Below are 113979 nucleotides of genomic sequence, written 5' to 3'. Positions count from 1 at the left end.
TATTGCCAGAAAAAAAAGGATATCTGCATTTTAAGGTGTTTTTTTTTTCCTATCTCATTTGAAATCTTCTATATCATAGTGAGAGGTGATTTAGGGATCCACCCGTACCACCATTATGTCTTTGAAATACTAGATTCCTAAGTAAATCCACACCATGAAGCTTTGATTTTACAAACAAGAATATTAAGCTGTCTTTCAGTGTAGGTAATTTCTCACAAACTGATAACAAAATTATAGAGGCTGGTTATTAAAACTTTGCTGAGCCAACTTTGCAGTCATCACAGTTCCAGGAGCCTTAATGTAGTAGTATTTCAGCAGCTTAAGAACCTCTCTGAAGTCAAATTGTGTGAAATATGATATTCTGTTGAACTTGTAATATAAACTCAATGAAGAGAAAAGGCTGAAAGGTGAATCAAGGAATGTGAGCAAGACCTATTTCTTTGTGGTAAAATACCAGACTTAACCTCCAAATTAAAAAAATCCAATATAAGCATTTCTTTGAAGTAAAATCAGAGAAAGATGTGAATTACTGGCATGCTGCATGCACCTGGGCTCTCTGTCCTAGACCCTCATCAAAAAGCCGCTGTTTGGGCATTCACTGACATAGCTGACTCCTAGTTCTGTTCTTTCTTTCTACAATAAGGAATTATCTCTTCTCAGCTGCTTAGTTGGCAAAATTAAGTGAATGAGATGAGAGTACCTTTAAATAATATAAAGGTAGCTTTATATTTTGTACATAAAAGTACCTTTAAATTTATATTATTACTGACTGAACCTTCTTGCTTAGTATTAAGTAATCATGAAACAAAAGTTAAATCCAAGGTTTCTAAATACTGATAGTTTTTGGTTAAAAACATTAGAGAAAACCTACTTAATGCAATAAAAATGTAAAATCCAGATTCCCCTTTATCCCATATACCTATAAAAATGATGATACATTAATTGGCATACACACACACACACACACACACACATATCTGGAAACATCATTGAGAGATGACCCAACAGAAAAAACAAGTTCTCATTTGGGTTTTTGTGAGTAATGTCAGATACCTTAAAGAAGACAGATGATGGAAAGTTATATGGAGGGTCAATGAACAGTTAAATATCATATGACAGTTAAATATCACATGTGATACAACTGTGATATGAACTAGAAAAGGTCTGGTTTTCCTATAATACCTAATTATCCATAATTTGCTTCTAAAGAAGAAAATTTATTTGGATTATTGCTGCTTTGAAGCCTTCCTTGAGTAAGCCACATTGAGTAATAATATACTGCTTTCCTCCAGATGGTAGTTGCTGGCCTTGGACAGGTGAATCTGGAAAAAGCAATATGTCCTAAGTGGAAGAGTTGATGGAAGTGTATATTTAGTCAGCCAAACTGTAACCCTCTCTACATATTGGCACTAAAATGCCAAGACAGACCCTGCCACGACTGGGTAACCTAACAGTGACAGATTTCACACTTAACAAAGTTGAATGCAGATTATAAAATCATCGTTTTAAGGCCTTTTCAGAATCCTTCCAATTGGAAAATGGCAAGATAATTATTTAGAGCTATCTCAAACTGATAGGTGTCAACATACATTGACAGAAGCCTCTTTAGTAATAAATAGTTAACACTCTCTGAGTTCGTGAAGAATGGATTTTAGGCTTGCTTGTACAGTTTGACTCCTTGACTTTGACTAGAAAGGCCAATCTGTCAATCATTTATCTACCTTCTCCTAAATGGTGGCCTTTATTTGAGAGTTAATTGAAATGTAGCTCAAAACACCAAACAAATTTATTAGATCATTTGAAAATGATAGATGAATAGGTTGCTGTATATTGGCAGGAACAGCAATAAAAAGTGTTCATAATTTATATATATATATATATGTTTAGAGTTAAGTACATACTTTATTGTGAAAAAATGTGTTGACATCTACCAAGAACAGCCTCCCTCCTCACATTTTGGCCTTAAGGATCTGTTAGGAGTAATGGAGTTCCCCAAGACATACTGACTGAGAAGTGGGGGCCGGAGGGAATGGGGGAAAGATTATATGGGAAAATCTGGTTACAAACTCCTTAGGGATGGATAGGGAAGTGGCTTTACTAATAACCATTGAGATTGTGATTCCAATGGCTTGTGGTCAGTGCCCTTCTCCCATTGTAGGATATCACAGGACATCAAAGGAGGAGCCATTCTAGCTGCAGTTAGCCATGCCTTTTCCCTCTGACTCTCACACATTGTGATGCCAGTTGCCTGTTTCAATGCTTGGGGATAACTAGTGGCTTCTGTCTGCAGTCCCACTGTCTAACCTAGTGACTGGGAATTACAGAATTTTGATCTAGAATTTTGTTAGATGAGGAAATTTGAAGTCTAGCAAACCAACCTGCCAATGGTCATACAACTTAAATTCCCTTATCTGCCAACTCCTCGCTATTTCCATAGGGAAATACCACAACTTCATCCCGTGTAGTTTAAATGATTTGATGCCAGAAGACAGATTTAAAGAATGGTGGTGTTTGTAATAGCTGAGTGAACCCCTCAGGTGCTGGAAGGGGAAGGGATTGGTTTACAAAGATCTTGAATTCTTGAATGTGGGCAGTTTAAGTAACAGTGGGCCAGTCCCACAGGCGAAAATCTTGAAAAGGGAGCATCTTACGGGATGAGAAACCAAAATCTTCCTGAAGCTTCCTGTTAACAGTTACACAACTGTATAGCACAGCTTTTCTGACAAACATATCTTTACAGAATTAAAGTCATCTTGGGTCCTCCCTGGTGGCACAAGGGGTTAAGACACAATCTATGAAGCTGTCTGCAGCCACTGCAGCACGAGTTTGATCCCCGACCAGGGAGCCACCCATATGCTGAGCAGACCTCTCCTGACTTGCCCACTGCTCCCTTCAGCAGTGTATTTCTGCCTGTTATGTTCCCTGCTTTGTCTCCGGTGGGTCCTCTCACCCTCCGCACATCTGGCCTGTACCCCAGTTCTTGTATAAATAAATAAATAAATAAATAAATAAATGGAATTAAATTCATCTTATTATATGTACACTCCTGTGGGCAGCATTATTCATAGTTTTGCAGGAGCCATCACCAAGACATTTGAAAGATTTCATTTCCTTTACCCTTTTCAGGTCTTGACTCTTTCCAAGAAGCCACCCAAGGCACACAGCTCCTGCATCTATCTGTGAACTTTGAACTTAGCCCTGTTCCTGACAGATGTCAGTTGTCTCATTCAGTCACTCACCAGTCAACCTAGTAAGGTTTTGGTGCCTTTGGCCCAGAATACTTTTGGAACCAGAATACTTTTAATTCTGCTATTTTTAACCATGTAGACAAAAATTGTAACTTTTCCATCAAGAACTTCTCTTAATACTTGAATCATAATTTGTGTGCTACTTTTCACATGAAATTGACCTACCCCCAAAACTGACTATAAAAAAATTATTCACAGCTAAATTGTCTTGGTTATTAACATACATTTAAAAAAATTACTTTAAGCATATTGTTGGTATAAACTTTGTTTTATATTTGTTAAAAATTTTAAATTTTTTTAATTTATGAAAAATGGTTATAGGAAACAATGTTTACTTGATTGATTTTTATATCTTGATGCCATTTAGATAAATAATCTAGTGAGGAAACCAAATTTATGACTACCTCTGTTCTCTAAACTTGTTACCGAGCTAACAGGAAGTTGTTGAGATGAAGGAATTATGAGTAGCCTAATCTTTGGCGTTTGTGACAGCATTTTGTTTGGTTTATCTAAATATTTGTGAAGTTGGAATTTCTTCTGTTAAACATGTCTAATTTTTGTGATGATTCTGCAGAACTGAAAACTTCACTTAATGTGTGACCCTAAAGCACTTAGTTGAGCAAAACACAAAATTTTCTTGTGCAGTTGTGAAAAGAGACTTGACACGCTTCTTGACTAAATCATTTGTCTTCATTTTTGACATGACTTCTTTATTTTTAAAGCACTTAGGCCTTCGTGAACCTTAGCTGTTTTGTAGATAAATACTTCCATGAAACTGGAAGTTCATTCACATTGGAGCTACTTAAGTTCCTCAGCCACATTTCAAAGACTTTTGTTTATCACAACATGTCAAACCCTTTTAAGCCTCTTCCCGTTTCTTAAATTCCAATGGTGATATATTTCCTTTGGCTGATTGTAAACACAAACAGTAATCAGTTTATCTTGATTTGGCAAGCCTGGTGTATTATGAAATGTAGTCCAATATGTATGTATTCACTAATGATGTGTTAATGAAATTAAATTTCCCGCTGTCTTTGGAAGGAGTGATAAGGTCACCTGTTGTCACAAAGGGCATCCCCTGAGGGTATATAGGTAATGCTGTCTTCCTGACTCGACACAGTTGGACTTTTCAGGAACAACTGTTTAAGAGCCAAAGAGTGAAAATAGTGCATGAAAACCCAATGAAAATTTCAGCTTGGGGATTATAAGCCCAGAATTTCTCTACCTGAATTACTACTCACCGTTGTTTTGGTAAAAGGAATATTTCAACAAAGCTGGATTTTTTAGTTTTTTTCTTCAGAGATTAGATTTTGCCTTCCCCTCGCTGCTAGGTGGCGCTCTAGTACAGGCGGTCGGGTGCCAAGCCTGTGCTAAAAAATCCTTTCCTTGAAAATGCTTTGTTTCAGGGTACGTTGAGTTCTAGAGTTGGATATGGAACTTGAAGCTCACTTGGTTCAACCTCTTGGGGAAAAAATATGACATAATGAGTTGTTGGGGAAGTAATTAGTAATTAGAGTAATTATCATGGGGTAATCTTCCCACAGTTTAAGTTTCTCCTCACTGAGCGGAGAGGAAGCTGCCAGAACTCTCCCTTTTACAGAACTTAGACTCAATGCTTTGTGTCTAACTTTACTCCTTTAGAGTAGTGGGGAAACACTAATAGGCTGTAATCCTATTTGGAAACTACAAATAACTAATTCTGTCTCCAGCCACTGAAAAAGCTGTAAGATAAAGATCAGCTTGCCACATTTATTTTGTATTTCCAGGTATGTTTTCACATTTATAAATATCTGTTATAGTAATGTTGTAGAAATAAATTCTGCTTTTTACCCAGGCAAGGAAGAACAAGTGCTACTCCAGGAATGGTGAGGTCAGGAGAAGCTTTATTACTCATGCATGAGGTTCCAGACCTGGGTAGGCCAGTAAGGTCTGAGCACCTGTTTACAGACAAAGAATTTCTTTTATACATAACCTTACATTGATAACATTATTTGCTACAAAGTTCCTGAACAAGTGGATGGGAAAAGGCAGGAACGCAGACATCCGGGATGGCCTGGAAAAGATAGACAAACTTGGCAGGCTGCCTGACCTTGTAACTTTGTGTAAAGGCAGAACTGGGCACAGTGCAGGTTTTCTGATCCCATGCAGACCGGGTAAAGGAGGAGCCAGAGTCCTCAGTAGTTTTGCAGGTTTTTTATTTGGGGTTCACCAGGCATACAGCAGGCAGGGGTGCTGGCTGGGAGGCTGGCAGGCTGGGGCTGCCAGCCTCCCAGCCCCCAGCAAGTCTTCACTCTATCTGGACTCTCTAGCGTTCATTCTGCTGCTTCTCGGCTTATCTTTCAGCTTCTGCTTCGGCTTCTACTGCTGCTACTGGCGTCCCCGTGACGCCGCCCTTAAAAGCACAGTCTTAGCTCAGCTGAATCCCATCTACCTATGCCCACACCCTATTCCAGGTGCCCGCCATCAGGCATGCATTCAGGACAAGGATCCATCATCTATCCTGATGGCGGAAGGGCAGAAAAGCCTGATATTTTCTTTACCCCGCACTTTGTTAGTCTGCTAGGGAAATATTTGTTAAGTGAGCAAAACTTGTTGATTACAATTGCATTGGATTATTAACTGCACCAGGCCTAAGACCCTTCAGCAGGGAGCTGCAATGATTTATTTTCCCCTTCAGTAAAAAGTACATGATTTGGGCCTCCCCTGGTGGTGCAGGCGGTTGAGCACAGCACTGTGAAGCTGTCCACAGCCTCTGCAGCGCTGATTCGATCCCGGCCGGCTGGTGAGGGTCCCACATGGCATGGCAGACCTCTCCTGTCACACCCACTGCTCCCCTCAGCAGTGGATTTCGTTAGTCTGCCTGTACTGTTCCCCACTCTGTCTCTGGTAAATCCTCTCACCCTCCTGCGCATCTGGTGTGTACTCTGGTTCTTGTATAAATAAATAAATCTTTAAAAAAAATTATTAAAAAAAAAGTACATGATTCCTTTAATTTAGGTATTTGGATTCTGAAAGAATTTTCTTAGAGCATTAATTTTGTGCATGTTTTCAGGGTACAGTCCGTAACTTCCGGATTCTCAAAAATGATAAATGCCTGCAGGAATTCTGCCGTCTGTGTTAGGAGACTGCCCTCCAGGTTCTCTGTGGAGCTGGAGAACAACTGTTAGCCTTTGTGCCTTCACTCTAGTGGAAACAAAGCAAGTTAGCTCACAAGGAAATCTTGAGTCAGTTGTAATAACCATCACTCGCATAGGGCTTTCCACATGGCAAGGCAGCAGACACAGCTGCCATCAAAAGTTAATGAGTTCAGATCACATTAGTGCAATGAACGCATCTAAGGGAGGAAATTATTTTATAAAGGCAGCACCCTCTTCACTTCTGGCCAGCACTGCTTTTACCAAAGAGATGGCCCTGCTTTCACAGGAAAATGTCTGAGGTAAATAACAGCTTTATTGCACTGACAGGAAGTTTGTTCCAAAGCTTTATGTACATTATCTCATTAAATCCTTTCAATAACACTGTGGTGTGGGTACTATTATTACTTCCATTTTACAAATGAGGAAATTGAGGCATCGAAAAGTATCTTGCTCACACGGTGACAAGTTAATATTGTGTCCTCATAATGTTAAATCAGTTTACTAAGTATATGCCATACCCTTTACATATTATACCCCTATTACTCCTTTTTTATAAGAGGAGCGACCTGAACTTAGAAAGTTAATTTACCCAAAACTACATTTAATAAATGGCAGGAACTAAACATCTTATTTCTCCAGAGAGTTGTCTATATTGTCTCCCATTATGCTGCTTCTATACCTCTTAAATCCATCCCGGTGCTGCCTACACCACTCTGCCAAAAATGTTCCTACCAAAGTCTTCAATGGTCACCACATTGCTGAGTCCAACAGTTAGCCCTCTGTCCTCATCTTGTATGACTTGCCAGTGTCATTTGACACCCTTTCTCACCTTTCAGGACATCACATTGTCTAGGATTCCCTCCTACTTGTTGATCAGCTCCTTTCTGTCTCCTCTTTGTCTTGACCACTGGAGGACATCAGGCCTCATTCTAGGCAAGTTCCTCCAGCCTCCTTACTGTGAGTACCGTCCACATGCTGAAAATTCCCACATTAATATCTCTAGCCTGGATCTCCTTTAAACTACATACTCAAATGTTTGCTTGACCTCACCATGCAACATTTGAAACTATCCAAAATGAAACTCATGATATTTATCCCATCTGCACCCCAAGCCATGCCCCCTACAGTCTTCTGTAACCCAGTTGACTGCAACTCCCTCCATCTAACTGCAAGCCAAAATCCTTGGTGGTGTCACTGACTCATATCCTGCACCCAGTCGACCAGGAACTCCGATTTATCTGGAATCTGATCCCTTCTCAACACCCCCTCTCCTACCACCTGATCGGTATCACTTGTTTGACATGAATTACTTCAACATCCTCATTTAGTTCCCTGCTTCTTAATTGCTCTTTAGTTTTCTCTGTTCCTTCTAAAGCATCCACGAAGATCCTTTCAAACTATAAGTTGAATGGAATCCCTCCTCTGCATCTGATCATTTAAGGGCACTCAGTTTCACTCATCCCTACAATGGCCCTCAGGTGGTGTGGCTAGATAAAATGGAGTTTTTAGTGTAAACATGACTTATGGGATATTTAGGACATAGTTATACTTTCATGTATTATCTGATTATGGAATATTTAGGACAGACATACTTTTAAATATCTGAAATTCAAATATATCTGGGAATCCATATTTTGCTAAACCTGTGACCAGAAAGGGAGTGTCTTGCCCAGGGCCTTGGTAAGGGCCCTTTTTCACCTACTGGGAGCCAAGAAGCCCTGATCCAGACTAAATGTTCAGGGATGCCCAGCCAAAAGGATGCCCTGTTCCCCAAAGGAAACTTGGGTCCTTGAGTAGCTTGAGATGAAGATTACGGGAACCTGAGATGCTAGTTAAAAGAAATATTTATTGAAAAGTGACAGAGCAGGATATAATGCTCCAGGGAGACCTTCCTAAGCAAGACTGAGGAGCCAGGTTTAGGGGTCTATATAGGTTTTAGGGCTGGGGTTTAGAACCAAGGAATGAAACTTTACTGGCTGAGAAGGCAAGGAGAGTGAAGTTAGCTAAAGTCCATTTGTCCATCTGGTGTGGCCCATTTATTATTGCTAATTGTGCACACCAACCACCTGCAGCTTGGGGAGCCTGCAAGGGCTCACGACCATCTCTGAGGGAATATCTCATGGAGACTGTGTCCACAGCTCCAGTTTGAACTGGTCTGTGACTACCTTCTCCAGCAACTAAATATGGTGTAAAGAAATAGCTCAAGAATGCGCAGGCTGGGCCTCCCCTGGTGGCGCAGTGGTTGAGCGCTGGGCTGCAAAGCTGCCCGCAGCCTCTGCAGCGCCGGTTCGATCCACGGCCGCCGGCGAGGGTCCCACATGGCGCGCAGACCTCTCCTACCGCCCGCTGCTCCCCTCAGCAGTGTGTTTCATCAAGTCTGCCTGTTCTGTTCCCCACTCTGGCTCTGGTGAATTCTCTCACCCTCCCTCGCTTCTGACTGTACCCAGTGCTTGTATAAATAAATAAATAAATAAATCTTTAAAAAAAAAAGAATGTGCAGCCTGGGGAATTTAGTAAAAAACAAAAACAAAAAACCCCCAACGCCAAGGAAATTTATGCCAGCAGGTGTCTGGGCCCAGCATCTTCAGATTCGTTTAACCTCTTGTCTACCAGCAGTGCGAGCAGCAAGGTTCTGCCGTTGAGTCCTGTCCCTGTCTTAGGACTCTTGTTTCAAATCTACCAACCCTGCCCACAGGCCCATGTGATATGCCCTGCATTACCTCTCTGATCCCCACCCCATCCCTTACCATCTTCCCCTTGCCCAATCCATTTCACCCACTTTGGCCTTGCTTTCCTGGTGTAAAAAGGCAGCTCCCACTTTGGGGCCGTTGCCTTGACTTCTCCCTCCAGCATCTGCACTGCTGAGCCCCCATTACACTCTACTTCCTTCCCCATAGCACCTAATTTCTAACATGATGTGAATTTTTTTTTGGTGGGACCCTCACTGGTGGCCGGGGATCGAACTGGTGCTGCAGAGGCTGCGGGCAGCTTCGCAACGCAGCGCTCAACTGCTGCACCACCAGGGGAGGCCCCATTATGTGAATTTTTATTTTATATTGTCTGTCTCCAAAAATAAGAGTATAAACTCCACGTGGCAGGTGGTATTTTGTCCATTTTGTTCATTGATATATCCCTAGGTAAGTATTTGTTAAATGATTTTGAAAGACCATGCTCCTTTCATTGTGTTGTATTGCTCTGTTTCAAAGTTGCCTTAGGACAAGTATTTGAAGAAACTGAATGTCTAGATCAGAAAGGAGATTATTGGTGGAGATGGGGCGTGCACTCCATGCCCGCTGTAATGCTTCTGTCCTGGGCCGTTCTAGATCAGGGCACAGAACTGTCCACACCTCCCTCTTTAGGCATTAGCTCTGCCCCAGCATTGCCCTCCACTTAGCCAAAAGCTTGTTTATTTTCAATATGCAAGGCCCTATGCTAAACTTTAGGGATACGAGAATAAACACAACCATTTCTACTTAGAAGGGCCTTATGTAGTGAGGCTGACATTCTCTCTTATCTGATAAAATGAGAGGGAAATGGACTTTTCTGGCCACATTTGCCCCTTTCCAAAGAAAGCTCAACAAATTCCCAGTGTCCTTAATGTCCTATCATCTCCCCTGAGGGTTTCCCCCCCTGCTTTGATAGCCCCCCAGAGAAAAACAAAGTGAATATGAAGCAGGAGCGGTGAGAAGAACATGTGCTCTGACCTCCGCGTGACCCCACTGCAGTAGCTGGGCAGAGACAGATTAAAGCCAGCTCTGAGGCCTGCAGCGTCAGTCTCCAATGACGCCAACAGGAAGGTGGAGCAGGCAAGGGGGTTGCCGAGCGCTCACGCAGCAGAGAGAAGCAGATTTGCTCCTGGAAATAATTCCCCCCAGAAGATCCCAAGAACAAGAAAAAAAAATCGTTGCAACTAGGAGAATAATGTTGACTTAATAGCTTTGTAAACATTTTCAGTTCACCTTATTTCTGTACTGTGATGTCCCTGAACTTCTGATTAGAGAATTATCATCTTGAGCAATTGCTAACTGGAAAAATCTAGGGTCATTTGCAGAAGAGTAGCAGTACCATGGCTAAAATGCACTAACTAGAAGGTGGAGAAAGAACTCTCTTTGGGGACGGATGTTTTCTCCCTTCCCCTCTTCATTCTGGGAGGACTCACAGACCAGTAGCTAAATGAGAGGGCTGTCATTTTCTAATTCAATGAGAATTTACCATGGGCCTGTTTGACACAGGCTGCGTAACTTCCTGTTTCCATGGTATTAAATTTACTGAAAGAATTCATCCTTTACTGAAAGAGGACAGCTCCTTAAGTGCAACTGAGCGGGAATAGAGGGGGTAAAAAATAATAATAATAATCATAAAGGAAAGTAAGCCATGGGAGCTACTAAATGCCGACAGCAAGATGACCAGGTGCTAGTTAGAACTCAGGACACTTTAGATGTCACGCCAGTGTCCTAGAGAGTATTCCAACACCTGGCAAATTTTGTAAGGCAGAACTGGTCCAGCAAAATTGGGAGTGAGTCACATTGCTGCTCATTATTCTCATGAAAATTCAGATTTTCATGTTCAGTTCTTTTTCCTCCGACCTTTGTTTGCTGTGGCCCATGAATGGCCACAGAGTTCCTCTCCCCTGAACTCCCCAATCCCCACTCCCCCAGACCCTTGCTAGGTGGCCCTGACCCTTGTTCTCTATCTTAAGAATCCTGAACCTTGGCCACCCCCCCCCAGGTGGCTCAGCGGTTGAGCGCTGGGTTGCGAAGCTGAGGCAGCCTCCGCAATGCTGGTTCGATCCCCTGCTGCTCCCCGGCCACCAGAGGAGGGTCCCACATGGCGCGCAGACCTCTCCTGCCGCCCGCTGCTCCCCTCAGCAGTGTACTTCGGTCCTTCTGCCTGCTCTGCTCCCCGCTCTGGCTCTGGTGAATTCTCTCACCCTCCTGCGCTTCTGACTGTACCCAGTGCTTGAATAAATAAATCTTAAAAAAAAAAAAAAAAACCTTATATGTGAACTTCATCATAAAAAAAAAAAAGAATCCTGAACCTTCTTCCCTAGCAGAGTAACCAGGAAACTTAGCTATCTAGCAAGGAAATGTGATGAAATAAATTCAGAAAGCTAATGACTGTAATAGTTTACCCTTCTTGGAGTGCTGCCCTTGTGGAAAGGCAATGAATGAATGAAGAAAATGAGACCCTAAATGCCCAGAACCAAGTGGGTCCTTCTTACATCCCATTATATGAGAATTAACTAAAAATCTGAGATTTTGCAACAAGGAGATAAACCTTTTGTTTGATATCTCTATATTCCACATAAGTGAGAATTTGGTATTTATCCATTGTCCCTCATCGTAACTAAGACAAGAACTTTCAGTTCTTAATCCTTCCTTTTTCAGACAAAGGTCAGTGAGTAGTTCCCTTGTTTTAAGTTCCTTCTATATGGCTACATTATGTGGCATTTTAATTATGAAAATATGTTAACTTTCATCACTACCAAAACCTGTATAGTTTAATCACATGCAAAATGAAAGGGGGAAAGATTTCTTCAGTAAGTCTCTAGCTCCCCCAAACTCAGAGGACCCATTTTTTTTTAACTTACTTTAATGTGATAGCTCATTGTTTTGTCAGAGAAGAAATGAGAAAATATTTACAGAACGATTTTAATAAATATATCTTAGGACCTCCCTGGTGGCACAAGGAGTTAAGACACAACCTATGAAGCTATCCTCAGCCTCTGCAGCATGAGTTCGATCCCCAGCCAGGGAGGTGACCCACATGGCGCAGCAGACTTCTCCTGTCTCACCCGCTGCTCCCCTCAGCAGTGTGTTTCAGTCAGTCTTCCTGTTACATTCCCTGCCCTGTCCCAGGTGAATTCCCTCACCCCTCACACCTCTGGCCTGTGCCCCAGATCTTGAATGCATAAATAAATATTTTAAAAAAACATTAAAAACCAATATTTTTAAAATAAATAAATATATTTTATCTCTCAAAAGACATTTTTCCCCACTACCATCCCCCCACACTCCTTGACCCTTTCTCCCTCCTACTCCCTTTAAACCTCAGAAATCTCACCTTCGTTATTAACTTCCACTAGTTTTTATAAGTATTTTTACTTTGTTGAATCAGCTACTATGTAAAATTCCAACATTTCTCTTTGCTATCCTGACTTGCTTTACTTCATGTAATTCATTCTCTCAAACTTCCTTCCATTTTGCTGGAAATGGCAGCATTTCATCTTTTCTTATGACTGAATAGTATTTCACAGTGTGGCTATACCACATTGTCTTGATCCAACTTTCTATTGATGGGCATTTAGGTTGATTCTATATAAAGAGCCCATTTTATTTATTTTTTTATTAATTAAACTTTTTTTCTTACATCATTGTAGGCCCCAAAGTTCTCCCACCACCATATCACCCACATCACCCATATCACCCAAAACCCCTGTTTTGCTCCCACCCTCCCCTGCCCCCTCTTTTGCTGTATCCCTCAGTTCTGCGGTCACCTCACTAGTTTTGACTTTTTCTTGACCTTTTGTTTGATATCTCTATATTCCACATAAGTGAGAATTTGGTATTTATCTTTTTCCGTGTAATTTCGACTAGCATAATCCCCTCCAGCTCTGAGAGGAGATACCATCCATGTTGCCGCAAATGGCATGAGTTTGTCTTTTTTGATCGCTGAGTGTAGGGTAAACGATTTTCAGGCTTTTCTGCCCTCCTGCCATTAGGATTGCCCTGCCTGATGGTGGGTACCTGCAATCGTTACATTGTTATAAGTTGTGTTACTTACTTCGAGGGCCATGGCTCAGTATTGATATATTGACTGAGAAAAGCAGAGGCAGAAGCAGAGAAGGGAGCGAGAGAAGGGGAGAAAGAACGCAGAGAGAAGCCCAGAGTGAAGACATGCCCAGGCCTTGGAGGCCAATGGGCCTCCTGCCCCCCCCCACCCCAACCCCAGCACCCCTGCCTGCCATGCACCTGATTGCTGCACTACATGTGAAAGCTCAATAAAAGCCTGAGAAAGCCACCAAGGGCTTCAGGACTCCTCCTTTACCGGTCTGGTCTGCTCTGCCCGGATCATAGAAACCCTGCTCTGTGGTCTTCCTGCCACTACACTGAGTAATATTCCAGTGTATAAATATCCCATGACTTTTTGATCTATTCATCTATTTTGGGGCATTTGGGTTATTTCCATACCTTGACTATTGTAAATAGTGCTGCAATAAACAAAGGAGTGCAGGTTTTCTTTTGAATTAGTGTTTTTGTGTCTAAAAGACCCATTTTATTTTTTTAAAGATTTTTTTATTTATTTATACAAGCACTGGGTACAGTCAGAAGCACGGGAGGGTGAGAGAATTCACCAGAGCCAGAGAGGGGAGCAGAGCAGGCAAACTGACAAGTACACTGCTAAGGGGAGCAGCGGGTGGCAGGAGAGGTCTGCATGCCATGTGGGACCCTCGCCCAGTGGTCAGGGATGGAACCGGCGCTGCAGAGGCTGCGGGCAGCTTCGCAACCCAGCGCTCAACCGCTGCGCCACCGGGGAGGCCCTAAAGGACCCATTTTAAACTGAGAAGTGAGTTCTAAGAGGAGATACTAAAGTTAGTGTGAGTAAATGTATTTATTAGACTTGTTTTTGGATGGCTAAAACTCAGCTTCTTCATTCAACAAATTTTTTTGTTGAATGAACAAAGATTTTACATTTGGTGAAAGGATGGAAGGAACCTAGAGATAAGCATGATTGCTGAGATAAGTGCTATGTGGGGCATGTGTAGGTATCCTTGGCAGCATAGAAGGCTTGACCCAACCTCAGGCTGGAGAACAGGACACATGGCAGGGAAGATTTCCCAGGTTTTGAAGATCATGCTCCTGTCTCCAGTTTCAGTGCATGAAAGGTATTTCGAAAGCATTTAAAAGGTATTTCAAAAGTACAAAAGAAAGAAGGAAATATGGGACACACATTTCAATTGGATGTCAGGAGAAAAGTAAAAGAAAAATAAGTTTAAGGAAAACTGCCCAAAACTTGTAAAGGAGGTTTACTAAAAGATGATTTTGTGACTTATGTAAAGCTATGAGAATTTTCTAATGAGCCTGCCCAATTCTATTTGCACAACTGATCATGGCCCAAACATTGTGTAAGTCTGTAAAATGTGTAATTGATTTTCTTTTTTGACAATGAAAAGAAGATAATGTCCTGTAGGACAGTAACCAATATGCAATTAACTTAGCAAATTTATTTCACCATTCCTTTTTTCTCCTTCACTCATTATAAAATCCCAAGTTTTCACAGATTTTTCTATCTGCTGGTTTCATTACAGCTTAAGTAAAACTTGGAAGTGAGTTCACTGTTTTTTTGTTGAATAATCAAGTTTCTAACATTTTGAGAATTACACTTTGAGGGACATATATGAACAGAAAGTAAATAAGTCATTTATTATAAAGGTATAGACTGTGTACAAAGTTTTTATGAAAGGTTTTTAATTTATTGATATGAACCCAATCCTCACTTGTTGCATTATCTTCTGTTTTTGCATCATAAGAAACATTTACAAACTCCAACACACTTCATTACAAAAATACTAAAAAGGAAAACTAGGAGCAGGGGGAATTTCTCAACTGATAAAGGGCACTGATAATGAAAAATCCACAGGTAATACTGTATTCAATTTTAAGAGACTGAAGACTTTCCCTACAAGATCAGAACAAAATTGTGTGCATCTGAACTTCTATTCAACATTATATGGGAGATCATCATATTCAAGACAAATAGACAACTAAGAGTAGTAAAAGGAGTTCAGACTTGAAAGGACTAAGAAAATCTATATCTACAGATTAGATGACCTTGTATTAATAATAATGCTAATAAACAAACACACACACACACACACACACACACACACCTACTACAGCTAAGAAACAAATCCGGCAAGGTTTCAAATAACAAGATCAATTGCTTTCCTATACAATAACAACGAACAATATGAAAATAAGAAAGCAATTCCATTTGCAATAATATCAAAAGGGCCTCCCTGGTGGCACAGGCCTTTGAGCGCCACACTATGAAGCTGTCCACAGCCTCTGGAGCGCAGGTTCAATCCTGGCTGGCCAGCGAGAATCCCACATGGCACGGCAGACCTCTCCTGTCTGGCTCGCTGCTCCCCTCAGCAGTGTGTTTCATCGGTCTGCCCATTCTGCTCCCCGCTCTGTCGCTGGTGAATCCTCTCACCCTCCCGTGCATCTGGCCTGTACCCCAGCACTTGTATAAATAAAATAAGTCTTTTTAAAAAATAGTATCAAAAAAAAAGAATGCATTTAACAAAAGAATTCCAGTTTACCCCTCAAATACCTGATACCATGTACTAAAACTACAAATATTGCCATAAAAAATTAAAGCACTAAACAAATGAAAAGACAACTGGCTAAACAACATGAACTGTTGCCAATGGATGTACAATGGAATGTTTTTCAGCCATCAGAGAATGAAGTAAAGACTCATGTTACAACATGAACAAAGATCAAAAGCATTAGGATAGGTGAAAGGAGTCACATCGCGCATGATTCCATTTACATGAAATTTCTACAATAGGTACACACATAGACACACCAAGTATATTAGTGATTGCCAATGGTCAGTGAGGAGAAAGAACATGGAATAACTGCTAAATGGCTGAAGTTTATTTGGGGGCAAAGATGTTCTGGAATTAGATCAAGGCCATAGTTTTACAACTTCAAAGGGTGAATTTTTATGGTATGTGAATTATATATCCAAAAAAAGTTGATAAAACAACCCTTTTGATAGAGGTAAAAGCCTGTATCTGATCAAGCAGGAAGATGTTAACAGACTCCAGATAAAGCTTAGAACAAAGTACTAACTGATGGTGACTCTTAATCAGAGACATGGATCTGAATCAAGTGTGGAGCTATAAGAATAATTCAGATGAGAATAATTCAGCTATAAGAATAATTCAGAACTCATGAAAACTTAAGTTTTCTGCTTTAGTGGACTTTGGGTGGGATCATGAGTGTCTCCTGGACCCATCCTCACTCTATTCCTAAGTACTGCTAAGCCTAAGCCGAGGATTTTTATGTATTTCTGGTTTAGATGTTTAGGACCATGCAGTTGCTGGAGGACAAGAGAATCAAAAAGTCCACGGACTCTCTTTGTGAGTCATTTTGATTCTGTACTAAGATTTCTATTTTCTAAGAACAATTGTTGCCGCCCCCTCCTGTTCCATGATGAATATTTACAAAGTATATCGACCGCAGACATTATCTTTCCCCAAATTCTTTTTTTTTTAACATGAAGGATTTTTTTTCAAATTTTTTATATCATTGTTCATTTTTATTTTTTAATTTTTTTTAAGATTTATTTATTTATACAAGAACTGGGGTACAGATCAGTGGGGCCAGAGGGTGAGAGGATTCACCAGAGACGGAGCGGGGAGCAGAACAGGCAGACTGACGAAATACACTGCTGACAGGAGCAGCGGGTAAGGCAGGAGGTCTGCCATCTGGATCTCTCCCTGGCTGGCTGGGAATCCAACCCATGCTGCAGAGGCTGCAGACAGCTTCACAGTAATGTGCTCAACTTGCTGTGTCACCGGGGAGGCCCCCATCATTGTTCATTTTTAAACAATATTTGCTTCCCCCCACTCCCTCAGGTGTGGTCCCCATAGAGTTTCCTTCCCCAATGCACCCGTGCACCATCACCTCAGTCCCCTGTGCTCCTCCCTCCCTCCCCCTGAACCCTCTCTCACCTCTTCTTCTGCCGTATGTCTCTGATTTATAATTGTTCGGTTTTGCTTTGTTGTATTTTGTACTGTTATTTTTTTTTTTTACACTGATGTCTTATTGGGTTCCCCCATATTCCTGCTATAAGTGAAACCATCCGATATTTTTCTTTTTCCTTCTGGCTTATTTCACTGAGCTTAATTCCTTCTAGCTCCATCCACGTTGCTATGAATGGCATGAGTTTATCTTTTTTGATTGCTGAATAAGCTATGTGTTTTGAATCAATGTTTTTGTGTACTTTGGGTAGACCCCTGGGAGTGGAATTGCCGGGTTATATGGTAGCTCCATTTTCAGTAGACTGAGGAACCTCCAGACAGCTTTCCATAGTGGTGGACGAGTTTGCACTCCTATCAGCAATGTAAGAGAGTTCCTTTTTCACCACATCCTTGCCAACATTTGTTGTTGCTATTTTTTTTTTATACGTGCCATTCTTACTGGTGTAAGGTGGTATTGTAGTTTTGATTTGCATTTCCCTGATTATAAGGGATGTTGAACATTTTTTCATATGCCTGTGGGCCATTTGCATTTCCTCTTTGGAGAAATGTTGTTTAAGTTCTTCTGCCCATTTCTTGACTGGATTGTTTACTTTGTTTTTGTTGAGTCATGTGAGTTCTTTGTATATCTTTGCGATCAGTCCTTTATCAGTTGCATGGAGTGCAAAAATTTTTTCCCAGTCAGTGGGGTGTCTCTCTATTTTGGTTAATGTCTCTTTTGCTGTGCAGAAGCTTTTCAGTTTGATGTAATCCCAGGTGTTTATCTTTTCCCAGACTTTCTTTGCTTTGGGTTTGAGTCTTTTTTTTTTTTAAGATTTTATTTATTTATACAAGAACTGGGGTACAGGTCAGAGTCGCAGGAGGGTGAGAGAATTCACCAGAGACAGAGCCGGGAGCAGAACAGGCAGATGGACCAAAGACACTGCTGGGGGGAGCAGCAGGAGAGGCAGGAGAGGTCTGCCAAGCCATGTGAGTTTCTCCCTGGCTGGCCGGGAATCGAACCTGTGCTGCCGAGGCTGTGGACAGCTTCACAGCGCTGCGCTCAACCCAGTGCACCACCAGGGATGCCCTGGGTGATGAGCCTTTAAAGATGTTACTGAGATGTGTGTCTTGTAGTGTTTTACCTATATATTCTTCTATGTATTTTATGTTTTCATGTTTCCCCAAATTCAAGTCAACATTTCAACCGTGCCAAGCATGTTAGAGGTCCTCAGTAAATGTAATGTACTTTCCTTTAATGTCAATTGATGCCAGAACCCCTAAATCTTTATGAATGAATAGTGTTCCCTAATAGTAGCTTTGGAATTTGAAAGTTGCTTTTGTAATAAATCTTAGAGCAGTTTGAGAATAAAAAGAAATTAGATAAGGATTAGTATTGGTTAATCTTAAAGTAAATATGAATTCTTGTGAAAATTGGAAATTTCCTTCACCATTGAATGGCTTTATGTATGTAAATCTGTTGCTCACATTCTCCATCCTGGCAAATGCGAGAACACGAACTCTCTAGGGCTGTCCCAAACACAGCAGGTCCCAGAAAAAGAAGAATCACTTGTGACGAGACTCCTGAGGAGAGCCTCAATCTGTTCCCATGATTTATCATCCACTTGCCTCAGCAATGACTCCCACCATTTGGTCCAAACCTATAGAAGCCATGTCTGCATTTTGGCAGAGAGATGGGCATATACCATCTTGAATCTATCTTGGGCTCACGAATCACAAATCACCTTTCTTCCCTGTAAAGTTATCAGAGGCTTAATTATAGATGAGAAGTTTGCATCTGTCGCCAGGAACCAGAGCCAGGTTTAATAAAACCTGGACTAGCTCCCAGTTTCCAAGGGCAACCAACATCAAGATATCCCATGCATGCCTACTTTAGGTACAGAGCTGATGAAACATGCCAGTCTTCCCAAGTATAATGTTTTCTCAGATTCATGAATGGCTACTGACTGTGTCTAATTCAACAATTGCTAATACATCTGGGATGGAATGAAATAGCAGGAAACCCAAGATCAGCTATCAAGGTGATCAACAAAAATCACATCTGTCTTCATTCCTCTTCCTATAAAATAATATATAGGGTAATTTGGTATGACCCTGTGAAAGGCAGGGGAGAGGGTTAAGTGACTTATTTAACTTCCCACACTTTAACATCTCTATTTGGGACATTTTGTGTAATTATTTGTTTTTAAGATTTATTTATTTATTTATACATACAAGAACAGGGGTACAGTCCAGAGGTGTGGGGAATGGAGTGAGAGGACTCATCAGAGACAGAGTGGGGGACAGAACAGGCAGACTGACTGAAATACACTGCTGAGAGGAGCAGTGGATGAGACAGGAGACGTCTGCTGCACCATGTGGGTAGCTCCCTGGCCGGCGGGCTGGGGATCGAACTCATGCTGCAGAGGCTGTGGATAGCTTCATAGTACTGTGCTTAACACTTGCGCCACCAGGGAGGCACTTGTGTAATTATTTTTATAGCTAATAGCATACATACTTAAAAAAGGTCTGCAGAAAAATCTTTTCCATCTATTTCTGTTATCCTCCAGATTCTTGTTCAACAGACAATAGTACAAGGGCCTGGGCCTAGAGTTGGCAAAACAAGCACCTTCATGGAGTTTTTAGCATGAAGAGACACCAAAAAGATTTGGGTACTGATAAACCCTACCAGAAAAATAAAATATCCTGACAAGGACCAGCCATTGAAGTAGGAGGAAAACCAGGTAAGGGTAGTTACATAAAACCTGGAAAATAAAGTATTTAAAGAGTGAAGGAGTGGTCATTCATGTCCAATGCTGCTGAAATGTCAAGTGCGATAAGGACCAAGAGTGAACTGTTGATTTTAGCCAAGTGATGGTCACTGGTAATGTTGATGAATGTTTCCATGGGCTGCTGTGATCCAAAGCTCAATGGAAGTGGGTTGCAGAGGGAATATAAGGATTATAACCAGCTGCCTGAAGGAGGATTGTTTTTAAAATCTAAGAAAAGCAAAGCCCAGGTGAAGGGAAATGTAGGTCAAGAGATTTCTTTTTAAGAGTGTTTTATATCAACCCATGTTGCATGCCCGTGAAATAATCTAGAAGATAAAAAGAAATATAGGGAAGAGAGAAGATCGTTTAGGAATGAAGTCCTTGCTAAGGGTAGGAATGAGGCTTGGCCTTTGATAGTAGCAAAGACACTCCTTCCATTTCAACAGTGCAGCATCCTTTCAGAGGGTATATGCAAACATGTCTATATAAATGGATGTGTGTATGTATTTTTAAACTCAAAAACAGCAAGTTACAGCATGTCCTAGATATTGTTCTACATCTTGCTCTTTCTAAAATTAATTTGTTTTTATTGAAGCAATGTTGTATTTTAACATATAAGTTTCAGGTGTGGATTACTGTGAATCAACGTGTGTATATGCTCTGTTAAGTTCACCACTAACATCCAATTATCTGATTATACAGTTTATGGACTTCCTTATCCTTATTCCTTTCAAGAAGTGCATAGCATTATCATTTATTGCTACACTATAATTTACTTCTAATACTATTATGGATATTGGTAGTTCCCAGCATTTTTCTACTGCAAACAAGGCTTTAATAAATATCTTCTTTCAGATATGCTAGTATATCTGCAGAACAAATGACTAGAAATGAAATTTCTGGATCAAATAGTATGTACATTTTTCATCTAGAAAGCTACTATCCAACTGTACCTAATTTATACCACATTATACTCCCAGAAGTATGTTAGAGTGCCTGTTTCTGCCTCATCCACTCAGTTTTATTTTTTTTTTATTATTTTTTTAAATATTAAATTTTATTTTTATATTCCCCCATACAATTGCAAACGCCCCATTCTGACCCCAATCCTTCCCCTCCCGCCCCCCACCCCCCAAAAAGTGTCTCTGGTTCATAGTTTTTTGTTGATTTTGATTTTCACTTTACTTTCTTATATTCATTTTCCTGGTCCCTTATTTAAGTTTTCTAGATTCCTGCTATGAGTGAGACCATCCGGTATTTTTCTTTTTCTTTTTGGCTTATTTCGCTGAGCATGATCCCTTCCAGTGCCATCCATGTTGCTGCAAATTGCATGTGTTTATCTCAGTTTTAAACAAAATTTTGATACTTATTAGTCTGACTGGTGAAAATTGGGTATCAGAGGTTTCTATTTATTTTATTACACATAGGGTTGAGGATCACTTTATGAGCATCACTTAAGTGTAAAATCCCCTTGTGTTTTCTTTTATGTTAACTTTCCATACATAGCTTTGCTTATTTTCTATTGAGTTATTTCTCTCTTTTCATTAATATAAAGAAACTCCTTATTAAGAAATTTAGTTTTCTTTCTTACACATATTTCAAATGTTTTTTTTCCTAATTTGTTGCATATCTTGTTACCTTATTCTTGTAATTGTGGAACCTTATAAATTTATAGTTTATAGTGTATTGTCCAGTTTATGTAATTTGTAATTTATTATATAAGTCTATGTAGTCTATTAATGTTTTCTTCTAGGTTTTGTGTCATGCTTAAAATGCCCCCTCTACGATTATAAAAAAGGATGTCAATTTTTATTTAAATCATTGATCTGTCTGGAATTTATTTTTACTAAGAAAGTAGTTAATCATCCAACTGAATTTTTTATGATTATCATTTATGTATAAAATGTAATCTTAATCATTAGGTTAGTCAAAATAAGAGTAGATGTTTAAATAGGTGAATAATTAAATGAGAAAAGAATAATTTATGGGCAATGCAACACTGGGAATGGGTAGTTTGTAATAAAATCACTTGCCAAAGACTTTTCCATTTCAACCTACTTCACACCATCCTTGGGTGACTAAAATGTTTGTGCTGAAGACACACAAGTAACAACTTACTCTTGCAACGTGTTCCTCTTGGCTCCAGGGATTTCCACCTTCACTCCATCCATGGATGTTTTCAACCACATCCGGGTTTTCACTGCCATCCAGAGCATTTCAATTTGTGAAATCTGAAATTCAAATACCCTGCTTTCTGAATACAACCTATTATTCCTTCCACTACACAGCTTCACCCATCCTTGCCCTGGTCCTCTGACTCTTCTGATTTCTCTCATCAGTTGCTCTGTTTTTCCCATTTGTTTTCTCTCCAGACATCCCACCCATCATTGCAACTACTCTGGTAATCTCTAAATTCCCTTGTTCTTTTTGTCTTTTTCTGCACTTACGGATTGAAAGTCAACCCTGGATTAATGGGACTCTGCCTTCTCGTTCACATAGGCAAGCACTGCACACTGTTGAAGAGCATCATACCCTGTGCACAGTGGGGCCACCTCAAACTGAAGATGCTCAGACTCAGCTGGCTCCTCAGCATTGCGTGCCCGTCGCATTTATCCCCTGGCATCTCCCTGTTCCTTTCTGCACAACCTCTGCTTCACATTTTCACCATTCTTCTCAAGTCTGCTACCTCTTCTCCACAAACCAGACTGGACAAACCAACTCTCTCCTTTCAACAGTGAGGTGAAGTGGTGTTACTCTCCCCACTCCACAATGGAAGAAACTGAAGCTCAGAAGAGGCTATGAAACTTGACCATATCTATAGAATGGTAAGTCAAGGATTCAAATTAAGGTCTGTCTTATCTCCAAATCAATTTAACCATTATAACATATGGGCTTCCTGGCCGAGTCTTGTCTATTCTCCCTAAGTATCTCATCACGTCTCATCTCTATCCACAGCACAGAAGTCTTAGATCTAAGTTTGTCGTTTCTGTCTAAATTATGGCAATAGACTCTCAACTGACTTTCCCTTCTCTAGTCTTAACCCTTTGGATTTATGCCCCATAATGTTACCAATTTCATATTTCTCAGTGATAAAGTGAAACATGTCAGTCATCTGCTAAAAAATGTCTGTGGCCTTCAAAAGTAAATCCAAGTTTCTCTGCACAATATACTTGTTAGATTACATTAAATATAAAGCGCTAAGCACAATGTCTGGCACAGAGGGAGTACATTGCTACTCTTAAAATTACATTTTCTATCTCAGGTTTTTTCTATGCCTATTCAAAATTCATTTTCTCTTAAAAATGGTTTCAAACTAAAAAAAAAAGTTTGACACTATGTCCTTCTAGAATCCAGGAAATATACAGTGGCTGAGAGAACCCTACAGTTATGAATGGCTGAATCTCTGGCCACTACAAAAGGAACTTTCCAGGATTTGTAGCTGGAAGGCCTGTCCAAGTGCATTTGGCACAAGCAGGATGACTTAGAGGACAGCTCATCTGGAGTGCTCTGGGGGTGCTGCCAGCACCAGGTTTCAGGCAGTAATCATCTTCCTCCTTTTCCTCTCTGTGCTCTGTCTCACCTGCAGCTTGCCTACAACAGATGTGAGGGCACCAAGGGAATCCCTTGTCTCTGGACAGGTTTTTCTGGCATGTTCGCGTCTTCCAGTGTCAATTTGAGTGGTGGTATTAATGGGGTTGAGGTTTGTTTGCTTGTGGCCTCCTGTTTGTTAAATGTTCACCTAAAGGACATCTTTCCCCAGTTTTCTATTTTTATGGCCAAACGTATCCACAGAGATAAAAAGACAAAGCAACGTGGATAACCAAGGTAAAGGACTCCCGCAGAAAGGTCGGAAGACTACTGGTTTTTGGCCATAAATCCCTTTGGTCCTGCCCCTTCCTCAAGGCAGCAGCTCATTTCCAGAATACTATTGATTGATCCATGTTAGTTTCAAACCCCAGGCATATGTGGTGCATGGAAATCCTGTTTTAAAGAACCAGTGAATCTCAGAGTCTCAGTAAATGCATCTGTTTGTACCCGCCTGGATAGCTTCTGTCCTGGGAAGAGAACCTCATTCCTTTTCATCACTCATGTGACAGTCAGAATGTGTCCTTCTGTTTTCCTGACAACTGAGAGGCAGAAATCCAAAGCTCCTCCTCTTGGAGTTGTTGCTTCTTAAAGTTCTCCCTTGCTCTCCCTTTAGTGTAGGCTCCTTTTCCAAAGCAATTTGGTGAATATTCATTATATATCCCCCTTGGATCTATAACTTCAAGCAGTCATTGCCTTGCTTTGACATGTGGTAGTTTTGTTTGTATGGGTCTTATTTTTCCAAGTATAATTTATATATCCCTTAAATTTACTCGAATTCCCTTCAGCTGGGTGTATTGTGTAGCTACCTGTAAATATTTTTGAATACCTTTTAATGCATTTCCTTCCCCTCAAGTTGCTTAGCATTTTACTAGGGAGGAGGCAAGGGATATCCAGTGAAACATTGATAGTTCAATAACAGGATAAGGTGTCAATTCAGTGCCAAAAGTGGAAATGGAGATCAGAGAAAGCAACAAGGCAGCACCAGTCTGAGAAGGCGCCTACTTGCCTGTAACAGTTGTCACTTGAAAGAATAAGTCAGTAGCTGCTTTCAAAGTCGTCCTGGTTTCACACGTGAATTAAGCCAGCATCGTAGCCTTACAACTGTCATCTCGTCCTTGCGCGCTGATCTCTCTGTTTCCCAAAAGAAATTTGTTCTGCAGACAAGCTTAGCTCTTGGCCTATAGAAATCTCACAGCAAAGTTTACTTTTGTCCTCTTTTCCCACTCTCTAAAGATCTTTCATCACTATTTTTTTTAAACTCGTTTCTATGAAAAGATTTATTTTTATGGTTCAGCTCTCGCAAAGAAAGAGCCAGTAGCATCAGAATGGGCATAAAAAGGATGCATAAGCTCTCCTGGCTTTCTGGGTGCTGCACTTGGGCTTTTAATCCTGCTGCTGTTAAGCTCCATTAGGAAATTTGAGGGTCAGCCTCTTCCTTATGGGGCCTCGCCTCCCATTGGCCCAGGCTGAAATGAGGACGGTATCTGAGACTGGAAATCATGAAGAGAGACCGGCTGGGTACCGCAAAGAACCGTTATTCACCATCCTTATAGCCCACTTGCCTCCCATCTCACAGGGACTCTTATCCTCCCACTTATAAACACCCACTGCCATTAAGGGAAGCCACCAGAATGCCATGAACTGGCATCCAGAGCTTGATTTAAAAACAGTTGTAGAAAACTAAGTAGTAGAGAATTAATAAATAAGAATTGAATAGAAAAGTAAGGCCCCTGAAGCCCCTGAAAACCTTTGAAAAGGAACGGATTTGCTGTCTCAGGGAACCAGGACTGGTGCTGAAGGATGAGCACCCCCACCACCACCAAAGGCCATGGAGTCATTCAGATCAATTCTGGTGACCATGGGGTGACAGGTGCTGATGTGGCTCTGGAGGGTCAAAGCAACCCTTGGACTCTTCCTGCAAAGGATTGGCAACAAGTTCTTGGAAGGAAAAAGTCCCCCCCCAACCTCACCCACTCAAGACATTCCTGTCTTTGCTTTTATATAAAATAGAAACTGGTACCATAGAAAGAATCTGAAGGAGGTGTCTGGCTCTCAAGCTGAAATTAACACCTTTGTTGTCATCAGCAGAAAACACAAAGTGTTCAACGATGCAAGTTATTGTACTGATTCTAAAACCAGGATTTCTTGGTTTGGGAAGTTCCAAGTGTATTAAAGCACTGATTTGCATTCAGCAAATATTGAAAATTATGTAAAAAAAAAAAATCTACGTGGATTATAAAGCTCAAAATCATTGTTATTAGGAAAAAAAATTATTAAAGTGAATGTTTCTTTAAGGAAAACTCGGATTTTACACACATGCTATCTACTGAGCCAGGAATTTAATTTGGAATTTTAATTTATATTTTTTAGTAATTTCAATTAAATTTGGAATGAAAATAAATTGTAACTAAAAGGGTGTATATTAATGCCTAAAATTAGTTTTAGGGATACAAATTCAACACATTCATTTTTTGAAGTGGTTAACTATGCTTCCTTCATTTCACTGAAGCAAAGATTTTTCTAGTAATTGTGTGTTTGATCAGGGGATGAACAGTATTGTTAGTACTGGAGGATTGAGACAAGTTCAGACAGGATGACCCAGGAAGAGAGAAGGGATATATAAAGCATAAGCCATGAAAAGCTGCAAACATGAGCTTGGGTATGAGGTGGCAAGGGATGGAGGGAAATAGCAATAAATGCCAGGTGACAATGAGCAAATCATTTCTGACATGAGAGCCTTGGAGAGCAATACTGAGCTAAGTACAAAGATTTAGGGCTCTTCTTTAGACAGTAAGGAAAACAGTAGGAGAGCAATCTAAAAGAAATTTCTAGAGGAAATAGGGCAGTTTGTTCTACAAGACATGAAATACGAGACAACAGCTAAATTTATATAGCAGGTTTTTAAGTATAACTTCTGGTATAAGAAGAAAACATTGGTTTGTGCTCTTTTTCAAGGTTTTCTTTTGTTTGTGGTAACATATGAATTTTAGTAGTTTTTCCTATTTCTGTGAAAAAAGACATTAAAATTTTGAAAGGGATTGCATTAAAACTATACGTCATTTTGAGTAGTATGAACTTTTTAACAATGTTAATTCTTCCAATCTATAAACATATGATAGCTTTCCATTTTACTTGTATCTTCTTGAATTTCTTTCATCACTGTCTTGTAGTTTTCAGTGTACAGATTTTTTACTGCCTTGTGTTAAATTTGTTCCTCAATGTTTTTGTAAATGAGATTGTTCCCTTAATTTTTCTGAGATTTTATTGTTAGTACATAGAAACAACTGCTTTTTGTATTTTGGTTTTATGTTCTGCAACTTTACTGAATTTGCTTATGCTAAGAGATTTTTTGGTGGAGTCTTATGGATTTTCTATATATTGATTTCTATAGATCATGTTATCTGCAAAGAGAAACACACACTTTTTATTTCTTTTTCTTGCCTAATTTCTCTGGCTAGGACTTCCAGTGCTGTTTTGACTAAAAGTAATGACAGTAGGCATCCTTGACTTCTTCCATAGGCAAGCATTACCCTGATATCAAAGTCAGATAAAGACATCACAAGAAAACTACGGGCCAATAACCCTCATACACATACACAAAAGTCCGCAACAAAAAACTAGCAAACATAATTCAATAGCACACTAAAAGCATCATGAACCATGACGAAGTTGAACTTATCTCTGGGATACAAGGATGAGTCAATGTTTGTGAATCAGTAAATGTTATCTACTGATTTAACCTTCTCAATGAAGGTTAAAAATCATATGACCATCTCAATAGAAAGCATCTGGCAAAGTTCAACAAGTATTTCATGATAAAAACACTCAGCATATTGAGCATAGAAGGAATGTACTTCACCACACGGGAGGCCTTATGAGACAGCCCACAGTAATATTATATCCAATGTTAAAAAGCTGAAAAATTTCCCCCTAAGATCAGGAACAAGACAAATATCACATCCTCGATGGCAAAGAGAGACGGTAATGCCCACATTGAGTTCTTAAGTCTATCAGGTCTTTTTATATAATCTTGAGAAATTCACTTGGCCATTGTATGTATAAAATGGGCTAAAATTTCAGTTTTCATGTACCTGGATAAGCTTCCTACCATGTGAGTTAACTGCTAAAAACACGTAAATGTGTTGAGAAAGATAAATGTGTTACTGTCTTGCCTATACTTTAGGTGGCTAAAAAAAAAAAAAAAAAAAAAGCCAACTAATTCTATTTCTTTAAATCACTCCTTTAAGAATTTTATTGGGCCTCCCTGGTGGCGCAGCGGTTGAGCACTGGGTTGTGAAGCTGCCCACAACCTCTGCAGCACCGGTTCAATCCCCGGCCACCGGGTGAGGGTCCCACATGGCGCGCAGACCTCTCCTGCCCGCTGCTCCCCTCAGCAGTGTACTTCCTCAGTCTGCCTGTTCTGCTCTCTGCTCTGGCTCTGGTGAATTCTCTCACCCTCCCATGCTTCTGACTGTACCGAGTGCTTGTATAAATAAGTAAATAAATCTTAAAAAAAGAAAAGAAAAGAATTTTATTTTACAAAGGTTACAAATCTGAATAAAAAATTGTTCTTTACTCATTTACTGAATTACCCCATAACTCTCATGAATTTTCATTCAAGAACCGATTCATCCCTAAACATCTTCTGGTGACTCATGCCAAATTGGAAATTGGATGTCAACTTTATATAGTAGCACATAGGCCCTAAAGCTCTTTGGTATTTGGTGGAGCTTTTAGATTAGGACGCTGGTACACTCACATATACTTTTTTACCCTCAGTTTGCTTACAAACTACTTTAACTCAAACTTGAGACAGCACTTCATTATTATTAAAATACTTATTGGCACATTGTTCTAAATGAGTAATATTTGTACTGCCCCAAAGAACAGACTGACCACATTCACTCTTAGGAGCAACTGTATTAATTCCTTGTTTGTTTATTCTTTTGCATCAGCCAGTCCTGACCACTCAGGACAGGTGAGCAGTCCAGAGAACAGGATATAGGCAAAGACATATTCAGAAAGGCCACCTGTAGCTTGGTTAATAGTGTGGACATGAAGCACATAGAGAGAAATCAGGGACCCAGGCAACTCCCCAATTTCTGAAAGCTGTCATTTATTGCATACCAACCATGCATTAGCTACTGAGCTAAGCAATCTCTACATGCAAACTTGACAGGTAGGGAACATTTAACTCCCATTTTGCAGCTGAGGAACTAAGGATAAGAAATATTTTTATTTTATTTTATATATTTTTTACATCATTAATTGTACAATGTTTGCTTTCTCATCTCCGTTATAGTCCCCATGAAATTCCCATCACCAATTCACCCGTGTACCATCACCATAGTCCCTTGTGCTCTTCCCACCCTTGTTTTGATCCTACTCCTTTCTCCTCACCTGCAGAATATCTCTGGTTTATAGTTGCCTGTTGATTTTGTTTTTTATTTTATTATAATTACTTTTTCCCCCAATCCCTCATTTGGATCCTCTACATTCCTCTGAAAAATGAAACTATCTGGTATTTTTTTTTTTTTTATTCTGGCTTATTTCACTGAGCATGATCCCTTCCAGCTCCATCCATGTTGCTGCGAACGGCATAAGTTTATCTTTTTTGATTGCTGAGTCATATTCTATTGTGTGTATATGCACCACACCTTCTTGATCCAGTCATCTATTTTTAGGCATTTTGGGTTGTTTCTATAGCTTACTTACTGTAAATAGTGCTCCAATAAACATAGGGGTGCAGGTGTCCTTTTTGGTTGTGAAAGAATTCAGTTTATGTTATTAAGAGGTTCATGCTATTAGTCATTTCACTATTGACTATACTGTTTTTGCAGTATGATTATTTGCATGCAATTCAACAACTTTTGGTTCACAAAAAAGGTTATACAATGCAGCCTTTGTGTCAAGAGAGGACAGATGTTTCACTTATATTAAGAACCAGGAAACAGGGGCCTCCCCGGTGGCACAAGGGGTTAAGATGCAGCCTATGAAGTTATCCGCAGCCACTGAAGCACCAGTTCTATCCCCAGCCAGGGAGGAGACCCACATGGCACAGCAGACCTCTCCTGCCTCGCCCACTGCTCCTCTCAGCAGTGTATCAGTAGATCTGCCTGTTCTGCTCCCCATTCTGTCTCTGGTGAATCCTCTCACCAACCCCCCCCCACCTTTGGCCTGTACCCCAGTTCTTCTATGCATAAATAAATCTTAAAAAAAAAAAAGAACCAGGAAACAGAGTAAATTGAAGAAGAAAACACAAAAGCCGAATACATTTAAATGTAAACAAAATTCAGACCTTCACAGAGATACCATGGCTGTCCCTTAGATAATTGATTACACCTTACTAGAATCCCAATTCCAAGACCATGTGAGAGAAGATCTCCCCCGCATAATTTCTGGGAGTTCTCAGAACTCATTTTCTCAAGTTTCTCTTTTCCTCTTTCTCCTGTATCCATATGCACTGCATTTTTTTCTGACCCACTTTGAAAGAGACATAAAATCAACTCTCCTCCCTGTTCTCATCCACCTACAAATTCACAAAAACACTTTGCTGAGGATTTGGGGGAAGATAATCACAGAAAAGGGTAGCATGATAAAACCCAAAGTCCAAGTCTTCCTATCTTCTTCCTGTTGCTTATATCCCAGGAGCAAAGTATTCCCCTTGTCTCGTGGAATAAAGGTTTTTTGTTTGTTTGTTTGTTTTAATTATTTATTTTTATTTTTTATTATTTTTTAAATTGTATATATTTTTTTACATCATTTTTCATTTTTGCACAATGTATGCATTTTCATCTTGGTTATATTCCCATACAATTCCCACCCCGCCTTGTTTTGATCCTACTCCCTCCTCCCCATCCTGTAGTGTGTCTCTGGTTTATAGTTGCTTGTTGATTTTGATTTTTACTTTATTATAATTAGTCTTTTTCCTGGTACCTTATTTATGTTTTCTAAATTCCTGCTATGAGTGAGACCATCCAGTATTTTTCTTTTTCTTTCTGGCTTATTTTGCTCAGCATGATCCCTTCCAGCTCCATCCATGTTGTTGCAAATTGCATGAGTTTATCTTTTTTGATTGCTGAGTAATATTCCATTGTGTATATGTACCACATCTTTTTGATCCAATCATCTATTTGTGAGCATTTGGGTTGTTTCCATAGCTTACCTATTGTAAATAGTGCTGTTATAAACATAAGAGTGCAGATGCCTTTTGAATTTTTTTAAATTTTGTATTTATTTATACAAGTACTGGGTACAGTCAGAAGTACGGGAGGGTGAGAGAATTCACCAGAGCCAGAGCAGGGAGCAGAACAGGCAGAAAGACCAAAGCACACTGCTGAGGGGAGCAGCGGGCTGCAGGAGAGGTCTGCACGCCATGTGGGACCCTCACCCGGCGGCCCGGGGATCGAACCCACGCTGCAGAAGCTGCAGGCAGCTTCATAACCCAGCGCTCAACCACTGCGCCACCGGGGAGGCCCTGCCCTTTTGAATTGATGTTTCTGTGTCCTTTGGGTAAATACCTAGGAGTGGAACTGCTGGATCATATGGACGCTCCATCTTTACCAGGCTGAGGAATCTCCACACAGCTCTCCAGTGGTTGCACCAGTTTGCACTCCCATCAGCAGTGCTGGAGAGTTCCTTGAGAAAAGTTTTTTTGAAAATCAATTTCCCCCTAAATTTAGAAAGGAAATAATTTGGTATATTTTCTATTAGCATAACACACTCTGATAGAGGCTGGAGCAACAAACACATTACTAAATTTGCAGTAAAATGAATAAATTTTGGTACCACATTGGATAAATAAAGACTTTAACCTCATCATAGCTTAAGTTTTCCACGAAATCAGATCAGCTCTATTCAGATTTTGTCCTCAAAAAAGATCTTTTCTAAACTGACTATCAGAAGTTTTTGAATTTCTAATTCTGAGCATGGATTATAGACCCATATAAGAAAAGCCACAGAGGGGTCTCCCTGGTGGCGCAAGGGGTTAAGATGCAGTCTATGAAGCTGTCTGCAGCCTCTGCAGCACAAGTTTGATCCCCTGGCCAGCCAGGGAGCTACCCACATGGCACAGAAGACCTTTCCTGGCTTGCCCACGGCTCCCCTCAACTATACTTCGGTCAATCTGCCTGTTTTGTTCCCCACTCTGTCTCTGGTGAATCCTCTCACCCCCCACACGTCTGGCCTGTACCCCAGTTCTTATATGCATGAATAAATAAATCTTTTTTTTTTTTAAAAAAAAAAAGAAAAACCACGGAACTAGAGAAAGCTCCTCTCTAGAGAAAGCTGTGGTCTTAACCACTGATTGAACAGTACTTAACATCTTTAGAAGGAAAATATTTAATACTAGTTCTGATTTCATATGTGGTTTCAATGTCAGATGGCAGAGTTGGAAATACCAAAGAAATTAAACTAACATTCCTTTTGATATCTCAGGAAACTTGCACCAGTAGAACCTGACTTTAGATAAATAGAATTACCTCCTCAATTATAAAGACAGCACCAAGAATGCCTTGGAAAAAGAATCACAGCCTTCTCTGGTCACAGTGAAGGAGATGTCTCCACTGGCTAAGATTAGGCTGAAGTCTGAGTTCTATCTCATTCCTATTAACTGATGTAGTCAATTATTTTGATGTGAATTATCCTTTGATTTTACAATTCAAGTCAATAGAAAAATATTCTTACCATAATGGAATGAAATTAGATAATATTAACAGAAATAAAATTGTAGAAATTCACAAATATGAAGAAATGAAACAACACAGTACCAAATAACCATGTGGCAAGGAAGAAATCACACCAAAAATTAGAAAATTTGAAATGAATGAAAACAGAACATACCAAAATTGAGAAAATGCAACAAAAGCACTGATTAGGGGGAAATTAATATCTGTGTATATTATATATATACTATATTTTTACTATATATTACTATACAATATATTACTATATATGAATATATATACACTATATTATCTATATATTACTATAAATAATATATACTGTATTAAAAAGGAAACTAGGAAAAAAGAGCACATTTAATGTAAAGCAAGAAACAACAAGAATATAATTAAGATTGGGGTTAAACTAAGTACAACAGAATGTAGAAAAAATGATAGAGGGCGAAGGGGTCAAAACATACAAACTTCCAGCTATAAAATAAGTCATGGGGATGTAATGAACAGCATGGAGACTATAGTTAATAATACTATATTGTATATTTGAAAATCACTAAGATAGTAAATCTTAAAAATTCTCATCATACGAAAAGGGAATTTTATAACTATGTATGATGATGGATGTTAACTAGATTTATTGTGGTGATAATTTTGCAATATATACAAATATTGAGTCATTATATTGTGCCTGAAACTAATAGGTTATATGTCAATTATTTCTCAATTAAAAAAATTAACTTGGTATAAAACCACTTACAATGAAAAACCCAGACCCAGATAGCTTTACTGATGAATTATACAGTTCCAAGATAAATTAGCACCAATCCTTCAGAATCTCCTCCAGAGTAACAGAAAATAAGGGAATACTTTCCAATTCATTCCATGAAGCAAAAAAAACTTGATACCAAAATCAGACCAAGACAAGTAAAGCAAAAGACAAATATCCCTTATGAACATTGACACAAAACTCAACAAAATACTAGAGAACCAAATTCAGCAACATAGAAAAATGATTATACACCTGGATCAAGTGAGATTTAGCCTAGGAATGCGAGTTATTTCAAAAATCGATGACTATAATATAATATACCATTTGAACATAATAACGGCTAGAATCACTTAATCACATCAATAGATACAGAAACTATTTGGCAAAATCCAATAACTTTTTATTATATATATTTTGAAAATCAACAAAGTAGGAGTAGAAGGGATCTTCCTCAACCTGAAAAAGGACATCAATAAAAAACCCAGAGCTAACACTATGCTTAATATCGAAAGACTGAATGATTTTCCCTTGAGGTCAAGAACCAGACAAGGTTTTCTGCTCATTCCATTGCTCGGAAGAATGTCACTGGAGGTTCCAGCTATGACAGGAAAAGCAGAAGAAAATCAAGATAGAAATCAATATCAGAAAGAGAATTGGATAGCCCCAAACATTAGGATGTCTCCAAACAACATGCTTGTAAATAATCCATCAATCAAGAAAGGAAGTCTTAAGGGAAATTTAAAAAAATATTGAACCGAATGAAATGAAAATACAACATGTGAAGATTTGTGGACACTGTGAAAGCAGTGTTGAGCTGGTAATTTATAGCACTAAGTACATATATTAGACAAGATGAAGGTCACAAGTTAATAATTTAAGCTTCTACTTCAAAAACGTATGGGGTGAAAAAGAACAAGTAAACCTAAAGCAAGAAGAAAGGACATAATTAAGGCAAGAGCATAAATCCATAAAATTGAAAACTGAAAAATAGAGAAAATCAAAAACAAAGAGTAGTTTCTTTGAGAAGGTCAATACAGGCAACAAACCTTTAGCAAAAAAAAAAAAAAAAAGATAACACAAATATCCAATGTTTCATTAGTGATGAAACCAGGAATATCACTATACATCCTGACCATCAAAGGATAACAGGGAAATACAATGAATAATTATGTACTACATACATAAATTTGACAACTTAGATGAAATGTCAATTATTGAAAATATACAAAGTACCACATCTCACCCAATCTGAAATTGACAATTTTAATAGTCCTGTAACTATGAAGGAAATCAAGTCTGTTATTTAAAAACTTCCAAAAAGAAAGATATCTCTAGGTCCGGGTAGTTTCACCAGAGAATTCTACCAAATTTAAAGAAGACTTAACATCAAATCTACATAACCCCTTCCAGAAAATAGTGGAGGAGAGAACACTTTCATAATAGCTCAAAAAATTGGGCCTCCCCTGGTGGCGCAGCGGTTGAGCGCTGGGCTGCGAGGCTGCCCGCAGCCTCTGCAGCGCCGGTTCGTTCCCCGGCCGCTGGTGAGGGTCCCACAAAAAAAAATTAATAATAATAATAGCTCAAAAAATAGGGGAGCTGGGAGGGGGAAGATATATGTCTTTCAATGGGTAAGATATGGCTAAACAAGTCATGGTACATCCAAACCATCTAATAAATAAACTTGGATTACTCTCCAGAGAATTATGCTGAGTAGAGGGGGAAAAAAACCCTCCAAAGGTTATGTTATGTGATTTCATTTATAATAACATTCTTGAAATAACACAATTTTAGAAATTATAAACAGCTAAGTGGTTTCTAGGTATTAGGGAATGGGGTGCCAAGGGAAGTAAGTGTGGCTATAAAAGGAAAACATGAAAGATGCTTTTGGTGGTAGAAATGTTTTGTAGCTTGACTGTCAATGTCAATATCCTGGCTATGATATTGTACTATAGTTTAGCAAGATGTTAACAATGGGGGACATTGGATAAAGAGTACCTGGGATCTCTTTGTATTTTTTCTTACAACTGCATGTAAACCTAAAATTATCTCGATGAAAATTCTGATTTAAAGAATTATTCATCAAGATTAATGGGTAGGAGAAGATATTTGTAATCTATGACAAAGAATATGCAAACAGCTTTTATGAATCAAGAAAAAGACAACTCAATTGCAAAATGGATAAAGTTGTAAGCAGACACTTCACAAAACAGAAATTTAAATAGCCTATAAATACATGTAAAAATGCACAAACTCATTAGAAATTTGGGATGTGATATTGAGATCACAATTTTGATACCATTACATACTCACCAGATTGACAGAAATGAAGAAGTCTATCATTTGGGCAAGGATGTGGAGAAACTGGAACTACCACACACTTTTATGACCATTTTGGAAAACAATTAAGCATACCCTGTAGCCCCCTCGTTTCACTCCAATTTATATACCCTAAAAAGATATTTTGTACTTACACATCAGGAAGTATAAACAAAATGATATTGGCAGTATTATTTGTAATAGCCCTAACCACCACTATATGTAACAAAACTGGATGACATCACAAACATAATCAAGTGAAAGAAGCTGTCAGATACACATAAAAATATTCATGCTCTATTATTCCATTCATAGAAAGGTCAAAAGCAAGTAAAACTAAACTATATTATTCAGAGATACATAACAAGCTTATTAAACTATTTAGATAGGAAGTAATTACCACAAGGTCCGGATAACTATTGCTTTAGGGAGAAGGAAAGAGTTTATAAAAAGGAAGTGTGGGTGTGTGAGTTTATGAAAAGGGTGTGTGTGTGTGTGTGTGTGTGTGTGTGTGTGTGTGTGTGTAGTGATTCCCAGGTTGTGGCAGTGCAGTTTCCTAGGTGGTTTGGGTCATGATGATTTGTTAAGCTGTAGATGTACATTGTTTTCACCTTTCTGTGCAATGGTTTATTAACAAAATAACATCTTTTCATATTTCACTGTTTTGCCTTTGAGATGAAATAAGAGGAGGGAGGAATATAAGTATAGATCTGACTGTGAGAAAAGGTAGCACATGAAAATCTGAGGCCAAAATTTAAAACCTGTGAAGACAGGGGAAAGGTGGTGTTGGAACAATAAACCTGCTGGAATGATGGTGGGTGGCTTGCCTTTAGATTTTTTTTTTTTTAATAGCGCCTTAGTAAAAATAATGGTTGTCCTAGGGCTAAATTCCTTACTCCCCGTCTTTACTAGTTGAACCTAGGTTGAGTTTTCTTAAATTTATACATTGTCCACCTTTGCTTTGGATCTAGCGGATTATTCAAAAAGAAAATATATTTGATGTGCAGTCAATCTCTCCAAGAACCTTAACCTGGCAGGCCCATCCCCCATCTCCTACTCCCCACCTCTGTCTTCCGTGGAGCTTAGGCGAGCAGGGCCAGGAGGAGGCACATGAACAGAATAAAACAGTAAAATTTCCATATTGAGATGCCTTGGAGAGGCCACACGTGTCTGTTTTCCATCCATTTCCTTCTGTTTTGTTCTTCTAGCAGACCTGAATTCCTGACGTCAGATCTTGTTTGGGGCCCAGCACATAAGCATCTCGTAGAATGTTAAAACATTAAAAGAGAATGTTAGACGAGAAATCTTTCCTTAACATTCAACCACGTTGAACGTTTTGTCTTCATGTTGGGGGGTGGAGTGGAGAAGGACATTGCTGTCCCTTTCTAGCCAAATTTTGCTGTCACAGCTCTGATTATTCAGGGACTCTTTCCCTGCCCCACCTTGAGGACGGAGTACCCCTAAAGAGTGGGGACACCGGGGTATCCCTGGACTTCCAGGGCTGGAAATAGGAAAACTGACGAGCCTTTCAGGCGGCTCTCGAGGCAAAGTCCAGTGGACAGCGACACACCCTGGTCCTTAAGACGCTCATTCTCAGGATTTCCCGTGCTGGGCCCGCTGTGCAGCACGCGAAGGCCCCTGCACTAGACCTTCCTAGGATGCCCAACTCCCGAGTCTGCATTTTTATTATTTAAGAAAAAGGTTATGGAGTTAAAGGAAAGCTCCACGGAGGGCACTAGCCCGCGCTGTTCCACCCCTTCCCCTGGCCGTGGGGCGGCAGCCTCGCGGTGGGGGTTCACCCAGCCCCCGGCCCGCGCCAATCAGGTCGCGGCACCTGCCCCCGGCGCCGGCCACCTGGAGGGGCGAAGCGCCTCTCGGCTCCGGGCAGGGCCAGTCTCCGCCGCGCCGGGGCGGGCGCAGGAGCCTCACGTGGGCTTCCCCAGCCGGGCCCGAAGGACGCGGCAGACCCTGTGGACGCCGGGCGGACGCGGGAGTCGCTGCTGGAGCCGCGCTGCTCCGCCAGGGGCCCCCGCTAGCGCGCGGCTCCGCGCCCGCCGAGGGTCCCCCGAAGCGCAGAGAAGAAGGAAGGGGCGGGGCGGAGGCGGGCGGAGGACCCCGCGGGTGGCTGTGCCCGGCCAGGGCGGACCTTCGAGGGCGCCTCACACCCGGGTAAGCGCGCCTGGGCCGCCTCCTTCCACCCGCCCGCGCTCGACCGTGCGGGGCTGGGGTGGGTCTGGGTCCGGGTCCGGGTCCGGGGGGGCGCTCGGCTGCCCCGCTCCGCCGCTGGAACGTGAGCCCCGAGGAGGGCGTCCGTGCCCAGGGCGGGCGCAGCGGGGTGGCGCCGCCGGCCTCTTGGCCCTGCCGTGGGTCGCGGCGTCCCCGCCTCGGGGCTGTACCCGCCGACCTACTCGGTGCCGTCGTGCGCCCGACCGGACCCTGCACGGGCGCGGCGGCAGCGCCTGGGGGCCATGCGGTGGCCGGGGCCGGCCTGGCTGCGCGCGCCGCGGGACCGGCCGGAGCGCGTGAGTGAGCGGGGGCCGGGCCGGGCCGGGCCGGGCTGGGAGCCCCGGGGGCGCGCGGGGCAGGCGGGCGGCCGGCCCGGCGCCGCGGGTCTGTGGTCCTGGTTGGTCTGAGCTCGCGGGCGCCCCTGGGCCAAGCTGGGTTTGCTGGGCAGTTTCTGAAGTTTGACAAAATTAGGAGGGCGCAGAGATGTTCGCGGGGCGGGGTCCGGGACAGCCGGGGCCGGACCCCTTGCCTGACTTTCAGAGAAACCGGACTCGCCCGGTCACTGCCCGCTTCCTTCCGAGGCCCCCGAGCCGTCGTCCCGCACCCCCATCCCGCAGGGCCGAGGGCGCACAGCTCGGAGGCCACCTCGGAGCCTGCACTCAGTGGCTGGAAAGAGAGTTGGGCCCAAGTAGAAGACTAGGGGCAGGCGGAAAGCAGTGTCAAGAGAAGCCCCGAATTCCGCTGCGCTGGGACCCCTGCACCCCGAGTCTGGCCGTGGTGGGCGGCTGGAAGGCCCCGCGGGAGGCGCAGGGAGACCACCTGTGCATGGGGCCGGGGGGGGGGGGGGCGGCTTCCTTAGTCCTCTGCACCTCCCGAGGCAGAGGTGTTGCGGGGGGAGGACATGTGTGTTCTCTGTGATACTCTTGGGCTGCATACACCAGCCGTGCATGTCTGCCCCTCTTGGGCATTCTTTTTCTCTGGATGGAGTTGTAGGGCCCTGAAGTTTGCCCTTCTGGGCAAGTTTGACACGGCAGGGAGTAGTTGGGGGCAGGTATCCAAATGGAGGGCTGCCCCTGTCAGTTGAGACATTTTCACGCATCTCTTTTTGCAGTCTGCTTAGCTGGGGATCCGCCCCCAGCCCTGACTGGACGGTCCGCGTAGGAATATAGAGCGCGTGTGTTGTGAGGAAGGGGGGTTCTCAGTCACAGGGCTGGGGGACAGATTGCAAGGCGGCAGCAGTGTAAGCGGCAGGGATTGACATCTATGCAGTGGGATCTCAGTGCCCTGCCAGGTCCCCGGGTGTCTGAGCCAGACCCACATTTTCTGCCATGAGACAAACAATGATGGAGGCACTTCTATTCCCACGTGCTCACTTTGCCTTGGAGGTACCGGGATTTGGATTCCTCGGGGAAAGACAGCTTCCTTTCTGGACTAATAAAGTACTTGGAAATAGATTTGGATCCTGCCCTTTTCCTTCAAACCGACGGAAGTGGGCCAAGGGAAAGAGAGAGCAGAGGTACATTTTCCGAAGGTGTTATAAATTGCTCAGCCCCCTCTCCGGAAGTTCCAGTCTAAGCGGATCTAAACTAGTCTAGGGAGATAGGTAGGCATATTGGCACTCGGGGAAGAATCAAATGGTGGCTCCCCAAGTTCAGCTGTGGCATTTGCTACAGCTTTAGGGAGCATGGCCATGATTTCTACTATCCTGAGGGATGAAGTGGGGGTGCACTGTGTGAGTGGGGAAAGTCTCTGAATTCCTTTTTGGTAGAAGGGAGGGTGTCACATGTCTAGATAGAAACACTAGTTATGGGTATTTCATGTATTTCTGGTAGAAAAACTTATTTAGTAGCCTCATCAAAAATAATGCCTGGGTAATGGCAAGTAGGCGCCCATGCTGGTGAGACAAGCCCCTTATGTTTTGCCTGAGGCTCTCTCTTCTGCCCATGGTAATTGGAAATGAACTCCTCTTAGGCCAGAGAGCACGCAGGTCAGAGAAGAAACTTCATTTAGCAACAGGGGGGCCTGGCACAGGAACTTCCCCCCAGAGGCCCAATGTGGCATTTCAGTCTCATGCTAACTTAGAAATAAGGCCGGAGTGGATCAGAGGAGGAATTGGGAATCCCCTGGGTGGCCACTTAACAAAAGAGCCATTTGGCCCTGACTGGCCCATTCCAGATCCTGTCAATTGTGAAAAGTGCCCTGAGGTTTAAAATCTGGCCTGATGATTATTAGCACTAATGAAACCTGCCACCATTTATTAAGCACATTCTATGTGCCAGACACAAGGTTTTGTAAAATCAGTATTGTTATCCCCATACTTTGTGTGAAGAGACTGAGTTTGGGAGAGGTTAAACAATTTGCTAAGATTATAAATTTAGTAAAGTGGCAGAACTGCGTTTGGAACCCAGGTCTCTCTGGTTCTAAAGGCTCTGCTCCGTCCACAGGGTCATTCTCCTGCCATTAAGAACAGACATAGAAAATCCAGAGCCACTGTGAATCAAAATTGTCATTTTTTACATACTAGAGACATTTGTAACCCCGTTGGACTTTAGGAAAAGCACTGGCCTGCTAAAACAGGAGACTGTTTCTTCCTTTTAAGGGCTTGACTTTAAATCATACACAAAGAATTAACTCTGTAATATGTAAAGTGCCAATTAAAATGACATACTTACCTTTCAATTAGCAAGCGCCAGAAAGATTGATAAACTGTTGAGGTTCTGGGAAAACAGGCACTTTCTCAGATTGCTGGTGAGAGAGTAAATTGGTACAGTTTCTTTGGAGGGTATTTTAGACATACCTAACAAAATTAGAAATGTCCTTGCCATCTGATTTCATTTCTTTAATTTGCTATTATACTTGCATATGGGCAATAAAGACATACACACACACACACACACATTACACCCTTGTTTGATCTATGAAAGAACAACTTACATGCTCATCATTTGAGGACTGGTTAATTATCTTATGGTACTTTTATTTTTTTAAAGATTTATTTTATTTTATGCATACAAGAGCTGGGGCACAGGCCAGAGGTGTGGGGGGGTGAGAGGATTCACCAGAGACAGAGTGAGGGACAGAACAGGCAGATTGACCAAAGTACACTGCTGAGAGGAGCAGCGGGCGAGTCAGGAGAGGTCTGCTGCACCATGTGGGTTGCTCCCTGGCCAGCCGGGGGATTGAACTCATGCTGCAGAGGCTGCGGACAGCTTCATAAGTTGTGTCTTAACCCCTTGCGCCACCAGGGAGGACCTCTTATGGTACTTTTAGAATAATACTGTCCTATTCATTCATTTTAAAAAATGAATTGGAGGGAATACTCTATAATTGGTATGAAATGAGGGCCTCCCTGGTGGCGCAGCGGTTGAGCGCTGGGCTGTGAAGCTGCTTGCAGCCTCTGCAGCGCCGGTTCGATCCCCGGCCGCCAGGCGAGGGTCCCACATGGCGCGCAGACCTCTCCTGCCTCCCGCTGCTCCCCTCAGCAGTGTACTCTATCCGTCTGCCTGTTCTGTTCCCCGCTCTGGCTCTGGTGAATTCTCTCACCCTCCCGCGCTTCTGACTGTACCCAGTGCTTGCATAAATAAATAAATAAATAAATAAATAAATAAATCTTTTTTAAAAAAAAATTGATATGAAATGATTGCCAAGACATATGACTAGGTGGAAATCATGCTTAGAGAGTTTATAATATGCTACTGTTCGTCTTATTAAAGAGGAGGAAGAAAGAGAATTCCGCAAGCTATTGGCTTATATATGCATCCCCATATACACAAAGTGTGACAGTATCTGTAGCCTCTAGGGAGACTAGACATATAAACCCTTTTGTACCTTTTCAAAGGTGAACCATGTGCGTGCACTAACTATTTAAAAAGCCTTCTCTTTTTTGCCCTTTGCTCAAGCTCTTCTTCAGCTGAACAATGTGGAACGACACCCCACCCCAGTTGCTTGAGAGGTTCCCTTTGGAATAGAGGCTAAAGGGCTATGAGACTGCACAAGGTCCTGAGCCATCCAGAATTCCTTTGAAATAAGCAGGCGTGCTTAAAAAGTGTGTGTGTGTGTGTGTGTGTGTGTGTGTGTATGTGTGTGTGTGTGTATCTTCAGATAACTCTTTGAACTGGGTAGGCAAGATATGAACCTCTAGTCTTGAAAATAATATGAAGAAATAGAAACGACCCCTCTTTTACTGCCCAGATGTTCACCTGGAGGATAAAGCATTAGGTAAAGGAGCTGGGGAGACTCTGAGGTTGGCTATCACAGAGGGCAGAAAATATGTAGGAAATTTATTTCTGGTGTTGCATTTGGATCTCAGAAAGGAGAGAAGAAGAAGAAAATTACTCTGGGGTCTCCGGCTGTATTCCCAGGAAGAGGAAGGAAGGTTGTGCTGCAGTTGTCACAGCATCAATCATTGTGTTCCTAAATGCCCCTTTGAGTAGCGTCCAGCAGTCCAGCAGTATGCCCAGCTGGGTTTCCTTTCCTCCCCCATCCAGAATTCCCTTCTGCATATCACCCAGTCTGAAAGCCAAGGGGTGCACAGAGGGGATGGGGCATGTATTAGGCGCTGCCCCCCCCCCTTCAGGTAGCATGGGCTGTAGAACAGCAAAAGCAGTGGAAGGAAGGTTTGCTTCTAACCAGAGAAGATGGGGTCCTCCAGCACTGTTAGGTGGGATGCCTTCATTGAGAACTTTCTATGTTCCACTTACCCTGCCTCCATTACCTCCTTTAATGGCTTGGTGAGATCTGTGTGGGAGCCCAGCTCTCCCTTCAGTGACTTTCTGTTCTCTGCACAGTAACCTGCAGCATGGGCACCACAGCATCTCACAGGTACCCTTGGGTTCAGTTTGGGTTCTAACAGCATGTGCTGGAGCATTACATGCCTTGCTGGATGAATGGGCATCTCTGCAGTGTGGGTGGGTTTGTTCAGGGGTCAGGGACAAAGCAGTCACCATTCTTGGTTTGGATTTCCACCTCTCTTGCTCTCTGTGTGTGCATAAAGACTGGGGCTGAACAGACTGGGAGTATGATTTCGGGGCAGGGGATGGGGACAGGGAAAGAGAGGGAGGGAAGGGGAGGAGAGGGAAGGAGTGGGGAGAGGAGATCCCCACTTTGGTCCAGATGCTAGTGGTGTGGAGGGCTGTGAGGACTGGCAGATGAGGCCCTGTGTCTGCACCCAAGGAGGAAGGTGAGCAGGCAGTCTCCTGGCCCCGGGTCTGTTTGCTGTCTGGCAAAAGCAGCCTGAGAGCTGAGAGCCTCTCTCATTGCAAACCTTTTTCTTCCCACGCAGCTCACTGCTAGGGCTCACCCTTGACCCCCATTTCACTTCAAAAAGAAACAGTTTGAATTTTTCCCCAAATAAATCCTGGAACACAAAATTCAGTTGCTTCTTCTATATACCTCTGTTGGGTTCTCTGCTAAGGTGCCAGAACCTAGCCAGGAGGGGGAGAGCCAGATGGCCCAAATGTAAAACAAAATAAAAGTCACTTATAAAACCTGAAAATGATGTTTACGTTACGTATTAGGTAATGGAAAGGTGTTAGGCTGAAGTCTAATACACTTCAGTTCATAAATGTCTGTTGTTCAAGGATGGATGGACAGAAAGATGGCAAGACTTGGTGGCTGGGATCAAGTTGCCCACAGGCAATGTGGGAGAGAGACCACAACATCGTGCATAGAACCCTGCAGACCAAAGAAGTAAATATGCCATCCCACGCCATCACATGCCGTCAGATACATCACATTCCATCACATCAAGGGGCTAAAGGGAGGCAGAGGCTGGCCCAGGTAATTCTGGTAGAGTATGAAAGTGTTTTGGAGGAGGTGATTTTTGAACTGGACCTTGAAGATTAGGTATGGTTTTGACAGACAAGCTTAGGAGAACAATCTGAAGTGGCTAAGAGAACAGCTTGGGCAAAGGCACCAGTCACCATTGAATATGGAGTGTTTAAAGATCCACACCATCAGCAATATCATCATTTACAGACTTCTCCCACAGACATAATACATGGCATTTTTAAGTTCTTACAGAATAAAACTGTTTATATTCCCATAAAATAGTCAATCATTGTGATGGGGGGGATTGTAAAATAAACAGAATTTGATGATTAGATATTAAAAGTGAAGCACACAAGCACAAGACATAGAAAACTGTTATGTTTTTATGAGATTCATTTTCTTTTTTTTAAAGTAACAACATATGCTGTTTTGGTTATATGACATCAACATTTCGGTTGTGTCAAACCCCTGTGTCTTAGTTTCTCAGCTAGGAAGCAACAGGGCAGAGGAGTAGGTGGACTGGGGGTGAACATTCAAGCTCGACTCACCTTTTTGTTCATTCCCTCACTTACTATGCCTGCATGGGATAAACATGATCCACAGGCCTGGGCCGAGTGCGAGCCGATTGGGGAGAGAAAAAAGGAAAAACATGGTCCCATGCCTTCCCAGAACTTGCAGAGATCACAGGAGAAGGCCATAAATGCCATGGGAAAAATAGGGACAAGAGGCTGTAGGAAAATATAATATGTGCTCAATAAATTCTGGTTGCTGATGTGCATGTACAACATGATAAATAGCACCAGATACTACCAGGAGAGCAAATCAGAGGACTAAAACTTTTTTCTTTGGCCAGTGGGTCTCAAAAACTTGTTCATGTCACGAAACCCATAGATATAATGGTGGTCTTCGGAGGCCACCATAAACTATGTATTAAAATGGCTGAATATATAATTTTGAATTAATATATAATTTTGAGTCGGAGAAGCTCTACATGGATTACTAAATACCAAATTGTAAGAAAACTTTAAAAAATAAAGTTTTACATTATGAATACTCTGTCGACTCATATTTTCCCTATGAATTGGGGAAAGACTACCAGGATTCTATTTTAGTGCAGGAACCCCTTGGTCCAGCTGGTAGAACATCAGGGCTCCACAGGAGTGCAGTTTTTGGCAGCTTGGAGATTGTTGATGTCTTTAGCAAGGGCAATTTCACTGGTGAAATGAGGCCAAAAAGTAGTTAGAGCTGGGTTGAAAGCGAGGATAGCATTTTCAAGATGTCAGAGATTATTTATCGAATGTCACTGAGGTTACAATGCTGAGGAGAAGACAACCAAGACAAAACACTCAAAGCTCCAGCCTTCATGGAACTTGAAGTCATTCAGGGGAAGCAAGTTTGTCACAGAGTTAATGTAAAAAGACACTGTGATAAGAACTACAAAGTGGAGGCACATGGCATTCTAAGAGTGTTTAATAGGAGGTCTGGAGCCACTCAGGACCTGGGATTATTGATCTAAAACCTGAAGAATGAGTAGGAGCTAAAGAGATGAGGGGAGTTTAGAAGCAGGGAGATGACATTCCAGGAATAAGCAAAAGTCCTGGCTGAGGAGGATACCAGCTTTTGAGGTACTAAAATCCAGCGCACTGGGGTATATAGAGGGAAAGGGAGAAACATGAGATGAACAGAAAAAGTAGAAAGGATTGAGAACATGAGGAGTTTTATCACTCAGATGAAGGCTTTTGTTGTTGATTCTAAAACAATAGGCAATCACTGAAATACTTAAGTAGGAAGGTGACATGGTCAGATTTTCTGTTTCAAAAAGATTACTCTGGCTATTTCATGTGGGCAATATATGTGTGGTAGTCAAGAGTGGACCCAGGAAGACCTGTCAGGAGACTCTTCTGGAAGTCCAGGTAGACATGACAAGTGTTTAGACTGAGTTGTTTGTAGTAGTAGAAGTAAATGGAGTTGAGAGGTTCTAGACGGTGGAATGGACAAGTGGTGGTTTGGATATGAGAATTGAGAAGGAAGGCTTGAAGATGAGTCCCAGGCTTGTAGCAGTGGTACAGTTGCTACCGGGAGGGTGGTAGCATTTCATGAGATAAGAGACTCAGAGAAAACCAGCCTTTGTGGAAAATGTTATGAGTTCAACCCCAACCCTGTTTTAGTTGAGGTGCCTTTGAGCCAGCTGAGCGGAGGATCAGAGGACAGCTGGCTCAACAGGCAGTTAGCAGTAGAGAGGTCTTGGCAGGAGATACACCTCTGTGAGTCATCCCGATCTAGGGGTAACTGAAACTATGGTATGGATGAGACTTCCTTGGGAGAGAAAATAGGCTTAGAAGAGAAGGATTAACTTTGAAGAAAGGAAGGAGAGCCTGAAAAGTAGGCAGAGAAAAAGAGACAGAAATGAAAATGGAAATGGAAATGTGTAGAAAGCCAAGAACAGAGTGTTTTCCTGAAGAAAATAAGCACAGGTGCTGCCGAGAAGTCAATTAAAATGAGGACCAGGGGGTCTACCTGGCAGTACAAGGGGTAAAGTCTCAGCACTATCAAGCTATCACCAGCCACTGCAGCATGAGTTCAATCCCTGCCTGGCCAGGGAGCTGCCCACAAGGCGCAGCAGACCTCTCCTGACTCGCCTTCTGCTCCCCTCAGCAGTGTATTTCAGTAGATCTGCCTGCTCTGCTCCCCACTATCTCTCTGGTGAATCCTCTCACCCCCTCACCTCTAGACTGCACCCCAGTTCTTGTATGTATAAATCAATAAAAAATACCTTTTAATAAATAGAATGAGGACCAGAAAAAGTCCTTGGCTTTAGGAATATGGAGATCCCAGGTGATTTAAGCAAGAACTTCAGAGACATGGTGGGCCAAAAACAAAAACAAACAAACAAAAAAACAAAAAAACAGACTGTAATTGGTAGAGAGAGAATGAAAAATTGTGGAAATGAAGTACAAATAAGTTACAAATACAGTACCAACAAGTCTTTCTAGAGATCTGACTGGGATAAAGAGTTGAGGTGGTCTCATTCTGTTTTGATGGGAGACATTGAGCACATTTATAAGGCAATGAAAGGGTCTGGCTGAGTGTGAGTTTTAGATTGCCGGAGGATAATTCTGAATGTAAGCATCCTGAGATGAGTGGACACAGGGGGAGGGACTCCCTTGTGAGGGGGAGGGTCCTCTCTTTGGGCTGACTGCAGAGGAGGAGGACAGGACAGGGTAGTGTCTGTGTTTGCATGTAGTGGTGGCAAGAATAGTGGGATGAAGAGCAGGAATTGTGAGAGAGGGGAGACAGTCTGGCAGAAGTTTATTTTCGAAGAGGGAGTGATGAGAATAGTAAAGACAAAGGGTGAATAGATTAGAGAAAGATGACAGCATTGGAGCACTTTTTGTTTTTATGTTTTTTATTTTTTAAATACTTGGTTTGGTTGTTATTATTTTTTAAAGATTTATTTATTTATGCATACAAGAACTGGGGTACAAGCCAGAAGTGCGGGGCGTGAGAAGATTCTCCGGAGAGTGAGGAGCAGAACAGGCAAATGTTCTGAAACGCACTGCTGAGGGGAGCAGTGGGCGAGGCTGGAGAGGTCTGCTGCGCCATGTGGGTAGCTCCATGGCCAGCCCGGGATCAAACTCGCGCTGTAGTGGCTGGCAGTAGCTTGATAGTGCTGTCTTTAACCCCTAGGCCACCAGGGAGGTCCCTGGAGCACTTTTTAGTTGGGTGACATTGAGCCCATTTTCTTCCCTGTAAAATGTAAATAATAACGGTGACGCCCACTCCACAGAACTGTGCTTGGCATATAGAAAGTGATCCCAAAACATAGGCTGCTGGGCCTCCCTGGTGGTGCAGCAGGTTGAGCGCCGTGCTGTGAAGCTGTCCGCAGCCCCTGCAGTGCGGGTTCGATCCTGGCTGGCCAGCGAGAATCCCACATGGCGCAGCAGACCTCTCCTGCCTCGCCCACTGCTCCCCTCAGCAGTGTATTTCAGTTAGTCTGCCTGTTCTGTTCCCTGCTCTGTCTCTGGTGAATCCTCTCACCCTCCCATGCCTCTGGCCTGTACCCCAGCTCTTGTATAAAAATAAATCTTAAAAAAATAAATCTTAAAAAAAAAAACAAACATAGGCTATTTTAATTGTTGTCCTCTCTCTTAGTGACTAACCCCATGCTAAACACATAACTGGTCTGAGTATGAAGCAACCATCAATTCTTCCAGGTAGTTAGAACCTCTGAAGGAGATGGACATCTCTCCATCTATCACTCTTCCCACTTGCCATCTCTGAAGCCAATCTCTTTCTTCTCTAAGCACTTGGAAGCTTTTCCACTACTTAATACCGAGGGATTTATATGTGGTGCTTGGCCAGGGCAGATTCTATTAAGGAATTTAATCATACAGATAGGGCTCTGGGCCAGGATGAAAAGAGAAGAGGTTCAATTAATTCAAGAGCCCAATCTCCTCTGACCTCATTCATATACAGAGGACAGGGCATCTATGGAGCTCATTCCTCCATTCCTTTCATAATGTCCACTGCAGCCCGTGTTGGGCCAGGCCTGCACCCAGGGCTCAGATCGGAGCTGAATGAGAAGGGTTCCTGCTCACTGGTATTAGTACGGTCTGATGGCTGCTGTAATGGCTCCCATGCTGGGAAGCATGGGAGAAGGAGTCCCATGGGGGAAGTCTTCCCGGGAGGTGGTGTTTGGGCTGGGATGTGAAGATAAATGTCTTGTAGACATTTGCAAAGAAGGGAACATCTTTGCAGACAAAAAGCGAAGTCTCCTGGGCTCTTCCAGCAGAGGAAAGCCTAGGAGGCGCAAGAGATGGCTGGGAGGACCTCCCTGGTGGCGCAACGGGTTAAGACACAACGTGTGAAGCTGTCAGCAGCCACTGCAGCACGAGTTCCATCCCCGGACAGGGAGCTATCCACATGGCACAGCAGACCTCTCCTGTCTCTCCTGCTGCTCCCCTCAGCAGTGTATTTTGGTCAGTCTACCTGTTCTGTTCCCCGCTCTGTCTCTGGTGAATCCTCTCATCCCCCACACTTCTGGCCTGTACCCCAGTTCTTGTATGCATAAATAAATAAATCTTAAAAAAAAAAAAAGGAGAGAGATGGCAGGGAGAACTGGAACCTACAAATAGCACAGTAACATCAGAACAGGAAATGTCAGGTTGCAGAGGTGAGATGAGAGATTGGATAGAAACCTTGTGCGGCTGCCTCCTGGGCCGAATACCTTGTTGTTCCCCATAGGAGAGGTAGAGTCATGTAGATTTTTCAGCAGAGACAGAGTGACTGTCAGGAGACGGTGGTGGTAGTCCAGGTGAGGGGCAAGCAGAGAAGAGTTCCAGTGATCTGGGTCCAATGTGTGGCCATAGTAGCAGATGAGTGAAATGAAACTAAAAGCCACTGGCATTAAGGAGGGAAGGAAATTTGAGGTCAGAGTGCTAGAGAAGTCAGAGAATTGCAGCAATGGCTGGATGATGATTATGAAGATGTGGAGACAGAAGTGTAGCCTTTCATTCTTAGTAGCTTTGTTGGCAAAGAGACAAGAGATGATTGGAATAGTAGCTGTAGCAGGATGTGCGAAGCTGTGGGTTGTTTTTTAAGAATGAGTGAAACTTGATCATGCTTGAGGGCTGAGGTGATAAAGCCAAGCCGGGCAGAGAGGAAAGTACAGGTAGAATATTTAATGGAGCATGAACTGGAAGGAGAGGGAGAAGGTGGGATAGAGACCCCAGGCAGGAGGCTAGACTGGGGCAGTCCTGGATTTATTTAGCTTTGGGTTAGGCTAGGGGTCAGGGGTCGGAAGATCAAGCAGTTCACTCTTGATGGCGTTAGTACCCTCTATAACATAGGCAAGGTTGTGTGCTAAGAGTGCAGAGGCTGGGGGTCCAGTAGGGGCATGAGAAGAAGGAGCTGGCTTGGAATAGTCCCCAGGGAAATGGAAGTATTGTGGAGGAAAGGCTCCAAGTTTTGGAACCCAGACAATTGAACAATGGTGATTGTATTGACAAGAGATAGGAGTTTTTGGGGGGAGATGGGTGGGTGGAGAATTCTTGAGCTTGTTAAGTTCAGAGCAGTGGCAAGAATCCATAAGGACAAGTCGTACAGGGGATGTGACTCTCTCATGGGTATGTGGTTGCTAAAAGCCTCTCCAGAATCCAACCTCTGCTATCAGAGCCGGTTAGCCCAGCTGAGTCTCTCCTCAAACAGAAGGTGGTGGAACCAGTAATGTGCTCTGGGAAGGTCTCTAACTACCATGTGATATGAGCTGATAGCTGTTGAGATTGTCACTGGAGTCTTGATGCCTTGCTAGATGAAAGGTCAGGTGGGGAAAGGTAAGCCAGATGAAAACTCTTCCGTGTCGCTTTTCCTCTTTTTATCTCTATTCACAAAGCCAGAGAACACAGTGATCTGCTCTGGGGAGAGAATGCTTATTTGGATGTCAGAGCTTTCCTCAATCCAGATCATCTTCCTGAATGTGTCCCTCCTGGCACACAAATGGTAACTATATCTTCTGGATCTTTTAGAATCTAAATGAAGGTATTTTACTACAGCATTGAGGAGAAAAGGCTGCAGTTTCTCGGAAATTGGTTTTTAATGGTTCAAGAGGAAAACAGCAGCAGCAAAAAAAAAAAAAAAAAAAAAAAACAAAACTAATGCACTTCCCCAAGCCTTCTCTCCACTGCAGGCCTTGTTGTGTCTGTACCCCCTCCACACCACGTGCTTCTCTTACTAGGTGTGTTTGAGTAAGTGTGGGAGCACAGTCTCTTGTCTATAAAGACAATAGAAATAGCTTCTAGTCCCTTTCCTCTCTCCAACTACTTCATTGCTGTCCCTGGTCTTCTGTCCACCCAGCTATCTGTCCAGTTCTGACCTTTGGCCGGTACACCTGGTAGGGGCATGCAGGTCATTATAATTTTTATAAACCTTCTTAAGATGGTAAATGGCCATGTCCTGGGTTTCTTAGAGTCCCCAGCCCCTGAGGTTGCTCCATCCCCTTCCCTCAAGACACCCCAATTTCCTCATAGCTCAGAAACCAAAGGAGTAATGTCTGGCACAGCAGGGGCCTCCTCTTTCCAGTTCCAGCGTTTTAAGGAGCACTAGCTCTAATTGCTGTGATGTACCCTCCCAGTGGTCACGTAGTTTCAAAAACATCCCAACACCCATCTCCATGTTGAGGCTTAGAGTAATAGGGAAACTCCACCAGCACTGGAGATACAATAAAACAAAGTAGGGAAGGTCCTGCCTTTGTAGAACCTACAGCATAGAGCAGGGTTTTTTAGTCTCATCACTATTGACATTTTGGGCCCTACAATTTTAAGTTGTGGGGAGCTGTCTTGTGCACTGTAGGGTGTTTAGCAGCATTCCCCAGCCTCTACCGACTGGATGATAGTAAATCCATCCCTCTGAGTTGCTACAACCAAAAATATGTTCCAAGTATGCCCTTAGGGCAAGATCACCCCCCTCAATTGGAAAGATAAAAAGCATTGTCAAACAAATGATCACAAAAATAAAAAATACAGTTGCCAAGTACAAAGAAGTGCTGGGGAGTGGGGGGTAGGGGGAAGGGTAGGTACCATAATAGAGAATGAAATGACACCTGTTTAGGTCTGATTGTGACGCAAGGTCACATGGATGAAATGACACTTAAGCAGAGGCCTAAGGGATGAGGACTGAAGATCACCAGGCAAGTAGAGACTTGAGCTATTTGAAGAAGAGAAAGAAGCCTCATTGGCTGGGATGGAGGCACCAAAGGGAAGAGTAGTGCAAAATGAGACTGGGGCTTAGGCAATGGCTAGCTTATGTAGGGCCTCGTCAACCATGGTGTTCTAAGAGTGACCCAAATGTTTGTGCAGTATTGCAGATGGGAAAGCACATTAATATTTGGAGATCACCTGTCTGCTGAGTGGTACCCAGTGGGAAATAATTATAGTGGCCGTGGTCTAGGAGATCAAGGATAGCCTGGAGCCTGGTGGTGGAGATGGAACGATGTGTACGCATTTGAGTTGCCTTGATTGTTTGTGGTGCGTCATGTATTTTGGTCATACTCAAGGGTTGGCTGGGACCAGTGTGCTGGTTCTGGGACCACCTTTACTTTATTCAGTAATATCTGTTGAGCACCTGACGTTTAAGCCACTGGCCCCAGCCCCTCAGAGTCTAGACGGGAGGTAGGCATAAAATGGTAACAGCATAGCAGCACCATGAGCTAGACTGTAAGCATGAAGTATTGTGGAAATATGTGGAGGGCATAGTCTGGGGACTGAAAATCAGGGAACACTGGAGGAGGTGATGCCTAAACTGATTGATAAAACATTAGATAGCCAATGAAATAGAGGAAAGCAGGCATGCCAGGCCTCCCACAACCAGGCAAAGACCTAGAGAATGCAAACAGTGTGGCAGGGTAGAAGCACAGAGGCAATCAGGGCAGGTGAGGGAGAGGTTGGAAGGGTTGGCAAGGGTCAGATCTTGGCAGAAAGAGCAGCCTTTGGCTCTCAAGGCCACAGGCAGTGTGGTAAAAGCAGGAACAGATAAGAGGGGTGGGGTCTCTACCTCCCAGACTAGTCTCTAAGGGATGAGGACTGAAGTCTCTAGTGAGTCTCCTCTTGCTACCAGAGGGCTCTTTGTCAAGTCAGAATTGCTTATGATATCTGCATGTTCCTCTCTCCTTGTATGTCCCACAGCTTCCCCCTCGGCTCCTGAGTGTCCTCATCCCGCTCCACTCCTGCTGTACCAAGCAACACTTTTATAAACCTGACACCCTCGCCCCTGCTACATGCCCTCCTCATGCTGCTCCCTAAATCCTAAAAGGAGATCCTAAAAGGAGAAAACACAAGATTGCGTTCACAGTTAAAATAATCAATAGCAACTGAAATGCTTAAAAATAAGGGTTTGTTTTAGTAAACAGTCTCTTCAAATGCTGTCAAAATAGGTTTTACATGAAACTATAAAATGACATATACACAGTTTGTCCTAGTGAGCCATAGGTGTTGGGGGTATAACTCATTTCCCAGGAAGCGGCATCACAGTGGATTTTTATCTTTTGGTTTTAATATTTGATTTTTTTCCTAAGACACAATTACTGCCTTTTAGGAATAGGAACAACAAACAAAGCTGCTCTGAGGGTCTGATTGACCTGTTCCCGAGGGTGATTGACCGCTGGCTGTTTCCCTTGATGCTCCTAGTACACACAGCAGTGTTTTTCTCCAGGAGGACTACAAGCGAGACTAATTCATTAAATGCTCTCAGTCCCGAAGATGACAGGAGCCAGGAAAGCATAAAGTCTTGTTATTATGACAGCTGGTAGCCTTGATGTCTGTGTGTTTATTTATTGACAGGACTTTATGTATCCATCCTCCCACTAGCTCCAGGAGCTTCACAGTTGACTTTGATACAAATCGCATTCTCAAATGGTTCAGTCCATGGGTCAAAATAAAGATGGGGGGGTGCTCACAGGAGGATTAAAACAAGAACATGTCCTAAGAAGTAAATGACCTTCACAGACTATGACTGGTCAGTGAGGTGTTAGAATAGGGTGTTGAGGAACAAACGATTCTTGAGTCACTTTCTTTTTTTTAATTAATTTTTTTACATCATTGTTCATTTTTAAACAATATTTGCTTCCCCCACCCCCTCAGGTGTAGTCCCCATGGAATTTACTTCCCCAAGGCACCTGTACACCATCACCTCAGTCCTCTGTGCTCCTCCCTCCCTCTGATCCCTCTCCCTCCTCCTCCCTTACAGGATAGCTCTGATTTGTAATTGTCTGTATTTGCTTTGTTGTGTTTTGTACTGTTATTGTTTTTTTACACTGATGTCTTATTTGGCTCTTGAATCACTTTCTTTAAGGAAACAATTGTTGAATGTCTTTTTTATGCCAAGCGTCAAGAATAGTTCTATGGAGACTTTTTCCCCTTAAAATTCACAACAATTCTGAGGAATTAATCCCATTTTAGAGCTGTTGCAACTGAGGCTTAGAGAGAATGAATAACTAGTTGATAATAATGAATAAGATAAATCAATAAAAGAACTTAGTTCTACCATAGCTATTTCTTCACTGAATAAAAGCTTCTGCCCTATTCACACACACACACACACACACACACACACACACACACACACACACCCCTCACTACTTAATGGATGTTGCAAAGGTAGAACTTTTTAAGCTTGGAGAATGACTCTTGGTTTGGGTTTAAAATTCACTCAGCATAGTGTAAATGTAGATTCTTTTATTGGATGGATGAATGGATGGATGGATGGATGGATGGATGGATGGATGGATGGATGGATGGATGGATTGGCTAAAGAATAATATTTTTTAAGTCATATATAAATGCAGACAAAAATAATCACATTAGAAACCTATCTCATACATAATTGCTATAATTGAATGTGACCAGGATTCAATTGTTCTTTCTGTTCCCTACCCAAGATTTACAAATATGTGTTTGTATGGGAATAGTTGGAGAGAACTGGGATCATGCTGCGTATGAGATTCTGTCCTGTCACCGTTTCGGGGGAGGAGAGGCGGTAGCCTGACTGAGTTCCCTTGCACAAAGCTGGTTGTCTTCTGTTCTCATTGTCTGCTGTTTGCAAATTGGTAACCAAGGTTCTACTGTGTCCTAGCAGTTTGCCTGCATCACTCTATTCGCAAGGTCTAGGGATGACCCATAGGAGCACAGTGCAGCTTCCTAAGCCACTTGTGGGAGAAACACTTTTTTTCAAGAGTGTATCAAACAGACAGCTTCCCCCAGGCTCTAATACAGAGGTGGTTTTTTTTCCCCAAGTGTGTGCTGTCACCTTTAGAGATGCTGGAGACTGGTTATTGGGTCATCAAGTAGAACTTGAGGGAAGCTTGGATTTTCGTCTCTTAGCTTCTTGTTCATCTTCCTTGCTATCCATAGAAAAGGCTCGCCTCTTTTTTTCCAGTTCTGCTTTAGTCAGTGAGCAGCAGCAGTGAAGGCCATTGTATCCAACCCTGTGGGATCCTACAAGAGAAATACTTTCAGCAACATGGTGGTCCTTGTCTTTGGGAGTTCACTTTCCTTCAAAATAGAATACATGCCAGCTTTTGATTACAGAGCATTGCTGTTAAAGTAGTCACAGAGAACCCATGAACACAGGGACTGAGAACACTGCACTAGCTGGCTGCTGCTTCTGAGAGATGAAGGCACTTGGGGTGATTTACTTTTTCCCGTGTCCCTTCTGTCCTAAGAATATGGCATTCTTTATTTTTTTTTTTGAAGATTTATTTATTTATGCATACAAGAACTGGGACACAGGCCAGAGGTGTGGGGGGTGAGAGGACTCACCAGAGACAGAGTGGGGAATAGAACAGGCAGACTGACCGAAACACACTGCTGAGGGGAGCAGCGGGCGAGACAGGAGAGGTCTGCTGTGCCATGTGAGTCAGCTCCCTGGCCAGCCGGGGATCGAACTCGTGCTGCAGAGGCTGCGGATAGCCTCACAGCACTGCGCTCAACCCCTGTGCCACCAGGGAGGCCCAGAATATGTCATTCTTTAGTCACAAGTCCAGTTAGGTTGATCAGGGAAGACCTGAAGGAGCTGACTTCTGAGGAGGGGCACAAGCACTTGGGAGAACCATGTCTCAGCCTGAGAGGAGACATGTGGCCTCTGGGGCTAGGCTATGGCCCTACCTTACAGATGTGGAAACAGAGGGCCAGCCCTCAATCACCAAAGAAATATGAGGGAAATCCTAATGGCTGGGCTTGTGCAATGGTTGGATGACAACTCTCTTCCCTTGTCCAAGAAGAGGGTTCTCCAGAGACCTTGGCAGGTATGAGAAATCAAATCTGAATCCCTCTCAACCCTTTGCCCCTGGTGCTTCTTCAGCAATCCCATCTAATTTGGATCAGGGACTAAAAATCACGCACACACACACACACACACACACACACACTCTGAATTCTTTGTAATTTATCTGGGAAATCATAATGACTCTCAGGCTAAATAGAAACCTGAACCAGTCAAACAGCTCTCCCAGGGGCTCAAAAAAAAAAAAAAAAAGTAAGATTTACAGAAGTGACTGGCAATGTTGCAGAAAATAGAGTTGATGGAGACACCCATGTAGGTGTGGGTGACCTTGACAAGGGAAACACTAGCCAGTATTTTTATCTCCCTTCATTCTCTCAGAAATACACCAGCAACAGGCTCCTGTTCTTAAAGCATCTGGGCAGACAAAATGGGAGAGAGTAAAACAGAGATTATAACCATTTGAAGAGCAGAGACACTGAATCATAAAAAGAAAGCGAGCTTTTGTTTAAAGTCCTATGGAGAGGCTTTGGAGTTCCTCAAATAGAAAACAGGTTGCCCAAACTATGATTCAGTGTTCCAGCAGCTCAAATTCTATCATAAGGATTTCCTATTATAGGTTCCATTCTTTCTATATCTTTCCTGTTACTCTACTGTGGCAGACGAGGTATTGGCAGGGTAGCCAGTCTGTCCAAGATTCACCCATTTTTAGCTCTGAAAGTCTCACATCCAAGGAACCTTGTTATTTCCTGGCAAACCAGGATGGCTAGTCCCCCTAAAGGCATGGCACTCCTTTAAAGCAAACTGCTATGGGGAGAGTGTGTCCCTAGGCCCCTGAAGGTAGTCTGAGTGTGGACTCTGGTCAGGGTACAAATCCTGGCTCTGGTACACATCCATGCCAAATGCTGGCATGTTATTTGACCACTCTGTGCCTCAGTTGCCTCATCTGTAAAATGAGGATAATGATAATGTGTAACTCAAGAGATTGCTATGTGAATTTTATCAATAGCACATGTAAAGTACTTTTCTTTAAAGCAGTGACTATATCATGGTAAAGACTCAGTAAATGTTAGCTGCAGTTGTTATTTTTGTTAGCATGACTGCTTGTTAATGACGTAAAAAGATCACAGGATCTCAGAATTGATAGGGAGGCCTTCAGACATTTCACCTCAGTGTCCCCAAATTTAAATGCACTTCATACATTGTAGCAACCCTTTCTGTACCCCTTCCTCCCCACCCACCTCCTCACCCACCCCAGCCACACACACTAACCCATAGTGGTGACAGCTGCAACTGGTGGAGGCTGGTTTGATGGGCCTCAGAGTAGATGCCACTCCTTGTCAGCTGGGGGCAGAGGGTGGGGTGTGCTAAGTACGGTACCTCAGATTTGCACATGTGCACGAACTACCCGGGGATCTGGTTAAATATTGTTAAATTCAGATTGTGATTCAGCAGGTCTGGGTGGAATCCAAAATTTCAGATTTCTAAACAAATTCCCAGGTGCTGCTTCTGGTCCTAGGTCTAGGCTGTAAAAGCCAAGCCACCCTGTGTCAGCATGTAGGTCTGACAAACGCTTGTGAAGTGCATGCCCAAATGAACGAGGCTCCTGAGACACAGAGCACGAGGGCAGGGACAGGGTGGCAGTTGCTTAGATATGCTCAGGGTGTTTAAAGGAAGCAGCTAGAGCCAGGCGTTGAGCCCTGCAGTGAGGAGTTGCAGGTATCCAATACAGCTGATTAGGCGAATGAGCTCTGGGAATTTTTTGTTTATTTTAAATATCAGAGCTGTTTCAAGACTATTGTTTTCACCACATCCTTCTTGCTCACCTGGTCCCTGAATTTGTTTGGAAATGGTATAGGGGTGTAGAGCCCCACCAGTGCCCAGGAATTACACACAGGGAGTGTGACCATCCTAGGGTGTGACTGTGGGAAGACTAAACTGCTGGCCTGGAGACAGAAGCTCCCAGAACTGGGTCCCCGCGTCACTGCTAATGTCCCTCTCAGTGACCTGGCCTGCAAAGGAATCAGTGCTTCCTCAGCAGCCTCACAGCTAAGTCCTGGTCCACTCTGGACGCATGGACTCAACTCTCAGATAAACCAAGTACCAAAATAAGCATCAATAGCCACCCCTCATATTTGAGACACCTTTACGCCTGTGTTCCCTCAGAGACCCAATCAGGCACCAAGAGAATATTTCTTTTTTTCTTGTTCAAATTAAATTTATTTATGTTCTTACATCATTATTCATTTACATACAGTGTTTGATTTCTCCCCTGAGGTGTAGGCCCCGTAGTGAACCACCAACGTAGTCCAGCAAGAGAGTCTGTTAAGGCAGCCTTCCCAGGAGAGGTAGGAGAGAAGGAGCTAGACAACCAATTTTGCCTGCTGGATTCCGTTAGGCCAGGCTTGTGCCAATTTGAAAATTGGCCTTGTGATAATGAACACTAAAAGCACTCTGCAGACCCAGGCGCCCTGGGAAGAAATTTGGGGACTCAGTCTTTCTTTCAAGCTCCCTCTGCTCCAAGGTCCCTGTCAGCATTGCACATTTTTAATCTCCAGCAAGTCAGCCGAGTGTATTACACATTTGTATTTGTCACTTCAGATTCCTCCAAATGGCTGCTCCAGTCAACTGGCCTTTCTCTTTTCTTCCCAGAACATTCCCCTAAGACAACCCAGGCCTTGAGAAAGGCTTCCTCTTTCTTCTGTTTCTCTTAGTTGGTGAATACCAGCCCAGTCCCTAACTCCTGTCTTACAGATCTGCCCAGCTCCCTGGCGCCCCCTACCCGCAATGTATAGGAATGCAGCCACCTGCTTGGATTTGGCAAAAGTCCCTCCCACACCATTTCCCTGAATGGCTTTTGAAAGAGTGATGGTGTTCTGATGCACCTCCCAACACATATCAAACTAACAGCATCCCAGAGCTGTATGATGCCCCTCCAATTCCTACAGCCAGAGAAAATGTCAGAAATTGTTTTTTGTTGTGGTTAAAAAAATACAGTATTTACCATATTAACCACTTTAAGTATATGGACCTATACCTTTAAGTATACAGTTCTATACTGTTAATGTTGTGCAACAGTCCTTTAGAAGTTTCTCATCTTTCAACACTGAAATTCTATACCCATTAAACAGGCACACTCTCTTCTTCCTTCCCCTAACCTGTGGCAACCACCTCTTTTTTTTTTTTCTGTTTCTATAATTTTGACAACTTTAGATACTTCATAATGCATTGAAGCATGATGTATTTGCCCTTTTGTTGCTGGCTTATTTCACTTAGAATAATGTCCTCAAGTTTCAACCATATTATTGTATGTGTCAGAATTTCCCTCTTTATGAAGGCAGCATAAAATTCCATTATGTGCATCCACTGTACCCCTGTCTACCCATTCATCTGCTAATGGACAATTGTGTTGCTTCCTCAGAAGTTTTTTTAACTCCTTATTTTTCAGCTGATCACCCTCATAAACAAAGTGACCTGTTCAAGTCCACACCACCAATCAGATATCTTTTTAGGCTTTTATAGTTTTCTGGTGTCAGTATTTGGGAGGCTCTAGCCTGATCTGAGATTATGGGGATGCAGCAGGTGACTGCATCCGAATAGTCTGATGACTCTGCCTGTGGGACACCTAGCTTTGGCTTTAGTGTGATCAAATGTCCTGTGTGTTTGAACACTGGATTTTTTGTGACATTATGAGATTATTGTCAGTGTGTTTCCATGTCCTAATAGTATTGTGCTGTATGTTTTTTTAAAGAACTACCTTTCAAAGTGCATATTTAAATGTTTTTGAATTAAATGTACAATGTATGGTTGTACTATAAAACAATACCATTAGCAGACCTAGACAAGTTAACAATAATTCTTTAATGTCATAAAAAATAATGAGCAGACAGTATGAATGAAACAAGGCTTAGAGTTCATTATATCATGCATTCTAGTTTTGTATCTATTTTAAATTTCTATGATGAAAACTTCTTTTCTCAAAATATGTTTTTAAAACTTACATTAGAGTAGGGTTACATTTGCCTCCCACACTCCATAAATTTAGCAGATTTTTGCTGTGATAAGAGTAGTTCTGACCATTAGCACTAGTAGGCTGTAGAGAATAAAATACTACTACCATTGGGCAAACAGTGCAAACACAAAGCAAAAACTGCTACATGTGCAGCTGGCACTGGCAAGTGCATGTGTAGCCCCATGGCAGAGGTGTCAGTGGCATGAAGGGCTCAGCTTTCTCCCCTGAACTCCATAGGCTCTGAACTCAGGTTTTCTCTCCTGATCCTGAGGATTTCTCCATCAGACCTTACTGTCAGTGCTCACCAGCTTCCTAACTTACCAATGTTTTGATCACAGCATGAAACTAATGTGTTAGTTTGTTCATCTGTCCATGTGTTTATTCACTCATTCATCCCTAATTATTCCTTTTCTAAGCACCCATCTAGCAACAATTGATTGCATTTGCCTCCTAAAACCCATAGATGTGCCCATTTTAACCAGTGGTCTTGGCCACCCTGGTCCAAACCATTTCTTACCTAAGTTATTGGATGTCTCCTAATTGGTCCTCGTCTCATCACTCTTACCCAGTCCTGCTCCTCCATTCTTCTCATCATGTTACTCATTGCTGCTTAATTAAAACCCAGAAATTCTTCCCATTGTCCTCAGGATAAAACCCACACCCACCCCTCTCGTCCCATGTCTCAGCCACCTTAAAATTCTTTCAGTTCCTCAAAACACCACAATCTTTCTCATCTCCAGGACTTTGCACATGCTGTTCCCTCTTCCTGAGACACTCTTCCTGCCCACCTCCTTTTGAACAACTCTTCCTCATCCCACATGTCTCAGCTAACCCTTTCTTTCTCCCAAAATCTTCCTTGACCCAATCAGGGGGTGTCCCTGCTCTAAGTACAGCCTGTCATACCTCCATTGTTATATTTAACCCCATTTATTATATGTATTCTGTCAATATTTTTTTAATTTAAAGAATAAATTTGATTTGAAAGAAAGGGAAAATATAGAAATATCTATTGTACCAAACAGGTCACAGTATCCTCAGTCCCCATAGACCCCCATGAACCCTAGGTCACCCCACAAATATTCCCAGACCCATTAACATTGAAAGTTTTCCAAGTGCTGCTGAATCCATTGTGCCGCCCTCTGCTGGCTGGGCCTGTTGGTTCACGGTGAGCTCTCACTGCCCATCCGTCTTCTCACCCTCTCTCTTCCAGCCCACCACCCTGCAGGACAGACATAAACCTTCTGCACACTCCCCACATGGTCTTCCAGGTGGCCCTGCAGCACTCCCTCTCATGGAGGCTCCTGCCCAGATGCCTCTTCTCTGCTTGCAGCTCTACCACCTCTGACCACAGAGCTTCACACAACAATGGGGTCCTCTCAGCCCCTTAGGTACTCAGGGGCTCTGAGTATCTTAGCTCTGAACTCTGGGCCTTGCATGGTGCTGCTGTCACTGTTGCTCTCTCCTTTGCAAGGTTTCTGACCTCCCTTCATTCTCTCATCTTGTCTCTGAAGTGACCCACTGGCCTGTGTGCCCAACCCCATCCTCCCCTTCCTGGCTCAGAACTCTGCCCATTACTACTCCTTTTTTCCAGTGTCTTTGAGCTGGCTCCCTCTTCTCTATGTCCTTTCCTTCTGTTCTTTCACACCTGTGCTTGAACTTCTGTCTCTTATAGGATCATTTCTTGCCCCCAAGATTCCCTAAACTAATGCCCTGATTCTCTGCTTCCTTTCCTCAGCAAAGAAGTCTCCCTACTCTGTGTCATCACGGTCCACCATTCACTCCCTATCCCCTGCAGCCTCACTGCTGGGGTCAAGCCACCCACACCCATGCAATCACAGAGCCTCCCTGCCTCCTTGAACATGGTGACATCTACTCCTTCGGATACCCTCTTGGAGCTACCCGGAACCACACCTTGCCCACTCTTCATGACCCATCTGCTGACACATCCTCCACCTTCCAATCTCTGAATATAAGTTTTGTTGACATTCTGTCCTCTGCCCACCCTCTCTATTCAGCTGCTCCAGACCTCTCTAAGTGGATCGCACCCAGATCACCATCTCCAGACCAAACATCTCTCCTGTATCTATTTTGCTTTTCAACTTTGCTGAATACGGAAGCCAGGGGAGTTCAGAGAAAGCCTCTCCATACATTTTCTGGTTTTCCTGTGCCTTCAGATCAAAATAATCTACATACCGCAGTGGCGTGTTTTGATGTAGCATGTCCTGAACTCCATGTCTAGGTTAATATTGTTAAAGCAAAAACCTCTAGAGAACAGGCCCCAAAGTCGGGACCAGTATTTATGACCATTTATCTCTTCACCTATGTGTCCCTGAATGGAGCCAATGAATAGTCTGAAGGATATTTTTCTGTCCTCCAGAAGCCTCCATCTGAGAAAGCACCTTAATTCTCAGGGGTGATGCCAAACAGACAGAGGATGGAAATGAGCTTTGTCTAATTGAAAGGGGCAGAGAGCAGAGGGACATTTTAGACCTGTAGTGACTACACTGAGAATAAGGGGTGCTGAAGGATATTTTAAAATGACTTTTAAAGAATCCCCTTCTGTCATCTTTCTCCATGTTCTGGTGCTTGTTCTTTAAGGCATTACCCAGTGCCAGCTGCTTCCTCACCCCTGGATAGCCTTGCTGAACTTGTCTGTGCTCCCATGGGAAGGAAGTAGACTGCTTATCAGGAGCTGCTGCTCAACCAGAATGTTCCCGGAATGCTCCTCCCTAGCAATGCTCCTCCCTCAGCACTCCCACAGGGGCAAACAGAGGGTCTGAGGTGGGATGTGGGGGAGGGAGCTACCCAGAGCCTGGGGGACTACTATATATCCATTAAAAGGAATAGTCTGACAAGCTACAAGATGGATAAACCTCATTGTTAAATGAAAGGAGCCAGCTACAAAAGTTCACATCCTGCATAATTTCATTTATATGAAATCCCCAGATTAGGCAAATCATAAAGACAGGTCACAGTTTGGGGAGTCACTGCTTAATTGCCAAGGTTTTATTTTATAGTGATGTACATGTAGAACTAGATAGAGTATTCCATTGTATTATATGTCACAAGTTTTAATCCATTCATCCATTGATGACTATTTGGATAATCCACTTTTTTTGCTTATTGTGAATATGCAGAAATATGTATTTAAGTACATTTTTTTCAGTTCTGGGTATATACCTAAGAAAGCACACCCTCTAAGTTTTTGCCTCAAATTTTAAACACAAATTTAAATTCTGCCATTAGTACATATAAAAAGCTTAGTGAGGAGAAATGTTACTCATGACGTATTTTTAAACATCAGGGTTTTTTTTAAAGATTTATTTATTTATGCATACAAGAGCTGGGGTACAGGCCAGAGATGCGGGGGGTGAGAGGATCCACCAGAGACAGAGTGGGGAACAGAACAGGCAGATTGACCTAAATACACTGCTGAGGGGAGCAGCGGGTGAGTCAGGAGAGGTCTGCTGCGCCATGTGGTTTTCTCCCTGGAGGGCCGGGGGATTGAACTTGGGCTGCAGAGGCTGCGGATTGCTTCATAGTGCAGTGCTCAACCCTTTGCGCCACCAGGGAGGCCCTTAAACATCAGTTTTTTGATGCAAAATCTTTCTGTCAAACAGTTATTACCCCAAGCTTTAATGTCTAAAACAGAAAAACAGAGATGCTCTGCATGAGGCAGATGAAAAAGCTCTGTGAGAACAGGTTGGATTTGAGTCTTTTCAAAGAGGGGTTAGTGTGCAGTGAGAGAGAGAGAGAGAGAGAGAGAGAGAGAGACTTCAAGTTAATCAAGACTTCAAGTTAATCAAGAGAGAGAGAAACAAGTTAGAGCCACCCAGGTCGAACATTCCTGCTTGCCTGATACTTTCACGAGAACTGCTGAGGTTGGAGATAATGGGTGACTCTTAACTGGCACAAGAAAGCTGCTTCCTCCCAAGGGCCTTAAAAACCCCAGTGGGGCTTGGTTAGTGGGTCTCAGAGAAGGAGCCCAGGCAGTGACAAGATGATGTTTCAGCTAAATGAATACACTGAAGTGTTCCAGGGAACAGGCCTTGCTTTCTGACATCTGAGACTAAAAACTGAATACTAATAGGCATTCCTGTTTCCTCCTTATCTTCTCCCATTGGTTTTTGCTCTCCTACTGTAGACAAACTGACTTGCTTTCAAGGGGAGGTCCCAAGGCTTCCAAAAAGACAAGTGGCAGCCTCTCTGGTGGCGCAATGGGTTAAGACGCAGCACTATGAAGCTATTGCAGCCACTTCAGCACAAGTTCAATCCCCAACCAGGGAGCTACCCACATGGCGCAGCAGACCTCTCCTGCCTCGCCCTCTGTTCCCCTCAGTGGTATATTTCAGTAGATCCACCTCTAGTGCTCTCCACTCTGTCTCTAGTGAATCCTCTCACCCACCACATCTCTGGCCTGCACCCCAGCTCCTGTATGTATACATAAATAAATCTTCACAAAAAAAAAAAAAAAAAGACAAGTGGGATTTTAACTCTGGGGTCATGTAAATTATAAGGCAGTGACCATGTGGCCAAGGCCTTGGTTAGAGACCTGGTTCCATCCCTGGCTGGGGGAGCTTGGGAAAAACACTCAGTTTATGTGCTAAGTTGAAGAATATTGGCACCCTAGCTTTTGACATAGGGTTACTTTGAGCTTTATATTAGATGATGTGAAAAAAACTATATAAAGAGCCACTTGTAAGTGGGTGTATAGGTATATGCATGGCTACTGTTATAAATATTACTGTATTTCAGGAGCTACGTAGCTGCTTTTGCAAAGAACACATGGCCTGAGCATTGCCTGGCTGTGGCCTTGGCCATGACCCAACAAAATCTGACCTTGGCTTTGTCCCTGGAGTACATGAGGGCCTGGGGTCAAGTGTATTCATGTGGATATTGCAATACACGCTTTGGCACATATGTTCAAATGAGAGCCCTGTAGATGAGGGATGTGAAGGCCAAGGACAACGTGAATGTGTATTTATGTTATGGGTCAAGATAAATTTACAGTCATCATTCTATTTAGAAAGGAAATTATTTAGGACCTCCCCTAATGGTGCAGCGGTGGAGCACTGGGTTACGAAGCTGCCTGCAGCCTCTGCAGCATCAGTTCGATCCCCGGCCACAGGGGAGGGTCCCACATGGCACGCAGACCTCTCCTGCCATGCCCGTTGCTCCCCTCAGCCATGTATTTCATCAGTCTGCCTGTTCTGTTCCCTGCTCTGGCTCTGGTGAATCCTCTCACCCTCCCACACTTCTGACTGTACCCAGTGCTTGTATAAATAAACAAGTAAATAAATCTTTAAAAAAAATAAAGAAAGGAAATTATTTACTTTTTGATTATGAGCTTTTGCAAGCTCATTAAAGAATTGCAGATCTTGGTTCCGTAGTGTGAAATAGAAATTTTTGAACATAAGACATACTTATGAAAATAAAAGCAATGTTTAAAATAGGAAAGAAATGCTATTTACCAGTAACCACAACCAGGGCAAGACTTCAAGTTAATCAATTAGTTTGAAGATGGGACATATAAATAATGCCAAATGCATGAATTGGGTGATGGTTCTCCCTTGCTATGGCACCTAGTCAATCCCGGGGTGCTAACCATGCATATACTGTATCAGTGGTTCTCCAGGCAGGTCCTGGACCAGCAGCATCAGCATCACCTAGGAACTCATTAGATAGGCACTTCTCAAGCGCCAGACCTGCCGAATCACAAACTGAGGCTGGGGCCTGTAATGTGTTTCAACAAGCCCTCCAGGGGATTCTAAGTCACTAAATGTTGTGGGATTCCTGTACAATCAATTTGCATTAACTATCTCGGTGGTTTCTTCTGTTTTTTCAAAGTGCCTTATTCTTAATAATTAAGGTCCTTGGGCATTGCATTGGTTAAATTTGCAAAGATCTCACAGTATTCAGTGATGAAAAAAATGTAGAGATGGGAGTGGGGGAAGCAAATATTCAAAACAACTCTTAAGCTAGTATTTTAACAGAGATAGAAAGTGGGTTAGTGATCTCTAGGGCTTGGGGAAGACAGGAGGGTTGGGTAGTGCTTGCCTAATGACTATGGGGCTTGGGGTGGGGGGAAATGAAAATACTTTGGAATTAGATACTGGTGCACAACATTGTAAGTAGATACTAAAAACTACTGACTTGTATATTTGGAAGTTTGGTTAAAAATTAAATTTTACATGTAGCGACCCAGTTTTCCCAGCACCATTTATTGAACAAACTTTCTTTGCTCCAATGCATATTCTTTGCTCCTTTGTCAAAGATTAGTTGACCATAAATCTGTGGGTTTATTTCTGGATTTTCTATTCGATTCCATTGGTCTGTATGTCTGTTCTTGTTCCAATACCATGCAGTTTTGATGATTATGGTTTTGTAGTAGAGTTTGAAGTCTGGGAGTGTGATGCCTCCATTCCCTTCTTTTTTTTTCAGTAGAGCTTTGGCTATTCGGGGTTTTTGGTGATTCCATATGAATTTCATCAATAATTGTTCTATTTCTTTGAAGAATGACATTGAAATTTTGATTGGAATAGCATTGAATCTGTATATTGCTTTTGGAAGGATGGCCATTTTAATAATGTTTATTCTTCCAATCCATGAGCAGGGGATGTCTCTCCATTTCTTTGTGTCTTCTTCTATTTCTTTTAACAGTGTTTTATAGTTTTCTTTGTATAGGTCTTTTACCTCTTTTGTTAGATTTATTCCCAAATATTTGATTTTTTTTGTTTCAATAAAAAAAGGGATGGTTTTTTGATTTCTTCTTCTTCAGATCTATTGTTTGTGTATAGGAAGGCTACTGACTTTTGCATGTTGATTTTGTATCCTGCCACTTTACTGAACTGATTGATGAGTTGAATTAGTTTTTCTGTGGACTTTTTGGGGTTCTCTATGTATATTATCATATCATCTGCAAATAGTGATAGTTTGACTTCTTCTTTTCCTATTTGGATTCCTTGGATGTCTTTCTCTTGTCTTATTGCTCTGGCTAGGACTTCCAGTATTATATTGAAAAGCAGTGGTGAGAGTGGACATCCTTGTCTTGTTCCAGATCTTAATGGAATTGCTTTCAGCTTTTCACCATTGAGAATGATACTGGCTGTTGGCTTGTCATAGATGGCCTTTATGATGTTGAGGTATGTTCCTTGTATCCCAAGAATTTCAAGGGCTTTTATCATGAATGGGTGTTGCACTTTGTCGAAAGCTTTCTCAGCATCTATTGATATTATCATATGGTTTTTATATTTCTTTTTGTTGATGTGTTGGATAACGTTGATTGATTTTCGGATGTTAAACCATCCTTGTGTCCCTGGAATGAATCCTACTTGGTCGTGGTGAATTATCTTATGGATGCATTGTTGGATTCTGATAGCTAAAATTTTATTGAGGATTTTTGCATCAGTGTTCATTAGGGAGATTGGCCTGTAGTTTTCCTTTTTTGTGTTGTCCTTGTTCGGTTTTGGTATTAGTGTAATGTTGGCTTCATAGAACGTGTTTGGTATTGTCCCTTCCTTCTCAATTTTTTGGAAGAGTTTGTGAAGGATAGGCACTAATTCGTCTCTGAATGTTTGGTAGAATTCATTTGTAAATCCATCAGGTCCTGGGCTTTTGTTTTTGGGGAGGTTTTTGATTACCATTTCAATTTCGCTGCTTTTAATTGGTCTGTTTAGGTGTTCTATTTCTTCTTTATCTAGTTTTGGGTGATTGTAGAGTTGTAGGAATTTGTCCATCTCCTCTAGATTGTTAAACTTGTTTCAATATAACTGTTCATAGTAGTTACTGATTATTCTTTTGATTTCTGCTGTGTCCGTTGTGATTTCTCCTCTTTCATTCTTTGTAGCCCCAGTGTGGGGGTATGTACTGGAAGCTCAGAGAGCTCACTTTGGTTGGTTGACTGCTCTGGTTCAAACAAGCAGGCTCCTTGGGAACTAGGCCACTCTTGGACTGTGTTTCCTCAGGGAGGCTCACTGAGGCAAGTGCACCTTTTCTTGGAGTAAATCCTCACCTCTGGTTCAAGAGATTCGTTTGGAATTGTGGAGGGGGAAAGTGAATGCAGCAGGTTAGAGAAAATGACTTCTTGCTTTGGGCACAAGTTGTTTCTAGTTCTGTGTGATGAGCTCAAATTTGTTTATGCCGTCAGAGGCGAGGCTCAGGAGGCCAGCTGCTCCCGCCTGAAGTGGTGGAGGCGCCTCTCCCGGGCTGACTTCTGCCAGGCGCAGACAGCCCGGGGGAACCGGGCGGGATGATCTCACAGGCGGGTGGAGCGAGCACCCCGGACAAGGACCAGGCCCCGGTGCGTGAAGATATAATCAGCTTTGATGGGCACAGGCTGAGGCTGTTTTTCCAATTAGAGCCGTTAGAGGATTCTGGAAGGGCAGCAGTGGGCTTAATTTAACAGACCCGCAGCTCATTGAATTAGCAAACGTAGAGGGGATGAGAATGGCACTAATGAAAGGAGGCTGGGGCAGATAAAGGGATGGGGTGAAGGAGTCTTGGTTTGAGGGGTCAGCAGGGACTCAGCAGGGCTTGGTGATGTGCTCAGGTGGCTGCACTTGCAGGTCTTCTGATTGGGCAGCGACAATGGGGTGTGAGCCTCCTTTGTTTCAGGTAAGGCTACCTGCTGGGCTTTGCTGGTGGAGATCTGGATTCCCCAAGGCCATTTTCTGGGGTCTGTGCAGTTTCTGGAGCCCATCTGCCTTACCAGCATCTACAGTCCTCTGCTCCCCTCTCTAGGATCTGAAGTTCTAAACCTACCCCACCAGGTAGCATCCTGGTTTGAGAATAAAGATCAGACTAAGAGTGACCTTAAATGTCCTCAGTCCACACCTTCCTTTTGCAGAGGAAACTCTCCTCCAGAAGTCTAGGAACTTGTCTGCGACTGCTTAGCTCCTGAGAGAGAGTATCAGGGTAGCAATCTAGGCCTCTCTGTGTCTATCTCCCTACCCACCCCCCTCCCAACCTTCCTCTGAATAGGATAGGAAAAGATAATCCTACTTTATATATGAAAAAAGCGGGACCTGTAAAGTTTTAAAAATTTGCCCAAAGTCACATAGATATTTAGTAGCAGATCTACATATATATATATATATATATGATTTTTTTATTTATTTATACAAGCACTGGGTACAGTCAGAAGCGCGGGAGGGTGAGAGAATTCACCAGAGCCAGAGCGGGGAACAGAACAGGCAGACTGATGAAATACAATGCTGAGGGGAGCAGTGGGCGTGGCAGGAGAATTGAACCGGCTCTGCAGAGGCTGGGGGCAGCTTCGCAGCCCAGCGCTCAACTGCTGCGCCACCAGGGGAGGCCCCAGAGCTGGTTATATTTGAAGACAGTCATGCCCTACTCCCACCAGAACCTCCTGTCACTCTCCAAAGATGACCTGGCACAGCTAAACTTGTCCCTGCCCCCACCTTGGGCCAGGCCTCCTCTGAGAGCAGTGTAGGAGGTTAGTGGCAGTCAAAGCCACACTGCCTAACTTCACATCCCAACTGTTACTTCCTGGTGGGGGTGACCTGAGCAAGTTATTTTAATTCCTCTGAAGCTGTTGTCTGAAAATAAATAATTCTGCATTTATAGAATTTGTTGTGAGGATGAACTGAATGTGCAGTTAACTGAGTGCCTGGGACAGGGTGTCCCTGTGGTGGAAGCATCTGCAGTTCCCTCCCTGTGCCCTCCCTCACCACCCTGTATACCCACACCCAGAGAAAACATCACGGGCATCTCCCCCTGGAGAGACTAAATCATCTTGTGAAGGAAAAACCTGCACAAACAACATACAAAATTAAAAAGAGAAGTAACTAACATTTGAAGAATTCCTGATATATGCCAGAGGAAGAAAAAAAGATATTAGTTTATATAGAAGATAGCCCAGAATTGTGACATTACAGTGTACAAAAGTGAGATGAGGGGGTTCAGGGCATTCCTTCCAGCCCCCTTCCTTGTGATGATTTTACTTCACTGGCTAACAAGTGACTGGAATCCTCCCACCCTGTCCCTGAAATCCTGCCAGACAAGCTGGACTCCTCTGTTGCCTGGCTACCAGGCAGGTGGTCCCAAATGTGGGGGAAAAGCTGCCCTACCTTAGGATTGGCCATGGACATCACTGTGGGAGGACAAATAAATATAGAACATCAAGAGATTATTCATTTAGAGTCCAGCTTCTCCAACATCTCCTGGCTGTGATTCACCAGATCAATTAAAGGCTCATAATTCAGTGTGACAGGAAGGTAAAGTGAGGAGAACAGACCCAGCCTCTCCTGCTGCGGGGGCCCACACCCCTCCCCACTATCCCTCCCCAACACCCTAAGCCCCCCACCCCCGCCCCCTCTGGTGGGATTTGCTCCGTCCTTGTCTGGTGTGTAAAAAAAAGCGGTGGCTTTTTTTTTTTCTCCATGAAAACCAATTAAGAAACCATAAATTGCGGTCGACTAGAAAGGTCAATGCCCAGGCTATAAATACAGATGTTTCTAAACTGTGAGTGGAAGCGGAAGCACATTCTCTCTTCCACACCCACGTCTTCCAGCCGAGGTTTTCCTTTGATAAAGTGAGAGAACATCCTGCTGGGGATCAAAAAGACTCCCCAGGTTTTCATGCAGCAACCTGCTGGCCTGAGTGTGCTTGAGGATTCTGTATGGACTGCAGGTATTGTTTTGTGTTTCTTCATAACACTTATTTCTTCACAATATAGAAAAGGCATATAACTTCAAGGTCAAACACTTGGAGCACACGAAAGCACACAGGGAAATGTAGGGTAAATGAAGTTAAAAATCAGGCTTTTTTACACCCTCCTTCCATTAGCCTCTATGGCTAGCACCTGAGATCTTACATGCCTCCTGTGATTGTGGACACCTGGGTCCAGACAACACGAGGTGTGCACTTGTGTAAATGCTCACACCTGTGCCTAAAGGCGAGGGATAAAGGAAGCGACTGCAGCATGGTGAGAAAGACCACTGAGGTGAGACCACCAGAGGACTGCGAGGCTAAGGATGCCAGAGAGAGCACAGAGATTTGCCAGGACCTGGGAAGCTTGCTTGCTGCCAGCCTCCTGGCCACCCAGCCTCGCCCCCCTGCTAGTCTCTGAATACCCCCCAGTCCCCCTGCCCTGCCTGCCTGCTTGTGGGCTTTCCACTGCAGGAAATAATAAACCTAATCCCACCCCTTAAAAGAAACTTGCTTAAAGAAGGAGCTTTAGGCTATATTATTGCAGGATTTTTATTTCTAGGTTGTATATGTACGCATTTTTCTATATACAAAAAACCCCTTTTTTTAGCAATACTGTTTTGTAGCCTGCTTGCTTAGAAGTACAGTATTTTATATGCACCAGGATGTATTTAACTTTTCCCCTGCTAAGCATTTAGATTGTTTCTACATGTTCACTCATATATAATGCTACAGTGAACATTATTAACTTAAAGTTTGCATATAGCCATAATTATTTCCTTTGGGTAAATAATGTGAAGTGGCGTTGCTGGACTCTTAGTTCTTAATACTAGTACCCACTGCCAAATTGCTTTCTAGATAGGTGGTACCTATTTACACTTCACCAGTGTATGTTTGTGACCATTTTCCTAGTATTATGTATTTTTAAAATCTTGACCAATTTGCCAGATTTTTAAAAAAGATCTTTGTAGAGGCAGGAATGGACGCAGTGCTGTTTTTCTGATCCCATGCAGACCGGGTCAAGGAGGAGTCAGAGTCCTCAGTGGTTTTGCAGGTTTTTATTGGGGTTCAGCGGGTACGTGGCAGGCAGGGGTGCTGGGAGGCTGGCAGTCCTCCCAGCCCCCAGCAAATCTTCACTCTATCTGGGCTCTTTGGCGTTCTCTGCTTCCGCTTTGGGCTTCTTCTGCTTCTGTTGGCGTCCCCGTGATGCCACCCTTAAAAGCCCAGTCTCAGCCCAGGTTAATCCCATCTACCTACGCCCACACCCTACTCCAGGTGCCCGCCATCAGGCATGCATTCAGGACCGCAAGGATCCATCATCTGTCCTGATGGTGGGAGGGCAGAAAAGCCTGATATTTTTCCTTACCCTACAGTCCACCCCCTCAGGGTTTTCTGCCATATAGTCTTTATCAGTCTCTATATACAAATCATTAACACATGTCTCTTGGCAATATGAACACTGCAGCCATGGCCCACAAAAGTAAATGAAATACATCACAATATAACAAAATACAATGGAACACAAATAAGTCCAGGCAGGGCCCCAACCTAGTGCAAAAGACAATTATTTGTACCAGCAGTTGAGCCACCAAATCTGCTGCCGAAGGCACTGCTCATACGAGGGAGGGGAATCACTCACGGCATCTACTGTAACACACTAGGAGCCATCGGGCTTCCTGGCCTTCTCTGGCTGTAGTATCGACTACAAGCCACACACAGCATCCACCCCCAGGATGCACTCGCTCTGGGATTGGCGATTCTATTCTGTTGGGAGTAATCGCCAACCCTCAGGGCTTCTGTCTGCAGTCGCTCCAACATTCGGCCTTCACAGCCACCCATGCGACTCGCAGACCCCTGCACTCAAGCCAACCCGCTGCACAAGCACATGGGTCGGAGATACAAACTCTACATTTGGCTTGGGCTCCACCCCAAGCCACGTTCCCCACTCGTCCCTCAAGGATGGGTTCCTCAGCTCCTCACCCTCACTCAAGAATGAGCAGGGCTTCACCCACAGGTGATTTTACGAGACTCACAGGTCTTCAGCATACCCAGGCTGCTTAACAGCCACTCAGGGCTTCTTAACTTAGCATCAGTACCAGCTTTTGCCTTCTCAGTTGGTTTTTCTCCTCTGCCTGGCTGCTGGGCATACACAGGCTGCCTTTGGCCATCTAGGCCCACTGGCCACCCCCAGATTCCCATCTCCTGGGGTTTACAAACAAAACTGTTCCACCCCAGGGTCCCAAAACGCATCAACCTGCAAGGTCCTCCGCCCTCTGGCGGGATTGTCAGTCCAAGTTCAATTGTCAGTCCATCAGTCCAAGTCCCTTGGCCTCTCCCTGAATCAGCACTGGTGAGCTCCAAATCTTGGTCCTCTCTTTGCCGATGATTCTTGCTGCCTCAGGGGTCATTGGCTGGTCCTCTCGGGCGTCTCCTCCATGCGAGGTCTCGTCCCGCAGCTCCCGGACCGTATCCACCTTCTGTGCCGCCATGGCTCCTCCAGCGTCGTCACAGGCAAACATTGTTACTCCTTAGTCCCTCCAGGTCTTCGGAGGGCTCCATACCCATCTTCATGGATCATCTTGCCAACTTACGCCAATTGTAGGGGGCAGGACTGGACCAGTGCTGGTTTTCTGATCCCATGCAGACCGGGTAAAGGAGGAGTCAGAGTCCTCAGTGGTTTTGCAGGTTTTTATTGGGGTTCAGCGGGTACGTGGCAGGCAGGGGTGCTGGGAGGCTGGCAGTCCTCCCAGCCCCCAGCAAATCTTCACTCTATCTGGGCTTTCTGGCATTCTCTGCTTCTGCTTCGGGCTTCTTCTCTTTCGGCTTCTCTTTCGGCTTCTGCTGCTTGCTTTCTTGGCTTCTCTTTCGGCTTCTGCTTCTGCTGGCGTCCCCGTGACACTGCCCTTAAAAGCCCAGTCTCAGCCCAGGTTAATCCCATCTACCTATGCCCACACCCTACTCCAGGTGCCCGCCATCAGGCATGCATTCAAGACCGCAAGGATCCATCATCTATCCTGATGGCGGGAGGGCAGAAAAGCCTGACATTTTTCCTTACCCTACAATCTTGTTTTCATCTAAACAGCCATTTAGTACCTACTAACACATTACAGAAGGCTCCCAGAACCACCTAGAATTAATCTGCACTGGATGCTCCTTCCCACCTCCTTCAGCTAAGCCCCTTTGATATTCTTCAACCCTTAGGCTGGTGACAGCTTTTACACTGGGGTTCCAGGTACCCGCAAGCAGGATCCAGAGTCAGGCACAGTTGGCTGAAGAGTCCTGTAGGGTAAATGAGTTAAAAATCAGGTTCTTATATCCTCCCACCATTAGCATCTATGACCAGCACCTGTGGTCTTGCATGCACACCTGTAATTTATGGACACCTGGGTCCAGAGAGCATGGAGTATGCACATATGTAAATGGAGACACCTGTCAGGAGGGGCTATAAGGGCGGGTCACTCTGAGGCGGGACTATAGAGAGAGGAGATGCCAGAGAAATACTGAAGAAAAAGCTTTTCTGTCCCTTGATTCAACATTAAAGGCCTATAAAATCTACCAATTTATCTGTCTGCAAAAACTGACAATGAACCTGCCTGGGATGGCTACAAAACAGGTCCCTATCCTGTTCCGCCCCAGGGGACACTTACCGACCAGCCACTAACTGGACTGCAGGCTTGAGACTAAAGCGCAAAGTAAAACACAAATCTGAAAAAAACAAAAACAAAAAAAAAAAACAAATCTGAATGGAACCTAACATGGGGATAGAGTTCAGCTGCCAAAGCTCAGCAGCTAAAAGGGATCTCTGAGCATTATCTCACTGCTACATAGGATTTCCTTGACATAATTAGGTCCTTTAATCCTCAAGACAACTTGTGTAGTGTATTGGCTCTAGTAAGGGAGATACAAGTATTATCACCACTTACAAATGAAAATACCAAGGTTTAGAAAGATTGAGAGACTTTCTCAACTTCATAAGGAGAACCAGGCTTTATTTTTTTTTTTTTTTTTAAATATTAAATTTATATTTTATATTCCCCCATACAATTGCAAACGCCCCATTCTGACCCCAATCCTTCCCCTCCCGCCCCCCACCCCCAAAAGTGTCTCTGGTTCATAGTTTTTTGTTGATTTTGATTTTCACTTTCTTATATTCATTTTCCTGGTCCCTTATTTAAGTTTTCTAGATTCCTGCTATGAGTGAGACCATCCGGTATTTTTCTTTTTCTTTTTGGCTTATTTCGCTGAGCATGATCCCTTCCAGTGCCATCCATGTTGCTGCAAATTGCATGTGTTTATCTTTTTTGAATGCTGAGTAATATTCCATGGTATATATGTACCACATCTTCTTGATCCAGTCATCTATTTTTGGGCATTTGGGTTGTTTCCAAAGCTTAGCTATTGTAAACAGTGCTGCTATAAACATAGGAGTGCAGGTGCTCTTTGGAATTGATGTTTCTGTGTCCTTTGGGTAAATACCTAGGAGTGGAATTGCTGGATCATATGGAAGCTCTATGTTTAGTAGGTCCAGAAATCTCCACACAGCTCTCCATAGTGGTTGGACCAGTTTGCACTCCCACCAACAGTGCACAAGAGTTCCTTTTTCTCCACATCCTCGCCAACATTTGTTGTTGCTAGTTTTTTTAATATGTGCCATTCTCACTGGTGTGAGATGGTATCTCATGGTAGTTTTGATTTGCATTTCCCTGATTACAAGTGATGTTGAACATTTTTTCATATGTCTGTTGGCCATTTGCATTTCCTCTTCAGAGAAGTTTCTTTTTAGCTCTTCTGCCCATTTTTTGACTGGATTATTTTCTTTGTTGTTGCTGAGTCTCATCAGCTCTTTGCAGATTTTTGTGATCAGTCCTTTATCATTAGTGTTGGGTGCAAAAATGTTCTCCCAGTTGGTGGGGTTTCTCTTTGTTTTTGTTATTGTCTCTTTTGCTGTGCAGAAGCTCTTTAATTTGATGTAGTCCCAGCTGTTTATCTTTCTCTTCACTATCACTGCTTTGGGTGATGTGTCTGTAAAGATGTCTTTGATGTGCAAATCCCGTAGTGTTTCGCCTATATTTCCTTCTATGTATTTTATGGTTTCAGGTCTTATGTCTAGTTCTTTAATCCATTTTGAGTTGATTTTTGTGTATGGTGTGAGGTAGTGGTCAAGCTTCATTCTTTTGCATGTAGCGACCCAGTTTTCCCAGCACCACTTATTGAACAAACTTTCTTTGCTCCAATGCATAGTCTTCGCTCCTTTGTCAAAGATTAGTTGACCATAAATCTGTGGGTTTATTTCTGGATTTTCTATTCGATTCCATTGGTCTGTATGTCTGTTCTTGTTCCAATACCATGCAGTTTTGATGATTATTGCTTTGTAGTAAAGTTTGAAGTCTGGGAGTGTGATGCCTCCATTTCCTTCTTTTTTTTTCAGTAGAGCTTTGGCTATTCGGGGTTTTTGGTGATTCCATATGAATTTCATCAATAATTGTTCTATTTCTTTGAAGAATGCCATTGAGATTTTGATTGGAATAGCATTGAATCTGTATATTGCTTTTGGTAGGATGGCCATTTTAATAATGTTTATTCTTCCAATCCATGAGCAGGGGATGTCTTTCCATTTCTTTGTGTCTTCTTCTATTTCTTTTAACAGTGTTTTATAGTTTTCTTTGTATAGGTCCTTTACCTCTTTTGTTAGATTTATTCCCAAATATTTGATTTTTTTTGTTTCGATAATAAAAGGGGTGGTTTTTTTGATTTCTTCTTCTTCAGATTTATTGTTTGTGTATAGGAAGGCTACTGACTTTTGCGTGTTGATTTTGTATCCTGCCACTTTACTGAATTGATTGATGAGTTGAATTAGTTTTTCTGTGGAGATTTTGGGGTTCTCTATGTATATTATCATATCATCTGCAAATAGTGATAGTTTGACTTCTTCTTTTCCTATTTGGATTCCTTGGATGTCTTTCTCTTGTCTTATTGCTCTGGCTAGGACTTCCAGTATTATATTGAAAAGCAGTGGTGAGAGTGGACATCCTTGTCTTGTTCCAGATCTTAATGGAATTGCTTTCAGCTTTTCACCATTGAGAATGATACTGGCTGTTGGCTTGTCATAGATGGCCTTTATGATGTTGAGGTATGTTCCTTGTATCCCAAGAATTTCAAGGGCTTTTATCATGAATGGGTGTTGCACTTTGTCGAAAGCTTTCTCAGCATCTATTGATATTATCATATGGTTTTTATATTTCTTTTGTTGATGTGTTGGATAACGTTGATTGATTTTCGGATGTTAAACCATCCTTGTGCCCCTGGAATGAATCCAACTTGGTCGTGGTGAATTATCTTATGGATACATTGTTGGATTCTGATAGCTAAAATTTTATTGAGGATTTTTGCATCAGTGTTCATTAGGGAGATTGGCCTATAGTTTTCCTTTTTTGTGTTGTCCTTATTCGGTTTTGGTATTAGTGTAATATTGGCTTCATAGAACGTGTTTGTATTGTCCCTTCCTTCTCAATTTTTTGGAAGAGTTTGTGAAGGATAGGGACTAATTCATCTCTGAATGTTTGGTAGAATTCATTTGTAAATCCATCAGGTCCTGGGCTTTTGTTTTTGGGGAGGTTTTTAATTACCATTTCAATTTCGCTGCTTGTAATTGGCCTGTTTAGGTGTTCTATTTCTTCTTTATCTAGCGTTGGGTGATTGTAGAGTTGTAGGAATTTGTCCATCTCCTCTAGATTGTTGAACTTGTTTCCATATAACTGTTCATAGTAGTTACTGATTATTCTTTTGATTTCTGCTGTGTCCGTTGTGATTTCTCCTCTTTCATTTATGATTCTGTGTATTTGTGCTTTCTCCCTTTTTTCCTTTGTGAGCCTGGCTAGGGTTTGTCTATTTTATTTATTTTTTCAAAGAACCAGCTCTTGGTTTCATTGATCTTTTGGATTGTTTTTTAGTTTCAATTTCATTTATTTCTGCTTTGGTTTTTATTATTTCTTTTCTTCTACTGGTTCTGGGTTTTTTTGTTGTTCTTTTTCTAGATCTTTGAGCTTCGAGATTAGGTTGTTTCTTTGAGTTCTTTCTTGTTTTTTGATGTGAGCTTCTATTGCTATATATTTTCCTCTTATTACTGCTTTTGCTGCATCCCATACATTTAGGATATTGGTGTCCTCCTTGTCATTCAATTCAAAGAATTTTTTAATTTCTTCTTTGATCTCCTCGTTAGTCCAGTGGTCTTCCAGTAATGTGGCTTTTAATCTCCATGAGGTAGGATAGTTCCTTGCCTTCTTTTTATGATTTATTTCTAGTTTGATGCCTTCGTGGTCAGAAAAGATGGTTGGTATGATTTCAATCTTGGTGTATCTGTTGATGTTTGTCTTGTGCCCCAGTATGTGATCGATCCTGGAGAATGATCCGTGTGCGCTTGAGAAAAATGTGTACTCCGTTTTTTTTGGGTTTAGTGTTCTATAGATGTCTGTTAAGCCCAAATGCTCTAGGTCCTTATTTAGAGCTTTAGTTTCTTTACTTATTTTTTGTCTTGTTGATCTATCCATTGTTGATAGTGGTGTGTTGAAGTCTCCCACTACATATGTGTTTTCTCTGATGTCTGTTTTCAGAGAGGACAACAGTTGTCTGATATATTTTGGTGCTCTTTCGTTTGGTGAGTATATGTTAATGAGTGTTATTTCTTCTTGAAGTATTGTCCCCTTAATCATAATGTAGTGACCATTGGGGTCTCTTTTTATTTTTTTGAGTTTGAAGTCTGTTTTATCTGATATAAGTATAGCTGTTCCTGCTTTCTTTTTTGGCCCATTTGCTTGTAGGATTGTTTTCCATCCTTTGACTTTGAGCCTATTTTTATCTTTTGTAGCTAAATGTGTTTCCTGGAGACAGCAAAAGTTTGGGTTTTGTTTCTTAATCCAGGCTGCAACTCTGTGTCTTTTTATTGAAGAGTTTAGTCCATTTACATTTAGAGTTAATATTGATATGTTAGCATCTGTATTTGCCATTATGTTTGTCTTTCCTTTGATTTTATTTATTTATTCTTTTAATAACTTTTTTTTTTTTTGGTCTTCTTTCGTTGTTATTCGTCCCTCTGAGGTTCTGGCTTTAGGATTCCTTGTAGTATTTTTTGGAGTGGGGGTTTAGTCGCAATGAAATTCCGGAGTTTCTCTTTGTCTGGGAAGGTCCATATTCTTTCTTCATGGAGGAAAGAGAGCTTTGCGGGATAGAGTATTCTTGGTTGGCATCTGTTTTCTTGGAGTCTGTTGACTATGTCCCTCCACTCTCTCCTTGCCCGTAGTGGAGAACCAGGCTTTAAATCCAAATTTTAAGTCCAAACTACTGAGCATTTCCAATGTGACCTTTAACCTATCTGGCTCCTGGCATTTCTCCACCCAGTGTCTCTGTCCTTGTCTTTAGGTCGTGAGTTTCAGGGCCCAGGAGCCACGGTCCTTTCTTGAGGGTCTGCTGGTAGAGGGGCTGGCTAGGCAAGCAGAGTGCCTGAGCACTGCCACCACCCCTGCCTGCAACCTGGCACACAGGCCTGCTGCCAAGGAAAGGGAACGACCTCCCTACCCATCGGGGATTGGTTAGATAGATTGAATTAGAGTCCATTAGGTGAACCTTGACATCTTTGATTTACAAAGAAGTATTATTAATAATGTTTGAAATGAGATTATTTCAAAAACATTAAGTGATCACAGAACAAGTGGTATCAAACCCAAAGCAGAGTCTTCCAGTTCCTAACCAATCTCTTTAGCCCAAGGCTCCTCTTAATTTGTAGTAAATACAGTAAGCTATTTAACTGGGCTATTAGGCCTTTAAGGAATGAAAGCTCACTTTAAGCACATCCATTCTCTAAAGTGAACATAAATGACTACTCAAGGAACTTGTGCATGTGCATGTGTGCGTTTGTTCATTCATTCATGCATTCATCCATTCATTCATGTTGAATGAGCCCCTACCGTGGGTAGGGTATTGCACCAGGCATCAGGATATGGAAATAAACAAGACACAACCCCTGTCCAAAGGCTCCCTCCCCCACAGTCTTGTGCAATTCAATTAGGCTGTAATCAAATAACTGCATAACCCTGGGAGCAGCTGATAGAAGATGCTCTGCACCTGCTGTAGGCTGGTGGTGAAATCAGAAAACACTACACAGAGGGACTATGTAGAAGAAATGGTGGGGGAGTGAGTGAGGTCTAGACTCACCACGCCACAACTCACTCAAAGTGAAGGGTTAGCCCAAGAGAGCTGGTGGGGGGGGGTAGCGGGGAACATGATCAGATGTGTTTTGGGGCGCTTAGTCTGGTGGCAGAGTGAAGAGGGAACTGACTGGAGACAGGAGCCCAGTGAGGAGGCCACTACAGGAAACAGGAGAGAGATGGTGGGAAGCAGTGGCAGTTAGTGGGACTGACAGCAGTGGTGCCAAATCCAGCTGCCATGGGGAGCCCTGTGGAGCATTTAACCACACAGCTCCTGGAGGGAATCTGAGGACCTAGACAATAACAGAACTCCCTAGATGACCTCAGTGCAGAGTTGGGAACTACTGGCCCAGGTGTCTCTAGTTCAGAGATTCTGGGAGACAATGAGTTAGTATATAGGCTCTGTCAGCTGTGAAATACTATGCAAATATGTGTATTCTCATGATTTTCTCTCTCAAAGTAATTTTGTTAAACACTGACCGCCCCTCCCAAAGGGCAATCAGGGCAGTTGGATCTTTAGTCTCTTAACATATCTGCGTTTCCCTGGTTCTCTAGCTTCTGACCAGTTAAGGTAAAAGAATTCTCCAGGCCAGGGAGACAAAAAGGAAACCATGCTGAAAGTGAATAATCTACCTCTTTTCCAGCAATCTCTCACCTGTTCATGTCTGATAGATCCAAAAGATACCCTCTAGTTTAAAATAAGTCTGTTAATTTGTTAGCCATTTAGAGACCATTTCCCTCCTTCCAAGGGAGCTTCTTTGACGTACCCTCACAGGAAAAGCCTGCTCTGGCCAAGCCCTGCCCCTCCACTGAGCCTACAGCCTTCTTGCATGTGCTGAAGCCTGTGAGAACTAGTTCATGTCTGTAAAGGCCGGACTGGGCACAGTGCAGGTTTTCTGATCCCATGCAGACCCGGTAAAGGAGGAGTCAGAGTCCTCAGTGGTTTTTTGCAGGTCTTTTATTGGGGTTCACCAGGCATATGGCAGGCACAGGGGTGCTGGGGGGCCGGGAGGCTGGCAGGCCTCCCAGCCCCCAGCAAATCCTCACTCTATCTGGGCTCTCTGGCGTTCTCTGCTTCTGCTGCTTCTGCTGCTTCTTCTCGGCTTCTCTCTCGGCTTCTCTTTCGGCTTCTGTTGCTGCTTCAGCTTCTCCTGGCGTCCCGGTGATGCCGCCCTTAAAAGCACAGTCTTAGCCCAGGTGTACCCACTCCAGGTGCCCGCCATCAGGCATGCATTCAGGATCACAGGGTTCCCTCATCTATCCTGATGGCGGGAGGGCAGAAAAGCCTGATATTTTCCTTACCCTACAATGTCTCTGATAAACCCGATGTGCTGTGTGGGGCTTTGGGGCATACAAACTTTGAGGTCTGCAGATCTTGGCTCTACCTCCTACCAGATGCATGGGTTTGGACAAGTAATTTAAGTTTTGGGGCCTCAGTTTTACCATCTCTAGAATGGGTTAAGTAAGACCTCTAATCCAGGGACCTTGCAAGATTGAAATGCACATCTTGTATCTGGTATGGTTCTGTGCAGGAGTACAAAGTTGCAGAGGAGCAGCTTTGGGAAGAAGAGAGGTCACTAAGATGTCCAGTGTCAGGCAGCTAATAAAGCTGTAGGGTAAGGTAAAAAGTATCAGGCTTTTCTGCCCTCCTGCCATCAGGATAGATGATGGATCCTTTCAGTCCTGAATGCATGCCTGATGGCGGGCATCTGGAATAGGGTGTGGGCATAGGTAGATGGGATTCACCTGGGCTGAGACTGGGCTTTTAAGGATGGCGTCATGGGGACACCAGTAGAAGCAGAAGCGGGAGAAGCAGAAGCTGGGAGAGAGCAGAAAAGCAGAGAGAATGCCGGAGAGCCCAGATAGAGTGAAGACTTGCTGAGGGCTGGGAGGCCTGCCAGCCTCCCGGCCCCCCAGCAGCCCTGCCTGCCGTATGCCTGGTAAATAGCAATAAATGCCTGCAAAAGCCACTGAGGGCTCCAGGACTCTTGACTCCCCCCATACCCCGTCTGCTGGGATAATAGAAAACCTGCTCCGGGCCATTCCTGCCCCCTACAACAGCAGAGACTGGATTTGAATCCAGGACTTCTGACTTTCCAGATCTACAAATACGCCAACCTGGCTTGAGTTTGAGAGTGGGAAATACCGGTGGAATGGCAGGACTGGAGGCCTGAGTAGGAGAGTTTGTGTTTTATGTAGTGATTGAATCCTGAAAGATTTTGCAGCAGGGAAGAAACAATCAAAGAATGATTTAGGAGGGTGAATAGAGTGGCATTTAGAAAGACAGAAGGGAAAAAAGACTGGTAAGAAAGGGACAAACTATTTGAAATAGAAGGTTTCTTAGAGGAAGTGGCATTTGAGAGGAATGTCACACGGCCACACAAAGCCAGAGTCACATAGTTTTATGGCACAGAAATAATAGAAGCAAATTGAGTCTTACAAGTGACAATCCTCAGTTACATGTCATAGCTATCATAGCACCTTCACTTAGGCAGGCTCTGCAAGCCCAGTTTCTTCAGCTGTTGCTCACCTGCTCAGCTGGGAGTCTCCCTTTCTCTGTGTCCCAGTCTCTCTCTGTCTCTCTGGGCATACTTTAAGGTCCGCAAGTGTCACATATGTTGCCATAACCATTTTGTTAGATACAGCATCATTAAAACCTTAGTTTAGAGCCATTCTGTGCTCCAAAATTCCAAACCTCAACAAGCTACTCTACAAATCAGAAAGTTCATCAGCCATTCACGTAGTGCTGCATGGGCTTATCTTATGGACACAGAAAAGGATGTGTGTGAACAGAATGTGGGGCAGAGAAAAGAATGAGTCGCGCTCGTGTGGAGATTCTGTGGACTGCTGGCTTAATGCTATTAGGGGACAACAAAAACCCCAGCTGTACCATCTTATTAATCTCAGGGGATCCTGAGGAGATAGGTCAGAGACTAGTGTTTTCAGGTTGATTTCCTAGCTCTGTTGGGCTCAAAGTTCTTACAACTGGCTTTGATGGAACTGGGTACTTTTCCACAATTGTAAATTAAATGCAAAGGCAAAATGAACGGAAGAAAAGTACTCCTGGAAAGAAACAACAGCCCAGCCCTCATTGCTGGAGGCTAGGTGATAACTATCTTAGATGTAGCAGTTGGCAGGGCCCGCTCCATGCTAAGTGGTTATTTGTATGGGCAGGAAGGGACACAGTGCAGGTTTTCTGATCCCCTGCAGACCGGGTGAAGGAGGAGTCAGAGTCCTCAGTGGTTTTGCAGGTCTTTTATTGGGGTTCACCAGGCATATGGCAGGCAGGGGTGCTGGGGGGCTGGGAGGCTGGCAGGCCTCCCGGCCCCCAGCAGGTCTTCACTCTGGGCTCCCCGGCCTTCTCTCAGCTTCTGCTTTTCTTGCTTCTCTCTCGGCTTCTCTTTGGTTCTCGGCTTCTGCTGCTGCTGCTGGCATCCCCATGACGCCACCCTTAAAAGCACAGTCTTAGCCCACATGAATCCCATCTACCTATGCCCACACCCTATTCCAGGTGCCCGCCATCAGGCATGCATTCAGGACCGCAAGGATCCATCATCTATCCTGATGGTGGGAGGGCAGAAAAGCCTGACATTTTTCCTTACCCTACACTATTGTTGGCCTGATTCACATTACACAGGTGTGCTTTCTCGCTGTCGAATGGGGCGTTATGGGGAAGCAGTCTCCTTAAAACCCCATCTCAGAGAAAAGAGCCATGTCCTTGAAGGATAGTAGAGGGGGCACCAGATCCCGTCCTGATGTCTTTGTTCACCAAGGCCACAGCCAAGGGAGCAGAATGCCATTGAGGGCCAGCACCTACCCAGGAATCAGCTGCCCTTGTGCTCACACTCTTGGTGAGCTTTTGCTTCCATTCAGTAATGGTAGCCCTGGGCAGTGTTCAGTTTGGGAAGCCATTCTTGCTATAACCTACTAGGGAATCAAGGGGAGGTAGATACCAGTGCTCACACTTACAGCCTGGGGCAGTGGTTCTCACACTTTGTTGTACCAGGGAATACTTGAAATGAGATTGATTGTCCTAGTTTATGCCTGTCGTACCTGTGTAAATATTAATAGTGCCTGCTTGTACTCACCAATGTCCCACTTTGGGCAATAAACTGAATAATCTTCCAACTTAAAATGCAGATCACCAGGCTGCACCCACAGAGAATCTGGTTCATTAGGTCTAGGGGTTGTGGGAATCTGGATTTTAAATGATCATGACACTGGGTAGCTTTATTGCAGATGGTGGGGAGGTAAATTTGGAGATGTCCTGATTGTGAGATGAAATTGCACAAAGCAAAAATCATTAATGCTACTACTACTAATAATAATAATGTTGAAAAGTAATCCTTTGCTTTTTTAAAGGGCTTATATGGTGCTTTTATAGGCACACCTTGGAGATATTGCAGATTTGATTCTAGAACACCTCGATAAAGCAAATATGTCAATAAAGCAAATCATGGGAATCTTTTGGATTCCCAGTGCATATAAAATTTATATTTACACCCTACTGTAGTCTATTAAGTGTGCAATAATAGCATTAGGTCTTAAAAAACAATGTACATAATTAAATGTGACACAGAGACAGGACATGCTGTTAGAAAACGGGTGTCTGTGGGCTCCCTCAAGGCAGGGTTGCCACAAAACTTCAATTTATGAAAAACTAAATATCTGCAAAATGTCAAAAAACAAGGTATACCTATATAGGTGTGACTTTGATTTAGCAAATATGAATACCCACTTTGCTAGATGCTGTGGGAGAGATCAGATAATAAAACATGTCTTTGCATCAGAGGAATGTAACTCTGTTAAGAAAATGAGACAGAAATTACACGGGGTGAGCTGTGGGTAATAAGGCAGTGATGAGGGGACTCTCAGAGTAGTGCAGCAGTGTAGGGTAGGAAGGGCTTTTTTGCAAGGAAAAGGGAAATGAAATGGGAATTCCAAGAGACTGAGAGACTTGGGGCCTCCCTGGTGGCACAAGGTGTTAAAACACAACCTATGAAGCTATCCTCAGCCACTGCACCACGAGTTCAATCCCTGGCCAAGGAACTACTCACATGGCGCAGCAGACTTCTCCTGACTTGCTCACTGCTCCCCTCAGCAGTGTATTTCAGTCAATCTGCCTGTTCTGCTCCCCACTCTGTCTCTGGTGAATCCTCTCACCCCCCCCCCCCCCACACACACACCTCTGGCCTAGTCCCCAGTTCTTGCATGCATAAATAAATAAATCTTTTTTAAAAAATTGAAAAAAAAAAAAAGAGGCTCAGAGACTTACCTAAAGTTCCACAAAACCAGAAACGTAACCTGGTCTTCTAGCTCACAGGCTTTGGCCTCTTCCCCACATACTCACCCAGCAAATGAGAACCACAGACTTCATCCTGCAGCCAAGAGGGAAGCAGGCACCTGATACTTAGGTAGTAAGAAGGGCACATGTGAAGGGATTATAAGAATTAACTGAGAAGCAAGAATCTAAAGAAGAATTACAAAAAAAAAATTAAAGAAAAAAAGGAGTTTATAAAAACAACCTTTCAGAACTGACAAAAACAGAGGGGAAATGGTCATCTACGATCTTACGTTCACACCCCCAGCGCAGTACTATAATATAATCTATTTCTTTGTTCTACCATTAACATTCAATTTTTTTGCCTGGTTGTGATATTTTACATGATTTATATGCAAGTTTATTCACTTAAGTATATTTCCACATCAGGATAAAGTCTTCCATAATTATAACTTAATATATGATGTGTCATTGAGTATCTTGTATTATGAGTAAATGAATAACTTCCCTGTCATTAGATATTTAGCTTATTTCCAGATTTTCTCTCTTATAAATAATACACAGTAAACTTTTTCTTAGATTCAAGCTTTTTCCTTATTTTGGATCATTTTCTTCTGGACATATTTCTAGAAATAGTAATACTATGCCAAACAGTATGAACATTTTTTTAGGTTAGGTGTAATCTCATAACATAATTTTTAACATAAATGGAATCTTACTCTACCTCATCTCTTTAACAATTGCATACTTATTCCATGGAAGAACTGTAATTCATCTAACTTCTCTACTGATGGATATTTGCCAAATTTTTGCAATTGAAAATAATACTACAAGGAATATACTTAAACCTGTATCTGTGCACACGTGTATTTCCATACAGTGGACTCCTTAGAAGTAGAATTGACTGGAGTGAAGAGTACATGACTTTCAAATTTTGGAACACATTATGAAATTGCCCTCAAATTGGCTCTGCCAGTTTACCTCCAGCAGTGCATGAATGAGCCAAGTTCAAGGCCTATAATCAGCTCCTTTCCCAAGGTCCAATGCTTCTGATCTTGGGATTATGCCAGCTATTCCTTGAAAATCCCTTGTTTTGGATACTCTCCCCATCTGCTATGGGGTCATGGGCTGGTGCAGTTCACCATCAATTAGCTTCATCTCCAGAAATTTGCCTTGGGAGGCACACCCTCTTCGTTTCCCAGGACTACTCTAAATTTTTTTCATATGTCTTCTATAATTCAGTGGAAGGTTGGGAGGTAGGAAATTCAATTATGATCAGCCATTTACAACTAGGAGCTTCTGTTATGTATATTTCTAAAATAACATTGCCTGCTGCTTTCAGTTTTGCAATTTTTTTACCTAGTAATGTAGGGGTTCAGTCCCAATCTCATCAAAACTAGATATTATAATTTCTGCCCAATTTAGTAGAAATAGGTCTCAATTTGCACTTCTTTGACTATTAGTGAAGTTGGATATTTCTCCACGTTTCTTCTTCCCATCCTTTGTAGACTATCCAATCATATGCTTTGCCCATTTACCTCTTACATTCTTTTGTCGTCTAAATAAACTCTTACATTTACTTTTGGTACTTTCTCAATCTTTTATTTACCATTTCATTAATTTTCGCTCTGGGTTCTTTTATTTGTAAGTTTTCATTTTGAATATAATGTCATTTTTCTTTTATACTAATAATGTGGATGACCCATTTCACCTGCTGGGGTACCGATAGGATTATAACTCTCAATTTTCTAACTAATTGTTCAACTATACAAATGTCCTTATTAGCAGAAGGTTCCATATCTCCCTTCTGAGATCACTTTGCCTGCTTCCCCCCATCTTAAGAGCCTCACTCAGCCCAGAAGAGGATAGTTCTGTTTCCAGATGCAAGACTGAGAAAGCAACTAGAAATTGTGGTTAGTCTACAGGCATTGGTTGGTGCTACATGTTATTGAAGGGTGACTTTGCACTGCCCAGTGGACATTTATGTCCACAGCTATGGTAAAGCCCTGCCTGCTGAACTTGGTCCCTGAACAGGCCATGCTCCCAGGTTAGGTGTTCCTTGGTTTCCATCCAGCCATTGCACCCCCACAGTCCCATACTATGCCAAGACGACTGGATAAGGAGAGGCTTCTGGCCTGAGTCACATGACAAGTCAGAGCCAGCCGTGCTCCCACAACTGTTAAGTCCTGTGTTAAGTCACCTGCTCAGATATTCACTGCCCTGCTGGATCCTTTACTGACAGCAAATCGTGGTCATGGCCACTCAAACAAGTTAGTACTCCCTAACTTCTAATCTTGGGAAGGAGATGAAGTATTGGTTCCTGTCTTCTCAAAAGGACTTGCAAATCTTGTGCAGATTCATACGCTTTTTTTTTTAGCTCTACATACTCAGTGGTCTCAAAAAGAGTGGTACAGTTTCCATCATGCCACAAGAAGCTCTGGGCACCTTTCCTGGATGTCAGTGGATACCAACTCATATTAGGTTGCAAATAACAGAAATCAATCTAGCTATTTTTTAATATTATTTTTCTTTTTCTAATTGTCTTTATTTTTGTTTTATTTCATTTCCACTATTTTAAGAGAGGTATATTTAATACAGGGGACGAGGTGCTTACAAATCATTGTAAGCTAAAACTGTAGGCTAAGCCTCCACAAATGACAGAACTAGCCAGACAGGATCTGTATCATATCAGGAAGCTGAGGGATCAGCAAGCTGACAGTGAGGAACTGACTGTAGGAGCACATGGCTTTGGCTGAAATCCAGCAGTCAGGAAACTATTACCCTAACCATTGGCCCCAGAGCCACACAGATCCTGTTGTTCCACCACTGCAAAAAAATAGATGCCACTAGCCCTGTCTCTTGGGAGACACTGAGACCCCTGCTAACCATACTACAGGAAGGCCCAAGTCTCAGCAAGCTTCTGACTTACTTCCACCTTCCAAATCTCATGCATGTGCATGTGAGTGGCCACTTAATCATGTCCAGAATCCTAGCAGCAAGGGGGCCTGGAAAATGTCACTCAGCATTTCACCCTCTCCTTGCAAGGAGGAAGAGATGTCATACTCCAATCCACCAAACCCACCACACTGATCACTGAAATTTGCGTGACCAAAAGAAGCTACTCAAAAGATTCCTCCACTAGGAAATAAAATCTGCCTCAGGGTGACTGTCCATATCTGTGGGCACAGAAGCATGTGGAATCATTTTCAAAATCCCACGTAACCCAGCAGCTCCTCACACATTGAAATGTAACACCCTTCCCCTGACAGCTTTAAAATGTTCTATTAGAATGGATGGGTTTTGAGTGAAATGTTAGATGTGTGTGACTGGGGTGAAGTCCAACTGATCCTTGAAGAACCTGGATTTGAACTGCACAGGTTGACTTACACGTGGATTTTTGGAACACATAGATACAGAGCATTTACTATGATAAAGGACTTGAGCATTTGCAGATTTGGGTACTCATGGAGGGTCCTGAAGCCAACCCTTGTGAATCCCAGGGAAATGTTCTGGTTAAGTTTTGAATAAGTCAAAAGTTATATAGACATTTGACTACACTGGAGGTAAGAGCCCCACCCCCACGTCATTCAAGGGGAGCTGTGTTTCAAGTGGAAAGAAGGTCTATGACCGTACCTGCAGCTTTGCCCCACACCTGCTGTGAATTTTACCACCAAGCAAGTGGGCAGTGTCAGCCCAGAGTCCAATCCCAAAATGCCTGGTTCAGACTTGTGGCTTTGCATATATGATAAATATAGACAAATTCTAGCTCATTCTAAAAATGGAGACAAGGATGGTGAAGAAACTGAAAGTTGTGCTACTTGGGGAAAGCTAGAAGGGAATGAGAACATTTAGCCTGGAAAAAAAGAAAACCAGGGGAAGATATTGTTCATTCATTCAGTACTGTGTCCTGCATGTTCCAGGCTCCCTGCTAAGCAGGTACAGAGATAAAAACCAAACAAACAAAAAACACACCATTCCTGCCTGCACTGGTCTTACAGTTTAGCAAAGGAGAGGCCAATCTCAAAAAATTGAGATTGTATTTGTAAATTATGCAAGTACTACAAAAGAGGTGTCCAGGAGGTATGGAAAGGAAGTGCTAACATCTGCCTGGAAGAATCAAGGAATACTTAGGGGGCTGGAAGGGTTCTTTTTTATCATTATTAAATTTATTTTCTTACATCGTTGTTCTTCTTTGTACAATATTTGATTTCTCCCCTCAGGTGTGGTCCCCATAGTTCTCCCACCACTGCAGCACCTGTGATCCATCACTACAGTCCCCTGTGCTCTTCCCTCCCCTGTTTTGATCCCTCTCCTTTCCCCTCCCCACTGTGTGCCTCAGATCTATGGCCAGCTTGCAAGTTTTGTCCTATTCCTAACCCTTTGTTTGGTTTCTCTATATTCCCCCTATAAGTGAAACCATCCAATATATATCTTTTTTCCTTCTGACTTATTTTGCTTAGCATCACTCCTGGCTGGAAGGGTTCTTGACCTGACTGTAAAGGAGTCATAGGGCGGAGAGAAGGTGGTCTCGGAAGAAGGAACACTCTACACAACAGTGTGTATCAGGAGGAAGAGATGCGGTTCTGCTGTAGGAAACCCCAGTGCTGCCTCTTCCTGAGCGCACAGCCCCTTTTCCCTCCCAGGCCCCCAGGAGTGGCCTGTGTCTGGCTCTGGCCAATGGCATGTGAGTGGGGGCCCATGTACCACTTCCAGGTCTGGCCCATGGGAACCCTGCTCCCGCGATTCTCCACTCTTCCTCTGTCTGATGACTTGAGGCAACGTGTTACAAGTTGGGGGGACTGTGGCTTCCTAAATCACCTTGTGGAAGCTTGACACGTTCCCAGGCCCTGAGATTTGGGGTTTCCTCTGTCCGTAGCAGCTAGCTGAGTACTGGCCTTGGGTGCCTTGCCAGGTGTCTTCAGATGTGAGAAGACTGTCTTTTGAAGAGAGAGCGCTCTAGCACATGGCATCCTTGAGGCAAAGCAGCTTGAAAGGTGAAAATTACAAAGAGGCAGCTCTGCTCATTTCTTCTTTTATTTGTTACCCAAGTGTTGTCTTCTTACTTTTCTCCTTTCCTACCAGGCGCACATCTCTTCCACAAAATGTAAAAAAATAAATAGGACACACCAATCGTAAATCAGCTGCGACAACAGCACCCCCTCACAGGGAGCTCCCCTTCTCCCTGCCACTCACCAGCAAGGACTCTGGGGTTGCTGGTCTTCCGACTCATGCCACCTGTCTTGGTCGGCCTCCCTGGAGCAGTGAGGTGGAGAAGGCCTGCTGGCCTTCAGTGGCCCATCCCCCCAGGACTTGTGTACGTAACAGACTTGATTGGCAGGCTGGAGATAATAAGAGGAGCGTATCCTGAAGGAAGGAAAACATGCACACATGCACGTGGTTATCGAGCACAGCCAGGCTCACACCATGATCTGAGGTGACAGAAAGCAGGGATCCCCTCCCTTCTTCCTCCTTTTTTCTTTTTCTCAGAAGAACGTACAGAGTTTGATCCCTTAGAATCTTCCCACCCTGTTCCTCCATGGCAAGGCAAGGGTACAGTATGCCAGCCTTGCTCTTCACCGTGTCCAAGCTCAGCAATCTAGAATCACAGCTGGCATTTGGGAGAGAGGGAGGCTTCACCTGGGTGGGGCAGACCAAGTTGGCATTCCAAGTCTGTCTGTCCCTATCTCTGTTTTGTCTGCCCTGTCCCTGTTTCTGTCTGCCTCCGTCTCCCTCTCTCTGCTATGATTTGCAGGGTGTCTTCTCATCCTTATTGCAGATGTATGTGTGTGCACGTGCGCATGGGCACGTGCATGCACACACACATCCTCTCATGCCCACATACGCTGTACCTCCCAAGATCAAATAATCCCCAGAGGCAGTTCAATACAAACCCAAATTAAGAAAAAAAGACATTTCACCTAAATACAGCATCACCCACAAATATTCCTTTGTCCACCATAGAGAGATTTATAATCCAGAGCCGCTTCAATTTAGGGCTGGATGCCCTCCCCTATGGCTTCCGTGGGGAGGGGTTGGCTCTAACCCACTAGGCTGTCTCCAAGGGACCATGACCCAGACACTCCCTGCCCATCCCCAAATAGTGGAATTTGACAAAGGGATGATCCAGCTCTTCCTGCTCTTGGTAAAGTCAAAATCAAAATCAACAAGCAACAGGCAACTACAAACCAAAGACACACTACATGGGGGGGAGGAGGGAGTAGGATCAAAGCAAGGGGGGTGGGAATTGTTTGGGGACTAAAACCAAGATGAAAATGCATACATTGTGCAAAAATGAAAAATGATGTAAAAAATATATAAAAGAAAAAATGTGGAAAAAAAAGCTGAGAGACTATGAATTTGAGGTGCTTCTCCCCTTTGCTCATTTGCAGATGAAATGGTTCAGTGCCTTTCCAAGTGGAAAAGCCTGGGAGCAAAAATCCCCATTTCTCTCCTCATCTCACTCCATCCACAACAGTTTTCACCCATCTTTGGCAAGTGTGAAAGTCAGTAGCAGCTTCTCAGTGTGTAAGAAGCTGTGGCCCAAGAGTTAGCACAGGGAGACGGTGAGAAAGTCTGCCCCGTGCCACCCAGCGGAGTTCTGCCCTGGTGTTAACACAGACCCACGCCTGGGCTGCAGTCGGGGCTTCCTGCAGGCTACATACATGGGTGTGTTCAAATGAAAAATTCCTCAGCTTATTTATGATTTGCACTTTCTTTATGTTACACTTAAATGAACAGTTAACACCAACACCAAAAACTCTTCACCAGTCATTAAAATGTTTTATGAAGCAAACTAATAAAAACAATAAGATGTAGGAATAATTGTAGGCAGTGGGTGGGCATATAGAACTGAATAGTACATTCTGGGGCCTCCCTGATGGAGCAAGGGGTTAAGTCTCAGCACTGTCAAGCTATCCACAGCCACTGCAGCACAAGTCCGATCCCTAGCCAGGGAGCTACCCACATGGCGCAGCAGACCTCTCCTGTCTCTCCCGCTGCTCCCCTCAGCAGTGTATTTCAGTGGATCTGCCTGTTCTGTTCTCCACTGTGTCTCTGGTGAACCCTCTCACCCCCCGTACCTCTGGTCTACACCCCAGTTCTTGTATGCATAAAAATAAATCTTAAAAAGAAAGAGTACTGAATAGTACATTCAGAAACGCCTAAATATCACTAAATATCTAAATATGTACCAAAGATGATTGTTCAGTTCTAAGAAAATTGTATGTTATTGACAGAATTGGCTACCTAAAAACATACTAAAACTGAAATCCTAACGGGTTAAAAACAGGTCCTTGCTAGGTGAGAAATTAAATTTTGAAAATGAAAACTTACATGACTTTGTGGTGCAAGAAAACCTTAGTAAAGTAGGAAAGAAAAAGTGATGGAGGATTTAGCTCCCTACAAATGAAAAACATTTACATAGAGGAGTCCCTATTGAGAAAAATGTTTGCTTTTATGATATGGAAAGTGTTAATAAACCTCATCGGTGATAATCAAAGAAATTGATAAGAAACCCATAAAATAACAAATAGGAAAAATGTATAAAATTAAGATGTAGTCATTCAAATACAAGGAGATTTAAAAAAAAAAAAGAACAAACTCTCCTTGGAAGTTAAAAAATCAAAGATCCAGATATATGTGTGCCTTGGCCAGAAACCAATTCTGAAATTGGCTGGTCCCAGAGGAATTGCCTGCTGGGAACAATCTGAGGAGATATTTATTTTTCATTTTCTGACCAAATCCATGTTTCCAGTATCTTTTTATTTTTCCCCTCTCTTTGGCTTGATTTTGCTTGTGAAAATTAATTCCTGTCTTGACTACTCCTGATTTAACCTTAATTATCATCCCTTCCTCTACCAAAGGTCCCAAGGCAGGTGTCTTTCTCCTTTATTATTATTATTATTATTATTAATATTAATTATTTTTTTACAGCTGTAGTTTTAGCCATCCCCTACATATCATCTCATTTGGTAGCCCTTAACCTTTCTGCAGTCACAGGACTATTGGATCTGTAATGAAAGGTAGATCCTGCCTTTCCAGGAAATCATCCAGTGGCACACAGACAACACACTCACACACACATATACACACATGCTTAAAATTTAGGAAGTTCATAATTAATCTGCCTCTTTTCAACTTTACCTAAATCAGTGTCCTCCTATCTCTGAGAATTACTGCTAAGTCCTACTAATTGTTTTTCTTTGAGCAAGCCATCTTCCTTTATGATTACAACCCACAAGGGGGGAAAAAATTACCCTGTGGGCTTCATGTCTTCAAGGTGTCACATTCAAACAAACTCAAATCCACTATGCAAAACATATTTGGAAAACAATTTACATATTTTTGAGGTTCCTGGAAAGATCCCAAAGGGAGAGATTTCATTCACAGTATATAAAAAGCTTTAAAAATCCTCTTCTGGGGCCTCCCTGGTAGCGCAGGGGTTAAAGTTTCAGCGCTATCAAGCTATCACCAGCCACTGCAGCATGAGTTTGATCCCCAGCAAGGGAGCAAACCCACATGGCACAACAGACCTCTCCTGTCTCTCCCGCTGCTCCCCTCAGTAGTATTTCAGTAGATCTGCCTGTTCTGCTCCCCACTTTGTCTCTGGTGAATCCTCTCACCCCCATACCTCTGGCCTATACCCCAGTACTTGTATGCTTAAAGGAATAAAAATAAATCTTTAAAAAATTAGAAAAATAAAAATCCTCTTCCCCACCTGCATCTCCCCCCACTGTCTCACACACATGGCAGCCACCTTGATTCCCCTCATCCTGCTGTATCTCCAGATGTTTCTCAAATACAATTCATATTGGCTCATGGGTTTTTGCTGCTCTCCTCTCATTGTCTAAGTAGATTCAGGTTGGTTAGTCTGACCTCTCATGTAAATTCAAACAGCATAGTACCTCCCAACTTACCTCTCCCCTCCCCAATCTGCTTATTCCAGATGAACAGATAGGCGCAGGTCAGCAGAGAAGGGGATAGCTGTAAACTACCTTTAGTGAACGTGTTTTCCTGTTACACAAGAGAAGTGTAAAGTCACTCTCTTCCTAAAGTCCTTGGAGTCTAAAGTCTGGATCAGCCTGCTCTGGAGGCTTCCTTATGGGTAAACTGGCTAGAGACAGTTTTCACTACCTCCAGCCCTTGGGGATAAAATGGGGCTCCTATCTACCATATCCTCTTCTGGGGGGGATAGTTGAATGCTTCAATTTAGAATCAGCCCAAGCCTCTCCCACTCCATCTTCGGGGTACAGAGTGATTAAGATTCAGCTATGAGGGCCTCCCTGGTGGCGCAGCAGGTTGAGCACAGCGCTGTGAAGCTGTCCGCAGCCTCTCTAGCGTGGGTTCAATCCCCAACCTGCCAGGTAGATTCCCACATGGCGCAGCAGACCGCCCCTGCCTCGCCCACTGTTCCCCTTAGCAGTGTCTTCGGTCACTCTGCCTGTTCTGCTCCCTGCTCTGTCTCTGTGAATCCTCTTACCTTCCTGCGCCTCTGACTGTACCCCAGTTCTTGTATAAATAAATAAATCTTTAAAAAAATAATTCAGCTATGAGAGCCATCGCAGGACCTTCCCAGAGTCAGAGACATGAGAGCACGTAACTCAGATGGAAATAAGATTCCTCGAGATGCAGACGCTGTTTGCTTAGCTGGCTCTCTCTGTGGGCAGAGCATGGACTTTCCTAGTCAAAAAGGTCAATTACTACACATTTGTTATCTGGGAACACCAGATAGACACCAAAAAAATTGGCTGAGAATTACTAAGGCTGGATTGTGCAATCGGAACTGCATGTTTTGTGCAGTTGACCTGAGGGTGTGTGTATGTGTGTGTCAACTAGTAAGACAAGGCATTTTTGGCTGTGAGTTTCTCAATCTTGCTCACTCAGGAAGGGTTGGTGAGCCCAGTGTGGCCAAGGGGATCATTTTGTTGCCATCCAGATAGATGCTTCCCTTGAATACTCTGCTGACCCCGCATAGACCCTGCTGTCTGCACGGTTTGTCTTCACGGTTCTGCCGGGAACCCTGGTAAAGGGTCCAGCCCTTGAGGGGTGCTGCCTGCCTGCACCTCCTTCAGCTACTCACCTACAACCCAGGCTTTCCAGAGTCCCCAGCACACTCTTGACCATTTTAGAATTTCCTTTAACATGATTCAGGATTCTGAATCACTCCCAATGCATTTTTCTAAAGGCTCCCAAGTGCAGAATCTACCTGGTCTCACCCTGACATCCCACCTCGTCTGGCCCTCTGCCTGGCCCAGTCAGATCCAACTGGTGGGAAAACTAGGACAGGTCACTGGGCTGGAGGACAGGATTGCTGAGCAACTCAGTAAAGCTCACCCAGGCCCCCTGAGTGACATGTGTTGACATGTGCAAATCTCCCTGTTACACTTATTTAGGTCCTGTGAGATAAATCTTAAATTTGGTCTAAATTTTTCTTGATATAGTTTTCCCCTTTACTTCAAATCCTGTCCCCCATGGAAAGTCATGAGCCAGACTCCCATTTCTGCTGCGCCAAGTTTGCCAACTCTCAGTGCAGTGTTGTGTCCCTTCCAGGTGAGCTCTCTTGGCCGTCTGGTCTGCCTAACATGACGCACCTCCTTTCCATCTGACCTTAGACATCAACTTCTCTGTCCGTTTCGTGGCCTGTGTGCTCTTATTTGGACCTCTTCCCATCGGCTGACATCTTGCCAGCAAGGAAAAACAAGCCCCACAGATGCCTCTGCCTTTCCTAACAAGGCTAATGAGCAGTCGGCGGGCTGGAGGCCTGATGCCGGAGGGTCTCAAGAACACCTTGCAAAACAATAGTTGACATCAAATACAGACGGTGGAAAAATCCTAGCATAGCATGCAGACCAGTGCACCTTGTAAAAAGGAAAAACTGGGGCCTCCCCGGTGGTGCAGCATTTGAGCGCTGGGTTGCGAGGCTGCCCACGGCCTTTGCAGTGCCGGTTCGATCCCCGGCCGCCAGGTGAGGATCCCACATGGGGCGCAGACCTCTCCTGCTGCCCGCTGCTCCCCTCAGCAGTGTACCTCGTCAGTCTGCCTGCTCAGCTCTCTGCTCTGGCTCTGGTGAATTCTCCCACCTTCCCGTACTTCTGACTGTACCCAGTGCTTGTATAAATAAATAGATAAATCTTAAAAAAAAAAAAAAAAAGGAAAAACAAATTCCTTCTCACAACACAGATCACATCCCTCCTGAATGGTCAGGCGAGGAACTATTTTGGACTATAGAGTCAGTGCCACGTGGGGTGGCCTGGAGATGGGCTCTCTACAAAACTATGCTGGCAGTGGAACAGCATTTCAGGCAGGTGTTCCCCAAAACAGCTCTGTCCTGGTTCTCCACAGAATAGCTGTGCAACCTTGGCCGAGTCACTTGATTTTTCTGAACTTAGTGTTTTCTGTAAAATAAGAGGAGTCAAAAACTGTGCTGCCTGGGATCACACAAGATGACGTCCAAGAAAGCTCTGTGAGCCATAATGAACATTTCAAAAAGCAGGGAGAACCAAGCCCTTAATGAGTTTAGTGGCCTCAGCACCCATCTCTCCAAAGCAGAGAACAGACTCATGATGGGAAACCTGACCTCCAGAGCTGCAGAGAACAGCACTATCTACACAAAATAGTCCACACCTATCTAAAACGACACACAGGACCTCCCTGGTGGCACAGAGGTTAAAGTCAGCACTATCAAGCTATCGCCAGCCACTGCAACACGAGTTCAATCCCCGGCCAGGGGGCTGACCCACATGGTGCAGCAGACCTCGCCTGTCTTGCCTGCTGCTCTCCTTAGCAGTGTATTGCAGTCAGTCTGCCTGTTCTGCTCCCCACTCTGTCTCTGGTGAACCTCGTGCCCTCCACACCTCTGGCCTACACCCCGGTTCTTGTATGCATAAAGAAATAAATCTTTAAAAATAAAAATAATATGACACAATTAAAGTCTTGCATGCGCCCCAGAGACTGTAAGCAAAACTAGAGTCTGCAGGAGGGAGCTCAGAGGGGATGGTTAGCTGTGAGGTGGGGCAGGTGGGGCTGGAGGTGTCTGTGTGAAGCTCTGCAGCAGGCACCGGTGGGCAGTGTGCTGGGGCAGGAACTTGGTGGGCATCTGTGCACAAGTTTCTTCATTTGACAGATAATAGTGAGCATCCACCGTGTTCCAGGGCGGCGGCTACCCTGTTGAACAAGACAGACACAAATCATTATGTTTCTGGGATTTTACATTAAAGCCACAGCAACTCCCCAACCTGAGGGCCCTTGCTCTTCCAGGACCAGCACTGGTTTTGCTGGGTGCCCATCTGTAGCACCCCCATCAGGCAAGAGGGGAACTCAGACCCACCTGTGACAGATATTGAAGATGGAGCCAGCACCTCTGGAATGTGCCTTGGCTGAGAGGAGCAGAGCCCTCTGTGCTATTGATTGCAGCAAACATTCACTGAAAAGCCCCAAGCAGGAGGCATGAAATGTGCTGCTCCCAGGAGATTGCAGCTGAAGCTCCGAGCTAGTCTGATAGGGACAGCAGGCTCACCCCCTTCCATGGAGAGTTCTATCTGAGGGTCCTGGGACCGGAGGACAGGCCATATCCCTGGTACCCCTGCTCTGTGAGCAACTTGAGGGCACTCCACCTCCTCATCTTTGTGCCTCGGGGTGGAGTTCAAGGCCAGGCACCTACTTAGTGCTCCACAACAGGTCAATGAAGAATAAATTCAGGGAATAACAGGAATGCCCACGAGTATGGTGCTGAGACCCAAAGTCCCAGCTAGAACATGAGTCACAGTCATGATCAGGAGCCCTGGGGACACATTTTAAATGAAAGGCAGGTCAAGGCCAGAAAGGAAGAGGGATGAGAAACTATTTTCAGATGGCTTGTGAAATCCCTGAGGCATAACTCATCTATAACCTGGGGGCTGTGTTCTGATAGGACTTGCTCAAACTCACATTACAGAGCTCCTAAGGGGCCAGCATCTGCCCCATGAGCCACTGGTGTCATCTGTGTTCCATGGGTGTGCTCAGTCCTTCATTTGGTTGTCACAGTTAAGAAAAATATCTCTCATTTTGGTGAGTTACAGTTTGAGGAGACAACACAAACCACTCCTTCCACGCTGGGGTACAGGCCAGAGTTGCGGGGAGGGTGAGAGGATTCACTAGAGACAGAGTGGGGAACAGAACAGGCAGACTGACGAAATACACTGCTGAGGGGAGCAGCGGGCAAGACAGGAGAGGTCTGCTGCTCCATGTGGGTAGCTCCCTGGCCAGGGTCGAACTCAAGCTGCAGTGGCTGGCGATAGCTTGGTGGTGCTGACTTTTACCTCAGTGCCACCAGGGAGGCCCTGTGTGTCATTTTAGATAGGTGTGGACTATTTTGTGTAGATAGTGCTGTTCTCTGCAGCTCTGGAGGTCAGGTTTCCCATCATGAGTCTGTTCTCTGCTTTGGAGAGATGGGTGCCAAGGCCAGTAAACTCGTTTAAGAGCTTGGTTCTACCTGATCAGGAGATGCAACAGAGCCCCCCAGAATATGGCTTCTCTCTCTTCCTCACCCCACCCTCTCTGGTCAGCCCAGCCACCTCACATTCCAACAAGCTCTTTTCACTCTTACACCAAGTGGCCCAGCTCTCATCAGATCTTCTCCCTCACTTTGGCAAAGCCAAACTCACCAAGGGATAACTAAGCGCCAAGGGCCAGCTCTCCTGCAAGGAACACACAGGGGAGACCCTGAGTCCTGGAAACAACCCATCTCCTGAAAAAGCAGAATCATGTTAAATAGTGCCCCCCCTTTCCTATAATACTCATCATGTAAGGGAAGATGTATCATTTGCCTTTTTTCCAGATGAACCTCAAGGAGACCACTAATTGTCCAAAGTCATCCAGGTAATGAGTGTAGAAAATAGAATTCAAACGCAAATCTTGGGGCTCTTAGTGTACTGTTCCTACCTTTGTGTGCGCAGAGGAGACCAGACTGTGTGTTGGGACCATGCTCTGCATGCAAAGCAACTTCCCCCTTTAGGCCTGGTCGTTTCAGCCTTAGAATGAGAGGAATGCCAACGCTGCTGGAGCGGAGCTCTACAGAAACAGGATCCCAAGCCTGTGGCCTCAGATGACCTGTAATCTAATGAAGGAAGCAATGTCCATGCACTGGACACATCTGGCCGCATACTCTGCACACCCTCATCCTGAGGTCAGGGCTTGGTAATGGCAATAAGTAAAATCAAAGTAACGGGAGCTCCTTCCTCCCACTCTCTCTGCCAGACTTGCCAGAGGAGTGCAGTTCAGGAAGACAGGTAACAAGGAAAAAAATTTCCTCTGCTCCCGGGCTGCTAATCTTCTGTGTCAGTTTCAAATAAATGATTGGAGAAGGCTTAATTGCATCGAAAGAGATTGAGATCAGTGGGTGGTGCTTAGGCCCCACTCAATTAACTGGTGCTCCTAAGGGGGCCAAGAAGAGCGCAGGGGGTAGCATGCTGTTAATTACACATGCCAGTGCCAGCTGTGACTGGCAGTTCCTGCCAGCGTTTGCCTTGGCAGTGAGGGGGGTCACTCTCCCTCTGTGAGCTGAAGGCACTGTGGGAAGGGGCCAGGCATAGAGAGCACAGACCCCTGGCTTCATGAGGAGAGGGGGACCTACCTCCCTGCATGTACTATCAGGGTGACTTATAATGCCCCACCAGCCTCTGCTAGAAGGATGGCCTGTAAGGTCCCCAACCTGACCTCTTCATTGGCTCCACGCCAGCCCTGGATGCCAAATACCTTTGGCTCTCCTTGCATTCTCCTCCTCCTGCCTCCTGCCTCCTGCCCCAAGGGCCCGAAGGACATGGATTCCAGAGCCAGTCTTGTTATGAGCAGCTGATGATGCCACAAGGTCACCCACCTTCCCTGCTACCTCCAGGCTGAAATTCTCCCAATTATCTTCATTCCTGCATCATTTCCCAAAAGGACCAGATGATAAGACACAACCCTGTTTAAGCATACAGATTCCCAGGTCCCTCCCTCCAGGTGCTGCTTTAGTTGATCTGGAGTCTCTGTTTTTTATTTATTTATTTGTTTGTTTAGTGTATACAAGAACTGGGGTACAGGCTACAGGTGCGGGGGGCTGGGTGAGAGGATTCACCAGAGACAGAGTGGGGAACAGAACAGGCAGAATGTCTGAAATACACTGCTGAGGGGAGCAGCGGGTGAGTCAGGAGAGGTCTGCTGTGCCATGTGGGTAGCGCCCTGGCCGGGGATTGAACTCGTGCTGCAGAGGCTGCAGATAGCTTCATAGTGCTGTGCTTAACCCCTTGCACCACCAGGGAGGCCCCTGGAGTCTCTGTTTTTTAACAGGTGGCCCAGGCAATTGTTACCATCAAGCCAACTTGAGAGACTCGACTTCAGGGGACACCTTAGTTCCTGGGGAAATAAGAGTGGATCTTCTAAGAGAGAAGCATCCTAATGGCAGGTTCTGGCCCGGGATCAAGAGGCTCCATTCCATCATCTCTCCAGCTGTGTTTCCATTTTGCTGTGTGTGGTTAAGCAAGTCACTTGTCCTCTCTGAAATTGGTTTCTTCAATGCTTGGGGCAAAATTCCTTAGAGTCCTTCCATTTCCATGGATCCATGTTTCTGTAAGTGGAGTTCTGAAACAGGCATGCTGCATGATTTGTGCTCAAAAAGCAACTTTGATTTTTTTTTCCCCTTTAAGCGTCTCTTTACTTTAAAATGTATTCCGTGGAAGAAAATCCCCTGCCCCCAGATGAAAATGTGGGCGAGTCCCATTGTTTTTTCATTCACTTTTAGGCAACCACCTTGTAGTCACACTTAAGTTACAAATACAGTCTCAACTCAGAAATTAGAATGCCAGTCACAGTAATAATCAAAGCACGCCACTCCTGACAGGGTTATTCTTCTCCTTGCCCCAAGTTTGGGTCTGCTTCAGGCTGGAAGCAGTGGGGGCAGTAAGCCAGTAGCCCTGCTGTCTGCATTCTCCCTAATTTTATGACCCTGTCTCCCTAAGAGCTGCTGTTTCACTAGCTGCTAGGATTGATGTGGGGAATTCTTACTGGTCAAGAGAGCTGGGAGAAGTTCCAAACTTGCTCTTGCTTTTGTTAAAATTTTTTATCAAGGTGTAATTGGCATGTGTAACATAGTTTCTGGTGGACAGCATTATGATTGATATTTATATATATTATGCAGTATCATAATAAGTCTGGTTAACATCTTTGCCATATATACTTGTAAAAGTGTTTTTTCTTGCAATTAAGACTTTCATGTTTTATTCTCTAAAAAACTTTCAATATGTAATACAATATATCATGTCACCAAAAAAAATCCTTTTTATTCTTTTTGTTGAAATTGCATTAGTTTATAACACTCTTTAGGTTTCAGGTATGCAATTTCTCACCTCAGCAACTGGATATATCACACCATGCCCACCACCAATTGTCCAGTTCCCATCCACCATCAACCTATACCTCCCCTCCTCTTTCTCGTCTTGTAACCACCATTTTGTTGTCAGAATTTATGTGTTTTTGTTTTGGGGGAGGTGTGTGTGTGTGTGTGTGTGTGTGTGTGTATTTATATTTGGTGTATAAAATATATATATTTTACAAATGAATTAAATCCTACAGTACCTGTCTTTCTTTTTTTTTTTAATTTATTTAGTTTATGTATACAAGAAGTGGGGTACAGGCCAGAAGTGTGGGGGGTGAGAGGATTCACCAGAGACAGAGTGGGGAGCATAACAGGCAGACTGACTGAAATACACTGCTGAGGGGAGCAGCAGGCGAGTCAGGAGAGGTCTGCTGCACCATGTGCTTATCTCCCTGGCCGGGGATCAAACTCGTGCTGCAGTGGCTGCAGACAGCTTCATAGGTTGAGTCTTAACCCCTTGTGCCACCAGGGAGGCCCCAGTACCTGCGTTTTGGTGTTTGACTTCTTTTACTTAGCACAATTCCCCCAAGTTGTTGCAAATGGCAAGCTTTCACCTTTTTATTACTGCATAGTATTCCATTGTGTATCTATACCACATTTTCTTAATCCTCTGTAGTCAGGGATTGGTTTTTCCCCGTAGTTTGGCTATTGTGAATAGTGCAGCAATCAATATGTGAGTGTTTTTGTGAACTCTTTTTTTTTTTTTTTTAAATAGAGGCGTGTTTTATTTATTTATTTATTTGTTTGTTTGTTTTGTTTATACATGCACTGGGTACAGTCAGAAGCGCAGGAGGGTGAGAGAATTCACCAGAGCCAGAGCGGGAAGCAGAGCAGGCAGAAGGACCGAAGTACACTGCTGAGGGGAGCAGCGGGCGGCAGGAGAGGTCTGCACGCCATGTGGGACCCTCCTCTGGTGGCCGGGGAGCAGCCGGGGATCGAACCGGCGCCGCAGAGGCCGCGAGCAGCTTCGCAACCCAGCGCTCAACCGCTGCACCACCGGGGAGGCCCTTGTGAGCTCTTTTGTACTAGGTTTTGTGAGGTTCTGTGCTAGGCCCCAAGGGAGCATATAGTCTTTATTCCAGGCATTCCTTGCAAATCCTTGCTTTGCTCTTGGGCATCTGGAACCCACTGCCAGCCTTATTGACTGGAGGGCAGGTCCCGGAAGGGGGGAGGGTCTTCTCTCACCTCTAGGAGGCACAATTGGGCACGACTGAGCTGGTCCAGCCTGTGCCAACATTTCAGTCTCCTTAGAGAGGAGAAGAGGTCAGCAACAGCTCTTCCCAAGGAAATCTTTACCAAATTATTGACCCATCTGCATGATACAAAGTGAAGAAAGGGGCATGTCCTGAAACAGACATGCTCATGTCTCCAAGTATCTTATCCCTGCCCATCATCAAACAGAGGGGCTTGTCCCAAACTCACTTAACTCTTCTGACTGGCATCTCAAGAGCCCCGCTCTGACATCCAGCTGCATGAAACTTCCATTTTTTTTAAAGATGTTTTTATTTATACAAGAACCAGGGTACAGGCCAGATATTTGGGAGGGTAGAGGACTCACAAGAGACAGAGCGGGGAACAGAACAGGCAGACTGACGAAATACACTGCTGAGGGGAGCAGCGGGCCAGACAGGAGAGGTCTGCTTCGCCATGTGGGATTTTTGCCGGCCAGCTGGGATTGAACCCAGGCTGCAGAGGCTGCGGACAGCTTCACAGTGCGGTGCTCAACCGCCTGCGCCACCAGGGAGGCCCCTATAACTTCCATCTTAATGAGCGTGAGAACATCTTTGAGAAAAGTAAGGCTGAGTGCCCAAAACATCCAAGGCGGGAGCTGGGAGACCTAGCTCAAGAAGGGAGAGGGGAAGGAGGGGCAGGGCACTGCACGTGAATATTTGCCTTCTTTTCAGCTTCTCCCCAAGCTCTGCTCCTGAGACATGCTGGACTCAGGTGAGTCAGCCTGAGAGGCACACAGGTGTCTGCTCTTTGACCCCTAGCTTCTGGTGGAGGCAGAGACTCTGAGGTTGGTCGACCCTGTCCCCAGGTAGCTGTGGTCTGGGTTGGGTTCCCTCCCCAATACAAACACACCAGTGGGACCGCTCTTCCTCAGGACAACAGAGTAAACAAGGTCCCCACTAGATGGTGCCCTTCCCCCAACCCCCTTCCCTGTGTAGGGGCCCAGACTGTCCTCTAAATGTTTAGCTATTTAAGGGGATATTTAGGGAATTTGGTGTGAAGGAACTTCAATACTAGCTCATACCAGAGACCTCAGTGTCTCCGTAGGGTCCTGCCTTCCCCCTCCATCAGCACGCATCAGCCTTGTCCATCTGGCTGTTCAGCTGCCATGTTAGCTGAGGCAAGTTGGAAGCAAAAGGAGTGTGCGGCTCTGGGCACTGGTAATATCGACAGGCCCAGGGACAGAGAGGGAAAGCACAGAGACAGAGGCCTGGAGTGTGGAGGCTGGGATCCACCATGCGGGCAACAGGGGCATGTGCACCAGGGGACCAAACTACCTAGCAGGGCTTGAAAGAGGCAACTGGACTCCATTCCAGCCAGGACTTCCCCTCATTGAGCCCCACTTTATGGAACAGAGAAGCCCTTGCCCTGTGGCCTGCAGAGGATTCTAGATAGCAGAACAGAAGGAAGGGAACAGGAGGGAGTAAGATGTGTCTTGGAGGTCTATTCCCTGACCTGGGGCCTCAGAGTTGGGGCAGCCATAGAGGGCAATTACCAAACCCCTTTGGTGGACTGCAGAGTCATGTGGTGACTACATGATGCTGGCAGGTGACCACCAGGTACTGGCACCAGCCTGTTTCCTCTCAGCTGCCCCTCCAGTTCTCACTGTCCTCCCCTCTCTCCTCTGCAGGGACTGATGCCCTTGGCCATGAGGCACCCCCAGCTGCTATCTGCTCGGGCACAGCCTGTGTGACTGGGCCATCGCTGCTCCTGCTGTCTCCTGTGAGTGTAAGGCATAGGCCAGCCCTTCTTCCCCCAGAAGAAGGTGTCCGGGGCCCGGGTTGGGTGGGGAGGGAGGTCCAGCAAGCCCAGAGGGTAGGCCTTGGTAGTCTTTAGCTGGCCACAGTTTTGTCCTCTGAGTGCCTCTGTCCCTGAGTTGCCACCACTGAATCTAGTCTGTCCCAGATCTGCTGGCCCCAGGAAGCAACATAGGAACCTCTTTCTGTGATCCTCAGGAAGCTAATTGGGAGGCAGCTGGTCTGAGAGGAGGCTCACTGCACTGCTCATGGGTCCTGCCTATTGCTGTTTTATGACGTAGCAAATCTCTTAGGGTCTGGCTTCCCATCCTGCCTGTGTGGCATTTGTAAGGCTCAAAGGAGATATAGTCAATATCTTTTGTGCATAACAAACTATCAGAAACATAGCAGTTTGAAAGGACACACAAGGTTATCTGACAGTGTCTGTGGGTCACGAGTCCAGGCACGGCAGCTGGGCCGGTTGCTGCGCTGCTGCACTGGGATGTTGACCACGCGCACAGTTTCCTCTGAAAGCTGAAGGGGAGGGACCTGCTTCTGCCTCCACCTATGTGATTGTTCACCTCCTTTTGGGCTACTGTCTGTTGGACTGATGGTCATAGGTCACCCTTACTTCCCTGCCACCGGGGCCTCCCCATCATGACAACTTACTGCCCCCAAACCAGTGCGCGAGAGAGTTGGCTAGCAGGAGGGAAGTCAGAGCATGGGTAATCTATTCACAGCATTGGCACCCCCTCCCCTTGGCTGTGTTCTGTTGGTTAGAAGCAAGTCATGGGTGGGTACCCCACCCTCCAGGTAAAGGAGAGCACATGAGACATGGCTACCAGGAGGCAGGACTCATTTAGGGCTATCTTAGTGCTCCTCTACCCTGGGAGGAGATGTGAATGGAAGTGCTTGGTAAACTGTGGAGCACTCTTCGACCTGGGAATTATGGTTGTCATTGCATCTTTAAAGAGAAATGAAGTCCATCTGAAATTGTAGCCACCGGAAAGGGAGAAGATCTACCATGTCTCCAAAATGGGTGGAGGCTAAGTGGCACAGCTGGGCCTCAAAGGGTCCTCTGAAACCTGCTCTGCTCGCACTGCCTTTTCCTACTTCAGGCCCCACTTCTGTGCGGCCTCCCAGGACTGAAAGAGGGGGAGGCCAGCAGGGAGAAAGGAGGGTACTGTTCTTTTATTGATTCAGAATTTCTCATCTGTTAAAACAGCCTGGGCACCTGCCAAGGGACTAGGTCAAGACTTTCAGTAGAGGGGGTCACTGATGCCTCTCCCAACTTGACATCGTTCCTTAGGCTTCTGCCTTTAAGCAACCCCCAGTGGTGAGCATGTAGGGGAAGCAGGGAAAGGCAAAGTGGTGTTGTAGTGAAGGTACATAAATCCCCCCAGACTGAGGTCATCTGCTCCCCCATACACACACACACTTACCCAGTGCCCCACTGAAGCCCTGAAGCATGGTCTACCTTGCACATGGTTGCAGTCAAGCTGGTCTAAACAATGATGCTAATGTCTGCAGAGGAGATGTGAGTTGAGCAGTACAACCTGCTGCCCCCTGGTGGTAGATCCAAGCCACAACCACCAGTTCGAGAAGGTGAGCTGATTCCCAAACTTGTATTAGGGGCCTGTGATGTGCCACGCACTGCGTGTAATCTGTGGGGGAATAGGAAACAGGATAAGACACAAGTCCAGACCCCAGAGGCCTCATAATTGAGTGCAAGAGTCAAGATGTTCCCACATGAAAGCATCCCACCAAAACAGAATTCGAAGAGTGGCACATGGAAGGGCATGGCAGTAGGAGCCCAGAAATGAGGTGCCCTCATGTTGGGGCAGCCAGGGAACGCCATCGATCAGAGCCCTGTGGGATAGGCAGGATTTTAAAAGATGGAGAAAGAGTGATCATGCACTCCCCTGCACAGAGCCCTCAGGAAGCCCCAGAAGCAAGAGTTTTGTTTGTTTTTTTTTAAAGATTTATTTATTTATACAAGAACCAGGGTACAGGCCAGATGCGCAGGAGGGTGAAAGGATTCACCAGAGACAGAGGGGGGCACAGAAAAGGCAGACTGACAAAAATATATTGCTGAGGGAAGCAGCAGCGAGGAGAGTTCTGCCACACCATGTGGGATTCTCTCCAGCCGGCCGGGATTGAACACACGCTGCAGAGGCTGTGGACAGCTTCATAGTGCGATGCTCAACTGCCTGCGCCACCAGGGAAGCCCCCCCCCCCCCAGAAGCAAAAGTTTAATCCCAGTTCTTTGCTTGGCTTATAGCCTCTCCAGCTTATGTCTCCCCAACCTGCCCCAGCCACTCTGTGCTCCTTACAGCTCCTGAGAACCCCTCCCCTGCCCCGTGTTCTTTCACATGCCTGGGCTGTTCGTTGTTCCTTCAGGCCCCTCCTCCTTGTCTACAAGACAAGCTGCCACTTAGCATTCAGGGCTCAGCTCAAGCAAGACCTCTTGATGGCACCTTTCCCCAAGTAGTTAGATGCCCCCTACTGTGTGTCCTCACAGCCTCTGCTCTGGGCGTTTATTAGCTGCTTGTCTCACCGCATCTGGTAAGGCATGTTGTCTTTTCGTCACTGGGCTATAAGCTTCTCAAGAACTGGGATCACCCGATGGAGGAGAGAGCCATGGGAGTGAGGCAGGAAAGAGAGATGGGTGGTGAGTACGCAGGGGGAGGGGGCGGGCAAACCCTTTGAAGCATCCACTAAATATTAGTGCTCAGATAAATGTATTCTGCAGGCAGTATGAGCGGGGGAGCTTAGGAGGAATAGAGGGGTGTCAGGGCCTGATGAAAGGCTACCTGGGTAGTGTGAAAGGCCCCCAGAGACAGAACCGGTGAGATGGGTTATCTTTTGCTACTCACAACAGTGCAGGCCCCAGGTGCAAAGTGCAAAGAAAAATTTGAGGATTTTTCAAGTCTATGCAAAGAAAAATTTGAATTAAAGGAGAAAGTCAAAAAGGCCTTTAGAAACTAGATAGAAAAAGGGAGCAGAATCAGTTAGTACTGCCTCTTCCAGTCCCTCCCCTGGGTTAGGCTGGCCCAGCCCAAGCTACAGCCACCCTGTTTCCCTCTGTTCCCCATAGGGCACTTCCCCCAAGGCATGGTCAAACTCTGGAACCTTTTTAAGATGCAGACTCTGACTCATGAGGCCTGGAAGCCTGTCATGGGCCCTGAGGGGCTGAGGGGCTACACTCCTCACAGGTTCTGGGTGCTGCCTATGTTGTGGCCACGGCCCATTCCCTGAACACCTTTAAGGGAATGAAAGCAGGGCCACTGGGCATATGTGGTGCTCATGGTGGGAGACAGATGCGTTCTCGGTAAAGGAAAAGATGGCCCTTTGCTAGGTCAACATGCCGGGGTGCACAGCTTCCTGAGCAAGGTGGAGCTCACGTTCAAGCCCCCACTTGCCTTTTGAGTAATGAACAGTCTGCAAAACCCTTTGTCGCAGCTCAGGTAGAACTGCTAATGGACAGAGAGGTCAAAGGTGAAGGAACCCCAAGACAGGGTGATGACTTCGCAGTTGTCACTGGGTGTGAGATGGGCTCGGGAGCCCCAGTGAAGTGTCTGTTTAATAGCCGTTGGAGACACAGCTGGAGATCCAGATTTGGGATGTGTCGGCTTACTGATGACAGCGCACAGTGAGGGAAGCAAGATGAGGTGGTGGGGCCAGGGACTGATTAACCCCTCGGGCCTTTTGGGGGGTGAGGGGAAGGTGACATTCTTCTTCCAACATCTCATGCCTTTGTTGTCTTGCAGGTCACCGTTCCCTTTACTGAACGTAAGTGCTCCTGGTCACTCCTCCGTCCTCCCGCAGCCAAGTCCTTGCCATACCCCTACTCTTTTGACACAGCCAGGCCTGGTCCCCGTGGGCACGGGATATTTGGGAACCCCCAAAAGCACCCCTCCCAAAGCCATACACCCCCCCCACCCCACCCGCAGACTTCCAGAAGCCAGTGCCACATGCCACATCTGCTGGGCTACTCCCAAGTCCCTGCTTCCCACAAGAGTTGGAGAGGAGAGATGCCCCCAAAGGAGTGTGGGTATGAGCCAGGGCAGAACCGTATTAAACTTTTGAGATTTGGAACCTGTCAACGCCGGCTGGAGTCAAAGGCCCAATGGGGCAGCATGAAGAACTTGGCCTGCGGGGTGAACCAGGCTGAGTGGATTCCCAGCCAAACCAATCTAAGCCTCAGTTCATGGTGTGAAACAGGGATAATTAATAATTATCCCACAAGGTTATTTTGAGGATGAATTGAGATAAGCAGGGGGTGCTTAGTGCAGTGCCTCGCACAGACTAAGCCCTTAATCGGCAGAAGCTATTATTTTTTGTATTTGGGAGCTATGAGGGGGCAGGGTGTTAAGCAGGATGTGAGGAGAGAGAAGAGGAAAGGGAGGAGAGAGTTAAAGGAGAAAGAAGCAAGACCTTTAGAACTGCATTGGAAGAGGGAGCAGAATTGTCCTGCAGTTAGCACTGGCTCCTCCCTTCCCGCCTGCAGCTGTCAGCCCCCTGGGTTAGGCTGGCCCAGCCCAGCCCCGGCCACCCTCTGTCTTCAGGAAGCTCCCTGGGGCCCCGGCCCGGGCCTTCTCTGCTTCAGCTGTGGTCAGATGTCCCTGCCTCTAGCTGTGCAGAAAATTCCAGGAAGGCTCGGAGCCCATGCCCAGTGTGACATCCAAAGCTGCCTCCCCTCCCCTCACACATCTTTGCAGAGTTTGATGGGGCATCGGGCGGATGACAGCGGGAACGGTTGTGATCACGGGCGGAATCCTAGCGACGGTCATCCTGCTCTGCATCATTGCTGTCCTGTGCTACTGCAGGCTCCAGGTCAGTCCCTGGGCCTGTGGCCAGAAGCCCACGGCAAGCCACTTCCCCACTGTGGAAGGAGAAAACAAAGCCCAAAACCATGGACTGTGGGAAGTATAAGTCAAGGGGGCCAAGATTGGGGGGAGGGTCAGAAGAGAGGTATTTATCCCTCACCTTCTGCATACCTCGAGGCACCCAAAGAGAGTGTGCTAGGTTGTATCTGCTGCGCATTTTTGAGATTTCTGGGGCCCAGCCCTGTCCTCAAGGTGGTTTCTAAGTCCCTCCCTCTCCTCCTCTCCACCTCCCCCAATCTCAGCCTGAAGTTAATGCACAAGGAAGTAGGGCAGGAAAAGGAAGTGCTGGCCTTGCAAGGGTGGGAATACACACGTGGGGAACTCAGGCCTCTGGTTTGGGTTTTAACCCCAGGGCCAACACAGTGCCCCTTCTCCCCCAGTATTACTGCTGTAAGAAGAGCGGAGCGGAGGATGCAGATGAAGAGGAAGAGGACCACGGCCTGGCCACACCCCCCAGAGGCCCTCCCTGCAATGCCTGCATCTCCCAAGCCCTGGATGGCCCAGGCAGCCTGGTGCCCCTCACCAGAGAGCCCTGCGGAGTGGCCGCCGGCCACTGCACCACCTGCTCCCCATACAGCTCCCCCTTTTACATACGGACGGCTGACATGGTGCCCAATGGGGGTGGAGGTGAGAGGCTCACCTTCGTTCCCACATACTACAAGGAGGGGGGACCCCCGTCCCTCAAATTGGCAGCGCCCCAGAGTTACCCGGTGACGTGGCCAGGCTCTGGGCATGAGGCCTACACCAATCCAAGGGCTATTAGCACAGATGTGTAACCACTTTCTCCCGCCCCCACGTCCCCCACACACCAATGCTGCTGCCACAGCAGGAGCAACAGGGGCAGCGATGGCTGCCCATCCAGCAGCCCACAGGACCCTCTCTGTCTCCGTTTCACGGGACCCTCTCTGTCTCAGTTTCTCTGACTTCTTGCCCTACAATGGAGAGTTCACTGGGATTGCAGCTGTTGGTGCCCTGAGGACCAGGGCAGGTCCTGGCGCCAGGCCCATGGTAGAGGGGGTGCTGACTGGTCGAGTTGGCAGCATTGCCAGTTTCTCAGTTGGGACACCCCTCTGGCCTACCCAACACCTGTCTCACCCCCCCACATCCTGCCCCCCCCAAAAAAAAACTTTGCCAGATTGTGAGAGGGGGAGCATCAGGGAAAGCTAAGCAAAGGCTCTGGAGGCAGCCAGAGTCCCTGGGGAAGAAAGAAAAGAGGAGAACAAGGACGCAAGAGAGGCGGGAACCAAGCCACTACAAATTTAGAAAGGGGCAGGGGTGTTAGGGAGCCTCTTCCCGACTGGAGGCTAAAACGAATCTAAGAGCTAGTTCCCAGCCAAGCTTGGTCTGGAAGTTAGCAGAGCCAGGAGTCTCTGCTGCTCCCGTATGAATATGGGTTCCTGAACACAAGGTGTTGGCCCCCTCCTGTGCAACACCTCGAGGGGAGCTTTCAGCCTGTGCCTAGGGCTATCTGTGAGGACTGCACCAAAAAGTGACTGTTTAAGTCTTGTCTCTCCCCAAATCCTCATTCTCAGCCCTATGAACCAGCTGCCCCTGCTGGAGAAATTTTTTCAAGTTCTGATCCTCAAGTTCCAGTAGCTTAGGAATGAGACCCTGCCCATGGGTTCTGGGCCCGGTCCAGCAGCATGCCCAGGGGGATGCGATCCTGTGTAGGCAGGTGTGTGCTGTCAGGAGCACAGGCTTAGCCACCTCCAGGAGCTGTGGAGTGAAAGGGTCTCTGATAGACCAGCTAGGAAGAACAATCCGAATCCCAAAGAGAATAAGTGTAAAGGTGATTAAGGTGGTCAGTCCCACAGCAGCCAGCTGGCTGGCACGGGAAGAGCCAGCAGGATTCCCATGGGACCATGTTGCAGCCCTGGAAGCCCCGGAAGCCCCTCTAGTGGCCCAGCTCCCCCCTTGGGCAACAACCATGATGCCATTGGGCCGGATGTTTATTCCTCAGAGATGGCAGCCCTTGTGCCTGAGGATGGGAGGGGCTTGACTTAGCAATTGGACCCAGACTCGCTGCCCTCCCTCCATTGCCCCAACCCCAGTCTCTAGGTGCGCTTCCACCAGCCCAAGTCCCGTTCCCACGTCCCACTTATACCTCAGTTGTGGCCTTATGCTATTTCAGTGAATGCATCTGCTGAGAGTCCCAGTTGTCTCTGCTGTAAGGGATTGCAGCCTCCGTCTAGAAGCACACCTACCCTCTCCCCTTCCCCTGTCACTGAGTGCTGCAGAGGCAGGCAGGGCAGGCAAGGAGCTGGCCCAGAATGTTGATTTTGCATTTTAGGGAGGGCAGGGTGCTACTGGGGGAGGAAGAGAGAATTCACTACAGCTTTTGCTTCATCCTGTGGGGCACCTGTCACCTTGTATTGTGCTCTATGATTAGGACACTGCGGGGTTGGGAATCAGCAGACCTTGGTCACACTTTGGGTCACTCCTTAGCTCTAGGAACTTCCACTTAATCTTCTCTGAAGGCTTCGTTTTCACCAAGGAAATGAGACCTCCTGGGATGGACATAAGGACCCTTGAGAACTCCCCAAAGCCCGGACTTCCTGAGAGATTGGGCAGCCACTGTCTGTGTCTCTGTGTCCTAACCCTGACAGGAGCTGGCTGCACTCGCCAGCAGTCCCATCCTGTGTGCAGGGGTGTGTGTTGAGAGGTGAGGGATTAGCAGACAAGCTATTTTAGTTGTCAGTGAAAAGCAAACATGTTTGTCTGACCCTGCTACAGAGTGACCTCAAGGGGTCACATTCCTCTTGTCCCAGGAGACAATTCTAGGTGGAGGTAATAAGATCTCCCTTCCAGGCCAGAGGGATCCACTAGGACAGGTGTATTAACTGAGTCCTTCCCACTGCCGGCCCTGACTGGGCCAAGCACCTTGACATGAACAGCTGGGCTGGCAGTTGTCCTTGCTTCCTGACCAACCCCAGGGCCTTGCTGCTCTGGAATTCCACATCCACTAACTACAACAGTGGCTGCCCCTCTTCACCAAGAAATAACCATGTCCTCTTAATCTCCTGCGTTTGAGAAACCAAGACAACCCTGTTAACTCTCACCCTCTCTTGCCCCTGACCTATGAAGATCACTGAGTACAAAGCATCTGTGCAGTCCAGCTCTTCCTCTAGCTTCCCCAGCTTACATCCTGTCACCCCACAAAGCAAACTCTGGGTGTGGGACATTGTGGAGTTGGTGGGCCACGGTTCCCCCACACATTGCTAAGGGTGCAGGGTCAAGCTTGCCTGCCTGCCTGTTGCTGTGCTGGCCTAATCCGCAGGAGAGGAAGCTCGCCCCACTCAACTGTGCTGCACTTTTCCGTGGAGTCTGACCTCGGGGACACTATCTGGACACTTCAAACTGCACTCTAAACAGGAAGACAAGGGTAGGCCAGGAGCACCCTGTCCTAACCAACCTCTGTCTCCATCCCCATGTCACTGTTCCTGCTACGGATCTCATATCCTGCATCTTTGATAACTTGGAGTCACAAGTGAATGTCATAATAAACGAGGAATTTGAAATAGAAATCCCACAGGGTCCTCCATTCTTCACCTGGGCATGGGGCAGCAGGGTGTGTTTCAGGAGGAGTGCTCCTTCTCCACACCCAGAATGTCCATGTTCAGCACCAAACTCTACCACCCCTTTCACAACAACAAACCTTGAAAGTCATTGCTTACACCTCAGGCTTCTGGGCACCCCACAGCATGCCTACGTATACCCAGCACACCGCACCCTTCAGACCCTGGTCTTCCAAACTCAGCTGGTGTCATTCTGGGTAGAGCAGGAATTGGGAAGGAAGAGTCCCTGAGTCACGAAGACTTTCTCCCTGTGACCTAATGCCCAGCAGACCCAGCCATCTAGTCGGGTTGTCAGAGGTGGTGTTTTATATAAGACTTCAGTTTGAGCCCTGACACCACCACTTAATGTGTGACTTTAGGCAACTTTCTGGCTCTGTCTGTGTCTCAGTTTGCCCCTCTGCAAAACTGTAACACCTAGCTTATCCCATTGCTGTGACAATTCACTGAGCCTGATAGACATGGAGGCCACTGTCATTTAGTAGCGTTTGCACGAATCTGAGATCAGGAAGCAGAGGGTGAGAGGCTCCTCTTGCTTCCATCTTACCTCGTCTTTACTCTCTCCCCAGCCCTTCCTAAGCTCCTCCTGCTCCACACCTGAACATGTCCGCATTGTCAGGACCACCTCTCTGCTCAAGACAACCTCTCTCCCCATTTGGAATCTCACCCCCATCCAAAGACTGACCATGACTCTTGGAGGGGCCAAGGCTCCCATCAACCTAGGACTGCATTTTTTTTTTTCTGAAAAAAATTTTTTTTAAAGATTTATTTATTTATACCAGCACTGGGTACAGTCTGAAGCACGGGAGGGTGAGAGGATTCACCAGAGCCAGAGCGGGAAGCAGAACAGGCAGACTGACGAAATACACTGCTGAGGGGAGCAGTGGGCGCGGCAGGAGTGGTCTGTCGCACCATGTGGGACACTTGCTGGCCAGCTGGGGATCGAACCGGTGCTGCAGAGGCTGCAGGCTCAACCACTGCACCACTAGGGAGGCCCTAGGACTGCATTTTTAGCTCACATTTGACCAATAAACCGAACTCATGCAGAAGAGTCTTCCTATTCACCTTGGCTCTGTGCTTATTTCACTGGATTCCAAGTTCAAGACTGGGTTTGAAAGTCAAAAGGGGCCCAGAGCACCCCCAGTGCTTCCTCTTGAGCCTGGAATCCCCAGACTTGTCCACCCCTATCTCTGCTGGACTTCACTTAGAATGCTAAACAGTCTGGCTTCCCTGCTGCCAGGCCTGCCGAGTGGAGTCTGAGTTTCAGGGGGTAGATGGGAGTGGGAGGGAGGTGAGAAGGCGGGTGACAGCTGTCTGGCAAGGAGGGGTGGGGATGTGCTTCTGCAGGACTCCATCTGCACCTTCAGAGTTAAGGCAAAAGAGGGTCAAGCGCAGGACAGGCCCTGCCACGTCCCTATTGCTCTTCCAGAGCTGATGCTGGGACCCGCATCACTCTGCCTGTATCCTCCTCCCTCAGGGCCTGCCTGTATCCACAAAGAACAAAGAGAAACAATGGCAGGGCCCTGGGGGCCTCTGGGGCTCCATTTCCCCATCATAGGACCACTTACACCTCCTCTTTTCATTATATGTAAACTAAGAAATGAAACCAAAGTTCTCGTCTTTATTCAGATGGACTCTGCTGGGCCCCCTCCTCTGCTGTCTTTGTCACACAACTATCTGTGTGTTGTTAGCAAGGTCTGAGCATGAGTCTAAGTTTTTGGAGGAATGGGGTGCCACAGACTTCTTTCCACTTAAAGATGAACAACTCAACTGGTCAGGAGACCAAAATCTAGGAAGTAAGTTTCTGGGGTCCAATTCTGCCAGTTGTGAGAAAAAATATAAAAAATTCCCATGTCCCCTCCTTGGAGGCAGCTCGCCAAGCGCCACCCACCAACCTCCCGCACCATCTGCTTTTCTCTACCCTGGGCACTGCAGTGGGTGCTGGGGGCACAGTCTCCACTGGAGCAGTTGATGGTACCT

General features: G+C 44.6%; 1 protein-coding gene across 1 annotated transcript; it reads left to right on the top strand.

Annotated features, from left to right (window-relative positions):
- Positions 1-37331: 37331 nt before the first annotated feature.
- On the top strand, positions 37332-111944 carry FAM163A (family with sequence similarity 163 member A). Its single transcript, XM_037506364.2, has 5 exons — positions 37332-37429; positions 103433-103524; positions 107309-107330; positions 108260-108374; positions 108808-111944. Exons 4-5 carry the CDS (start codon positions 108282-108284, stop codon positions 109201-109203), a joined length of 489 nt encoding a protein of 162 aa, XP_037362261.1. The 5' UTR covers positions 37332-37429; positions 103433-103524; positions 107309-107330; positions 108260-108281; the 3' UTR covers positions 109204-111944.
- Positions 111945-113979: the final 2035 nt, after the last annotated feature.

The sequence above is a fragment of the Talpa occidentalis genome, unplaced genomic scaffold, assembly GCF_014898055.3.
Source record: "Talpa occidentalis isolate TD23 unplaced genomic scaffold, MPIMG_talOcc4v2.1 talOcc4.12, whole genome shotgun sequence".
In the NCBI taxonomy this organism is placed as follows: Eukaryota; Metazoa; Chordata; class Mammalia; order Eulipotyphla; family Talpidae; genus Talpa; species Talpa occidentalis.
This window is presented reverse-complemented; position numbering and strand designations above follow the sequence as displayed.

Excerpts from the sequence above, each read along its gene's own strand:
- FAM163A (XM_037506364.2), top strand. The coding sequence starts at position 108,282 with ATGACAGCGGGAACGGTTGTGATCACGGGCGGAATCCTAGCGACGGTC. Across the intron at positions 108,375-108,807 it reads TGTGCTACTGCAGGCTCCAG|TATTACTGCTGTAAGAAGAG; the intron begins GTCAGTCCCTGG and ends CTTCTCCCCCAG.